The 144,179-nt window shown below is 43.5% G+C and overlaps 1 protein-coding gene across 1 annotated transcript; it reads right to left on the bottom strand.

The window, feature by feature from the left end:
- Positions 1–31,497: 31,497 nt before the first annotated feature.
- LOC121611259 (protocadherin Fat 4) lies at positions 31,498–137,129 on the bottom strand. Its single transcript, XM_041943700.1, has 18 exons — positions 137,117–137,129; positions 132,027–137,053; positions 81,927–82,058; positions 75,916–76,177; positions 74,871–75,221; positions 71,501–72,423; positions 69,317–69,491; positions 57,567–57,747; positions 55,053–55,303; positions 50,459–54,808; positions 48,843–48,947; positions 48,118–48,425; positions 44,013–44,098; positions 42,485–42,664; positions 41,906–42,030; positions 39,947–40,164; positions 36,852–37,113; positions 31,498–34,683 (listed from the first exon to the last, which is right to left on the bottom strand). Exons 1-18 carry the CDS (start codon positions 137,127–137,129, stop codon positions 32,774–32,776), a joined length of 14,859 nt encoding a protein of 4,952 aa, XP_041799634.1. The 3' UTR covers positions 31,498–32,773.
- Positions 137,130–144,179: the final 7,050 nt, after the last annotated feature.

The raw sequence follows: 144,179 nt of genomic DNA, 5'->3' as shown, positions 1-144,179 counted from the left end.
CATTAAAGAGAGTTTCGTCAAACGTGGGAAATGAAGGAAACTGGAAAATGAACTGAAAGCTGTAAAGAATGGATTTCATTTCAAGCATATTTACACGATGTATGGATATTCAGATTGGGTTTTAATGGAGTGAAATACTGAGTTGATGATATAAATGTTCACAGACCCTCGTAGATGGTTCATGTTTTAATTCATCTACTACTACACATACAACATAATGAGTCATAAAATCTGTACAAACTACAAAAAAGTCAAACAAAAAAACAGACTGTTGCAGTTTTAAAGTAATGCTGTGTCTGGCTGTATAAAAGTGACTTGGTGGAGTGTATTTGCTGACAAGGCTTAACAATAAATCTACCAAGAATAAGTGCATGAGTCACCACCGTAACGCTGTGATTATTCATCTCGTCATGGATAATACTGAGTGTGAGATGATTCAAATTCCAGACGATCCCCCTGCCTGTCAGCCCCAACGGTTTGGCCATGGAATAAAAAAAAAAAAACATGTCTGACTTATTCCCAAACAATAATAAATGTAAAAGAGTTGTGAGGCGAGAGAAGCCGCTGATTCAGCAATTTCAGCAATTCAGCATTTTATTTCAACGATATCCTCAATTTTCCTCCAATCACAAATGCAGGAATCTTAACGATGGCGTGACGATACCACAGGTTTATGTTCTGGTTTGAATTAGTTTAACTTTGTTTCTGAGAAATCATGGTTTTCCTGGCGACCGTGGAATGGAAGATGGCTGTAAATACTACGATACCCATGAGCCTCAGCTGTCATTGCTGTGGAGCAGAAGCCAGTCAGACGCATGAATCATACCCGTTCCAAATTCAAACACTTCATTGCTGCAGCTGTGAACAGTCTCCATAGCTGCTTTTACAGAAGATCTCACAGAAATGCATCTTGGGACTCGTAGTTAACTTCTCCGCTAAGTTTTTTTTGTACAGCTTGACTTTTTTACTTACTTTTTTTTGACAAAAAGAAGACATTTCAGCGCATTTGCTCATGTTTTGTACTGATGATTCAACAGTTTAACGTCCACCCAAGCCTTGAAGTGCTCCAGCTGCTGGTCACCTACATTGTTTATGCAGAAAATTAATGGGGCTTTTGCATCTGGACCCAAGGTCACCCAAGACATTTCACAAGACTGTAAGATGAAGTAAGTGGTGTACAGCTCCAACTCCAAAAAAAGTCGTGATTCTTGTACAAAGATAACAAATAATCTTTATTGTTTTTTGTTAATATACACTCGTTTGGACTTTAATGCCTGCAGGGTTGTTTACCACGGTGTTACATCACAATTTCTTTTAATAACACTCAGTAAGTGTTGTTAAGTGTTTGGGAACTGAGGACTCTGATTGCTGAAATTTTGAAAATGAAATTATGAAATGAGATTCTTTCCCATTCTTGCTTGATATACGACCTCAGCTGCTCAGCAGTCTCTGTTGTATCTTGCACCACACATTTTCAATGGGAGAGAGGTCTGGACTGCAGGCAGCCAGTTTAGTACCTGCACTCTTTTACTACGAAGCCTCGCTGTTGTAGCTCTGCAGAAAGTGTCTTTGCATTCTCTTGCTGGAATAAGCAGGGACGTCCCTGAAGAAGACGTCATCTGGATGGCAGCATGTGTTGGTCGTAACCTGCGTGCACATTTCAGCATTAAAGGTGCCTCCACAGATGTGCAGGTTACCCGTGAAATGGACACGAAAACACCCCCATACCATCACACATGCTGGCGTTTGAACTTTGCACAATCTTGATGATTCTTTTCCTCTTTAGCCCGCAGGAAATGACGTCCATGATTCCCAAAAACAATCTGAAATGTGGACTCAGACCACAGCACACTTTTCTACTCTGCTCACTTCACAGCTTTTGTTTCCCCCTGTCTCAGTGTGTCTGAAACATGTTGCTGGTATGAAGTTCAGAGTGTATATTTACAAAAAGCAATAAAGTTTAGTGGGGTAAAGGGTTTTGTAAATCATTGCATTCTATTTGTTTTACACTGCGCCCCAACTGTTTGGGAATCTGGGTTGCAGGTGATGTGGTCATAGTAGTGATGTGTGGTGAATGGATGGAGCAGAAAGACAAACGTGGTGAATGGACATTTTTGAGGAGACATCCGGCCCCAGAGCTCCTGGTGGTGCTGATGCTTCCAAACCTCTACATTAACCATCAGCCATAAAAGCAAGAAGTGCACAGACACCGTCCAAAAAGAAAGACTTTGTTTAGATACAGGTATAAAAGCATTCATCTTTCTTTTCTGAAGTTGCAAACAACAGAAATAGAAGATTGTGTAAAATTTAAAATGCAGATTTGAATTTGCTGGCACACAAACCTTTCGCAGACCATCACCTGCAGGCATATAAGATTAGTTTCAGGAAAACATATTAGTTGAATACCAAAAGAATTATTAATTACAGTGATCCCTCGCTATAACGCGGTTTACTTTTCACGGTTTTGCCACTTTACGGATTTGCATCGTGCATTGTGTTCTGCAATCTGATTGGCTAAAAAGTCACTCCGCTTCTTCTCAACCTGTGCGTCAATAACGTTGCAGTTTAATATGTACACGTACGTAAAACAGCTTGCCAAATTTACATTACGTACGTGCAAATTCTCTTGCAATTTTGAGTTCTGCCTATCACTATGTTCTTCTCCCGAACAAACACACCTGCACTGCAGGCTTCAAAAGAAGAAAACACTGCAGAGCGGAGTCAGGATGCAGCGGCTCAGTCTGAGGAGCAGTGAAATACACCTGAGTCACTATTTGTCCGACTGTACTTTGTATTTTTTTCATAATAATTTTTAATTTTCTCCCGTTTCATCCAGTTACTCGGGTCGCGGTGGGCGGTGCTAATCTCCGCAATTTGAAGCCTTCTGTTCACATTGATGATTAAAATTATTATTTGACAGTACAGTACAGACGTTATTTGTTGAAAAAAACATTTCTAAAGTACTTTTATTTGTGAAACAAATGCTTGAGCCTGTAAAATGGTTTGTTCTTTCTTTTCAATGTATAATAGAGTATTTAATTGTATAATAATTGTAAAAAAATAAAGGTTTCTACTTCACGGATTTTGCCTATCACGGGTTCTTTTTGGAATGTAACCCCCGCGAAAAACAAGGGTATACTGTATGTTGCCTTGTGCAGCCTCCCATCTCCAGCCTCTTGACCACAGTTTGATCACTACGACCGACCTGAGCTCCACGTTCACTGCTGGCCTTTGGGGACGGACACACTTGAAACCTCCTGAACTTTTGGACCTCTACATTCAATCACCCGGACTCTTGTTTAGTCTCACACACAGACAGCTGGTCTTCTCCCAAACCCGCAATAACCAACAACAGACTCCATTAAGTGTTTCTTTTGTGCCCACAAGCATCCGCACTCACACGGGAATGTGTTTTTAATCCAAAGCAAAGAGTCAAACAAAGGTCTCTGTCTGATAAAAGTGACGTTCGTAATGACAGATTTAATGATGGCCTAAAGGTTAGGGAAGTGGGATTGTGACTTCGGGGTCAGCGGTTTAAATCCTCAGAGCATCTGGGCACAGAAACAGCATGAGATACATCTGACCCCCTGAAGCAAGAACCCCTGATGAAAAGTCAGTAAATTTATTTATTTTATCACCAGTGTCAGTGGAAGGCTTGAACAACTACCAAGTACAGAGCAATTTAAATACCACAGTTTGAGCTCAGTCTTCTCTCCAACAATTTAAGCGATTGAGATCTGAAGTATAGAGTTTCAGAAAGAGCATAAAGTTACCATCAAACTTCTTTAAACAACAACTGCAGGATCATCCAAGTTTGTTGAATCCAAGCAAGTTCACTTTGGCAGAGACTTGCTGCATAATTCTTGGTGAAAGGAACAGTGCTTTATTGTGCCGTACAGAATTGGTCCAAATGTACTCAAACAGATGTGGTACGGGTAGTTAACACTAGCACAACCTGCTCAATGGCAGCTGAGCCTCTTCATTTCTGGGCCTCCAGGAAACCCAGTAGAGTTACTTGAAATCTGAAAACACCCAGAAAGGACTTTATGCTGTTAAACCGTAAACAACTCAGCCCATTTCACTCTTGTGGAATAGAATATTTAATGAGATTTAACAGACTCAGTTGCAGTATGTGTCCCAGTGCCTGAACTGTGGGTTTCTACTGACATGAGGGCGAATAGATAATGAATAATTTTCATTTAGGGGTGAACAATTTCTTTTAGCCTCTCTGATAATGCCATCAAACTGCTGACTGGCCAGCAGTAGCCTGATAATTTCCATTTTTTCCCCCTCATTAATCCAGTCTGGCATCACATTCACGTTACTCATTTCGTATTTGGAGGGTGGTAGGTGGTGCAGTGGTTAGCACTGTTCCCTCGTAGCGAGAAGGTTTTGGGTTTGAACCTGGGTTTCCTGCGGTTGCTCTGGCTGATCTCCCAACCCGCCTCTCGGCCAACGTTAGCTGTGGTGAGCTGCCGTGACCCTCCAAAGGATAAGTTGTTAACTTTCAGATGAACCAATCAAACTGCTGTTTGCAGAGCACATGGTTATGCTGAGCAGGTGTAAATATGTGAGTCTCTCTGAGAGAGAAGCTAGTTTGAATTAAAAGCATTATCTCAGCAGTGTGAATCTCTTTTGGCTGACATCATCTATGTCGTCATCTTCACAATACACCTAAAGCAACGTTCTACACATCCTTCCACACACAAATAAACAGACTGTATGTCCTTCATCCCCTCTAATCCTGCCAAGCGATACCACGTTTGGGTCGAAACGTCACCCTTAAACGAAGGAGCTGCTTCCCCAGGGCCAGATCTAATAATAGCCCAGCTTGAGATCACTTCCACATCTAACATAAAACGTGGCTGCAGCCCGGTTACGATCATATCTTCCTGGTTTTTCCACTGTTTTTTGCCATCATGAACTAATCTAAACCAAGCTGGGGAATGTTCCCTGGAATGACAATTAAACGAACAAAGAGCAACCTGTGCAATGAACCAAAACAAATGGGAAGAGCGAGACGTTGCCAAAATCTATAACTGTGCAGCAGCATTTTATGCACAGTAAAAAAAAAAGTTTTTGTTTAACTTGATAGTAAGGCTGTGTTTGCACGCTGAAGTGACACGCTGGAGTCCAGAGTGAACAGAGTGCACCTGTAGCCCTCCCCACAGGTCCCTCAGCACCAATGTGACAACCACTGCCTTGTTTTGTCTCCAATATTCCTGAGTCCTTAATTAAATAATCCAAATGGGATTAGTATGAGGGTCTTTGAAGTCTTGTGTTCTTCGCCTCCGGTGAAATATCGAGACACGGTGCTTCTTTTGATCAGTGCAATCAAAATCAACTCTGGAGCGGTCGCTGTGTCGGATCCAGTCCAGGAACAGAAGCTTCCGCATGGCTTCATCTCTGCTGTGAAGGCCAAGGGATTCCCTTATTTGCCACAAAATGTGTTATGAGCTCATAACTATAAACCGTTCAGCTGTTGTTTCATGTGCATGAGGTAATATGTTCTGTAATGATTAAATTCATTTAACTGAGGTAAGCTTGTTCTTGCACTAAATTGGATGTAATACTTAACATCCTTCCTTTCAGATTTTTAACAACAACATCTTATTTCCAGATCTCCTGGGGTGCGCTGGGGTGTGTATTCGCCCGGACATCTGAGCTAATTAGCGCTTTCTTCCGGGGTGGAGGGAGGGGGCGTTTGGGCTCTCAATCTATAGCTCGATTCACAAATTTCACCTCTGGGGCTATCGTGTGTGAGAACCAGCATTTCAAAGTTGTTTTGAGCAGAGTTCAAAGTTATTGAGAGAAGACGGCGCTTTGTGTCGCCTTTCATCGCGCTGAAGAGACTGAAAGGAGTGAAAAGCATCACCATGACGAGCTCAGTCATCTGTGAAAATAAGTGCCGGCGTATTTTCACGATAATGAACATGTCGGCACATGTCATGATTCAGTAAGGTGTTCAGGATGACGGACTGGCATTTTATCTGTTTATTTTATTCATCTTTTATCATTTTTATTTTACATTTTCTTAACCAATTAACTTGCTGATTCTTTTCTAGTTAATCAATAAGCTGCAGGTCTGTGTGAAAAATGTCCATAACTGTTCTTCAGATGTCTTGTTTTGTCCTGTCAACAGTCCAAAACCCAAAGATATTCAGGTTACAATGATGTACAACAGAGCAAAGCATCACATCTTCATATTAAAGAAGCTGCAACCAGCAAATATTTTTGGGGTTTTTTTTGCTTATTGAAAACAGTGAGTTGATTATCAAAACAGGTGCTGATAAATTTTCCGTCAATCAACTAATCTTTATATAGAAAAGGAGGACTTGTTTGACAGCGGGCGAATATAAGGTGTTAATGTGTCATCTTATTGGATGTTACACAACAGGATATTCAGATTGACGCCTTTGTAATTGTGTCAAACTCGTTCCGCTCGGTTAATTGAAGTCTTCATGAAAATAGTGAGAACTCGGAAAAGATTCGGGCTGCAAGTACATGTTTTTTCATTTGAGTTTTACGATAGAATCATTTGTGTCATTTCTTCTATTGTTTCATTCTGTGCCAAGGAACTTGGGCATAATGAAACGCTGTGGGCCCAATCAAGTTTTACACCAGCACGAGCTCAGGTTAAGTAATGTAATGATGATGTAGTAATACATCAAAATGAGAGCAGAGTGCTCACACATGGCGGAGTAACTGTGGTAGCTTTTGATGTCCTGCGCGCCTTACAAGCTGATTAAACACAAGGTTTACAAGGCCTGTGAAATACTGGAGATGTCTCTCCACAAGCCGAGCAGCATGTGGTGTTGCAGTAATTAAGTTATTAAGTCCTTAGTTGAATGTCCATCGTCTGCGCAAGCTGTTGCGAGGCAAATTTATGGCTCAAATTAGATCCACGTCTTATTACAGCCTGAGTGGTATGGAGCTAATTTTGCATGGCGAGTAAGAAGTCGACTTAAATCTTCTCAACAAGTGTATTTGTCCATATGGACCTGTTTAAGGCTGAAATGTGTTCCTTACATAGCGCAGCGCTCAAGGAGTTATGAATTAGCCTGTGACATGCAAACAGGTGCACGTGGCTAGAAATACACAGCGGCTAAGCTAATGTTTACTGTAACTGAGTCACACTGGGCAAAATGATTATCATTCCACACCCTGTCCAAAGTTTCTCATGCTGTATTAGCAACACCAATCACAGTGTCGTGCCTTGCGTTGATATCCAATCAGCTCGTTTGAATAGCATCAAGATGTGTTGATCCCACATGCAGAGGGGGGGCAGTGGGTGAGGGGCTGGGGTCAAAACATGGACTGACTGTGAACTATGGTATTGTATTGTGTTCCTTCTCCTCACTGCGAGAATGAGGCACCATTTGTCATTTTTGAGCAACTTTGGGAAATCTGGGTAAAAAAGTGAATCATGATAAAAACCAGGTGGTTGTTTTGAACAGTATTTACAGCAGGAATTCTTTTGTTTTTGTAAAGCGAACTCATCTTGTGAGAAACGCTGGACTACAACTCACCTGGTGGACTGAGAAATGAATTCAAATGAGTAATAACTTTGCTCCATATCTGCTGGATGTGGAATTTTCCATAAGATTTTTTTTAATGACATGTTGCTTTGCTGGACCAAAGTGGCCAAAAACAACATCACTCAAAGTTCCTTTAACAAATTACGCCAAACTGGTCTGATGAAAAAAAGATAGAATGTTGTCATTTAGTTCTGGTTCATCTTCAAACTGATTTACTACCACTGGACCACGAGGATCCATTCACTCATTCATTGGACAGTTCTGGTGACTGTTATCCTGCAGCATCAGCACCACATGGACCGATGAAGGGAAGTCAAATTCTAGACACTGACAGCGAGCCATGCAGCACATTACTGCTCGTTATGTGTCTGTTTAGCTTCACTCTGTCTGTTATGTAGAAATAGCCAATTTTGTGAATTTTTACTGTTGACTGCAACTCCACCTTATCATCATATGTAGGGACAAAAAGATAGAAACAGGACGAAAATGGTGATATTTGGTGATGGTTAATAAATGGCCACCATGTTTTGCTTGTTTTGCTTACTTTTTAATTGGGTTTAAAAGTCAACACATCTAATGACGTTCACCTGTTCAGTCCACAACATAGTTCAACTGACAACTTTCAAACCAGCCCTAACAAACCAGCACAGGTGCTACAGAAACTCTAATTAAAATAGTCCTAACTTCTAATATGATGTAATCATCTTCACTACTGACGACCGATCAAAGAACGTACTAAATGCTACGGCAACATTTCAGGTACCATAATCATTATTTATTAGCCGTCTTAAATACTTTCTGCTTTAGGTTTGAAGACAATGTGCTTTTTTTGGGAATCCATCTGCTGATTCTTGTGTCTTTTGCGCTCTCTTCCTCCACTAATGTGGTCACGATAATTTCATGATACAGGAGTTAAAAGAAAGTTTAATTTTTACAAAGAACTTGTCATTTAAGTAATGTGATCACAGTCTCCTGCACTCCAGCAGGTCCTTTGTTATCATCAGCATTCTCATGCGCTGACATTATCTCAGAGCCGCCCGACATGCCAGCTGAGCTGCTGCCTGGCAGGCTGACCCACTAACCCAGACCCGCCCTTGGCTCAACTCTAAGCTACTGGTGAGATTTACTCCGGCCAGAAACTGGCCAGAGCTCTTAGCTAAAAGAAGAAATCACAACTCCCTGGGCAGCAGATAAATGCCTCTGAGTTAGAGCCAAATGATAAGTATCTGAAAAAGTTTGAGTGCTCTTACACGTCCTGAAGGATCTGAAAGCCCCGGGGTCATTGCATATTCAAACAGCTAGTTTCAAATTCAGGAGAGAAAACCACAATAACTTCAGTTGGTGTTTCTGGAAAAGCAGCAGATTCCAAACGTAATGTATGGATGCTTGAATATCCATCCCAATGTAAAGCATACCGCGAGCAGAAGACTGCTGCCATGCGTCCTTTTATTTGCTTTTGACCTTATCTGTCACGCCAGCGTCTTAATTCACTTGTGCACAGCTGGTGAAGCCGTTTGTGCGGCATGAATCTCTACAGATTCCCCGGAGATCGAGTTGAGTATCACTTTTTCATCTGAAGTGACAAAACTAACTGAAGGATTTAGGTTTTAATGCGCAGTTACTTGGTTGTCAAACTGCAAATTGACCGAATTTCTCTGCAGCACATGAAAGCAGCACTTTCACAACTACATTGTGAAAGTCTTCTGGCAGGCAATGTGTAATAATTTGGTATCACAAACATACTATTTAGCTTCACGGGGGAGAGAAGTGAATTACAAAAAAAAGTTGAGGAAGTAATAGTGATTTATTGTGACAAAGACTGAGGCGGAGCCATCACTGAGGAATGCGAAAGAGTTCAGTGTCAAAAGCGAGTCCAAGTCTGAATCCCGAGACTGTGCTGTAAACGATCTGTTATCTCTGCTGTCAGGTTCACAGAGGCCGGGAGGTTAATCCGCATGATGGAGTTTTAAAGATCACTATCCAAACAGTCGACTCTTAAACTGTTGTTTGCTTTTTATCTCTGCCCACATTCTCCGAGCCTCCCAAAAACTTAATCAATCTCAAAGGTACTGTGCAAAGATGGACTGTATGTGCATTTAAAACTCAAATCAGGTGGAATTATCTGAACTGCAAACTACATTTATGCAACAAGTTTTACCAAAACGTGAGGTAATCAGGGTGAATCTGGACTGTATCTGTTCCATTTCTGTACAGATCTTTGGAGCGTAAGGAGTTTTGCTTGGTTCCCTCCTCTCGCCTCCCGCCTGCTCTTCTCAGTAAGGCTACCCTTGACATTTCAGGGAGGTCGTGAAGTTTTTCATGGACTCCAGGGGAAGAGCCACACAGCACAAGACAGGGAGGGTTCTCCAAGGTGAGGGATGTAATGTGTTTTCCAGAAGTGACGAACTTTAAACTGTAAAACAGAGATGCTGACAGGCATAAGAAGGTAAATAAAAGTACCAGAGACTAACTTTGTGTCTTCTTTTACCAGCAGCATTACAGTGACGCTCGATCTGTACCGTCTTTGATCTTCACTGTGTTGTATTTTTGGTTTTTCTTGCTTCAAGTACAGTCATTGCTGCTGCAGTGACCCACTTTCCCCTCAGAGATCATTTGAGTTTTGTTGAAACTGAGCGTATCTGCAGATCTGGCTGAAATAATGCTGCACATTCACCAGGCTTTTAGTGTCACTTAAAGCCTGAAATGATAACGTCTGAATCCAGTTACAGCACATTTAAGATATCAACAGTCTTGGAAAAAGCACATTTTCAATTTCTCTATGAGATAAGAGATAAGTTTCTGGAGCATTTTCTGCAACTTCTAGAGATCTTCTGTGCAGAGACTTTGACTTCTAGAACAATGAATTGTCCTGTAATCCGCCAGTAAAGAGCGTTTCTCTGTTTTAGAGTGAACACACAACACTTTTTATTGTTAAGTCCTGTAATAAACTTTAGTGGTAACAAACCATGGTTGAGGCAGCGGCGCAGCGCTCTGCCATGCTCACACAGCCAGCAGATTGGCCGCTGTCGACTCGCTGCCTCTCAAAACTCCCAAATAAAAGCAAACTTTAAACATGCAATTACAGTTTCAAAGCCTGTCCAGATCCAGTACAGCCAGCTCACATGGAAAAGATCATTATGTGAATGCAGAATATGTACGGCGTTGACGTTTTGGCTTCTAGGCTCTAACCTCATCATTCCCCACAAGGAAGCATCAAGCTCAGCACAGCAAGAACATGGACTGACGACCATAACTTCCCTACGAGAGGCTTGTAGTCGGAGCCTACAGGTGGATGCTGGGGTGGAGGTGGAGATTTGGAAATGCGATTTGAACAGCAGCAGCAGTCGAGTAATCAGTTGCAAGAAAAGTGTTTTTCAAGCAAAAATGGCAAACATTTTATTCTCATTTGAGAACATGGTGTGGTTTTGGTCTGACATTAGAATAAATTCAACACTTTTGCTCTCGGACAAAAAGACGTCGGACATTCAGAGAGTATCTTAACACCACGGTGGAAAGCTGCTGCTGCATCTCTAGTTGTTCTAAGCCTGTTTCAGCTCAGAGCAGAGCTTTCAGGCCCTCCAGCACTTCCAGGTGATATTTAAGGTGCCGCCGCTGTCACAAAGAGAACCGTATCGCTTTGTTGAACTGATGAGCTGTCTCGCTGTCATGCACTCGCTCAGAAGACCGTTTGACATGACTGTGTGTGTGTGTGTGTGATCAAACTATGGCAGCACAGATTTTTCTGTTCATTCGACTTAGGCGCTGTGATAAAAAGCTTAGAATAGGGAAAATCCTGCTCTTCTGCACTATTCCACGTTCATTCTGCGATTCTGCCCTTTTTCTCTGCATTATAGGAACCACAGAGCCCAAACTAACAGCATCAGATATAAGTTACAGTGAAAAGAGGCATGAGAGTGTAGCAGCAGACTCAATTAGCTTCACTTCATTTACTTTCAGGAAAGATTTGAGCTGTTTTGGTGAATGAGGAGAGGGTTGAACAGAGTCAGTTCCCTGGAGCAGATCAGATGGACACCATAGGTTTACACCACTTTGCTGATAGTATTGGCAGAAGCAAATACAACACAACCGCCAATATAATGGAGGGACAGGTGAGATTTTACTTTTTGAGATATCATTTTTGTTGTACAATGAGGCCCTGCCGCCAGAAGCTGTTACCCATAGAAATTTCATTAGTTTGGACTGGAAATAACTTTTCCGCCCTCCCAAGAATACAATTCTGGAGGAAACAATGAATCCCCTGCACTTTTTTGAAAGTTTATGGCAGAAAGCGGTCAGAATTACGCAGAATTCGGGCACAGATTTAAAGCTTTGGCAGCCTCAGTCTTAAACTATCACTATCAGTATCAGCTTTAAAAATCTTTGGGTTAAATGATTACTCAGCCTGGCCTGACTCTATAACTTTCCTGGTACTCTTTTCGACTTAGTTTCATTATCACAGTTTCAAAGTTGGAAAAGGAGTAGAACGAGCACATAAATCCTATTGGCTGGAGGCAGAAAGGCCTTGCTGACTGAATTTTGCCACTATTTCAGCTTCCATTTATAGTGTGGCAGCACTTCCTGCGATTGTGTGCCAGGAAAACCCAGGCCTCTTGGCCGCTCTCTAATGTCCTGCCTTTCTTATCCAGCCTGAAACTCCACACAGACGTAGAAAAGTCACACAAATGCAGACCAACACAACCACACACACACTGAGCTCTTTTGGTAGAGTGCCTCTTACCACTAACCAGATTACTGAAGAGGGCTCTTGCTTGGACACAGCTAACAAAGTGCTCTCTCAAGTCGATAAAAACTGATGCTGAACTACTCAAAAATCAATCCAGCGGCCAGAGGTCTTCAACCAGGAAAGGTTCAGGATCCCCAAAGTCACTTGAGACTATAATTGGGACTGGAAAGTGTTGCAATTGGGGAAAACTCCTGGCTTTGGACATCACAAACAGGCAGCGCTGTCAGACGCACTATAGAGGAAACATTTCATTGCTGCACCTCATCAATGAGCTGCACTGAGCGCGGATTACAGATTTAGACTCCAGGCTTCACTCCTTTTCAGCTTCATTCACGTCTCACCCATCTGAGCGAATGGCAGCACAGACTCCTTTTGTCTCAGATGCCAAGGTCCTGGAGTTGGGAAAACCATCAGGACACTGTAAATCATCTCGGGGGCTGAGTGTCAGCCAATGCATCCTCAATTACTGGACCACATCGCTGTGGACGGCAGCTGAGGTCGACCTCTAACCGTACACGTCTTTTAACATCTCCCTCATCTCCGACTGGACGGTTTTTGGAGATGATCTAACGACGTTCTCGGACAGCTGATACAGACCGCAGAGTGATGAGCCGCGGCGGCTGAGATGACCGTGAAGACAGCGTGTCGGTGTCGCATGATAATTAACTCCCAGACTAAAAGGTGAGGAAAGAACAGCTGAAACAAACAGTCTCATTTATTAGATGACTGACAGAAAATAGTAATACTTATTATTTTTTTAATTATTTAAACCAAAAGTGCAACAAAAACTTTCTCTGGTTCAAGCTTCTCACTTTATCCTTTGTGGTGGTATAATGAATATCTTATCGTCGCCTTGCTCTTCGGGAAACTACGGTGAACATTTTATTGACCAGAGGAGAAAATAGCGACATAGATAATAAAAATAGTCAGTTGCAGTCCTGGATCCCAGATTTCTTCATCCAACACCAACAGCCTTTGAGCAAGGCATCTAAACTCCAGTTAAAGAGTTACTGTCCTCCATTAATCTGCTAATTATTGTCCTGATGAATCGATGACTCATTTAAAGTCCCATTTTTATTTTTCATAATTTGTCCATCAGCCTAAAAACCTAAAGACATTCAGTTTATTATCATAAGACAAAGAAAAGCAGCAGATCCTCACATCTGACATGAGTTTGCACTTTTGCTTGAGAAGTGACTGAAATCATTAATCAGTTTTCAACTTGCCAAATAATTTTCTGTCCATCGACTATTTGATTAGTCATCTCTAAATCCAGCATTTATCAATTTATTTTTCAATTTTCTCAGTCAGTCTGTTTCTTATGAGCTTTACTGCACTTTTATCTGTTTTCGGGCAAAGTAACCAAAAAAAAAATGAAAATGAAAATGAAAATTCAAGCCGATCTGGGGCAGTTTGGATCCATTTCTGTGGTTAATGTGTCATTTTTGCCTCTGGACAGAACCATATAGCACAAAACGCAAAAACAGTCCATTGACAGACGAACTGTATGTACATGCTGTACATCTGGTAGTGATGCAATAGAGCAGCGAGCGGGAGACCAGGCGCAGTTCATAGTTCGCAAGTAAGTATAGGTGTACATGTCTAACTGCAGAGTCAGTGCCAGTAAAGTACATGTCTGTTTAAAATGTCTTATTATGGGAAACTACACACACAGCTTTCCAGCCTCTGTAGTGTCTTTATTTTGGCCTTTTCAGATACATTTTGGGACACCGATGAGAACTGCTAATGCAGCAAAACATCTTTACTGTGGTATCACGGAGCCACAGAATGCTGGAATGCCAAGGATGGCCTACAATTTTGTTTTTCCTTAGTTCAAAACCATCAGAATCCACCTCAACAAGTGCAAAAAATGTACAAAGGAATGCTTAAAGTCAGCGTTGCACCAGTGGACCAGAAAATCTTCACAGTCTCTCAAAATGTCCTGTTCAATGGGTCAAACAAAACAAAGCACAAGAGCCGTCAGAAGCCATATAATAGAGCATTGTTAGATTTCAGTTACTCGAGTCAGCCAACTCATCTGGAATATGTGAGCAGATATTTAAAAAGTTGATATTTTGCATCTCAAGCAGATCAAGGTCAGCGCAGCTTCTCTGCCCAAAACCTCATTACACACAAAGTCAGATTCCAACTATTATGTAGTGTAATGTGGGACGGCAGCACCAACCACAATATGACCGTTTCCCTGGTCGGCATCCAGATTACAAAGAGCATGTGCACATAAAGAGTCTGTACATTACAGTGCTGGACTCTAATGTGAGCCGTCCCAGCCGCCATGTGGCCATTCCCCAGCAGAACACCTCCAAATACTGCAAGACAGACAATGCTCTTTCCAGTCAGTTATGATTTTAAGAATATTTAACATACAAAAAGTCATGGTTTGCATCATATAATCTATTTTATAAAATGGTGTTTAGCAGTGATAACTAGAAGAAGACCGCTAGCAGACTGATACAGCAAACCCACTGTTTTCAAGGTGGAATATGTCTCTAGTGCTTAGCTGAATGTGAACTACGTGCAGACAATAGCTAGCCATTGTGCCATGTCAGCTATGTTCAGTTTCCCAGGAAGAGCCTAATTATTATGCAAAATAGTTATATGTAAACAACAGTCATGTGAACATGCCCAAATCCCCCATACTGTACAATATTAACCAGTACCAGAGACCTTGTTTGTATTTAGCTTGTAGAAATGCTCCAAAACAACAACAACAGCAGCCACTAATGAACATCCCAAAAGCACCTCAAAGCAAGTCCCAACCAGCATGCAGCAAGCTCAACCACTTTAACACAAGATGCACACAATGAATATAAATGCCAATGCTGCACATAAGAGCAGAAATTAGCTGGTAACAAGCCCGTATTGTTACCACACAAACAGCAGCTGAACGCAGCAGCTCACAACATGCATGTTAGCACAGCTAGCTCACCTTGATGAAGTGAAGTGGTAGCGATTCAGCCGGAGAGCGACTCTTTCAGGAAGAGAAAATGTGACTGTTAGTCCACAACGTTAGTCCAGTTTCCGCCGGAAACTCTGTCTGTCCTGTGAGTGTGTTGGCTAGCTAGCTTGTTTATGAAATGCTGCACAGCAGAAGTAGCAGCAGCAGCTAATGTGAGCAGCAGCTAGAGCCAGGTAACGAGCAGCAGGTGTAGCAGGTGCAGCAGGGGCAGCAGGGGCAGGGCACTGAGTTTAAAGAGATACTGGGAAGATGCCTGGGTTTGTGTTGGAGATGGTGCAGTCTGCCATGTGTGGGCGGAGCAGCTAACCTTTCAGTCCATGTTTTTATAGAAAAAGAGCGAGCTAATGAGGAAGGAGCTAAGCTATATGAACCAACTTTTTCTGCACGTTTTAAAATAAAAAAACAAGATTTCAGCAACATGCAATGCAAGGAGCCTAACAATAATTAACACAAGAATAAACAAGTAAAATGGACTAATAACACAAACTGCACTAAGAAAACAGGATTTAACACAATATACAGCACAATACAAAAGTTTTTACATAATCCTATGGCATCCTTAAATTCATAGACTTTGTTCTTGCTACCCACGCTGAGTGTAAACAGCTCTGTGATGCTTCTTGTGAGGTTAGATTACATATCAAAACATTAAAACAAATATTTGTACAGGCTAAGTACACATGTTCTGCACTCCATAATTATCTGGGAGCACATTTCTGTTGTTCTGGACTTGAAATGAAACAATAACTGAAATTAAAGTTCTGCCTTTCATCCTGTTCAGTCTAAGTCCATGCCGCCTCTGAACAGCTCGGACTTGCAGCTCTTGAAAGGACAGTCAGGACAGACAGGACCTTGACCTCAGCAGGTGTCTACGTCAGATCATAGACCTACACGAGCATCATTACTTTTTGTCGCTGAGAATTGGACGACGGTTTATTCAAAGCACTGTTTGGTGTACAACTACCGGAGTACATGAAGTGTTTCCAAACAGTTTCGTCTGTGTTAACCAGGTGCACTTGGTCAAAGGCGTATGTGTGACGAGTTCCCAGAAGACGAGAGAACACCGGGGAGGACTGCCGTGGACGGACACAGCTGATCACGTGTCTCTAACCTCACCTGCCAACAGACAGCAGGCCCCCGCCTGGCTGTGACATGAAAACATGGTTTGCTCATGAGGACTTTAAACCATGGGAAGTGTACTGAATGACTTCTTATCCGCTGTTTTTCCTGCCTTTTATAGACAGTAAAGTTTACTAAGGTTGGCCTGATGGAAACCGGTGAACGGGGTCCAGGTTGGAAACGGATGGAGTCGGGCTTCTTGGTGAATAGAGGTCATGCGTGCTAAGCAAAACCCTTTTTAGATCAATGAAGATTAAAAAACGGCTCATTCAGCTCCTTGTTCTGCAAAGCTTGAAGCAGTAATGCTGACACCGGCATCTACTGTCTCAAACTTTGATTACTTGAATATCTTCATGTCTCTGATGAATTATTTTGTTTTTGCCAGCAAGAGTAGCTTTCCATGCTTATAGCCAGAGAGGACTTTGGAGGACCAGTAAACCTATCACGTTCCATTATATATGCCCTTACTCAAGATAATGGCATGAAGCGCAGGAATTTACTGCTATCTAATAACCTCAGAGCCACCTCCGTTTGCTAAGTCGTAAAAACCTAAATGTAGACCATCCTGACTGTAGGACAGATGGAAATTCAGGCCTGTGTGGCTTTCTGCATCTAAGGCATCCATCTGATCAGATAATGTGTTTGCTGACACTGTTCAGCAAAGACAGGAACCATGTGAGGAAACTTTGGTGCCATAAGGCCTTTGAACCATCTCATAAAAATACCTGAACAGGATCCAAGATTGACTTGTTCAAGTGGTGGGTACAAAGAAAGCATTAATAGATCCCATAATTGTTGCTATATAGACTGTATGGCTTTCTGTCTCATTCCGCACTCTTGTGACAGTCCACACCCTCGTGCCAAATCTCAATAAATCTATTTTCCAAATGGCTCAGAAGGTTCTCTCCACCTCACCTCACCATCCCCGAAGACAGTTTTTAAGTATCAGCGTGTATTTTATATCTCAAAGAGCTGAAATCAAATAAGAGGAAGATGCAGGGTCCAAAGAAAGCAGGTTGTGAGGACGGAATATGAACCAGGTGCAGAGTTTGGAGGGTCTTCACAAGACTCTCACCACCGAATTTAATCGCCTGGAAATATTCAGGCAAAGCCGTCTTAGCTGACCTGCTGAACTCTCAGATGCAGCCTCTTACACTCGACTCAGAGCACTTATGAGCCCTTTTGACTTACAGTCTGTACATTGGGATAAAATCATATCATTACTAAGCCTGCGTGTTTGTGCACGTAATTTAAAATCAATCACTGAACACACATGTTCAGCTGCTGTAGAATAACAATGTGCTGAGTCTTGGTTTTAGATGTTAATAACTGCCCATCATAGAAACTGGAGCTGGAAATTACTTTTATATCATTTGGAAGCATTTGACGGTAAGATCGGTGATTGATCGTCTCTATTGAATAAACAAAACCATATATAGTCAGATAAATAATATCTGAGTGACTGTATGTGACCAGGAAACCCAGATTGAAGCACTCGCTTTTAATGGAGGGTCCTTGCCAAGACGGCAGCACATAAAACATGTAACACAGACATATAATATAACAGAATACATATGCAGAAAACAAACAAGCATCAACAAAACAGATGTGATCTGGACGATAATGTAAAACTGAAATAGGTGGATGATGGGGGTAAAAATGCATCCTGGTTTATGTTTATGTGTGGTAGAGTTCGGGCAACATTTTCCCATCATGTTGAGAGGCATCGTGTCCTGGACAGCATTATGTTTTGTCCAAAGTGTATTTGTTATTGCAAATAATTGATCTATGAAAGTGATTTGAAGTCGTCTCGCACTGCTATTGCACACAGCAAGTGATGCGCCATATTACATCATATACACATGGAAAATAAGCAAAAAGAAGCAATAAAGAAAATGCAAGTGAAATCATGCTTTCCTACATACAAGCAGTACAACATTGCAATAATATTGATGACATAGGATGAAACAGGATATCTGCAGGTTGTATGTATGTTTCCTTTACCTGCCAACAGATGCTAATGTGAGATGTTGGACAGCAGGTTTGTAAGAAAACATCTCACAGCTCATCAGATATTTCACATGTTAATCTCGCTGCATTGCACACTTAATCCTGATTTTGTTTACAGTTCCGCACAGTGTGCACATATCCTTTGATTATAACATTACTCCTGAAGTGCAACTTTTGATTTATGGCTTGCTGAACTTTTGCGGATGAAACGTATCCAGTTGCAGGACTTACAAGAGACTGATACCTCCTTTCAGACTGTAAAACCTTGTATTATGGAGCCATGGAGAGGGAGAGGGAGAGGCAGGGAGGGAGGTTTTGTGTTCTGGATGTCATTTTATAGATCTTTCCAAAAGCTTCCCCGCTCTTGCAGTTTAGAGGAGTGAGCTTTCCCAGCTGGAGATATAAAGGGCTCAATCCAGCAGGACCTGCAGTAATTGAGCTAAAGCTGTTGTGGCAAACTGTGTGGGCTCGCCGTCGATGCTCAGCAGAGGTGAGCGTATCAGCAGAAAACCTGGGTGGTTCTCTAAGAGGGAAGAGGAGTGCTTGTTTAGCATGAATTCCATTAGTTATTGACTCTTCCCTCTCTTGAAGTATCACATGCAGGATAGCATTATCATCCCATGCATAAATAAGAGACTGAAAGCGAACCCTGAAGAGGCATCTGCTTACATTGGCAGTGACTGCGAGACAGAGCGGAGAGGTTCAGCGGCGGGTCAGCCATGATAGGAGCTTTTTGAAAAGCAGGCTGAACTTCAGAGTTCGTGGAGAGCGGACAATCTTTTCCACTCTACGCATGATTTCACGGTGGCTGATGAGAAAGGAGATGCGATGTTTAGTTTTCTTTGATTGATCAACATGGAGAGGTGGTCGGGATTCAGAGCGCTAGACGCAGACACAGCTGACCTCCACGCAAACTCCCGTTCGGCAGACAAAGGCGACTCTCTGCCATCTTTTTTCATCACACACTGTGCAGAAGAAGGGTTCCCAGAGGGGTCGTCAACCCTGACATTATATTGACTTTAAATTATATTGATACTGGAGTCCAGCATTCACACCCAGAGTCCTGCATTTGGTTTATGCAACAAAAAAACTTTGGTTAACAACTAATAGCTTCTTATAACTTTTATCTTTATGATTTTACTGTATAAAAAAGACATTTTAAATGCACTACAAATCCAATATGGAAACAAAGCAAAAGTGAAAATCCTCTTCACACCTGTCATCCATCAGCATTTCTTCTTCACCGTGTATCTAAAAAACAGAAGTATCGAGAATCTGGTTCTGACAAGCATCAAACAGCCAAACAGAAGGTTTATGCAGTTATTAGATGAGCAGATTTTCCACTTCACAGTCAAAGCGGTTCAAAATAAACGATGAGAAAGGTTTTTTTAAAAATGAATAATTTCATCATATTTTTTCTTTTTATTGTCCACTTCTGCCAAAAAGACAAGCTACACCGCCCAAAACAACCCCTTGCACTAATCTATAGGGACACTTATTGGAAATCAGTGGTCTTTCCCTCCGCAACTTGGATGGAAATTACAATTAAGTCATTTTTTGGCATTTTAATGGCCGAATGACATCAACAGTGACCAAGGAAAACATTCAAACCCGAGAGAAGTTATGGCTTATTATTGTAACCTTCGGCGCCTCAAACTGGCAATTATAAATTGGAATTAGATGAATCAGAGCGTGTAATAAAAACTAAACTAAAAACCACAAGAGAACAAAAGATGTCTCAAAGTCAAATGGCAGGCCGAAGCTCTGGCCCGACGTGTTGAAAGTGTGTGGGAGAGGACGGCGGAGTATCGCTGCGTGTTGAGGCTTTTAACCCTGCAGGAGGAAAGAAGGAAAGCTAGTTTTCATGTTGCATGAGAATGTCATCTTTAAACCTCATCATAGTCACAGTCTACTGGTCAGACAGATAAAACCTACAACCAATCAGTGCAGGTTTAATTCCCAGCAGGCGCTACAGTAAATTCCAACATATACAGATGGATACTGACTGTCGATTAAGGGTTAATGGGAGGAAGGAGCGGTGAGATCTTGTTTCCATTTCTGGAGATCCCGGTCTGTCTGATCAAAAACAATGTTTCAGAAGACGCTGGGAAAGAACCGTGATCCGACCTGATCCTCGCCGTCTTGTTTCTGTATTCAAAAGTGACTTCATAACCCAAACCAGACAGAGCAGACAGGCTGCCCTTTATAAGCACCATCACAGAGGATGACTGGGAAACAAAAACCTTCAGGCAGACGTGTGAAACTCATTCTGGTTGCGGTGTTTCAGTACTTTCCCTCGCTCTGCTCCTAATTTTAGAAAAAAGCACAATCAATTGAGCTCTAATTTAATTGGCAACTGCAAGCCAAAATATTCCATGGCTAAATAAATGCTGACGCTGATGACAGGGACATCAGAGGTAAACTGAAGTCATTAGTTTGAGATGTCACAGACGCTGCGCTGACAGCCCTGCGAAACGGATCAAAATGATGCTGTGATGATATCAGGATCAGCTCATTTCTGAGATAACATGAAATTCTGTCTGTGTGTGTGTTTCCAAACAAAAACACATGTGGGTCCTGTGCAAAAAGCAAATATTTATCCAGCAGTTTTAATTAGCGCAGCAATTTCACTATGAAATTAAGCATCTCCATCATAACTCAAGCTCTCTAATGCAGAAGCCTACACACACAATATACCAACAAAAATCCACAAAATAGGGAGAAGAAATGATGTAAAAATAGCAACAATGTGGAAGCAATTTATGCTAATTAGGCTTTTATATATGGTCCAATAATTGGGTGCATTTGAATTGTTGATGATGTTTTTTCTCCTTATTTTTCTCCCCCTGTGTTCCCTCATTGCTCTCCCGCTCTCTCTCAGCGAAGATCAAAGCATGTGCACTTGAATAGATGTTAATGGTGCGTGGCTGTCGTCTTAGTCCTGAGCGGCTGAGATCTCTGCAGCGAAAGAAAAACAGCCAGTTTGGGCTCTGCGTGGACACAATTAGCAAAACTTATGCGAGCCTTTCACGGCAGCACTCCCGTTTAACCTGCGAGGGGGGCTCGGCATTCAAGCCCTGAATATGATTTTTATAACCTTTACCTCCCTCCGCCTTTTCGCTGCATCTGAGAACTGTAGATCAAAGTGTTGGCAGATGGAGAAGAAGCACTCGAATTGAAAGTGAAGCTAATTCAAAAGTAACGCGGACGATTCGGTAGCGCCGCTGTGTGACATGATGAACTGTGTGATAAATGCTGGCACGGAGGACTTGCAGTTGAGAAACAATGTTTTGTCTAACACAACAGCAATCACATGCAACTCATCCTTCAAAACGTCCCACTGGGCGGCCCACCCACAGAAATTTTCCGCCAAAAACAGGGAAGCAAATCATTATTTTTTTCCCCTCCTTCTTCTGGTAGTTGCTTTGCATGGCCGTAGCCTGAGGCATTGCTTTTACAGTCCGTCTCCCTCCTGAATTTGAATGAGCCAAAATGGTGCAGCCCAGCCTGAGCAGAGGAAACAAGGTGCATTATGTAGGTGGGAGGTAACCGTGCCATTGAGAGACAATTAGCATGAAGCCCAGACCTTTGGAAATAGCGCGGAGGCTGCCGAGAGCGGGCCTGACAGAATGAAAAGATTAAGACTTGAGAAAAGATAGCAGGGCATGGGAAAATCCAAAGGGAACAGGGCGACTGAAGTGGCCAATGAGCAAAGGAGGGACAATGAGGCGACAAACCTTTTTTTCTTTCTTTATTTGGGGGGTGAAAATTAATGTGCTCCTGTCAGCTGCCAAGTGTGCGCACATTCCTCCATACCTAAAAAGTGCCATTTGTTTGCACGTGACTTTTGTTTCCCGCTGCGTGTACGTGCGAGTCTGTCAGGAGGGTGAAAGGCGGGCGAAGCGGAGGCCATCGCAAACTATTCAGCTACAAAATTCCACCAGGTGTTCGTAAAACCGGGGATCTGTTATGGGCTTTGCGTCTAAATGGCTGTCATGTGCCAGTGAGGAGCCCATATTGTGCTAATGGTTTTAATGAGACGCCCTTTCAGATGTTGCTGCGTTTTCTTTCTGGATCCAGTTTGGTGGGACAGATACATTCAGGCCGTGGCGCAGCCACATCGAAACGCCGCCAACTCTCAAACCGCCCAGCGCAGCCAATTTTGAATTCAGGAAACAGATTATCCACGCTGTTGTTGTGGATTGTGACATTTAGCCTTTTGCCATTTCCTTCAGGCATCATAACGAATAACCATCCAGGGTTAGAGCCGGGAAACCAGCACACGAGAAGCAGCAGACGGGTCATTAGAAGCAGTTTTTGTGTACAGTATGAAAGCTGTTTACACACCTGTGTGTGTGTGTGTGTGTGTGAGGGAGTTTATGTACGTGCTTCACACACACTCACACTCTCGCCGGCAGAAACACACTCTAGGGTTTCATAAACATCACAACAGGCAGGCTGTGGAGAAATATGTGGTAATTGCTTATAGAGCAGAGCAGCTGTTGCTGCGTCTCATAACGTGCTGTCGCTGAGAGACGACATCAGCGTTACATTAGTGCGGGCTCGGGTCGTAAAGCAAGTGGAAAAAGACAAAGTGTGCTTAACAGTTATAGAATGTGTAGCTCCGCCTGGCCTTGTCAGAGAGACGTAGACTCTCTGTTCAGGTTGTTTGTGTCTTTACCGAATTGATCTGCATGAAGAAGAAAATCACAGGACTGAACTAAAGTTACAGGTTTGACACTTGTGTTGTCAGGTTTTGAAGTTTTTTACCCTTTTTTCTTTTGTTTTAAGACATTTTATGAATTTGTTATTTACTTCATGGTTTATTTATATGAAGAGACTTCTCCTTGTGAACTTAGGTTCATCATGAGGCCATGTAAGTTCATCTTTCAGACCACCAGGTTTGGTGGAGTGCTAATAGCGCCCTGCTAATGGCTCTGAGGTAAATACTCGCAATGAAAACGCTAACATGGCAGTGATTCGGGTATAATATTCAACATCCTGGTTTAGCATGCCAAATGTTAAGAGCTAATTAGCAAAAGTTAGCAGGCTAATAAGCAAAAATCTGTTGCTGAGTCTGTTGGGAATGTCATCAGTTATGCAGGTGTTTTGTCTGGTAAAAAATTAATTTGACCCGATGATGGCGCTAGATGAGAAGTCAGTGGATCACCGGTGTTTTTACAGTTCATCTTGTGGGGCACATGAATGTCTGTATGAAATTTCATGGTAATCTCTCCAATAGTTGTCAAGACATTTAACTGAAAAGCCTCAAATGTGAACCTCTTGATGCCACCAGAGAGGTCAAAGGGTTGCTGAAGTCTTCAGGCTTCGTCCACTCAGGATCATAAATATCTGTACAACATTTCAATAGCTGTTGAAATATTTAAGTCTGGAAGCGGTGGACCAAACGCCAGACCAACGCTGTCATCGCTGGAACCGTATGTTGCCACCATGGCTAAAAATCCAGAATACAACAGTAATAATGGACCTTGTTTGGTATTTTCCATTTAAAATGCTCTTTGTGAAAAATGCTTTCTGGGCAGCAGATTCTTTTTCCAATTTGTTTATTGGTCTCAAGGCATAAAACAAACAGCAGCAGCATCAAGTGGTTACATCAGTTTCAGCTGCTTGTGTCTTTTTGTTGTTGCTGCTGCTGCAGTACCATCGTTGGCCTCTGGGACACGCTGGGAGCAAAGCTGATGGGACATATCCAGCTCTATATGCTAATGATGGTGTAGCATGAGGGTTGTCTGCAAATTAGAAATAATAATATGAGGACATAGTTGCAAGCCAGTGTTGAATATGAAGAACCACAAAAAGAGCTTTGCAGATGTTTATCAGGTAGGAAATACATCAGGATAGAATACACACAGTGCGGTTTGGTGAGAAACACTGAAAGTTGTTTGTTTACAGTGAAAACTCCGCCGGGTACCTTTAACGAGGAGCTGAATCCCTGCTCGCCGCTGCTCCTGTCTGCGCTCTGATCCTCTCAATTTCAATTCATCTTTATTGTCCCTGCGGGGAAATTCTCCTTGTAGCCAGATGCATAAAAGCATATAACACAAATACACAAGGCGAAACACACCAACTCAAGAGTCATAAATTCCTCTGTTGATCATCCATAAAGCAGCATTAAAGAAAAAAGTATTAAGAATGTCCTTCTAACTACCTTGTAACAAACAAATCAAGCAAATGGTCACGAAAATAGAAAGATTGCTGACAAAGTCAAACTTCTCAGAAGGAGGAAACGCATTCAGATGAAATAAAGCCTGATTATTATCATGATGCAAGAGAACTACAAATTCCTATTCACAGTGTGTGTGACATTCCAGTTGAATTGTTTTAATATTATCTAAACTTGAGGCCAAGTATCCCTGTACTGCTGCACATGTGCATGAAAAACCAGCGTTTTTTCTTCCTCTGCTCATGGTTTCTGATTGCGGTTTGGACTGAACAACAACAACCTCCCTCAGTTCATCACGGATGTTTGTTTTGCTGAAGTAAGATCTTGGCTGCAGGACCAGCATTGTTTTCAGTTCTCGGTAATCTTCTCCCTAACTCAGCACAATAAAAGAAATGCTACTGTCCTGACCAAACCTGTGGCACACGAGTCGACGATAAGCTGCAGAAATCCACAGGAAATGCGCCAAAAATGGAAATACGCCACTCAACTTTACTGCAGAGATGCAGCTGACCGTGGAGGATCATGTGGCGCTAATGTTATTTGTTGTTATTAAAATGACAGAACTTCAATATAAAAGCATTCAGTTTCATTTCCTGCAGTTGAAAATAATCAAGCTATTGCAGAAGCACCATTAATTAATCCTTTCAATCAAAGACCAATCATGACTAATCATGATTACAATATCTCCCGCTGTAATCAGGATTGTAAGACATAATTGTGCAACTTAAAGTTTTATACGTAATTGCTGCCCCCAAAGTTTTCAAATCATGTTTTATCCACCGGGGAAAAAAAAATACTTCACCATTTTCTGCATTAAAGTGCAGCTGAGGCCTTCAAAGTGGCTGCTGCAGCGAGGCAGTGGCTGGAGGAACAGTAAACATTTAGATAGCCAGTCCACCCACACACACTGGCCACATGGAGACTTCTGTGTGTGTGTGTGTGTGTGTGTGTGTGTATTCTGGCATTGGGGCTTTGGCCCCAAAGTGATTGTGTGATTTGCTTGTTGGCCGTTGTTTTGTGTGTAAGCTCATGAGTGATCATGAACCCTCTTGAAGATGTTAGATGGAGTTTTGATTCCACTGAACTCCAGCACGATGAAAGAACTGCAGCCGGAGTTTAAACCCTTGATAAGGATTGAATCCAAATGTCCTCCCTCCTCCAGACTCGTGGACTGTACATCCCTGCTCTGACGTCCATGAAGTGCACACACAAGTCTGCAAGGCGAGACTTCAAAGCCAAATCCTTATCATGGATATTATAATAATAATAACCTTTATTTGTATAGCAAATTTCAGATCAGACAGAGGACAGACGAAATCTAACCCTGTTATTTTGTAAGTGGTCACAAGAACTAAAGGTTGGAAACTGCTGGTTCAATCTTGAGCAATGCATTGTGTTTAAAAAGCGTATCATGTGTTTTAATGTAAAATCTGAATCTGTAAAGTAACTAGTTACTGTACCTGTCAGATAAATGTCCAAAGAGTGACAAAGCACAATGTTTCCTTCTGAAGTGCAACTTGATAAATTGAGGATTTACACAGACTCTGGTACTTCAGATCTGATGTGACGTCTGCAAATGAGGGAACGTCTGGGCATTTTGATTCAGGCGTTCTGTGTTTCATTTAAAGGCATTTCTGGTCACATGAGATAAAAAGAGCTCAGAGTGTGTGATGATTTAGGAAATGTGCACAGGAATGAGACCAGAATATGGACCCATGAGGCAGTGGTTGAGAGGCAAAAGCAATTTTTCACTCGGTTCAAATTGAAATTAAAAACAGACCGACAGCCCAGCGGAGGAGTGAGCTCTGGCTGGGGACGACACATGCAGGGGCTGATGACAAACCTGGAGCAGGTGTGCAAACAGGTGAGTGTTCAGGTGATGCGTTAGGGTGGGAAATACAGTACAGTGAGGACAACTGGTGGCCAGGTGAGGAATAGCAATCATTGAAGTGACAGGAGAGGAGAGTGAGCAGAGGGATCAGAGTGAGATGAAGGTAAATATGATGAAACTATGATAGGGTGGCTCGGACAGTGAGGGCTTAATTTAGGCCCAATCGAAGCTTAGCTTAGTTAAACTACCTCAACTGATTTTTTATTTAGGACCTTTACAAAAAGGTTTAACATGAAACCGAGTTTCTAAATGGGTTTAAAACATTATTAATGAAGGAACAGGCTGTAAACACAATATTAATCCATTATCACTGCAAGTTGTTTTTACATGTGTTTAATATGATAGCATACATATAAACGTACAAGCAATTTGCATTTAATTGGAGTTTCTAGTCTCCTGAATCAAACATCCACTCTGTGTTGTTAGCTTTGTTTTGGTCTCGACAAACCCCTGAGGGAAATATCTTCCTTCACTGTGTTCACCAGGTGATCGCTAACTTCGCCTGTGTGCTGTTTGATGCTGAGCAGGTAGCGTAAGGTGCGATTTAAGAGGCTGTTGGGCTGAAAACAGGGCTGATGAAAACGATGAGACTTAAACAAAACAGTAAAACCGCGAGCCATGACGCCAAAACAATGAGCTAAAGGTGCTAAAATGCTCAGTAGAGCAGCGTTGGATGATGATTCTCTGCAGGTCACAACTGCTGACTCAAAGTTTTGTTGATGCAAAACTGTAAAATAAAAGATGATTCAATCCAAACTTTAAGCTGATGCCAGCTGGCACAACCCTCCTACAGAGTAGACTTCTGCAAACAGAGCGTGTTGATCATGTTTCATTTTGACCCAAGTCAATGTAAACAACACCAACATCTGCAGCGTCAGAGCAAAAGAAACCGGTGGGACCTGCTGGGAGAATCCTCTCATCCCCAGCGGAGTCACCGCTCTGCCCGTTGCCAAACACACAGCGAGTTAACCAGCACTTAAGTCAGCAGCATCTCCCCGAATTAGAAAACAAAACAAAAGCCTGAAATCGCTGAAGCAGCAGAATGTCGCACATGGGATCAAAACCAGATGTGTTGCCTCTGCGGAGCCTGACAGAGCGACTCCCTGACAGCGCAGTGACACTCGAGCCAGGGGTCTCATGATGGCGATGCTGTCTGTTTAGCATCCATCATACACTTCTAGCAATGATCTCAAGCTGGTGGCAACCAGAGCCCCCCTTAATCCGAGCCCCTCGATGCTAAAAACCACAGAGTTTCAAAGTCCAAGAGGAAGAAAGGCGCTTTTCTAAGGATGGGACAGCCGTCGTCTTCCTCACACACACACACACACACACACACACACACACACACACACACGCACACACACACACACATCTATCTTTCTGTTTCATTTCCCAGCAGCCCCGACTCGCTGAAGCTTTCATGTGTGTTGAAAGGCATCGGCTGGCTGCAGTACACACAGCATCGAGGAGCACTTATCGAAGGCGAGCCTCGCAGCTTTGATGCAGATGTGAAATGGAGAGCGCCACTAAGGTCGGGTGATAATTTGTGGAGCGTTAACGTTGTTTCACATGTAAGCCCTCAGATGATGAACCGGTGATTTATCCGTCAGGCCGCAGAGCCATATGAAGACTCTGCTAATGAGAGCGAGACATACCGAGTGGTCACGGAGGACGTGGGGATGTACTGTACAGGGGCAAGAGGTGTGAACACTGTGACCCCTGACATCTACAAGGTGACACTGGTAGGATTGTTTGTGTAACTGGCAGGAATGCTGCAAGGTTTAGGAAGATCCTGTTTGCCCTGCTGTTCACAAAACATTACAAATCTGCACATGAATCAGTGCCACACAGCTCAGCTAGCAGCCAATTAAACATGAGTTTCAATAGTCAACAGGCTGACTGAACAATCTCAACTCAAGGTCTTCTGACTCACTTCTACTTGAGCTTTTGACCATATCACTGTAAATGTGTGTGCATGTATTTGTACTGTATATTTTCACTAAGATCAACATTAATGAGAAGTTCTAGAGTGAACATCTGATCAGCTGTGCAACTCAACCAGCCGATGAAGCCTGCGTAACATGGTCGAGAGCTCCAGAACAAGCGAAGAAATTGACCTTTATAAAATAATTAAAGTCATTTATCCAGTAAAATTCTAAATGTTCACTGGTTCTAGCTTCTGTAATGTGAGGATTTGCTACATTTTTATGTGTTTTATGTCACGGAAATTGCATGTTGATCAGTCAAAACAAGCAATTTGAAAAATCTTGGGATACTAAATTCTTAATTAAGTGAAATTATTTAGCAATAATTAACAGATTGATCAATAATGAATATATGTTCAATTTTCACCATTGTTTTGGCCATTTTTTCACTGATTTGTCCCAAAGACTGTATAAAACATAGATGTAGTCTTGCAGCTTGCATGCCATTGTGATGGCTCCACCAAACTCCCAGTTAATCCAAAAACGGACAAAAAGGTGGAGTGTGGGTGGAGCAGAGGCAGCTGAATGAAGCCTGGTTGCTGAAACCTAGCAGCTAGCTGCCACTCAAAGCACCCATGCCCATAATTCTGCTCAACTTTAAGTCTTGGTATAATTTTAAAAAGTGAGTTATGACAAGTGAGCTGTAAGCATGTTAATATCTGCTCTGAAGTTGGGCATTTTAATACGGGGGTCTAGCTGGGAAACCAGCCTCAAGTGGCCATTCAAGGAACATCTTTTCCATCTAATATTAAACGTTCTGGGGTTTCCGATGTAACCAGACAGTAGATTAACATTTCGGCAAATCTCTGTAAACAGATATCTGCATGTGAAAGCAGATAGATATAAAAAGCAAATAAAAAGCAAAACTGTCATCACCACTGGGTTCTGAGATTTGCATTTAATGCATTCTGGCTCTTTTGCTTTCCACACAGACTGCTTACCTGCATGCAACCAAAGCCGCTCATGTGTCATCATCATGCGTGATGTCAGTTCATTTCACTCAATTGCTCAGACGACAAACAGACAACAAACAGAAACCAGAAGGCTTCGAATACTAAAATCTCATCTCTTGCCGACAGACTCTGCATTCATATGCAGAATCTGTTTATAGAGATTAAGGATGATGCATTTCTGTAAAAAGCCTCTTAAACCTCTATGACACCAGGACATCCCAGATAATACAATAATTAACTCTGGACCTGCTACCATTAAAGAAGCTCCCAGCTTAACTGAATATCTGACTTTTACAATGTGTTCTTACATTTGTTGTGAGGATTAAAATAAATCGCTCTCTCTGCCTGATTTTTATACACATTCACAGTCAAATCAAAAGTCACTCAACACCAACCAAAGGGAGAAAGAGTGAAACTCGTTCCAGCAATGAATGTGCTTTTAATTACGGCTCATTTAAATCAAACTGAGGGAGGCGCTGTAGCTGTACGAGCACAGGGAGGCTCAGAATAATCAATCTTTATACATAAGCTTTTGGGAGGATTTTTTGGGGGGAACTCTGTTTCGGGGAAGTCAATCGCAGCTCAATGCCACATCCTTGTGTAAACACTGGAGCAACACTTAAGTCAACATGGAAATCATCTTAATGGGAATTATGTTTTAATGACATTTGTTGATTCAAGTATGGAAAAAAAAAAAAGCCAGTAGTCAGTTGTTGCTCCATGGGAAAATCGAACGGCGGCTTTTTCACACCTTCATTCAAGATGAATACGTTGAGTGTGGAGATCTGCAAAACACATTATGGCTGAACTGTTGGCGCGACACTTGTGGAAATCATTTCTTTCCAATCCGAGCTCTGCATCGTCATGACTTTATGATGCATGCACACGATTACTTTGCTGCATGGCTCTCCAAAATGAGAACTGTAATCATGTGTGGTTGTGCATGGTGGCATTTATGACATTACAAACACAAATAACTTATTTCTCACTGGAACAGCACCCATGTTGATTTGAGCTGACAGGAGCAGCATATGTTGTATTTCTGTAAGGGCCATGTCCTATAATGTAACATGCAATGTTCGCACTTAGGATATATGCTGCAATTAATCCTTAAACACATCATAAGCTCCTCTGCCATTCCTTGAAGTCCGGCAGCCATCTGGATAACATCCAAAAACAGCACTTGTGGAAAAAAAAGGAACACCCCCCCAACCCTGCCCCCAAGAAAATCAGGAAGACAGATTCATGTCAGTCCTCATGAGTGTTTTACATCCCACCACACTGTAGAACAATGTGCCCTTTGTGTATACAAGCCTCTCCTCCTTACCTTTAGGGAGGGTGGGGGGGGGGGGGGGGGGGGGGGGGGTTGCTCCCGAACTTGCCTCTCTGTCTTATATCTTTCAGAGCCTGCCATGTCGCACCAGAGGAGATGCTGTGAGGTTTATTTGAATTCATCTCCTATTTACCTCCCACGCTCTCATTATCATTGCGAGTGTTATTATTATCTCAGCATCAGCGTGGTACAGCCTTCCCAAAGACGCTTCGGTCAACAGAGCTCTCTGCAGGACCGAGCCCCTCCGCGAGCCCGTAGTAATTTACCCAGATTCGGGCTGTCACTCTTCGCCGGGTTCACGGCTCCCTGCTTTTTCTCTCGTGGCCTCTCTCCCCTTGATGATGGAGAAGATAAGCATGTTGCATACCGAATCACTGAGCTATGACAAAAAAAAGGGGTTCTGCTCAATAAGCCAGATGTAAATAATTGTTGAAAGCAATATAGAGCCCAGCATCGCGGAGTCCGCTTGGTGTTTTGCTTGGCTGTGAGCGAGGTGGCTCAGTTTCATTCGGGTCCTGAAATGCCTTTTTAAATGTTTTGTTCATACCCAGTATTATTTATAGACGGCACAGAGCGAGCCTTGAACATCGAATAATTTACCATCCAAATGATTTGGGATGGAGGTAATCTCAGTCTAAGGTGGCAATTTTTAAAAACTGCTGACACTCACATGGATCTAAATCAGTTGCTCACCACTACAGGAAAGAAAAAAGTTCCTAAAGCGGCTTTTAAATAAATACTTTTTTATTCTGTTATTGGCTTTTTACAGGTACAAAGCATACAGCATGTTATAGTTTTATCAAAAGTGGAAAATACTGATGTTACATATGTAACAAATGTAAAAAATAAGTCTTCAATCTTACTTTCCCCGAAAGTAAGAACATACATTTCAGCATATGAAAATATCCATAAAAACACAGCTTAAGTAATTTAAGTTAATAAACAGTACAAAAATGTAGAAACCATACATGTCAAAATAATGGACAAGGACGCCAACAACAAATGACTCCATGATTTCTCATGAATTAAAAAAATGTACACAAGTTCATAGTGTTTTAGTTGGGGTCATGTTTATAGGATCCATACATCATCATCATCATCATCATCATAATCACCATCGTTGCCCGAAAAACACTTGGCAGGTCAGAAAACACAAATTTGTGACAAACAACACCATCCCCCCAAAAACCTCCTCTCCTTCTAACTTAGGCCAGAAAAACAGGAGAGGAAAAGTCCTTCCCGTGCTGAAATCCTCAAATGTCTGTAAGGCAGGGGACTCGATTAATCCTCACTCTTGGAGCGTTTAGCCAGTCGTCTGTGAGAAAACACACCAGGGTAAAGACAGACGCTGAGAAAAGGGATCACAACATTGGTGGGGTCCGCCATACCGTGCGAGCAAAACGGTGGACTTACTTTGACACTGAGCGCTGTGTCCTGTCACCTACAGGTGCAGTCAGATCAAACACACATGCTTCCTTTTAAGTGAATTAAAAATTGACCCCTAAAAAGACAGAAACTGGGCTTTTCTTTTGCTCCACGGCCCATTGGAATTCTCTTCCTGTGAGTGTTAATGTTATCTACCCTCTTATCTCTCAGCTGTGAAGTTGTAGAAGCTTTTGGAAAGGAGAGGCAATATTGGTAATAAAGAACAGAAATGTTTGATCAAGATAACGTGAATGGGGCTTTGCAGTCGCTAAATGGAATTCAGACATGGATTTCTTTTTTTTTCTTTCTTTTTTTGGGCCGTTCGGTGTCAATGGATACGCTGTAACGAGGTCCCAGAGAGATGAATGCACGATTGTACAGTCTGGAGCTAGAAAAGACTGGTAAACTATTCCAAGGTGGATAATGACAGAATCTGTCATGTTACAGGTGCCGTTTTTTCTGCCTTACTGCATTGAAAGTCGTCTTACAGTTTTGAATAATGTAAAAAAAAACCAAACATGTAGTCCAATGTTCTCGAAATATACAGTCTTTCTTTTTCTTTTTTTTTTAAGTGGAGAACATCACCATATTCTACAACATTGTAATAAATAGTCTCATACATATTGCTCAGCTTCTCCTTCGTTTAGAATGGTCACCGAGCCATCCCCACTGTTCATTTCAATGTCTTTTGCTGCTGCGTTCTCGGGAAGCAAAGCTAAGTCCTTGAACACGTCTACGTAATGTCCAAAACCGGGGCCCCAGTTCAACAGATTGTCCCAGTTGAAGCCCCCAGCTTGTTGGCCCAGTTTGTGGGGCAGGGTGTAGTGCTGGTCAGTAGGGGGCATCTGGGCAATGCCAGGCCCCCCTTCTGCCCTTCGGCTCGAGTATCGCCTCTGCTTGAGCCTCCCACCGTAGTCCTCATCGTCAGCGTCTGACTCGTTGACTTGCGAGAGCTTGGGGACTCGGGAGCTGTAAGACACCGGCTTATCCCGGTCGTACTCCATCTCGGAGCAGGTGAAGGAGTCATGTGAGTCACTTTCTGAGGAGGACTCTGGGGCAGGGATGCCATCAGCGGGGTTGCGGACCCTTGACAGCGGCCTGCGGCAGTCCTCTTCTGAGCTGGAGCGCCCGTGGTCAGCGCTGCAGATGCTGGGGTTGCGTGGCCGTGGGGTGTTCAGCCGCTCCACTTCCTCGATGGACAGCCCCACAGGAGGCCCCGTCTCCAGGGGAATCTGCTCGATCGGCTGCTTGAGCCGACTGCCGGGCCTGGAAGTGTGCCCGTGGCTGGCCATCGTCTGCGGACTCTTGCTGCGCCTCCCCAGCCGGGTGGCGTAGTTGAACATGGGTGGTGGCTGGCACATGTCATTGTGCAGGTCCAGCGGGCTGCCCTCACGGCGAGCCAGGTTGAGTTCTCTGGTTGGAGTGTTTCGGTAAAAGGAGGAGGGCTTGGTGAACGGGGCTGGGGAGTGTCTGGACAGAGGGTTCGGGGTGGGGCACGCGGAGTGGGAGTGGCTGAGCGGGGTGGACCTCAGTGCTTGGGTGTACTGTGGCTGGTAGGTGTAGCTCGTTGCTCCAAGGGGTAAGGGAGACTGCCTGGCGAAGCCCAGCGGGCTGTGTCTCTGGATGGAGAACTTCGGCGTGTGGCTGCGGAACTGCTTGTAGTGTTGGATGATGTCTGCATCTGAAGGGGCGATACTACTGGCATTGTCAATGTCATAGTGTTCAATGTCTGCCTCTGGGCCACTACAGGGGGCGCAGGGGGCGCTGGGGACGGTCTCATTGTTGTGGGGAATGTCTGTTTCATCATAGATCAGATAAGGGTTCTCCCTCTCAATGATGTCCGGTTTGGGGTTCCCTTCAGGTTGTTTCCGTACCGTCATGTCATCCCCGTATGGTGGGATGTTATCTGGGTCATCAAACGCTACGTTCTCGCTACCCTTTTTCTTATTCTTCTTCTTCTTTTCCTTGGGTTTCTTCTCCTTGCTCTCTTTTGGCACTTTGGTCTTGTTGCGGCCCTTGCAGTGGTTGCACAGGATCAGGCTGAGTACCACCAAGGCAAGGACAGTGGCACAGCTGCCAACAATAGCGGGAACCGCCCAAATGGGGAGGACCATGGTCTCAGCTGTGGGGCTTGGGCTGCAGACAAATGCTCCATTGTTGGCTGTCTTGCAGACAGTACCCTCAGGGCACTGGACACCCAGACAGGCCACCAAGGTCTCACAAGTCTTGCCCGTGTAGAACTCGGAGCAGACACAGGTGAAACCTGAGTGGGAGTCCGGCACGCAGCTGCCATGGTTCTGGCAAGGATTAGAGGTGCAGTCACCGGGCGGGACACACTGGTATGTATACCACTGATTGACGCACATCAGGCCGTCCCAGCATGGGTTGCTCTCACACAGGTTAGGACCCCTGCAGCCGATCTTGACAGACGAACTGGTCTTAGTCAAGGTGACGAGGCTGTGTTCTCCAGTAAATGGCAGGTTCTCCCCATTATACTTCACATAGGCCAAGCAGCCGTCAAAACCTGCAAATGAATAAGAGAGAAAACTGGTTCAGATAACAAGAAACAGCCATCAGCAGCAAACAAGGACATAACAGCAGCCTGGAGGGGAATCATTTCCGATTGCCCCCAGACTGATGGGCTTTCAAAACGTCTGCTGATGCTGGATTATTTCCTTGTAAATAACAGGAACTGGGAGCCAAAATCAGAGCCACAGGAATTTTGTTTGGACGGGTAATTGATTCAAACTTCGGACAAAAACAACAACAACAACAACAACAACAACAACAAGGGAAAACTCCTTGTGGAAAGCACCTCCTCAGAAACAAAAAAAGGGCCGAAGCTATTACTGGCCAATTTGAAAGAAATATGAAACGATCAGAGAATCCATCGTCAGAGCTGTTATAGCTTCAAGACATACATCTGGGTTTTATGAATGCCTCTGTGTCTAATTCAATCTTTTGCTTCGTGTGTTGCCTAACAGCACTGCCTCACCGATGTAAATAGATTTTTATTGAATTTATCCCAGTGCAGATTAAATCCATTTGTGTCTTTTCATTAGCTCTTGAAAAGTACACAACAGGACACGACTGCTCAGACACACATTGAGGTGAGGGTCGGTTCACAGGCAGCCTGCCACAGATCCGCCTGCTCAGAATCTGCTTGTTTTACACATGCACTGGTCCCTGTGCAAAAAAGGTCAACAAATCATTCAAATTGCTCATTTTTACCATATTAGTCCATAGTATTAGGTTGTTTTTTCTCTCCCATGAAATTCTGAAATTTACTGTGTTGCATTACCTCCCTCTGGAAACCCTCTCGTTCACCTTTTACAAACTGTTCTTAACTCATACTCGAGGACATCTGATCTGTGATTTAAGTCTAAACTAAGATGAGAGTCTATGGAAATGAGACAAAAACGCCAAAAGTTCTCAGAGGCTGGCGCTCCAAGACGAAGTCAAATTAAATCAGTATTAGCTGTTTTGTCCATAAATGATACTCTGATAAAGAAACATTTATTCGTCCACGGTAAATTCATAGCAGGTAAATCTCAGCAGTGTCAAAACAGAAACAGATTTCAGGGCAGTTTCAGAGTCTTCTTGGACGGCCACCAAAAGCGGTCAGCAGTGTGCAGAGCAGACTATTAATTCATTTGACAAAAAAAACTTTGTACTGGATTTATAAGGGCTCACAAGCTCATGAGTGCAGTGTATGTGCATGTGCACCTACCTACAGTATGTAGAGGAGGTTGCCATAACATTTGTAATTTACAGTAGGTAAAGAGTGGCTGAGTTTCTCGGCTGAAAGCTTCAGCGAGTGTGTTTGACACAGCACGTAAATACACATGTACATTCACACACATGCATGTAAACAATGGTTGCACTGTTTGGAGAGGGCAATATCTAAAGTCTGATTTTAAGGCTTTAAATATGACAAATTTAAATGTGTCTCTTGTGCTTGGCAGATTTGTCACTTTTCCCTCCATATGATCCACTAAAATCTGTGTGGTATATTTTATAAAAAGCATGACTTTGACCGCTCTTCATTAAGTACAGGTAAGCCTCCTCCCAGTTGGTGAGATACTTGCACAAACTTTTTGGCAGGTACTCCATCTGTCATCTTCTTCTTCTCCTTCGTCTTGTTTTATTGGTGGGTGCCGTTTGAATGAATGACTCCTATCACTAGATGTTACAGCTGATGCACCAGAGGGGAATGTAGCTAACACATCAAATCGGCCATTATGCCTCCTGTCAACGTTACGGCCAACCTTTTTTAAAAAGAGGTTAAAAATAAAGGAGATTTAAAGGGAAAATATTTAAATGGGAGGACAGCGGGAGAGACGGTTAAATACCGAGACTCCTGGGAAACACGGAAGGCTTGACAGGTCTGCTATGAGACAGCTTATAGATCATCACAGGACTCTAAAACTGTCTGATTAATCTCAGAATAATGGTGGGCAAGCAGCTAGCAGCTTCTTAAAAGGAACATTCCCACCACATACAATAAGTAGTCTGAATTGTGGTAATGAGGGAGAGGAAAATAGATTCACATTTACTCTGCTGCAGGGATCAAACTGCTGATCATCCAGGCACAAGCCGGACTCAGCTCTAGATAGAATGACTTGATCTGATGACCAACTATCTCATTCCTCCCCAACCCACACACGTCATTAAAACACTGTCGAGCCTCACCTGCTGCAGTTTTCTGCTGAGCAGGTCCAGGTGGGATCCCTCCAAGGGAAAAGGTTAAAACGCTGAGACCTCCAAAGTCCTGGGTGGGATGCTGGATGACCCTGGGGTGGCTGCCGTCTACCTGGAGCACCGTGGCTGAGCCGTTCTTGAGCACCTGGACCGTGTGCCACTGGCCGTCGGACAGCACCGCGTCTCCCACGGTCCGCTCTACCTTCCCCCCGACGCCCGCATCTGAGATGTAGTGGATGTTCCCGTTCCTCAGCTGAGAGAGAGAACAGAGACGGAGACTGAGTGGATTGAACTGATCACACAAAAAAATATCTAGTTAACGTTAGGAGCTTTGATTTGTTGGCTACTGTTAAAGCAGATTTTCCACCATGAAAGAGACAAACAACAGCTTTGAATAAAAATTTAAATGCATTAAAAACCCTTTCATCCATTTTATGGGATTTAATGAACGGCCTTGTCTTAATACTACATTGACAAGGCGTTCAAAATCACATTCAGCGAATCTGTTCTGAAGGGTTTAAGATCACATGCTGTGACAGATTTTACTCATGATTCATGTTGATACAAGAACTGTGAATCACACCATCTTGATGTGAGAAGTTTATCCCCATATAATCATACAAGGAGACCATAAATGACAACACACAAATAAGACCAGGAGTCCACATTCAGGCTAGTGGCTTTGTGAGGCTGTACAATGGCGTTCTGAGCTAAATGCTAAGGTTAGCATGCTAACATGCTGATTTGACGCAGATATAATTTTTATACCATGTTCTACCATGAGTCTAGTGTGTTAGCATACAAATGTTTGCTAATTACCGCTTAACAGAAGGAATTGTCATTAGATTTGCAGGTATTGGGAAGTACTGGGAAAAGTGAAAGTTTGATCATGATGAAGATCTAGAGGAAGATTCAGTAGATCTTTAGAAGTGATTACACTTGATCCTGATGGGAACATGAATCTCTGAACCAAATGTTGTGGCAAACCAACCAAAAGCTGTTGAAATATTACAGTCTGGACCAACGTGGTGGACGGGGAATACACCAAGTGTGTGTACATCATTGCATGTTCAGTAATTTAGATAAGCATAGTAATAGATCTTCATGTCCACATTAAACAGCACATCAGAGATTAGAGAGTAGACAGAGTGGATAAGATGCTTGATAAATTGCTCAGTCCCTGAATCTGCACACTGTCGGATAAAGTTGGATAAACTAGGGGTTAAAAATGCTGTTTTTCTGATTAATGCAACCCAACTGTCATGTCAGCATCAATCATGAGTGACGGGAGGAAGTCTTCTCCCAGCCTCCACAAAGCTACCACCACACTGCCTTCAGAATCCGATGCTGAGGTCGGAGATCGAAAACAAAAATGCTGTTTGACGCTCGTAAATCTTTCTGCCGGCGGGACACGCTGCAGTAAATCATGTTCTCACGACTTGTGTGTGGAGCTAAAGTTACTCAGCCAGACGACGATCAGAAGCTCGCTGACAACAAACTCAGAAAACACGCTCATTCAAACGCCCACTGGTTGAAGGCTCTTTCCAGTGAGGAGAGGACAGAGTGCGTCTTTAAAAGAAATTAATCAAGCTCATTTTGGCACAGGCAACAAATTTGTGGCTTACACTGTGTATGGTAATCTCATATGTGTACTTCCCTGCTTCCATGGAAAAGTAATCCCGTTCTCCTCCTTTCAAAGACCCTAAAAATCAGCAATGATAAGTAGCTTCCGGAGGAATTGATTTAAAATGGGAAAAGCGGAAAGTCCCCAAAGCCAAAGAATACTGAGGGCTCTAAACCTGGAAAAACAATCATGAAGTTTATCTATTAAACATCTTGTTTTTTACATCTCAGTATATATAGTTCTGACTCTCAACATATGTACATATACAGCATGTATTCCCCTGCCGCTCTACTGTTCTAGGCGTCATTGTACTTAGAATACTTTTCTGTGCTGTCTAGGAAGCTGCGATGGTGATTTGATGAGCACCAGAAGCTGCTCAGAGCTGGAAAACCAGATCATAAGGGAGAAAGACTGATGTTAAAGTGGGAAGGGGCTGGTGGTGGCGAGGGTACAAAAGGAAAATGGAAGAGAAAGAATGAGCGCTCAGACCTCTTTGGGCAGCTGCCCAGGATCAGGCTGAGGGAGGGGGGTTGCTGAACAGGACGAGAGGAGAAAAAGAGGAGTTTGGCTAAGTGACAGTGTGTGTGGTGGCGGCTGGTGTTGTAAGGGGTGAATCAAAGTAAGAAGACGGTGTGCAGACATGTTTGTATGCCGTCCACTACAGCTTACATAGTGTACGTACAAAATGTTGGGAACCCCGAAGTCCAAATATTCAGGCGAGCTTTCAGCGTCAGTGTCAGGATGTTTGCCGACACACAAACCAACACATGCTCATGACTGCAAATATGCTTTTGGTGATGCAACATATCATCTGGCAGCCATATTGCTGGACCTCAGCTCTGTCACCTCAAACGATTGGAGGAGTGAATTATGATCGTGATCGTTAGCTAACGAGCCTTGTGGGTCTGCAGTATGTGGCTGATGCTCACGTTAACAGTGGCTGCTTTGCAAAATGAGCTAAAAGCATCTTAAAAAATGAGCTGATTCTGCTGCTAGAAAGATTTTAACACGTAACGAGTACTCAAGACCATCTACCTTCACTGACACCTGCTTTAAGCTAATTCTCCACTGGACACCAGTAATGAATGTGGTTTAAAGGAAATTTGTGACGCAAATGCAAAGTCTGCTGTGAAAAATGACTATTGAGGTTTCAATGCAAGCATTTATTACAATACCCCAGCCTTTATTTGAGACACATTATTATTAGAGATAGGCCTGTCTTTACAATTCAACATGAACAATGCATGACAACAGTATTTCTTTTAAAAAGAGAAACACTATGACGATGACTATGCTGCTTTTCTAATGGAGGTAACATATAGAAATATGTAATTTTCCCTCTTTTATCTCTCTCTGGAACTAACCTTTATTTGTTTGTGCAGACTGCATTTCATGCCAACTTTTATTGTACATTTTATCACTGACTCTCACATAACCTTCACTTCCTCTCTCTTTTACGTACCTTCACAGTCGTGTAGTTGCTGCTCTCCTGCACATGCAGCAGAGTGCCGCTCTTGCTGCGTGTCCTGAACTTGACCTCCATGCTGCGAGGACTGGCGGGGTCAGAGGTCACGCCCTGCAGTGACTGTCTCAGGAGGACGTCACGTTTAGGGCCCTGCTTCAGGGAGTAGTCCAGCCGGCCGGTACCATCCAGGGACAGGGCGGTGTCTGCTGTCATGTCTGTGGGAGGAAGACAGAGAATATCCTCAGCACCCGTCTGACTTCACTGGCGTTTCACAGGCGACTGTAAAACTTATATTTCCACTTCGGAGCTGGCGGACACACAGGCTCAAATTATTTTCCTGATCCAACTGCCATAACCACAAATCAGTTCTTACATTCTCGCCAGTGGTTGCAAATACCTTCCCATAAGTTAAAGATGTAGGTCATTCCAGACAACAGCCTGTCTACCCTTCAGCCCATAACTACACCCTCTTAAGAGCTTCACCTAAATTTCTGGTAATTGCTTCATCTAATACAAAGACAGTGGATTTGTTATGGGTGCACATCTTAAGTTTTGCTAATATAGAATATGATATCATTTTCTAAAGCTACAATTCAGTACTAAACATTTTTTTATAATATAATACTAAACTTAAAACAAAACAATATATGTAATCATTAAAATATTAATAAAATATTTTGTGAAGTGTGAGGAAAGTCAGTCACCATTAATAACAAACAAAGTGTAATTTCTGTAGTTTAATTCGTGCAGTTTCTGTAAAACGTTTGATGTTTTGTTGTTAATAATGATTTCCATTAAAACTATCTTTTATGTTACCCGTTCTCCCTCACAGTGCAGTACAGAGCAAAAAAAAAGTGATGGCAACAGAGCTTCAGATTACATTAAAATGTCAAAACGCTGCAGCAAAATCAGTCCAGTTCAATCCAGTGAATCAGCGATCAGCGTACATCTGGGCATGTAGTTTGCATCAACTTTTGCAAAAGCTGACATTCACGCTCTTGTTAAAAAGAAAACGTCTTTTAAAAAACAATGAATTCAGAGCGCATTTAGAGCCAGAGAGTCGAACAAAGGTCAAGCTGTTGTAGCTCATTAGTTGTGTTGCACCATGAACCTTTCTATAACCCTGCTCTGCTGGAGTTTACATTGTTCGACTAAAGACGTATGGTTTGTATGTTTGACAGCTATGAGACAGACGTTGATGTAGCTGAACTGTGTGAACTAGCCAGTATCTCATCAACCAGCAATGCGAAGAGTCACTACAGTCACCAAAAATGTACTAAAATGACTGGAACCACAAAACCACAGTCAAGATATCACAGCACCACTGGTATTATTACTGTCAGAGTTCACTCAGAATGTGGACATTTCTCATAAACCTCATTGCTTCATTCTAGCAAAGAGGTTGTTTCATGTTGTCATTCACCGAACTTTGTGGCATTTTTTCTTCCTCCTTGATGCACAGGACTCTGAGAGAGCACGCTTCATTTGTATTAGAGGAAAAGTTCTCTGATCCTGCTTCGTGCCACGAAACAAACCAGCACATTCCCCACAAAATCAAACCCAATGACAGAGAAATCCAGCGTGGAGGTTCCCAGACTCCTAACACGTGATGTTTGTTCCCAGCAACAATACGAACATTTCAAAATAAATGCGGTAATGATTATTGGTAACATTCCTAAACACGCTGTAGCACCTCAAACAGTAGCTGGCAGTTTTTGTGGGCCTCAAAGGGTTCCTCAGTCTGTTTTAGGTCTCTGATGTAGAGGCTGAATATTTATACAATGAAATACACAAACGCTTTGAACCAAAGCTCAGAATGCAGTGATGTGGCCTATATTAAGCTACATGGTGCAGTTCGATGACTCATGAGGGAAGAATCATAAATAGTCATGATAGAATATTCCTTAGTAAATGCACCCTCAGCAATAAAAAGACACTTCAAAGGCATTTACTTACATTTCTCACAGAATTTGCCGGTGAAGCCGTCCATGCATTGGCACTGCTGCCAAGACCAGTGGTCCAAACAGGTGCCCCCGTGTCTGCAGGGGCTGGCGGTGCAGGCTCCTTCAAGTCTCGGACATCTACAGACACACAAACCGACAATCAGACAATCAGTTTGACAAGTCAGCCGCGCAGTCGGCGGCCAGGGGGTCCGGCGAAAAAGAAACTCTGAAAAAAAGGGGCAGATGAGCTGTGATTTCTCTCCCCATGCTGCAATACAAAAAACACATAAAGAACCCAGAGAGAATTAGCATATTAAAAGATCTGTTCTCGCCTCACTATTCAGCAGCACGACAGAAAAGAAAAAAATTCCCCGGAATTCTGCAATTGGTTTCCCCCATCAAAAATCTGCCGTTTGTATTAAAAAAAAACATCTTTTTAAAATCTCTCGAGAGGGTTTGGGAGTGTGAACAGATGTCCCACAGCGAGAGTCGAGGAGGCTGGAGAAGACGGACAGATGGGAAGAAGAAGGAGATGATGGAGAGAGGGTGAAAGCGGGAGCAGGGGTGAGGGTGGGGGTGGAGTTGTGTGGACCTGTCAAGGATGCCACGCGATGCCAGCGCCTGACTGGGCTCCAGCGGGCGGCCGTTGACGGCGAACTCCATGATGCAGCCGACAAAGTCGTGGGTGGCGACCTGACCGCGCCGATGAAGGACGGGTTCTATTGACCTGACGCCTCCCACCGAGAGCCTGTTGGGCTGCACGTCCAGGATCCTTCACGCACACACACACACACACACACACACACACACACACACACGCAAGAACAGAAACACACAAAGACTTTAAATGCACACAGACACAAAAGAACATATGCACAGAAATGCTTGCAAATGCATTCAAGTATTCAGAGGTATGTACACACACACGCGTGCACGCACACACACACACACACTTACACAGAAAGACACTGCGGGTCAGCGAGTTTCACAACAACATGATCTCGAGACCCTTACAAAATAAACCTTCCGCAGAACTCTGTGGACCTTCCTCATCTGCCAAAACGATCGCTCTCTCTGTCATCCACACACACACACACACACTCACACACACACACTTACAGTCTCATGTTTTCACCCCACAAGGCCTGGCTCAGAGGTATTTGCGTGTAAAGGCAATGATCATGCAGTAAATTAACGAAGGTTTACATCATATTTTATATATTTACAACAGATGATTTCACTTTGACTTTGAGTCATTTTTGGATTATCACTGCACAAAAATGTATGACAACTGCATATTACATACTAAGCAATTAGCTTTCACCCAGATACTTACACAGTACGACAGTAATAAGAAAAGCAAAGAAAGAAAATAAAAGCTTAAAATCTCTAGAGAGAATTTCATATTTGGTAGACTTTTCTCTGCAGAGCAGCTTATTGTGAGGGATCACATCCATTATTAAAGATGGAAAGAAAGAAGGGAGACCTCCTATTAAAGTTTTAGGTTGTCAGAGTTGGTGTGTGAATGCCTTTAATTTAGACTTTGGTTTTTAACTAAACACTCCTCAGGTTAGCTAAAGGGCTAATCTGAATGTCACAGATATGTTGAGGATGACCTTACAAAACTCTCATCTACATCAGTGGTTCCCAACCTGTGGGTCAAGATCTGAATTTGACGGGTGTTTCCGCTAAAAAAAAAAAAGTTTGTTACTATCAAACGTTCGTGTAATTTTAATGTTTTTTGCCAAATAAAACAAGAAAAAAAAAAAAACAATGAAATCACTCTTTGGTTTAAACAACTGGGGGTCACAAGTGGACATAGTCAACATCCACTTTGTGAAAAAGATTGAATTGTTGTAAATTCAGAGCGCATGTGTTGCTTTCATGCTATAAAAAAGTACAAAGTACAACAACTGGAAAGAATTCAGCAAATCTGTCCAGATCAGGTGCAGAGAAGCTATTGGTTTTGTATTATTTTCCATTATTTTGCCAGTCATGGAAAATATTTTAGAGTTATATATAGAGTTTTCTAAGCCTTAGAACTGAAACTGTCAGCACTATTTTAATGCATACAGTGGATCGACATCTGTGTACTGTATGTGTGTGTGTGGTTTTCTTACCAGTCAGTGTGTACTGCCACATTGCTCACAGCACAGTAGCCCGGTTCCTGGTCATCACCACACAGATCCACAGTCAGGGAGGCAGCCTACATGATGATAGAAACACATGCATGTCACGTGTGATTGTCTTTAAGACTAACAGCTGGTAAATCACACTGAGTCACTCCGTTATTTTTCCTGGAGGACACTCCGTTTTTTTGAATGCTAGATTGTGGCTAACATAGTTGGTTGCAGAGCTCAAATGCCAACAAGCTGTTTCAGTTACTGCTGTTTCGTGGCAGATCGTGACCAATGAAACGCTTGATCAATATCAGCCACCCTGCTTCTTCCTCTGTATCATCTGCGTCATGTGGGAGGGAGACTGTCACTTGTGCTGGTGCTGCACAAACACTGTCGGGGTTACCTTTTAGTAAAGAAATATTGATAAGAGGCACGGATGATCTCATTGGTTAATTTATTGTAAGTGGGTGGAGCCACTGGGAAAAGCAGCCTTATGGTGGAGGTGCTCTCTTGCTACTATCTCTCTAGAAATCCAGGTAGAAGTAGTTAAATAGCCAAGAACTATTATTATCTATTTGGTGTTTAATTGCAACAAGTTTTATCTTCATATGATTAAAAAAATCAATATTTTGACAGAATTATATAAAATATACATGCATGCAAGCGAAGAGTGCTGATAGGTGGATTTTGTTGCTGCTGGACAGAACCAGGCTAGCTGTTTCCCCCAGTTTCCAGTCGTTGCGCTAAGCTAAGTGAGCCGCTTGTTCCTTTAAAGCCCGTGAAACCTCTAGTGAAGACGTGTGTGTTGAACCACTTTTTGTGCCTTTCACAGTGAATGACAAAGACAAGGCAGTCCAGAGCATGCTGCATCATCTATGTGTTAACACCACATATGCGATTTCCTGCTTGAACATGATTTTTTTTTAAATGTTCATATCCTGAAATTGCATGAGAGTATGTCAGACTACATATCTTTGCATGCACTGTAGCATAACGTTCACTGCAGGGTATTTGTATAGCTCAGTTCTGTTAAATGCTTAGTCTGAGCTTTGTGCACCAAATGGCTTGTAGGCCGCTTATTTTTCATCAATTCAAAACCATCAGAGTGGTATAAAGAAGCCATACATTAGAAACAATTCCTGTTTCCCGTTAATGGTCCGAAAGCTTTTGACCAGATGTGGGCTGTGCTCTGCTGTCTCTCAGAGAGGGAACGACCCGACGAGGAAGAAAAGAAATGGCCTGGTGAGGAAACTGTCCGGAAAAGTGTGTGAAAGTGTTGAAAAACCAGGGCAATCATGCTCCACCTCTCCTGGATCTTAAGTAAACACGGACCACACTGATCCAGATCTCCGACACAAATCATCCGGGAGAGCACGACCCCACCGAGCGCACACACACACACACACACACACTGAGTCACACTTGAGTCAGACACATGGACACGTACACAGAAATAAGTCAGAGTAAAACACACACTCAAACACGCCAACACGGTGACAACGGCGAGGACCAACAGGACTCTTTTGTCTCGAACACATTCGTGACTCTCTGAAGTGCCGTAAAGAAAGTCAGAACCACATGAACATTTCATTAATGCCTTTTCCTGCGATCAAAGGCAACACAGCCGTGCCTTAAATACAGTACACTGCACTCACTGTCAAGCGTCTCACACTGTGGTGGGGAAAACATCCATCTCAAGAAGCCCTTTGGAAATGAATACCGAATGTAACACGAAAAGATGAGTAGCGTGTTTTTGCACTGAGGGAAACGTGCAGAAAGCGCCACTGGAGATCATTGCTTTCCCCATGACTAATAATGGAAGGACCATAGCATTGCTCTCTGTTGTGGTGCAGGCAGCAGCTGCTGTTATGCATTTGTTTTGCGCTTGTTTCTAGGACAAATAATTTAGCTAATCAAAACCTTGATGATTAGCTGCTGGTGCTACTCGGCTACAGCGAGCCCTAATCTGTCAAACTACATTTGCAGACCACATTCACAGAAGATCCTGTTGTTTGTTCTGACTTAAAACCCTGATTTAAAGTAAACTAGCTGAGCTCTTGCTCCCAGCTGTGATCACATTGTTTGTTAACAACATGTCATTTCACACAAATGGAGCGGGACAGATAGTCGTATATAGCATTGATTATGCTAATGATCATATCTCACAAATGACTCTTGTAAATGTGGCCTTCATCAAGTTCAGATGATCAATTTGTGGCAAGTTCGTGCAATTAAGTAGACCTCAAGCGGTTTAGGGTGAGAATACGTAAATTGTGTGTCTATAATGTTTTCATGGGGAACTACTGGCCACCAAATGTGAGAAATAGTGACACACATGTCACATGCGAAATGAGAGTGTCTGCTTTGCAGTATTCCAAAACTACCCAAAAACCAAATAAAACTTTGTTAAACTGAGATTACAATATTGAATTTGGTGGGTCAGATGAGTATGTTTCATGTGAAAGGGTCGCTCATACTGACAACAACAGGGAATTATCACTGGATTCTGCAGTTTCTCTCTGCTTCATGAAGCTATTTGGCGTCTTTCAGCTCATTGTTTTGTTTTTTAGACCCACGTTTTGATTCACTTGATTCACAGCTCTAATCTCCATCAATAGTGTGCAGCTTTTTTCAGCAGAGACGTTGAAATAAACCACTTTACAATACCTGCCCAAACCTTAACATCACACAAAGTTACTGACTAGCTGTTGAACATAGCATAGCCTTTAGCAGCTAAGGAGTCAGATGGTGGAGACTAAAGCAGAGCTAAAACTTACATTTCATTGACCAGGTGACCCTAAAAATGACTCCAAATGAATATTAAAGATGCTCCATGACAGCTGGATGTGTACATAAGTTACTGTTTGCTAACACATTCACCATATCAGCATCTGTAAGGCGATACTATATCATGTTGTATTTACAGCTTGTTCCATGACTCCAAAGTCCATGGCCAAAGAACATGAAATCAATTAATGCAAAACTGGAACTCTGTATTGAAACCTGTCATAATGCCTTGTATCTTGTCTGTCATCAAATCAAAATGGAAATCAAAATGTGTTATAAGATATTGAAAATTGCAAAATTGGTCTGACCCTATAATACGATACGGTCTGAAACTCGTTGTCCTGATGTGTCATTTATTGCATTTGACAATTAAACAGATCTGTGAACCTTCTGCTCTCTCTCATTCCTTAGAGCTTACTTGGATTACTTGGCTGCAGAAGAAGTGCATGATCATGCCCATGGTTTCTGTCTCCTTTAGACATTGGCTCAGAATTCAGGAGGAAGGAACTGTGAACAGACCTCAAGCCTGACCACTGAAATGACCCACAGCACCGTTTGAAAACATCGCGATCGGGTTCACTTTACACCACCTGAGGGAGTTGGCACTTGAGGCATGACGCACATTTCTCTGTCAGCCTTCAAGAGCCCTAACATGGCCACCTCTGCATGCTATTTACAGGGCACTATACCCAGACACAATCACAGTTTTCAGCGTGTGCTGTATTCCTTTCCATCCCGTCACTCTGCACCATCTCAAAACTGACAATTTAACGATTTTACCAGCTTCCTATGAAACTCTCAGTGCACGGTGGGAAATGACAGATTTGAAGTCCAGCAGGAGAGCTACATTATAGAAGGTTTGACAGGGCCTGGGTGGATTTTTTTTCTCTCTTTCCTTGCCACTGCATTGCTGGCAGGGAGAAGCCTCTCATTCAGAGCACAGGAGACAGAATTTCAACCTTCAGGGTCATTTTGGATCCTCGTATTGTAAATCACAACGAGCAATAAAATATAATTACAAACCATGAAAACCATAAGCAGAGCTACCCGTGGTTTGAGGGAGTTTAATTATCATCTGATGGTGCAAAAAAGAATATGAGGCCAAATTTGGATGCAGGTTTCAGCTATAAAAGCCCAGGACATAAATGCTATTGATAGTGCAGCCCGCACCATGTTGCATTTCTCAGATTTTCCGCAATGTTTATGCTAGTAGACCGATAAGAGCTATAAAACCCTTGAATGAAAAGTTTTTAGGAATGCCTGGTGAAACATGTTCAACATGTGAGCTAATTCCCGTCATAAAATTAGACGTTCCTACCATTCCAGCTCTCCTGGCGATGACTGTGTGGAACTGCCCGTCGGAAACTTTTATCATGGTCATCAGTTTATAAGTTCCACTTCCCAAGTTGAAGGAGAAGCGCATCCGTCCCTCGAAGATCTCCAGAGCCAGGAACTCCGCCTTGTCTCCGGTCTGGTTATCGTGGTTGTACATAAGCAGCGCGTTGCTCTTCAGGGTAGCAAACTTGATATATATGTAGTTATTGTTGGGATCCAGAGACGGAAACTCCATGTAGGAGAGCTCCTCAAAGCCGTAGCTGTTCAGTTCACAGTGTTTGCCGAAAACCCCTGAGGACAAAAACAGGTCAAGAGAGGACTCAGAGAGGAAGCCAATGAATGATTCACGGTGCCGCTGTGATAAAATTATCCACAGATAAAACATAATCTTTATCAAGCAATATCATACGTTCTGTATTTAGTGGTACAAAGCAGATATCACTGCTGTCAGATTGCAATCTTGCACCTTTGAAAAGTTACAAACTTCTTCTTTTTGCCTAAATTGGAGGCTTATCAATGACCGCAGAAATACAAAGCATGAAAAATGGAGACACAAAATGAAATGGCAGTGCACATTTGTTTTAGAAATCATGGAATAATAATGTCATAACTTTCATTTATTTAGGAAGATTGCATGAAATTGTCCTCCTTGCGTTTCAATTTACCGGGACTCACTAATACCCTAAAAAGTTTCCTACTATTACTTACCAAATGGACAATGACAGTAATATCCATCCACCCGATTCTGACAGGAGCCGCCATTAAAACAAGGGTTACACTCACAGTGATTGATGATGGAATCACACGTTTTGCCTGGGTTCACAGAACAACATAAATTAAAATGGATGAGGTGGCAGACAACACAGGAAAACCCGGAGGGGAACACAGTTCACTTTCCCCACAGGCCAAGTCATGCAGGCCTTTCATCACCTCACAGCTGAGTAATGCACTGCAAAAAAAATAAAAAATAAATCTGGACTCCAACCAATCATTTAAGCTTAAATCTTTTTTTGTTAAAACAATTGTAAAATACAGATAATAGGAAGATGTAATATTACTTAGTCTTAGTGCAGATTCACTTATTTCTCATTCGTTCTTGAAAAATGTGATGCTATTTTGGAATGAACATCACTTGTCCAAGATGACATCATTTGATCCAAAACAACATCTTGAAACTTTCATAGGAAAAAAAAGAAATGATCTCACTCCACTGGCAGATTATTCCCACTAAGAATAATCAGATTTTCAAATTCACTGCAAAATAAAATAACTTTTGGATGAGGTTGTTTTTTGCAATGTACATGAATTGCTGTCACACATATTGGTGAACATCAACAGTAAATGAGTTGAAAGGAATGTGACACTGATGATACAAATGCACTTGGGCAAGACAATAAATGATTCAGGGATGATACAATACAAAAAGACTCAGAATGAACTACTGCAAATATATTTTAGGCTGTAAATCCTGCAACATGTTGCTTAATGGAGATAAATTCTGCTGCCAAAAACCAGGCGGAGAAAACAGGAAGTTGAGAGTTCACTGTGAGTGCATGCAAACTACTGTAAGTCAATAGGTGCATTTCTTCAAGAGGGTCATTTATCTCGATGAAACCTTAAGATTTGTGTCATTTTTTATCGTCATAATAAAAAGGGACAGTAATGACTTGACCTGAAGCAAATCGGCTGCTACAGCCGGCTTTGAAAATGTGTTTCAGATGCAGGAGACAGCGGCTGGACAACATGCAAGTAATTCCACTTAAAATCCACTCCCTTTTTATCAAGGCTAATAATGCAGCATATTCATTACACTTCTAAATGAAAAGGCCTGATTGGATCTTTTAGAAAGCTGCTCATTTGTCACACAACTCAACACAGAGCCAAATGAGACATCTTTGATTAAAGAAATCCTGCAGTTGGATTAGAAGTGTATCTGTGTGTGGTCATAGCTGCATGCACACGAAGGCACACAGTGAAATGTGATACCGGTGAACTGTGTGTGGAGTCTACACTCACGCCTTGACAGGGTCAGCTTCGCATCATCCTATTTATTAAAGCAAACATGGCAGGCTGATACGCATCACAGCTGATACCCCCCAACTGGTAATCTGAAAACCAAACTGTTTTTGGCAGCCATGCTTGTATGCTATGGCTACAACACCTCTTGGAAACATTCAGAGGCAAATATTTTCCTTGGAACCAAAGCCATATATGCGAGCACATTATTGTGTGCTTATATGTGTGTCCTGACATGCTTTTTTTCCGAACCTAACATGAGTGACTCTGTGGTCAGACATAAAATGTGACTGCTGCGTGTACAGTACCTGCAAAGCCGGATTTGCAGAGGCAGTTGAAGCCGCCAGGGAAGTTCTGGCACAGCGCCCCGTTCTTGCAGGGATTGGAAAGGCATTCGTTGACATCCCTCTCACAGGCCATCCCGGTGAAACCTTCAGGACAGGTGCAGGAGAAACCCCCCACCAGATTGTGGCAGGTGCCGCCATTGTGGCACGGTGATGGCTGGCACTCGTCGATGTCTGTCTCACACAGAGCTCCTGTGTACCCTGGCCTACAGCTGCAGGCGTAGGGCTGCAGGGGGTGGTTGGAAACAAGGATCACTGGGACGCTTTCTTCTGTCTTCATATCAGGCCCGACACTGAGACGCCTCTTGCAGCTGCCTCCATTCTGGCACGGGTTACGTGTGCAAGGATCATGGTCCACCGCATCTATTTGCACCCCGCTCTGTCTATATAAAATGTCTTTGATACTCTGGAAGAATGTGGCCACGCCGCTGGGGTTGACATATTGTCCGTGGCCCCGTTTCACAGCTGCCATTAGGAAAGTCTGATTGTTGAGTTCAAAAGCTCCATAAAGCAGCACCCCTGTGCCTAGTCCTGCTAGCTGAGAGTTGGCAATGCGTAGGAAGCTGAGGTAGTGGTTGGTAAGGAAGCTTTTGACTCCTTGAGACTGGAGTCGAATAAGTATGCTGTTGTCCACTGTGGCATTTGTGAAACCCATGAAAAGGACTCGGGCTGTATTGCTGACTGAGCCGTGGACGCCATCACTGCTGCGGATGGTTATTTCAAAAGTTCCATCTGTTGAGCGGGCTTTTGAGTTCAGGTTGCACGTTCCAGTTGGGATACTAAAAAGGCCGGAGGAGGGAGGAATGAGGGAGCAGTGGAACCTATCCTGAATGTCAGGGTCTTGAGGTTTGACATCTCCCAAGGAACCTCCAGGAAACATGTTCCCAAAGTAGTGGACTAAGATTTCCATTGTTCTTGGTGCTGAGGGATTGTCGTTCTGATCATTTATTTTGACGTGAATTGTTCCTGTTGAGGACATTTGAGGCACGCCAGAATCCTTTATCACAACAGAGAGGTAGAAGTCGCTAATCTGTTCTCTGTCGATCTCCCGACTGGTCGTTAACACTCCAGCTGAACTGAGGCTAAAGTAGCTGTTGGCAGATCCAGAACTCAGAAGGCTGAACAAGAAAGGGCCTTGGTTGGGTGGTAGATCTGGGTCAGACGCTGTTAGAGTTGTAACTGCAGTGCCAGCTCTCTGATTCTCCATTACCTCAGCATAGGCGGTTGTCAAAGTTGGACCGTTATCATTGATATCTTCCAGATTCACAATCACGGTGGTGCTTCCGGTTGCAGGAGGTGTGCCAGTATCCACAGCAAGAACTGTTAGATTATACACAGGAGTTGTTTCTCTGTCTAGCTCTGCAGCCACAGACACTTGGCCAGTTTTTGGGTTGATAGTGAAAACATTTTTATCAAACTCGGGAGCAATAGAGTACGAAAATCTGCTCCAGCTTGGGACAGAGTCTGAGTCCTCAGCACTCACAAAGGTAACCAGACCGCCAGGTGAGAGACCTTCACTGACCTGCACATCATACAGTTCTTGTGTAAAAACAGGAGGATCATTGGCATCAAGAATTGTGATGTTCACAAACACCTCATCAATGTCTGCCCCGCGGATGCTTCCTGCGTTCTTTGCCAAAACCTTCAACGAAATCTTTTCCTCTTTCTCACGGTCTAGAGTACCTGTGACATAAATCTGGCCTGTTTTCTTGTTGATGCCAAAGCCCTTCTTTCTGCTCTTCCCAAAAATGAGGTAGTAAACCACTCCATCATTCCCCTGGTCTCGATCACTGGCGAACACTTCCCCGACCACTGTGCCTTTTGGAGCAGCTTCAGAGATTTCAAAGTAGTACTGTTTGGAGACAAAGCGGGGTACGTATTCATTGGCTCCCTTTAGCTGAATGTTGACATTGGCGAAGCTGCAGCGCTCCTCGTCTGGGACATTAAAGGCCTTTACTGTTAAATGGTAGACTTGCTTAGCCTCGTAATCCAAGAAGCCCTGGGTGGTGATCGTGCCCGTGTTCGGGTCAATAACAAAGAGGTCACTGTCTGATGACTGTATCACATAAGCCATGACTGCGTTAGCTCCCGAATCGCGGTCTGTGGCGTTCATTTTGACCACAGTGGTGCCACTGGGAACGTTCTCCTGTACAACAGGGAAGTACTCATCAGGATCAAACACAGGAGGGTTGTCATTCACATCAGTCACATGTATTGCGACGGAGACATAGCTTGTTTTTGCAATCCAACCACCATCAATGGCTGAAACTCTAAGCTCGTGTTGTTGCTTCTCTTCAAAGTCCAGAGGGTGAACGAGGGATAAAACTCCAGTTTTACTATGAAGTGTAAACAGACCCTTGTCGTTGCCTGAAGTTACATTGTATGTGATAAGGCCATTCATTCCTTTATCTTTGTCTCTGGCAGACAGGGTCCTGATTGCTGTTCCTACAGCAAGGCTTTCAGGTACAGTAGCTGAGATTTGGCTTTGTGAGAACTCAGGTGTGTGGTGGTTTTCTTCCGTGACTGCAATTCGCACTGACGTTCGTGCCGACAAAGGAGGGTTTCCTCTGTCGCTCGCTGTGGTGTCAATGAGGAAGATTTTATTCATATCAGATGTAAGAGAGGAGGCAACAGTAATCCATCCACTTGTTTTATCTAGTTTGAATTTACTAGAGCTGTTTCCACCTGTTATTAAATACTCAACCTCAGAATTAAGGCCAAAGTCTTTTTTGTCATGAGCTGTAACTCGAATCAGTCTGGTGCCAACCTTGACACTCTTAGTGACAGGAGTGAAATAGCTAGGTGAATCAAACTCAGGGGGATTATCATTGCTGTCTACAACGTTTACAATTACTGTCGTCTCACTCATCAAAGGCTTGACTGCCCGATCTGAGGCTGTGACAATGAAGCTGTGGCGATTTATATTTATACTACTAGCAGCTGTTGAGTTCTGATATTTTAACTGCTGCTTCACAAATATCTCTCCAGAGCTGGCGTTAATTCTGAAATACTCAGACTGGGAGCGAATGAAATAGAAAATTCTGCCGTTGAAACCCTCGTCAGGATCTGTGGCAGACACCTGTGTGACCAGGGAGCCCACCTCAGTGAGCTCAGGGTAGTCCAGATAGTAAGAGGGACGGCTAAACCTGGGGGCATTATCATTAATATCCGTTATAAATATGGTGACATCTGTGCTTACTGTCCAGCCAGAGTCATGGGCAGACACTTTGACAATGTAATGATCTGTGTCTTCTCTATTGAGTGGCCTACTTATTGTGATATCTCCTGTGTTTGGATTGATACTGAATGGAAGGCTGGTGTCTGTAATAGAATATCGGCTGATGGCATTTGAGCCAGCATCCTCGTCTGTGGTGGTGACTCTGGTGACAGTGTAACCCACTGGGGCATTTTCAGCCACCGTAGCACTAAAGATCTTGGAAAACCTTGGAGCATTGTCATTCACATCCAGTACGTTGATTAGCACTTTCACTGCTGTGTTTTTGGGTGGCAACCCCCGGTCAGTGGCTTTGACTTTCAGAGCGTACTGAGCCACCTTCTCCCGGTCCAGTGGCCTGGTGGTTCGTATTTCACCAGTGGCTCTATTAATGCTGAAACTGCTCTCCTTGTTGCCATCAATGATAGCGTATTCAAGCTGTCCATTAGGCCCGCTGTCCAGATCAACAGCAGAGACCATCAGCACCCGCTGAGGCGAAAGGTTCTCCAGTATCTCAGCATGGAAGGGATCCTTATCAAAGACTGGGTGATTGTCATTCACATCCAGTACTGTTATTTCCACTTTCTCATAAGAGGAATAAGGCGGGAAGCCCTGATCTCTGGCCTCAATCCAGAGAACATACTTCTGAATGTGTTCATAATCAAGTGGGTGTCTGATGGACAACTCGCCTGATAGCTGGTCAACATGAAAAGCGTAATCCAGGTTGCCGCTGGCGATGTAATAAGACAATGGCCCACCCCTCATAGAAGACCCCGTAACCATTGTAACAACGTGATTGGTTGGCTGGCTCTCAGGGAACGTGAACGCATGCTCCTTCAGTTTGATGATGGGGAAGTTTCCTCCAGTAACAAAACGGACAGTCACGGTGGTCGTATCCGTTTTGGGGTTAGCACCGCCGTCTTTTACTCGCACCGTGAGGGTAACCTCTGAACTTCCAGTTAGCTTCTCATTGGCAGTGATGGCCCCTCTGACGGGGTCGATCTTGAACTTCTCAGAGTTGCGTCCAACCAGGGAGTAGTGCAGCTGGGCGTTGGAGCCAGAGTCTTCATCAGTGACAGTAACAGCAAAGACCAGGGAGCCTGAAGACATAAAGGAGTTTTTGAGTGAGATTTTATTCTAAAGATGCTGACAATAGATAAACCTGCATATAAACACATACATCTTATTTCAATATGTAATGTGTTCCTCTTGAATCTGGAACTAAAGTTAAAGTTAAGTCTAAACAAAGCACACTGGACACAGTTTGAAAAAAAGAGTGCAGTAACAGTGAAAACAGGTGCAAACCATCACATTTTTTCAGCACGTTTTAGGGCATGCACTAACCTGCTGCAGTAGAGGCGGGTATATGGGTGACGTAAGGGTGGTGGTGGAAGCGTGGAGGGTTATCGTTGATATCAGCCACCGTCACAGACACGGTGGCGGAGCTGGACAAGCCCTGGGGCTGCCCTCCATCTGTTGCCACAACCAGCAGCTGGTAATTGGCCCTGTCCTCTCGATCCAGCAGGGAGCTGGTGATAATCTGTCCTGTAGCAGGGTTGATGGAGAACTGGCCGTGTCCTCCGCTCAGGCTGTAGCTGTGGGAAAGATAAACAAGGACAGTGAAAACTTTGTGATTGTCATTTTTACTACACCGGCACATATTCAGGTGGTTTTGGTGTTTCTAGTCTAGTCTGCTCAGTGGTGATGGAGCGACTTCATTTCCTGCATCATGCGCTCACCTTATATAACAGTGAGGTAATTCTGTTATTACAGGTGTTTTAAATACTGACTCTCAGGTGTTACATGAGGAGTCATCCCCTGAAACAGTCTCTACATATTGTTTCAATGACTGGATGTTGTTCAGCACTGTCACAATGTGGTCTATAGAGGGCACTGTTTCAAGCTTCTTCAATGCACATTTAAATAGAAAAATATAGTCAATAATGGTCACCACATTTCACTGGCGACACATCAAATCAGTTAACTGATTGAGGCATCCGGCTTCATATTCCATCAAATGCAGCCACTGTTTTCTGCTTCACTGCTCACAGAGTCTCTGTGGTTCAGGCTGTTGAAGCTGGAGACCTCCAAGATCCTTTATTTGATTTATCTTATTCAGTTTCATTTACGCTATTGTGGAGCATTGCATGTATATAAAAAAAAAGATCCAATAGCTACAGAAAATGTCACTCAGAGTACAAATGAAGTACAGGCCTGAATATCATCACATAACATAGAGCTCGTCAGGTCTGAGGGGCCACAGTCTTCGGCTTTCAGGCTAATATCATGTTTCAGTCTGTATCTTACAAGTCTCCAGCAGGACCCAGACATAAATGTAAACTGACACATACATGTACACACCAGTGCATATTTTGAAAAGGCCTCAGAAAAAGCGTCCCCCTCCAGAGATGGGACGACAAATTACAGAACAACGTGTGAAAGCAGAGTGGATGCGAAGCTTATTTGGACATCATCAACGTAAACTGTCTACAGATGCTTCTGGTCTCAACACAGTCCAGAGACAAGTCAAGGCTGGGACTTGTAATGGACTGTGAGAATCAAAACGAATAACTGAAGGTAACCGGTTCTGGTCTCCATTAAGGGCCCCGAACCCCCTCAAACCCCTGATGGGCACAACTCATACTGTCATAGACAATTAACATCCTCATTATTGTGTTTTGGGAAACTGGAGCGCGCCGCGGTACCCCCCAATGTGCAACCAGTGGGGTTACTGAGGAGGGAGGAGGGGTCGGACTTGAGTGTCCGGCTTGAGAGAGACCGACCAGAAGCTCTTCCAAGCATCCCCAAGGAGGGGGCTGTGAGTGTGAATAAGCTGTCATCCAGCTTGAGAAATCGCGGCCCTAACAATGACTTTGGGTGTTGACTAAAACTCTACACTCCGCTCTTAAACTCAATTGCAACATCAGCCTGGAATTTCACAAAGCTGGCGATGAGGTAAAACGCTTCATTGAGGGCGTGCGGAAAGCCAAGACCCAGGCCTGTACGGCCCTGAAAGGGTATTTTCACACCAGGGAATCAAAGCAAACTAAGAATGACCTGATTACTCACAGTAGTTACTGGAACTGTACAGAGCGACGTACATCTCCTCTGCATTGTAAAAAATGGCTTCATTAGTCTTATGCACACAAAAGATTTTATTCCTGCGTTAATCCGTCTTTAATGAACAAAAATTTGTAATAACTCTTCAGTGCAAATTATGTTTCCTTCAGAAGTCCCTGGACAAAATTAATCAAAGTGTGAGGTAGTTTCTATAAGATGTTATTGGTGTAGCAAGGATGGAGCACACGATTGTATAACGGATGTTACTATATGGGCTCAGGAACAAAAAACGTTCTGTTTTTCTTTACATTTTACACGGTGGCACAACTTTTTTGGAATCGGGGTTATTTTGTCGTTGGGGGACTTTTCTTCTTTTTCTGTATTTGCCTCTGTCAGTCTCTGAACCCTGCCATGAAAGGTGGAGGCAGTAATTAAATCTCAAGAGGAGATTTGAATAAATTTTCCGTGCAAAACATTCCGTTTTGCTTTGTCTATTCAGGAAATGATGTAAAAACTTGAATTTATGGATTGTTTTTCTAGTGATTTCAGGACAATATCATTTGTGTAAATGTTTTTATTGGTAATATATATTTATAAAACTATGATCAGAATAACTAGATCAAAGTCAAGCCGTTTTTATGTCCTGGCCCTGCAGGTCTATGAGGTCATGAACCACAATGTGGTTTCTGTGGACAGAAAACCTCCACAGGGAGATCTCTGAAGCACTGCAGTAAAAGGGGTTGCCTAATAATAACATAACTGGTCAGAAAATAAAGAAGTGCGCAGGCCTCAGGGTACCTTATCACACCATTGACGCCAACATCTGCGTCGGAGCTGTTGACCAATAGCACATCGGTCCCTGTTGGGGCGTCCTCCATGATAGTGGTGTGGAAGGTGGAGGAGGTGAACACGGGGACGTTATCGTTCACGTCGTTCACCAGAACTGTCACCGTCCCCGTTCCGCTCAGAGACGGAGAACCTGGAGATGAAGGGAGAAATGAAAAATAAGTATAAGTGAGAACAGCGGTTTGCTTTTCCTTCGGTGAAGACACAAAAAGAAGTGAAGAAGAAACGGCCTTGATGACCTGGACAGAAGCAAGTCATTACGCTTTCCATTCACATGACAGACCTCCGTTATGCGCCACAGCGAGCCGGTCAAGGGGATGCAGTAACATGTGAGCACCATTAAAAACCCCATTAGACACATGGTGAGTTATTGTACATGACTTATCATTTGCAGGGAGATTTACACTGAACTGATTCATACTCCTGTGAGGACTCAGCCACAATATTCGTGCTGCATTTAATTCCCGTAAATTTCTCTGGCCATCGGTTTGGATTTCCATCAGCCGCCGTACTGCCACATCCACACACACCAGCACAGAACACATCAAAAGGGCTCAGTGTCTCTGAAACCAAATCTTTCAGGCGTCCTTCCTGGGGTCCTGGACACTCATAGATTTAATTTCCACAGCGAGGTATCTATTTTAAGGTGCACGGCACTGAGCGAGTTAGTCTGTGGAATTTGAGTGAGAAGAAGTGCTATTTTCAGCAAAAATCTGACCGTTTTTCTCCCAGAGCGGGTGACGAAACGGGGCTTGCTGGGCCCCGGGGGATGGATTTAAATCAATAGCAGATGAAAATGAGCCGCAATGCAGAAAAACCTGAGGAGGAAAAAAAAATCAGACATCTGCCTTGCTTGAGCTGGCCTTTATAATCCTTCCTTAAATGGCACGCCGAACTGTAAGATCCATATTCCAAACATAAGTCCAGCCTTGTGATTGAACGTCACAATATGGGATTTGGGGACATCTTTAAAGGTTGGAGGTATTTTTTTTAGATGTTTGCATTGTTTGTAAGGACAGAGAGCACCTGAGGACTGAGAAAAGCTGCGATGAGAACGCTGTATGAGCGACTTTTCCCACCCCTGTAGCTGTTGCCTCCTGTAGCTCTCTTCAGGAATCTATGCGAATGTGTCAACTATAATACATCCAAATAAAAACATACACAATTCAGAGCATGCGTCTCCTGTGCCTGTGTACTCAGCTGTTGAAAACATCAGATGCTTGAACTTGCGTACCGTAGGGGCCTGGATTAATAAGAGATAATAAAAAACATTTGGACGGTGGCCACCAAAATTCTCTCTTAATGCAGAGCTGTGCAAAATCAAAACATAAGGAGTCTGAGAGGAGAGAGTGTCCAGTGGCGGAGGGTCAGAAAAGAAGGCTCGAGGGACGCTGTGGCTCAGCCAGTGAGGATTATTTTAGAAAATACGATAAAATCAGGGCAACATGCTGATTGCATTTTATGCCAAGTCTCCTCATTTGAAAGTCAGATGAATTATCTTTCCCTCAGCAGCCTCCTGAGAAGATACAGGAATACTCCTGATACAATGACTCCTTTCTGTCGTACTGTATGCCACCAAAACAAGCCAAAGGGAAGAAGGAAAAAGAGCATTGAGAACTTTTTTCAGACACATTGAGACTCGTTCAGGTTCCAGGTTTAGATCTTCGGTATTTTAGTCAAGATGGTGGCACAGCTGTATGGACAATAATGGCAATCCATCCAACTATTATTGGAAATTGATAACAAACATTCATGGTCCCCAGAGGACTTTGATCTAGTGTCATCACATTAGAGCCGCAATTTCATTTTTTCCCAAACTTCATGCTACCATAATCTATCATATTTTAGAATATGAAATGTCAAATGACAATGTCAGAAATATAAGACTACATGACAGGGCTCACAGTGATTAACCTACAGAGAATTATGACCTGAATCTGCAGCCCCCCTCAGCTTTCTGTAGCTTTATACTGAATTTCAGCTCGTTGTTCATCTGTCTGTCTGCCTGTTTTGGTTAATCTCATTACTACTTCTACAACTCAGAGTGTCATTTTCAGCTGCAGCAGGCAGCTGTAGAGTACCTGCACTGCAGACACAGACACAGCGACGAGCTGGTGAACACAGTGGAGCACTAAAAAAACAGATATTTCAAGCCTAACTACAGCCATGACCAGCTGCTTGCATTGATGTAGGCTCAAAATGCAAACAGATGCAAACTTTTGGTAAGTGTCAATTTCCAAAACGCAGTGCTATGACACATTTTGGTTGGTACACAAATAAATATTGAGGTATACAAAGTTTAGAGATCCATGCATTGCAGACAGCATGTGCCAGCAGGTTAGGACACTGTTTAAACCACAGCTTAAACAGTGTCCAACCAACTGAAGCGTCCTTGGGAAAGAGATGAAATTCCCTGCAAGCTCTACAGCTGCTGTTAGAGTGCTGACACTAAACTGTGACCTCCCTGTGGGTAGGGAGTAGAAATTTCCTTACGAAGATCAACAAATTTGAACATTATTGCGGGGTTCGGAGACCACCGCGGCTTCTTTCAGGAGGGCAGGGGATTCCTCACAAAATGAGATTTGAGACGGTTTACTGTAACATCATGGCTTTATGATAATAAACAGACATTCGACCTTAAGCTTGTCACGTATCCAGGTTTTCTGGTCAGAACAGAAGTGGCTAACATGCGCGTTCAGAGTAAACAGAGCTGAATTCCAGAAGCAAATAAATGATACAAACAGAGGTACCGGTAAACATTTTTTAACCCGAAAGAGGCCCAGAAACCATACAACACTAATCTTTAGTGACTCATTACCAAAATGAGTCATGTCCTCTGCAGCTCCAACTAAGACTTTACTGGCTTTTTAAGTATCCTGTGTTTATAACCAAATATAGGCAATGTTGAATTTTGAGGTGATTATGTATTTCCACCTTTACAAATATTTGCGATTAAGAGAATCCTGCATTTAAACAAAAGCCGACAACACATTTGGTGTCAAATGCAATGAATTAACAGCAGCAGAAACACACTCTAAGTGGAAAATGTAAATAGTTTTATGCATGCAGTCCATAGTAAATCATCACAGGGCTATTATGTAATCAAAGGACCACAACAAGTGGCTGAGTGGCCAAACAAATGCAGTCAGCAGGATTACTTAATCGATATCACACATGATTGCGGCTTTCTAATCCGCCTACGCTGGAGCCTGCGGCGTCACGCCTTCAACTGCACGACACGGGCGAACTGACATGAGTCATCATTCGGGAGGTTGTCATGGCAACAGATTAGAGCAGCTCCCGCTCATCTGATCCTCTTAATTGAGGAGCGATCCAAGTCAGCAAGGTGTCCGTATCACTTAATGTTAAACGGCGCGGAGCTGCTGCCTCCAGGCGAAGCGTGTTTGACTGTCAACAACTCGCTAAGACTGTTGTTGATCAGCGATGTTCTGTGCAGGAGCCGCCGGGCTGATTAGTGGCTCTGGGAGCTCAGCGACTTTGTCTTTAGCTCCTACCAACAGACTGAGTGAATGAAGAAAATATTTGGTTTTGAATATCAAGCCAGCTGCTACATTTTTCTGAACTCATACCGCCTTCTGTCACAAGCGGTTGCTGATTTTCAATAGCATTGTTTCCCCACTAAGAGCGGAAGCAGGCCAAGCTACAAGGCTAGCCCTGTGTGTGTGTGTGTGTGTGTGTGTGTGTGTGTGTACACAGCACACTGCCCTCCTTCCAGGCATTTCACTTTTGAACAGGATATGATGTCACAACCTGTTTACTGCCTCAGGAGAACGAACAAACTGCTCCACTGCCGCTCGTGTGACCTTTGACCCTCATTGCCTCTGTCACCAAATGCACTGGGGACTCTGAGGCACAGGACGCTGTTACCCAAGCTAATCCTTAGCAAGCATAGCACAAAGACACCCCCCCCCCCCCCCACCCCCGACTGAGGACCTAAACTGCTCAAATACTCCCCGATGCTCCCCTGAACCTGTGCTGACCCCGCCTTCGTTGACAAGCGTGGCTTCAAACGGAGCATTTTTCACATCTTTCTTGGTGTATCACTTCTCCACAGCATCATGTGCCACTGTGCAGCCTCAGGACGTGCCTTCTTAGCCTCCTGGGGCTCACTGATATCACATAACCCCTGGCAGCTGTTTCCCCCCAAACCTGCTGCCCAATGTGTTAATAGTTCAGATCTATCTTGTTACATCACGTGGGCTGACAGATTTAGTCATCAAGGAACACTATATCTTGGCAGCTATGCAAATATATGTAAATGACAGTTGTTCCAAATAGTTATGGTCAGGGTGAGACATTCTTAAGATTCATACGATGGCGGCTGCTAAACAACGGGGTCAACACCGCAGCTGAGTATGTCGTCTGTTTCCGATTCTTAAATTTCCTCTGAATACCGTACCTTTAATAGTAAGAAAAACAAACCCAGCCTCAGTTTATTATGTACAAATAGCCTCCATCCCCTTCTTCTTCTTCTTCTTCTTCTTGCTGGGAGTGACTCAACAGGAGAGGAATGCTCTCCAAGAGTGCTGAGACATGCCAGCATCTCCTCCAAACAGTCTTTGCTGGAATCTGGCAAAGCCCAGGGAAGAGTGTCAGGGTCGATGATTTAGACGACTGCCGCCGAGGAGGGTGTCACCTCGTGCGCCGTGGCTCAAGCCGAGGAAGGGGAGGGGGCGACGGTGGGGATATGGCAGGGAAATATGCTTAAATCTGGCAGCGCGCGATCTGGCCCACCGCTATACGACAAATGACATCATTTTGCCATGGAAAGAGAGCTGGTGGAAATTTGCTGCGGGAAGTCAGCTACCTACCGGTGGCTGCCATGCACTGTGGTTACAAAAGTATTTTTTCCATTGGCAAATCCCATCCCCAGACCCTTTATTCTTTTTCTTTCGACTGTAGTTGTGCATATTTTACACAGCAGACAACCTGAGCCTGTTTTATTTGCCTGGTGTGTCAGCTGATATTTGAAGGTACAGCACTAATGTCATTAGACTCCATAAAATAAAGCTTTGCAGGTAAATCAGAGGATGCACAATTAATTAATCAGTGAATGAGACCAAAACACATCCAGGTTACTGCTTGTGGTGAGAACTCGTGTGAGAATCTAAGTGTTTGTATTCTTATAATCATTCTTCTGTTGTCTGCCAAAAAGATAAGGCAATCAAGGCACTACCTCACCTCCGTCTGAAGATTGTGTTGTGAGCATAATCTTATTTAAGGGGTTAATCTTAGGTCATCTAGGAAAGCAAACCGCCATGACCTGACGCTCCTCTCCTGGTGGTTACAGCCTCACATCATCTGTATTTACCTCATGCCGAGAAGTTATCAACATCATTGCTCAAGACCCAAGATAAACTGTGTACTTCTACACAAGCAATTTTGCTGTGGCTAGAAAATTGTTTTGGAAGCAAATGCCACTCATCGCTTACAGCCCAGACGAGCGCTTGTGTGTGCATTTGATCCAAATTCATCTTGGTTATTACTGCACACCAGGAAACGGGGTCCGGTTCCAGGGAAGCATGCTCCCTCAGTCGGTAAAGAAAATCCCGGACCTTGTGGTACCATGTTTCCATGAGGCGGTTTTGCCCTGGAGAGATGTGCCGTCACTGAGCTCTGAAGCGGTATGGATACCATAAAGGATAAGTCCGGGCTAAGTCCTGGTGATAACCCTGTCTCCGAGACTGAGGGTATTCTCCATGGGAACACATCAGACTGATGGTATTCAGATAACTGCTTTTTATCCTATGAGCAGCCATTACACTCTGGGATAAAGTAGCTGGCGTCAGTGCACCTCGTTTAACACAAAGCGTCTGAATCTGTCGGGGAGCTCAAAGCGCTCGAGCCACATGACGATTCCTCACTGCTTTAATTGAATATAGAAACACCATCACCATTTAATTAAGCGCAGCACATTCCCCTCAGATCTGGGAATGACACAGTTGGGGCAGTGACAACCAAAACAGAGCCCTCTCTTGGATATTTCACAATAATCCCAAAGAACTTAAAGTGCTTGTTAAAGTGGCGGTGGGGGTGACATTCAGTTCTGTCTGCTAATATTTCATTGCTGCATCTGTGCTCAGATCTAAGGGCTTTGTTTCTGCGTGGATCACGCTTGGAGAAAATGGGAGAACCCAGAATAACCCCAAAGAATCGGTGTCCAGAATAACAAGCTTTCAGGACCCTGAGACTAAACCAGGACCAGCTGACCATCTGTTGCCTCCTCTTCCATCCTACAGATCCACAGACAGTTTTCTCTGTAAGCCTCTCAACCCAGAAAGTATTGTCTAGCATAAACATATGGCAGGGTCTAAGCACCTTATTAGTGTACATTACCACCAGACAAATCACATTAACCTCCAAGAAGGTGCCGTGGCCATACTTTCTGGACCGGAGGGGGTACAAATACATGTGTTAATGACGATTAAGCTATGTGTTTTTTGACCGCTGCAGCTGCTACGAGGGCGCGCTCTGCTGTGAGAGCCTCGCAGGGGGCTTATTTGAAGGAAACAGCAGCACCCACCTCCTGGGAAAGGCTGCAAGTTGCCCTGAGTTGCTCAGTCTAAGCCGTGCTAAGAAGCAGGTTTGAGTGTCTTTGCTGGCACCAGAGATAATCTCTTCCTTCAATATATATTGACTGATGTTTCATTGATAAACAGAAAAACAAGGATAAGGCTGGGATGTCCAAACAACCGGGTTCATTAAACTGAGAAGTCCAGGACAGGTTGACTTAGGGGAGACGGATGAATGTGGAAATTTATGAGACAGCCCATCTGTAGCCTGAAGCTTAAGGCTAAATGGTTAATTGCGGTTTATGGACTGCAGCTAGACTGTGCTCTGAAGGGACAGCGTAAATAAGACACATCATTACCGGGGGGAGAACTGGCCGCCACCAAGGCAAAATTGACATTTTTCTGCCTCTGAGAACCTGTTGCTTTGCGACAAAGCTTCTTTTAATGCGACCCCGTCCAGCACCCATGAATGGCGTCGGAGGAGCTGAGTGCAGGGTGCGAGCTGTCCCACTGCACAGTTTGCCAAACATAACAGGGTAAACAGAGGTTTTCTCACACTTAACAAGCAGGAGAGTGAAAGGGATATCTCAGTCGGACAAAGCAGCTACACGCTGTAAGGGGGAAAGAATATTTCTAATAATACAGCCATCTCAGAGGCATTCGTCAAATCAAACCTAAAATGTGATACAGCTTGCCAGTTATTTATGGAGTGCTGCGTCTGAATGCTTTTGCATAATTCCTTCCCCATATGTTACGGATAGGGTTTGGCGGTTTGCAGGCAGTGAAGGAAAGCATATCGACGTACACAAAGCGCTGCTTTTTCTCATATTTTAGGGCCTGTGGTGAAATTTAATAAAGTGATTTGCCTTTTGTGTTTTTATTACAATTGCACTTTTATTTGCTGTGTCGCTGAATATTTGGAAATCCCTATTTAGCAGTGCATCTGCGGACCATTTAGTGACTGTTTCCCGTTTTATGGTGACACGGCAATACCAACAGATCATAAGCAGTTTAGAGGTGGAAAACATACACTGGCAGTATAACTAGTTCATAATACAGCTCTATAATGTTCATACATGGGCCATATAAATCTGAAATATGACTTTGGATAGGTGTTTATGAGTGAAAGCATGCACACACATTAAAAACTGCAAGTTATTTAAAAAGAAAAGCAAGTCATGAACAGCTACAACCAGCTATGATATAATTAGCTTTGTGAGAACGTGATGTGCCAACCAGACTCCGAAGAGAAACAAAGCAAATAAACATCATTAAAAAGTGGATCTTGCCAGGCTGAGGCACTAATCATCCAACCAACACCACCTTTTTAAACCCCCCCTTCCATTACTTACCAAAGCTATTTACACAAACATTCAAATCCAGCAATTGTTAAAGTGTACCAGGGAGTGGAAAAGAGAAAACAGGCGATAGGAAAAAACTCTGCAAGACCACATTGTTACTGCAAAGTTTTTTAAGAGCTGATCCAGAATGTTACTGCTCTGTTAAAGTTCATTTGAGGAACCTGATATTTTATTTGGCTAAGTCTTGTGTTGCCACTAGACTGCAGACTGGCTGAAACCTTCAGAAATGGACCCCATTAAAGATTTATTGTGGCAAGCGTTGGACAGTGATCTTGCAATGGCCCTGTTTTAACACCGTTATCAGTGTTCGTACAGCACTTCATTTTCCCCACAGTGTTATTCTATTTGCCTGATGTGCCAGAGATGGATAGATAAATGCTCATGTTCAATTTTCTTTGTTGCTTTGATGACAGACTGGAGACTGACAGATCATTATTCAATCAATTAATCAAGTCAGGGGGAAAAAACTCAAGAAGACTGGAGGGTTTATACACCCGATTCATGGGAGCCATTCAGGGGAATAAAAGCTCCTGCTTTTAAATAGGGATGGTCATTAAAATTCTTTATCTGCTAAGCGGTCGTTTAGCCCCCAAAAACTTCCCCTCACCCACCGGCCAAAAGACCATATACAAACAGTGTGGCACTATGGAGCGATGTGCTGGAGGCATGTGAAAGACACGGGATTTCTATGCGACCGTATCCACCATAATAGGCATGGGCCAAGGGATTTACTGTGCCTTCTCTTTAATAAATGTGACCAAACACGGTGCATGTCAATGCGCCCCGAGGATGCTCTCACCACCACCACCACCACCACATGCAGACTCACACGAACTGAGAGGCAAAAGACAAAACAGACGATATAAGCACAAAATAAAAGAATGCATGCAAACACAAGCATGTGTGTACATACCACTGTCACACAAACTGGTTTCATCTAAATCTTCCATCAGTTCTGCTCAATTTTAGCTGAATTCCTAAATATAACTTGTTGCAGGCTTCTCAAACTTAGCTTGAATACTTTCAGTCTGATTTGGTTTATTCAAGGTTTTACAAAACACAGTGAAACCAAGGGCGAGAAGTGAGAGCACTTATTTCAACATGATCCTTAATGTTAAAAACCCAGAGAGGCAGAACCTGAAGTGTGAAATTAGACTGAAATCCTTAAAAGGAAAATTATGCCAGTGCAAACTAACCCATAAATGAAAGAGATGATTGTTCACATAAAAGCAACGATAACAAACTGTTCCTTATTAGGACGCTAATATAAAAAAGCTCCTGGCAACATTATTCACTTATTGAGTTTACACAGAAGATGAACGCAGCATCTTCATAAGATGCAAAGTGGTGAAGTTCATGAACACTGACAAGAAGAGAATTGTTTAGAGAACGGAGCAAATTCTATCAAGCCTTTTGGTACGGCTGTAAAATCCTACACCTGACCAGCTGCCAGATGCATTAAAATGTGTTTTCTTCAACCACAGATGCTCACTTAAAGCCATCCCATAAACACTGAGTGGCAAAAGTATTTTACTGTGTGGTTCTGCCGGAAATCTTATTGTCTAACATTCCTCTATTGGGGCATAACTTACATGTTAGTAAGCAGTGGCTTACAAATCTGATCTGCCTGCAGCTGATCCCAGATGTTGGCCCAGCACTGAGATCGGCCTGCAGCCCCCACTGTCTCCAGCTATCTGCACAACTAGTTAACTCAGAAATGCTGCATACAACTTTCCATAAACAAGGAAGAGAGAGAAAAAAAAAAACTGAAATATCCCAGGTCTGATCTTCAAGTTTCCTCTCAACAAGACGTCTTGTAAAACACATTTAAGCAGCTTGTATGGATGCCACATTTCAGGGGGCTGTGCTCGGATTTTCAAATAATGGCAGACGTTCGCCAAATTCTGCTGTTCTCCAGAGCCTGAACCCATTATGGGAACCGGCACCCGGTGAGCTCTTTTGTTTCCATCCATTCCATGACAGATTTCAGTCAGCACTGAGCGTCTTGAAGCTCTGCTCAGGCTGCGATTAATGAGTTTACCTTGACTGAAATGACTGAAAGCGTCCCCGGAGGCAAAGCGCAGGCACACAGTCCTGCGAGAATGCGTGGAAGCCGGCCGATGATTCATTCACAAGGCAGAAGTTTTGTCTGATCAGAAGTCATGTAACACTTGAGATGATGAAGTGTGTGCAGGGCACAGTGGCAGCTGCACGACTCATGGACTCAAAGATGACAACACAACATAATTTTTTGACAGATAGCTGAAGTCCTTGTCTAGCAGAATAATACTTTCACAGACTGAAGGCTGACGGTGATGAAACCTCCTGAGTATTTTTTTCCTCTCTGTTACACAGTGTTTTGGAGTAAAACTAGTCAAATATGGCAGTACAGCAAGATAAAGGCAGACTTAAACATGTTAAGATAAATGTCTGCGGTTGAAAATGGGTCATGGTAGACAGCAGACTTGGAGACATGTCTGCACCATCCACCTTCAACATTTCCTGCCAGATAGCGCCTGGGAGAACCATTTCCCCCCACTGTCTCAGCCGAGGCCTCAAAAATGTGAGAAAATGCTTCTGGGTAATTTGGCCTGTACTATGATTATGGGGTTTTTCATATTTTGATATTCTACCCCAAAATCCCTCTTTCTGCCTCTCACCAACATTGCACTGAAACGTCCTGTCAAAATATTTTGGAATTGTTGTCAGGGCTCTAAATATGGACTCCTTGTGAAGCGTACAAAAAGGGATCGAATCCTAATTAGTATGTTCGCTTGTTGGGCAACTTTGTCCATGTGGCACAAACCTCTGAGCACTATATGAAGCAAGAAAAACTCGGCAAAGCAGGAATGAAGCATTTTTTTGTGACTTAGACTTGATAATCCGAAGATGTGACGCTGTGCAGTTTTTAAATAATCTAGACTTGTAATAAAAATGTTACCCAAACCACAACAATCTCTCCTGAAAATATGCAAATGACTCACTAACTAGTGAAAGGCAAAACACTGAAAAGTGTTCCTATTTTTCAAAAACAAGACACCCCATGCAACATGGCTCCAATTCTCACCAAAGCCTGTGCACAGTCAAAAATACACAGCATTATGAATGGTCACATGGTCAGTCCAGGAATGACACAGAACCACCCTCAGACCATGACGGCTGTGCCAGAGCAGCTCGGGGAAACATATACTTAACTGGGATACCATGTGATTTGGCTGCAACGGGGATACGCATGTACTCCTTTAACTGCACATTAACTGGCCTCCATGCAATAACAAGTTAACCTTTTATCTGGCTATAACAAGCTCTACCGCCGTATCCAAATAAACAGGGGATGCTGTTCAATTGAACCCGCGGAAAGGACTTCTGGAGAATAGGTCAAAAAACACCCACTATTTTGCAAGCTAAAAACTCCTGAATGTTTAGGTTATTGTGCCACACAAAAAGAGCACCGAGCACACTCTGAAATCAAAATGCTGTTTGTTGACACGGCTGTTAGTTTTTGAAAATATTCTTTCTCAGCTCGGTTTTGCAGGCTGATTACGAAACGTGTTTCTAGCTTTGCTAAAATTCAACAATGTCCGTGTAAGGACATGCAGCATAACACAGTGCTCCTCACCAAACACACCAGATCACGGATGATAAAGTTTAACAAGTTGAATGTGGTCCGAGTTCAGACATAAACAACTGATTTTGGAAAACTATAAACTGAAACATAATACTGCAAGGCCAGCATAAAATCATCTTTCAAACATTTCAAGATGGTATCAGCCGCCCTCACAGCTCCAAACTTCCACTGCGGTCTTACCTGAGTCGGTGGCTGTAATCAGCAGGATATATTTCCCCTGAGCCTCGCGGTCCAGGGTCTGGGTCAGGCTTAGCTGACCGCTGGACGACAGGCTGAACGCGCCCTCGTCATTCCCACCGCTGAGCATGTAGCTTAGCTGGCCGTTGGCACCTTGGTCGTCATCTCTGGCAACGACCTGGAAAACACAGAAACAAGCTCTTGAGGAGATTTCCGAGGATCAGACTTCTTCGTCTTGTACAAGAAATGTGTTTCTCATTTTCAGCAGATGAACAACAGTTTGTCTGGAATAAACAGAAGAACTGGAATGTCAGTTTAATAGCATGGCAGCAGTGATGGAGGGTAACTAAGTACATTTACTCAAGCACTGTCATTCAACTTTATACTCCTACTTCACAACACTTCAGGGGAAATGTACTTTTTTAACTACATTTATTTGGCAGCTTCAGTTTAAAGTAACTATTAAATTAGCGCTTACATGTTAATGCATGAGCAATACTAATCAATATATAGGCTGTATAATAACTAGTCCTGTAATATTGATAGAGATCTTTAATGTGTACTTTTACTTTTATAATGTAAGTATATTTTGTTGATAATAATCACATACTTTTATTTAGGGAGTTTTGAATGCACAGCCTTCACAGGTAAAATGTTTTAATTGCTACATTGCTTCTTATATTTAAGTAAAAGCTACGAGTACCTCCTCCACCACTGAATGGCTGCATCAAAACAGAAGCACAGGCTTCATATAACTGTATTTTTTATAAAGATTTTCCTTATCTCACATAAAACCTGAAGGATATGATCATATATGTATATCCATACAAAAGCCTTTACCAGCTAATCCAAAATATCAAACATTAAAATACTAATACAGAATGGGCCCTTCAAGAGTATTACATATATTGAATCTTGTTATGTTGCAGCTTGTCAGGGTGGTGCTAATTCTAACTGCTTTGCATATTGTTGTGTAGTTAAATCTATACCAGCACATCATATTCTAGTTGTGGATCATAAGTTTTATATGTAAACTTTGTCCCACTTCAAGTAAAGTACCTCAAAATACTGTGGATAAGAGCAGATCTTGAGTCAATATGATTAGTTATTTTGCATCACTGGTGACAAACGTGCATTTCGGTTATATAAATAAACCTGACTTGATATTTCAGTGTAGCTGACACTAGCAAGGATTCTTGCAAGAACGCTCAAAGAAGCTTAATTCACACAACCAAATACAGCTGGGAGTAACCCAGTATAACCACCATCCTCAGAGTCTTTCCACTGAAGCAGCTGAGGGTTAATTACCATCACCGTGCTGAGCGGCACCATGAAGGTAATTGTTCAGGGAAGGAAGATCATTACTTATTCACTTTGTCTAATCGGACTCTTCCAGGGAGTCCACAAAAAGAAAAGCAGAAAGTCGGAAAAGCCTCCACCCTGGGCTGCTGTGGGGATTAAGGATTGACATTCATTTAATAGCTTCTGAATATGAAACTATTAGTGAGTCTGATTTTTCCCCTCACGCTGCAGCGTTTAACTACCACACTTCACTGGTGTGCCCAAATGCATTGTGGGTTCCCCAGCCCTCCCTGCCGTGCATGCCGCAGACAGACATAGGCAGGTTAGCGTACAGATGTGTGTTCTTGTGTGGCAAAACCCACCACGTCTGGACCCCTTCCAACCATATAACTGTATCCCCATTTCCTCACAAGGTACACAAGTGAAAGAAAAAGGAATTGCGCCGTCACTGGAAATCAGTCCTTCCCCTCCATTTTTTATATATGGCTCATTTAGTCATCAGGGTAGTTGGGATGTTAATTGCCTTGTCATGCAATTTAGCCCTGTTTCATATTTCAGTGAAAACCCATGAAGCCTTAATTGTGCAGAGCAAATTGCAGTCATATATCATTTCTTTATCATTTTAGTCAGATATTCGTCATGGCGTTTAGCAAAATAAGACCACCGTGGTAAGTGGTTCAGCGCACTGATACTGCTCACATACCTGCATGATTAAGTTAGTATTACTAGAAATTTGGTTAAGTCATTAGCTTATTTAAGGTCTAAGAACTGTCATTCAAAACACTGGCGTCTTTTCACCCAGCATGTCTGTGAATGTTAATGACATCCTAACGGCTTAAATTTCAATGAATGTCTTGACAAGAGAAAAAAAACAAACAGACTGACCTGCAGAATGTTTTTTGGTAGGTCCTCCACATTCTCCTGAACATTGACAGTGTAAGGAGAGAGCTCAAACACAGGCGAGCAGTCATTGACGTCAAGCAGCACGATGTTGACCGTTGCTCGGTCCACCCTGGGGCTGCTGCCTCGGTCGGCGGCTTGGACCACCAGCGAATAGGATGAACGCGCCTCACGGTCCAGCTGCTTGGCCACTGAAATCACCCCTGTAACCAAATCAATCCTGAAATCAGAGTTGGTGTTGCCTCCTGAGATAGAAAATCGGATTTGTCCGTTGGTGCCCTCGTCCGCATCGCTGGCAAACACCTGGATAACGTCAGTCCCAGTCAAGGTGTTCTCCTCGATCTCGATGTCGTAGATATTCTGTGAGAAGCTTGGCGTGTTGTCGTTGACGTCCAGGACCAACATAGTCACATCCATTGTTGAAGACAGAGGCGGTTCACCCTTATCTGTAGCTACGACTGTGAGGGTGTAGTTGGAAAGCTCCTCGCGGTCGAGTTCCCCGACCAACCTGACGTCTCCATCGATTGTACCGATGCTGAACTTGTTACCGAAGGGCCCTCTGAGGGAGTACTCGACATAGCTGTTTGGCCCACTGTCAGCGTCTGCGGCCTGAGCGGTGAACACCACCGTGTCCACCGGAGTATTCTCCTGGATGTAGGTCATCTTTTGAGAGGTGAAGGTTGGCGGGCAGTCGTTGACGTCCAGAAGAATGACGGACACCTGGGCAGTGCTGGTGAAGCGGGTCGCGGGAGGCGGAGCCAGGTCGTTGACTGTGATCACCAGGTTGTAGAAGGATTGGATTTCTCTGTCCAAGCCCTTCTTGGTTTGGAGGACTCCCTCCTTGGTGATGACAAAGTGGCCTTGGGGATCACCTGATGCAATTCTGTAGAGCAGCTGGGCATTTGGACCTGGAGGACATGCCAAGAGGGAATCAGAATCAAAGTTAGATTTCTTTCAAGGTGACCTCTTAAAGCTCTTCACATGTTGGTTTGTTCCAAATGTAACAAATAGAAAATATTGATCTTCCTCACCCACAAATTAGCCTTTTTTTTAAATTATAGACTCATGTGCACATTATATTCTTGATTAATATTGTAAAGAAAATATCAGCCAGTCCAGGGTGACATCTTCAACAGCCTTGTTTTGTCTGAACAGCAGTCCAAAACCAAGAACCCTTCTCTTTATTATCAGGTAAGACAAAGAAAATGCAGTCAGTCTAGTGCTTCATATCAGAAGACGGTGAACAACAACGAGGAGACAAAAGTTCTGCTCTCTGACATCTTTAAGTACATTTTGCCCCCAAGGTTAAATGTATTATTTTCCCAGAGTGAAGAATAGAAAGTTAGGGTGTATTTTTAACTAAAAATATCGTCAACTGGCAGGAACAGTGCCAAAAATGCAGGAACTTTTCAGTGTGACCTTGAATTAAAAAATAACCAGATAACATAGAGGTCAAACGTTAATATTTTTGACAAGCGTCCATTGTTCTAGATGTGACCGTTAAATATTCTGTACATGTCTGAATTAGGCACTTACATGCATTATCAACATCCATTTCCACAAATTGTGCATGTGCAACAGCTGGAGCTCTGGCTGCTACTCCAGCCCTCCAAGCTGACGCTCCATTCACGTAGAATGACAGATGGCTATCACAAGAGAAACACTGCAAACCACTTCCGAAACTGATAGCGTGGTTGTGCCATTTAGGAAAATTCCTCACAACAAAAACATTTAAATTCAAATGAGATAGCTACCATTTGACTGAGAGGATGGATGCTGTAAACTATCTAACCTTGAAATCTGGCCTAATCCGCAGCCTCCCCTGTTACTGGGGGTTAAAATGAGCTTAAATTGAGCGTCTGTAATTCAACTCAACGGGGTATTCATGTGGAAAGTGGAGGCACCTTCCCACACTCCAGCGTGTATTTACAGTACACAAGTAATCCCTTATCAAAAGCCTGAGTGCTACTTCCATCCGAGTTTAGGCTACGCCGTCTCAAGACAAAGTCTGGGGGTCGGGGGTCAGGGCTTAGGAAGTGCTAACAATGGCGGTGTTTTATTTTGACAGTGCAAAGCGGCAACTATATATCTGAGAGGACGACGCGGTCAGATTATGTGGACAGTGGAGAAAGAAGCCAGACTCTGGTTGAGGACTAGGCAGCGTATTTCCCAGGAATGTAGGTCACTATAACCACACTAGGCCCGGGTGAAGCGGTAATTACAGCAGGGGAGAGTAGCGGTGACTGTTCAAATACCACACGGCACTTCACAGACACGAAAGCCACCACCTGAAACGCAGAAATAACTCGAGCCACTTAATCACACGCTGAAGACGTACTTCATCAAATCCCTCGTGCGTGACGTAAAATAAAAACGAAAAATAAAAAGTAGGTTTGAGAGTTTCTGTGCGACCAACTGTCATAACAAAATGACAGGCCGACATTAAATTAAGCTGCTGCGGCTAACTCACACTTGATTTACACAGAATGAAAAATACATTTAAACATTCTCACAGAACTGTTTAAATATACTCAAATCTCTGGGAAACTTTACACCTAAACTAGGATTTAAGAACAATTTATAATATTCGTCTCCTAATATATGTTTTTCTCTTGCGCTAATACATCTTATCTTAATTTGGCAGTATTGTCAAATGTTTCTAAATATGGTACAATGCTAGAAATCTTTTGTTATTGGTGATAAAATCTCCAGAAATATCATCATCTGAATCACTCAGCTGAGAATCTGGTTTTGAGTCAAATCGTTGCCAAAATGCTTTTTGTGGTTTTGTCTCTGATTTTAACGGAGTGATCTGATAATCATAAGTGTAAATACGATAAAACGTCAAGCTGTGAATAAATTTAGTACACGGCATTCAGCAGGTACTTTTCTTTAACATGTTAGACAAAAATTAAATATATACAGTATATGTAATGTAATTATTACAGTCAGATCAATATATCTACTTATACATCAATCCATATACTGTACATATTGATAGATACCTATATATATCTAGCTAAAATAAACTGCTGTTAATTGTTTAGATGCTTTTCATATATATTTATTTACACAATTTAAGTGTCTTACATTGTTGTTGAACATGTTTTTGTCCTAGTTTTCAGTTAAGTTTAATGTCGTTGTCTTGTAATTACGGCGCCTGTCATCTATGAAAACAAGTTTTAGTTCACCTGTCACATACCTTGTCAAATATTACAAATCTTTATCTGTTATATATAAATATTATGTTAAAAACACCATCATTATCATATTTTTTACTCTTAGATATAGATATCAGCAGTATTTCTCATCTATTTTAATTCCGCCTTTCATGTAATTTCCCACATGTACATACCGTCGTCGGCGTCACTGGCCCCAACAGCGACGATGCTGGATCCAGGCGGCAGACTCTCCGAGACAGACGAGCTGTACACGCTGGTGTTAAAGACGGGCGGGTTATCATTCACATCCAGGACGTTGAAATACACTCTGACGGTGCTGGCCTGCCCCCCTCCATCCTGGGCCTTCGCTGTCAGAATATAGTACTGCTGAGTCTCGTAGTCCAGCGGACGCGTCACGTTGAAAACCCCCGTCACAGGGTTCAGGAGGAACGTCTCGTCCTCGTCGTCCTCCTCCAGCGAGTAGGTGACCTCTCCGTTCGCCCCTGAGTCAGAGTCGCTGGCCAGGATCGCCGCCACGATGGAGCCTGCGTTTCAACACAGAGGCGAGAAGTTAGACTTTATAGCCTTATAGAAGAAAATGACTTTAATATATCTGCAGGGGGTTATTAGGGCTGATTATTAATACCAGTGAGTCAGTGATCGCTCCGCCAGTTGCTAAAATAACAGACTCACTTGGCCTACAGTCTTATGGAACCAAAATTCCTGCATTCATTGGTGTTTCACAAAGGGACGAGGCTAATTAAGTGTTTTTATTAGTGCTTTATGTGATCGTATCTTAATTTCATCCTCACTGGATATTCTAATTTGTCTCTTTCTTGTGACTGAGAGGGGTGTAGGAGCTGTGCCAGACATTTGTCAGTATTGTTGTAAATCCTACGGGTTGCTGATAGATTTCCATATAAATCAAATATCAGTTACTGTCCCTTTGACCTATTAAACTCTTAATTTCCCCCTTAAGGAAGATACGGAGGATTTTGGAGAGCTACAACAGTCATATAAAAACGTTCAAAAAAAGTAAAAATACTTTTATAAACTGCTACAAAGAAGCAGCTCCTAATAATCCAAGGCTCTTGATGACCTTAACAGAGCTGTCTCAGTTCGGTCTAAGGGCTTTTGCAGAGGACAAAACATTGCCTGTCTGAGTCCACAATCTTCTGCTTTACTTCTACAATCATCAGTTTGCACTCGGATGCTTATTGAGCGACACTGAGGCCTTACCCGGTGCCATGTCTTCGGGGATATCAAACGAATACGTGACGCGGGAGAACTTGGGCGTGTGGTCGTTGACGTCCTTGACGGTGATGTTCAGCCTCATGTCAGATGACTGTTTTCCGTCGTCTGCACGCACCAGCAGGGAATATTTTGAACGCCGCTCCCGGTCCAGCTTCTTGGTGGCGATCAGATCACCGGATTCAGGGTCGATCCGAAAGCTGTCGTCCGCCCCGCTGATGATGGTGTACGTCACAAGAGCGTTGGGACCCTGAGGTGAAGACAGAGTTAAATATTATAGGTTGCATACTTTGACTTGCAAATATGGCAACCTGAACTTAAATTAACATGCATGAATAAATCAACATGTTTGTGCATTTTTCTACTAACATTAAGCAGACTTGGAAAGTCAGTATTTGCTTTGCTATGTTTTCTCTCTCAGGACTCACAGCGAGCAGGTCAGATGTACTTTGCTCGCTCTGTGAGTTCTCAGGTCATGACGGAGGAAGAGCGTCATGATTACAAGCATCAAAGCAACTCTAGCTGAGAGGAAATCAGACTGTTTACCACACCTGTTAGTGTGTCACGTCTCCAGATCAAACCATCTGCTTGTCTGGCATGTGAGAGGAATTCTCATGGAGACACGACATAAAGGACAGGCTAGTGGTTTCAAAGACACCGTGCAACAGGTCACAAATCAAAGATGGAGACATCAACAGAGGGAGAAGACGACAACAAACGTAAGGGGTTATACCCAGCTGAAAAAATTCTCCAGCGAAACACAGACTCAAAAAAGAGAGAAAACATTTTTAATCTAATCGAGTCATTTATGTCTATTATTGAGCCCTCAAAGTGAAAAAATTTGTCAGTGCAGTTCGATTATTTCAACATGTTTCCCAAAGAGAAAATCAACTCGTTGCAGAATTGGAGACATTTCTATCACTATCTTGAAAGACGACAGTATAAAGAAAATTGCTGCAGGAGTACAAACAAGGGATTCAACAAAACTGTTTAAAAACTTTGATTTGTGTGAGGCAGAGGCTTAATGGCAGTAAATTGGCAGATTTCTTGGCTTGTTTTGAGAAAATGCCTTTAAGCATTCGAGGAGACAAAAAATACTTGATATAAAAGAGATTTTAGCAAGTTTTAATCCATTAAAAAATGCATCATTCACAGGACTTATCAAGAAGAGGTCAGGTCACACTAGACAGAGAAGAAAAAGAAACGCAGAAGATGAATGGCGATGTTGTGGTGGGACTCCCTCTCGGTCTTTGAACTTCTGGGGCTATAGTGTTCCTCTATAAATGCAACTAATAGATCCCCTGTTACCTTGGACAAGTACAAGCGCCATGACACATGTGATAGCTTTAGCAAGAGGCTTTGGAACAGGAGAGGAGGACTGAATGCGATATGACAACTGAATGTGCCTGACGACAGAGCCTGACATTTATTTTTGTGCCGGGGACAATAAGAGATCAGACAACTGTCTCACTCTGTGTCTTCTGCCAAAAAGAAAAAGCAACATCAAAAAGCTACTGCTATTCAGTGAGAGGAAGCTCTGGTTACAGCTGGTTAAGAGCGAGGCTAAAAGAGACTCTCGCAGCTATGTCTGATGTTTGCGTGATGCTTTTTGATCTTGCCAGGACAATGGAAGGGCTTATACGAGGAGGCGTTGCATTAAGCTGTTGCTGTATCTGCATATTGACACATTTACTGCCTTGGTGGACAATGATGCTCACATGGTAAACTATATTTTACATTAACATTAGCATGCAGCAATGTTGCAGGGTAACATTAGCTGCTGGTGAGTGTTATGCTGTCTCTCACCTCTGGTTTAATCTGCAGCTTTCAGGCATGCACTTGCTGAGCACGGAAGTTACATTTTCAAGCCCTCCTGAGCAATTAAGCAGTTTTCCGTGGGAACACGGGTGCTATTTTTAGGGTATTAGCATAAAGCTAAACTTTTCTCAACTCCCTGTTGTTGTGCTGATCGGTGCTGTTCAGCATCTTTGCCGCTCTGACGCTTGTGCTTCCTCATGTAAAAGGTTTCCAGTGAAAACGACTGATGTCCCTCTGCTTCTTGTGTCTTTGGTGCTGCATGAAGCTGCATGAAGCTGCACTAATCAACATTAAAAACTGGAAAAAATGTGCGTAATGTGAAAGAGATAGCAGTGACAAGCCCATAGACGATGAGGAAGATATAAACCAGTAGACATTTCTGTATTTAACTCATTGTGATGGAGGAACAGACCAGAATAAGTGCTCTGTCACAAAAACAAATATTCTTTCCCTTTTTTAACTTCAACAGACTTCGTGCATTAATGTTGATGCCTGAACAAGTCTGGACATGGTTGTCATTTGCCAAAAGCTTCAGACGGAGTCAATATCTTAAGGCCAAGTTCATGACTTGCTCTTATCTCTTTCCCGTGGCCTGTTTTTATGACGGATAAAACCTCCGTCGTCTTGACCCAGTCGCTCATTGCATTACCAGAGAACTGGTCAGGGATCCAGACCCAGTAAAAAATGAGGGAGACGAGGAGGACGGAGTGAGGCTGTACTCATCTAAGGACCCTGCTGTCATCAATCAGTGGCTCCAGATCTGGCAATCCCATCAGCCACCTGGGCTGCAGTCCGGAACCCAACACCCGCAGTTTGCCAATTAATTTTCTGATAGGGTTCAAAGGCAGACCAAGGGAGGTGGGAGAGGCGAGCAGGGGGTCCATCTAGGCCACAGTCCAACACACACATACGTGTACAACTTAGGAACAGGGGAAAGCATTTATGCACATAAAAAAACTCTTATTATAATGCACTAATTCTTCTGACTAGTCCCATCTCTATTAAACTAACATAAGCAGTTAAGATCTTACGCACACAAACACACACTCACACACTGCTCGCCCTCTTGACCTTCACTCGAGGGTTTGACTACTTTACAGCCCTCCAAAGACACTGTGGGTTGTTGGGGTTTGGGGGGGGTGGGGGACTGACCAATTAATTCCAGGGAGCAAAGCGTACCAGACTGGAGCAGAAGGAAACTCATTTAGCAGATGAGTGGTTTTTGGGAGCACGCAGTTCCTATGAGAAGTGAGAGGTGTGAAGCAGACAGCGCCGGCGGGGATAGCGAGCTTCCTGTATGCAACAGCACCGAACAAGCAAGCCAATCATAACACAGACTCCTGAAAAACAAGCAACGTGTTGTCGCTGAGAGTTCAAAGATAAAGGCCCGACCGGCTGCACTGCTGCTTGGTAAAGCGGCTTTGAATGCATTCACAACTGCAAAACGTGTCCAGAAATATGCCTGCAGTGGGCGTGTAGGCCTCTGGAACACATTACCGTTCATTTTGAGGCTACACTTACCTTCTGAGTCCTCTCCTAAAACACCCATTGTTGCACTTTTCTTCATTAAGAAGAGGTTTTTACCTGTGACATATTTTCCACATAAGGTCAGAATTCTAATAAAACATTTGCAGCTTTTCCAAAGGCACAAAAGGCAGCATATTTCTCTCAAATGAGGTGAGAAACATTTTCAGAGAGGCCTAGCCTGCATCTGACAAAAGAGCAAAGTTTTATGTTGATTTTCTTTCAGCCCAAATGCAACCTCTTCCTCCTTTTTGGGGTGGAAATGGGCGTAGTGAAAAACGGATGCGTAGAAACAGCGTTTTAATACCCTCACACATGAATCCCACATGTAGCACTGTTAAATTGGATGGGATCATTATGATGTCTGAATTCAGCCCGTCAGCTGGCCAACAGCTTGCGCTCTTGGCTACTCCGAACTGGCTCACACATGTGGCTTTCTCAACATGGGCTCCAAATACGTTCCGTACGCTTAGTGTCAGCGCAACTTAAGTTTCCTGCGTAAGGATGTGGGCAAAGACTTGGCTGGCCATGTATCTGGCTCCAAGTGAGAGCTGGAATGAAGCACAGGCTTCTATTTAGCAACCTATTCATGGCAGCACTGAAGTTTGGAGTAAACATCTCTAGAATCTGTAATTCCTAAAAAGGCTCGTCTACATAGTGTCTCTATGTTTTGTTTCTCACTTAAAATCCCTGCCTGGAAGCAAAATGTGGCTTCTCTTCAATCAAAGTTCTTTAAATTGATCATTATGGAAGACTTATATTCATGTATGTGCATGCAAAAATGAATAATTTTCTACAAATGACTTAAGTTTCATCTCACGGACCACAGCTCCTTCCTCATATCTTAAACTCAGATATGGGGAAAAAGTGAACAACTGCACAGCTTGATCTCAATACCATATGCTAAACCTTTCAAGATCAAAGTTGTGAGTACTTTGGCGCTGAAAAAAGAAAATAATCAAATAATGTCCTTAAAACCCCCCAAATGAAAAGACTGACCTGCCTCCAGGTCTGAGATTTACAGTCAATATAGTACACCGATAAAAGAAAAATGGCCAGAAGTGAGACTTTGTATGACTTTTCTCACATTCAGAGTGAAGGGAGGGGGGTGAGGTAACAGCTGTGCAATAAAAGACGTGTGGCCTCATAACTTAACATTAAATTTGAGTCCATATTCTCCCTTTCTAATCTCTCTCCCCTCTATGGCCTGACTTTTTCCATTCACTTCAACTGTGTCCTTTGGCGTGGGTGAGGGACCGCAGACCTTGGAGATGCCGGCAGGGCCCGCGTTTCACTCACTGCAGGATTTAATGTCGATATCCTGCCTAAAGCAGCTAAAGATGGAGCCTTTAACTAATTGAGAGTGAAGCGGGTGATGTAATGTGAACTATGGGGACTGGGGAGGGACTATCAGAGCGGCAGGCTGAAAAATCAATCGCAGGCCGCTCGGCTTCAGGCTCTGTGACACCGGCGGCCTCAACACGTCTCAGATAACGTCAACACATGAGAGAGAAAAGGAAGATTCTGTGTGTGTGTGTGTGTGTCGGGGAGGACAGATTGATTCAGAGTGGTGGTCTATGTGTTTGCGTTACTGAGTGAAGGTGAAGGGAGCGCCACCTGTCTCGGCCACTTTGTGCCAGGTGTGTTGACAAAGTTCATGGGTTAAGCTAATCGTGCTGTGATCTAAAGCAGTTTGCTAATATAATGCAGTGCTGGTTATTTTTTTCAATTAACTGATTAAACATTTAGACTGCAAGTCTGCAAAAAGGTTGCTGATTATTTTCTATCCATCGACTAATCAAGTAATTCATCTTTTCAGCCCTACTTTAAGGCTACATGTTTGACACCATATTTTTTGTCCCACCAAAAACCTCTAAAACTCACAATGGACAATTTATAAATCATATCTATTGTTCACTCCACTGCTCAAATGCACGTAATTCTCATAAAGACGTTTTTTTTTGCTACTTACAGCATGAGAATCAGGATGAAACTTCTAGATCATTTGTTTTTTGCCAACAGATCAGCTAATTGAAACTACATTTTTTATACATACATCTCAAGACTCCCTTACATCTCCTTACATTTGTTAATTGATGAGTTTCCTCTTAAGTTTTGTGTTATTTCTATTTTAATTCTATTTCACTGTCGCTGTGGCTCGAACTTTCTTGTGTGTTTGAGCTTAAATGCTGCAATTGTGATATACTATGTAACTTTGATTTGGAAAGTGCTGAAAAATACATCTTTCCTTGGTTATTTTATCAGAATTATGATAAGTGAGCTACCACCCTCACCTTCATAATGAATATTACTGGCTTGTTAAGTTTCCTGGGGGCCCGACAGTTTCCTACCACAGTCTTAATGTTGTTTCAACTGCTTTTCTGTCCTGAATATCTGCAATTTGTTTGGCATGAAAATAGTCCAACGTAAAGATACTGAATGTCGACTTAACTCCATTTCAACATTGACAGCTGCATTGGCCTTAAAAACCCATTTGAATCTGTAGTGGTTTCTGCACTGCAGGAGCAAAAATTTAGAGCATATTCTTAATTCAAATCATTCCCAGGATATCTATTCTGAAAGCAGTGGAGTGGAAAACGGGCAGAGAAAAGTACAAAAACACTGTCAGACAGAATAGAAACTTGGGGAGCCATTACCTCGTCTGCATCCGTGGCTGTTAGCTGCATTATCTTGAAGCCATCTCCGACGTTCTCCTCAATGGTCACATCAAGAATATCATTAGGGAAAACAGGCGGGTTGTCATTGACGTCCTGCAGCGTGATCTCCACCTGCAGAGGAAGAATAAACACCACAGTTTCCGTTAAAGCTCTGCCAAACTGGGCCTGCTACGGCTGTTAAGGTCGCTGCAGCGAGGAAAAAGGCGTCCATCTTCTTGGGTTTCAGATGATGAAGAAGCTGCAGAAGCAGGGGAAAGTTATCATTCTCTGACTCCAGACAGGCCACAGTGGAAAAGTGTGAATGGATGAAGTGTAGTATATTGACTTGAAAGGTCAAAAAGTAAAGAGACTTTTTTGTTTTACCCAAAGATGATTTAGATTTATTTAGTCTTCCCTTCAAAGCCAAACACACATTGTATTATACTTTACATATTTGGTCAACAATGAATTTAAACCACATGTTTTGGCATCTGTTTTACTGTATGTAAATTATTATGCCCCTGAAATATGAACATTTTGTAAGAAACAGACACCAAAAAGAGGTAAAAAAACAAACTGTAGTGATTGGACTCACTTAGCCAAAGCTAATTTACACACTTTTTCCTTTTTCCTGTAATTGAAAACTAAATTTTGATGCACCAACACCACAGTTTTACCACAGTAATAAAGCAGTAGCTAAATGTAATCTTATTAGAGGAAAAGTAACACCAGATAAACCAGTACTATTCAAAGGTAAAGGCCTAGTTTAGGAAAGTAGCACGAATGCTAATCATTGGATACCTCTTTGGCATCTTTTTTACTACAGAAAATTATTAATGCATACAAAAGTCTGAGTCTTGAGAGAAAAAAGCAAAAAAAAGTTTGTAAATCTAGAAAACAGAGGTAAAAAACAAAACTGCATTGTCAGCATTCTGGCTAGTTAACTTAAGGCTAACATTAGCTGGTGAGATAGCTTCAGCTCAAGCTAATTTACCCACTATTTCCTACCTGTTTTCTCTTTCCGATGCTCCAAGTAGTACTTGGTAATTGGGTTTGTTGCCACATGCAAAAAGCAGTAGTTAAATTTAATCATAATATTAAAAAGTAACACAAAGTAAAAGGTAGCTAGCCTAGCTTAGTGGAGTAGCAGTCTCTGTCAGAGACAAGAACACAAGAACAGTTGTTTGTTGTCATATTTAGTAGTATTAGCAATAGCAGTACGTGAACAGTGGTGGTAAAAAAAAAAAAAGAAGGAGTATTACAATACTGACTTGTTCACTACTATAAACTAACACATCTAGAGAACTGCATTGTGGGTCTACGATAGACCTCATGGACTGTCACTGGAGCTCATAGGAAGTGTACAATATACAAATTGACTGAAGGCTCTTTTCCATAGAGACTTACAGTGAGTGTAACAGGAGAGCAAACTAACTGCAGCGAAGGGATTTTCACTTTCATGTCTTAGAAACCAAAATAAACAGACATTACTGTAGACCACAGACCCCCCATGTGGATAAACTTCATCCCATGTAGTGAGACTTGCTCCGATAATCTAAATTTAATACAGATGCAGCAGTGGTGAGAGTGAAACCTATGATTAGATCAATTGTTTATATAAATGAAGTGATTTCAAGTAAATCAAAGTGACATTTAACTTTTCCTCATCTTCCAAAAGACCATGTGAGCACAATGGTTCCCCCACCACACTTGGAGATCCCTTCATTGCCATCCTTGCTTGCGGGCAATACACTACATGGACAAAAGTATATGGACGACCCTTTCCACATGCATTTTTGTGCTTTTGTTTTCCATGGTTTTGCATGAGCGCCTTAGTTTCAATTAAGGGAAATTTTAACTTTTTTGTATTAGTGAGCTTCCAACTTTGTGGCAACAATGTAGGAAAGGCGGCCATGAAAATGTGCCCATTCACAAAGCCAGGTGCATGAAGAGAAGACTTCCCCAGTTTAGTGTGGCAGAGCTGGACTGGCCTGCACAGAGCCCTGACCTCTACGATATTCAACACCTTTGGGATGAACTGGAGCGCTGCTAGCCCAGACCTTAACACCCAACATCAGTGGCCCACAAATGTTTGACAGGACACACAAATAAAAAACAGCCTACCACAAGAGCACTAGAATCAAAAGAAACAAAAGAGCAATAGTTTGTATGTCGGATACATTTACTGCTACAGTTCCAGTGGGAATCAAACAAGCCGAACACAAACTACCACCTACTGCAGGACAGAGAAGCAGTTACACAAGCTCAGTTATGCAAATGTCTGAGGGAAAGTGGAAACCCTGGAGACAGTGAGAGTGAGACATTTATGGTTTCAGATGTTCTCTGTCTAGTGTGGCGATATTACATTTCCACTCATATCCCACAACTTAAACTGCGATCCCCTCCACCTCATCCACTAACCCAAATATGCATTTCAAAGCCAGTAAACACGGCTCGCTTTTGAATCATAACAGACATTTTGCTGCGCATTCTCTGTTTATTGCCTCTATAAATATGGAAAAGCCATGTTTAAATTCTCCAGTGATAGGATCTCCATTAATGTTGACAGTGATTATGGTAATTCTTGTGCTCGGCATCACAAGATGCCCCAACCTCTCTCTTTCGCAACCCCCCGAAAAACACAAAGATGAAGCTACGCATTAGCGAGATGAAATAGGAAATGGGGAAAGAACAGTTGTCAAAAGTCGACAATGGGTGCAGCTCTTTCAGTTTCCCAGCGGGCATTTACAGAGTAGACAATGGGCCTCAAGGCCGTGTGACCACCGAGGTGGGGGGTCAGATACAGCCGCCTATTCATACCAGGCTACGGACAGGAAAACAGACTTCACATGTGCCACAAATCTGCTTTGCAACCAACAGTAGCAGGAAATTCTTTGGAACAGCTTCCACTGACTCCTTTTGGGAAAAAAAAAATAGCTCATTAAAGATGACCCACAACAAAAAGCTTGAGGGAGACATGGCTGAAATGGTGTCAGAGCCTGGCTGAATTAAATATGCCTCCTGCTTTTTACTGCTATGACACCGACTGCAAGCGGGCAAGTCTGCGCAAGGTCACAATTACACATATCTCATCAGTGAGCACTTACTCATCTGATCTGCTTATGCCAGGATGAGGATGTTGTCCACTTATTAAACCGACCCCGAATCGGTGTCTGTGTGTGTGCATGAGTGGAGATAATTACAGAAGAACAAGACAGATTATGTCCTGGGCACCAGCGATGCAGAAGTCGCATAAACAAGCCACAATGACAGCGACTCTCGACTCAGCTTGCGCCTGAGCCGAGGGACCGGGGCAAAGTCAACAAACAATGAATATTTATCTCCCGCCCTGTGTGTCCCCTTGATGTGTAAATAATGCAAGGCCCACTTCTGAGGAGTGAACTAATTAGGGTAGAAGTGCATTTTTGAGAAATAATTACGCCGCACGCTTCCAGTTTGCATTATCCAGATTCCCACGGGACAGGAATATATCAAAGAGCTTTGGTGAAAAATTCATTGGAGGAAGAGGAAGCAAGGTCAGGAGGGGGGAGGCTAAGAGAAGCAGGAAGAGAGGTTTTGCTCCCTCTACCTGTCTGCGGCGGACCCAGACTCCCCGGCCGAGGCAGGTGAAACACATTAGTTTACAAGGTAAAAGATTGTGTTTCACGAACTACTGTTTCAAGTTGCAGGTGCTGCTAACTGGCTGCCAGGGTTTTATTATTTATAGGGCGGTATGAATGATTCACGCGTCAAGTGGTTCCTGAGCGCTGTCGATTATGAGACCTTAAGTGATGGAATATATTTGTCCAAGAGGTTGAGACTGGAGCTCGTACTCAGCAGTGATAAATTAATCTTGTTGAAAAATTCCCAGAGCTTATGTGATATACGCGGGAATGACAGGTGGGATAATTTAGATGTCTGATCTTATGTTATGTAATCTGGTCTCCTTTCTCACTCATAGACTTTAAATTTAAAGCATCAGTGCGCCCGTGTTAAGATGTTAAAAAGACAGATTTTTCCACTAACCTCTAATAACATCTACTCATGCAGATAGCTTTGTTTTTTATGTGCAGAGATTTTGAGATATCTGGAATTTCTGTGGTGACCCCGATACTAATGGGGGGAAGGGATTTTCATTTCTGTTGTGCACAAAGCATGGAAAAACTACATATGAAAAATTCAACAACAACTTGTCTTTCCAGTAAAAGTGTCCCCATTATTTTGAATAAATCACAGATTTCACTGGAACTACTTTCAAACAAAGAAGTAGTCCATATGAAAACTGCTGAAGCTGAAGTCTGCCAGGATTATTCACAGTTACCAAAGCATTGATTACAGAAAGACATGCTGATATTGACTTTTTCAAATGCCATGTTTCAATGCTTTGAGAAGCACAAATGAAATTCCATTAAAAGGATAACTTTCGTTTTTTACAACCTGGACCTTATTTATTAAATACAACCATTTACTCACCCAGACAACTTTGGTGGCATTTGGAGTCGTTTTGAAGAAATTAGCCCCAGAGGAGCGGCGTGTATATCCGTATAATGCGAGTACTCGGGGCACCCATGCGCAGCCACTGTATAACGCATAATCTGCGGCGAAACTCGTTCATATTCTATAATATTTTGTTATTATATGCTGGTGCTATTCCCCTCTGAGCCCGTGGTGGCATGTTATCAACATCCGGCGTCTCTAGACAACTACCTCTGACGTGGATGATGTCATTTCCGAAAGCTTCGCGCTGCGAGCAGCCAGCCAAAACACGGCTGACTCTGCGGCGGTCGGCTACGATCATAGCTGTGCCAAACTAAAGCTAAACTAGCCGACCGCCGCAGAGTTTAATTTAAATTTATTTAATGCTAGAAATAAGGTCCAGGTTGTAAAAAATAAAAGTTATCCTTTAACCTCCACTGTAGGCAGACGTTTCAAATACTAACTACCTGTGTGGCCGGGCGAGTTGAGGAATACTGCATATCCTTTTGTAGTTTGGGTGAACTGATCAAAGTGCAGCTGCATTCACCTTTTGTAATACTGACACTCCACTTTCAGCCACCTTTAAAAAGACTTGCTTGTGGAAGCCAAGCAGACAGCAGACATCAAAGTACAGACATTTACCTCAAGAGTAAAACAATATACCAAAATAATTCTTCCATCCCACCACATTGTAATATCCAAAGTGAGAAGAAACAGTTCTGGTTACAGCTGAAGGTAAAAGCATCACCTGCACCCTGAGAGCAAACAACCGTTGCCATTTTCCCATCATCGAAAAACTGGAGGTAGCGCAGGTTTTCATATGTTTCCCACTTAAAATATCTCATACTTGCAGTTCTGCCAAGTCCTCTGCAGACAGACAGTCAAACAGACACACAGACAGGTGGAAAAGTCACTGCAGGAGCAAGAGATCTATGATTTGAGCACAGTCTGTGTAGGCTGTGCACATATTTTGTCAGTTACCGACTCAGTAATTTTTAATAACCGGTAGAGGGCCTGATTAATTAGGTGAGGAATGGTTTGGATTACAGATGAGTGATACAGTGCATGCTCGCTCCGTTGAACACCATGAACCTCTGATTTAAAAGGTTAAAATTCACATCATTAGCACAAACAGTTCTTCCAAAGCAGACCTTGCACAAAAAATGTAACCTCTGAGTGCAACTGATGCAACAGTTGGCCTGTAAATGTTGAGCTCATCTGATCATAAAAACCGGAGCAGGGTGCGCCTCCTGCAGGAACTAATCATTTCAAAATGATTGAACGTCTGATTAGACGCTGTTGACGAGTCGGGGTCAAGGGTTGGGGGAAGCACTGACTTCCAGCTCTCATTATACTTGGCCTCTGAGATTGAATGATTCCACTTTGCATCATCCATTTTTTACCGATGACAAAAAAAAAAACTGGGATCACAAAGCAATTCCAAATATAACACTTCATCAGCGAGCCAGAGCCAAAATCATACGCTGTTAAAAGAAATTACTCAGGCTTTGGCGCTGTATAAACAGCTAAACGGCACAAAGGAATTTTTGCAATGCCATAAAAGAGAGTCAACACTAAAAGCCTTTGAAACGTGCTGATTCTACCGACATGTAATGAATAAATAACCACAACCAATCCAATCTGAGGTATAATGCACTGTTTGTTTACAATGACATGATGGTTATCTAAGGTTACATTGGTGTGAGGCCTCAGCCAGGCCTTGTGTAACGTGAGGACAGTGCATTGAGACTGCGAAGAGCCAAAGGCTGGTACAGCTTGGGCCGGTCAGCAGAGTATTCCAACAGAAGCAGAAAAATACAAAGGCTCCTAGCAGGAGAGTCATCACTGAGCCTTCTCATATTCAGACACAGTGGTTACATCCTTCCAACCGCTGACTGCGAAACTTTCGAAGAACCGCACCCTAGCAGGTCAGTAAGGACGTCCTCGCTAATTCCCACAACTGCTCCAACAAAGTGTTAAACTCCCACAAGCTTCCTGCATGTCGGAAAAATCATACTTTCCCCAAAGTCCCTGCTCTATTTAAGAGCCACTGTATTGTACCGAGGAATCTGTCATCCTCTCAACTTTGAAAATGGATTACGGAGTGTCTAGAAAAAAACAGGTCTGTGTTTGCCTTGCTTAATCTGAAAACCGTATGGCATGACCTGATGAGCGTCCTGCTGCGTAAGAGAAATTGCAAAGGCTGGACCTGAGAGATAAAAAGCCACAGTCAACATAATTCATTTCCTGCAACTCCGTAGATATGCAGACAAAGACCATCATTATTTCACTTCATCTCCTCTTCCTTCTCCACCTCTCCTTGTGGCTGTTTCAACTGTTTAGATGGAACGTCATAGACTCTCGGGTTCAGATTTATGGGAAGTTTAAGAACTCATTGGTTCTGTGGGTCAAGGACGCCGGTGGAAGTGCCATCTTGGCTCTGTCTTTTAACAACAAAAGGAAACACGACTAAATAATTAAGACAAGGTCAAACTGATCTCTTCCGTACGGCTTCTTTAAGACGTGAACAATCGCAACTGGCTCGATCTGTCAAACAAATGCCTGCAGAGCAATTCATCTTCCGACCACAGTCATCAGGCTCGGCAAAGTGCAAGCGCGCTCCGGAGACAGGAATTTGAGCGTGCCGGAGATGGGAATGTGCCCGGGAAAAAGCAGACAAAGCTGGACGTCAGCCAAACCTCAACGCACTGCGCAAGAGAGAAGTCAGGATACGATCATATCCCCCTCAAGTCCCCCAGAAATCTACTGCAGTCCCATGGAAAGGGGGAAAAAAAGCATGAGTGAGTAAGAGAAAGAGACAGACAAAACAAAACAAAACAGGAGAGTCTGCAAACTATCACAAAGCACCTTGGCCTTATGTAACCAACAAGGGGAGAGAGAGCAGAGACAATGTTGGACAAGTGGTTTTAATAAAGGGGATCACTGTCCTCTCGGTGGACCACTTCACCAACTGTTAAAAGATTGTTTGTCTACAGCAGGCCCCTTCAAGCCCCCTGCAAACCCTTGCCAAGCGAGGTTCCCTCTGAGCATTTCTGGTGGGACATATAATCCGACAGAACGAATAACCCACCAGGTCATCTGGACCGGTGTACTGTTTCAAGGAGGATCTGGGCTCATCGACATCTCTGCGCACACAGGAGAGTGGAAACAAATCGTGATGGATCGCAATTTTTAATGGGCCTGTATCCGGCCAGGAGTGCTGCAAACCGGGGTTCTTCTTCGCTATAAACAGCCATAACTCTTTCCCCATTATTCCTACCTGAGAGAGTTAGATGGAAGGTTTAATTAGACCTTGTGCAAGATCAGAGCAGAGCTAATGGAGGCGAGACAAGATTTAGCTCTCCTTGAAGCTGGAGCACAATTCAAAGCCATCATGGAAATTGCCGTAGCCTATTAAATGCAGCACGTTCTGTATCCCTGGATTAAGAGGTTAGAACATCAAAACAAGCATTTTCTTCTTTATGGGAGATGAAAGGTAAAAAACAAAATAATTAGCCAATTTGTGAAAAGTATGCTTTGAAGAGGTAAGGAAAGAAATGTATTTTCTTTTTATCAGTTGTCTGTCGGTTTTAAGGACTTCTTAAAAAATGGAGGGAGACCATAACTGGAATCAGCCGTCTATCGGTATCCGTGTCGGTGCCACTGACTCTGCGTGAGTCTACGGCCTTATCACTCTCTCTCTCCACAATTACCTCCAATTACGGCTTTCAAACCACGCAGACCATGGAAAGGAGAGCAAGTGAGAAACACAGCACGTTGTGATTGCTCATAAAAACGATCAAAATAGATCAAAAACACACAAGATTTTGTGATTTTTAACCGTTTCTGGTAACAAAAACCTACAGATTTGAGCTGAAATACAACATCCACGACAGAACAAGTAATTAAGTGCAATTACTTGTGACTGTGTTACACCACTAAGTATTTCACATGGGTATTACCATTTTTGGACACTGTTCCAGACTGAAATATACTTCTGACGGCTGCAGTTACCACTTTCTTTGCTGAAAAACATGGATAAGCTCATTTGCAGTTTCCAGATAACAATGTCAACTTTTCAAGAGCTGCCTTGTGTTAAACTTCATGGCATTTTCACAAAGGATAAGAGGTAAGAGGATGTTTTCCAGCCTGTAGTGAAGCATGTAATCCATCAACTGATACGAAAAGGAAGGAAAATCCCCAAAATTGGAGATACAAGATTCAGCTTTTATCCGACAGCTGCAATATAACACATTGCTACAGCGTAAACTCTCGTGGATTATAATGAAGTAGTCGGAGCCTGGACCACTTACAACATTAAAAATACAGCGCACAGGTCGATAAATCATTAATTCAGCACACTGATAGGGACCATTCTTCATCATACTTGTACTTTTGATGAAATATATTCATGATTAAGATCTTACTTATAATGGGGTATTTTTCCAAAGTGGTATAGCTACCTACTTAAATAAAGCAGTACTTCTTCAACCACTGGTGTGTCCAAAAAAGTAATATAATTGTCTCCGGCTGACGCAAATTTGATTTGTCTGGAGCCATCATAAATATACATGAGACGGAGAGATTGTTCCAAATGGCCCAGTATGTAATGTCAGCAGGATTTTAACAGATAAAGACTAGATCTAAGTGATATACAGTAGATATCAGGCATCTTTCTCCTAAGCCGAAGTTGGTTTCCAAGACTTTTGGAAGGGCTGCGAGAGGCTTTAAAGACTATTATGGCATCCATTTCATAGTTGCTGTCAACCAGTGATAAATGCAGGAGATTTACAGGAGCTGAGGGGACGAAAAAAGCATTAGTGAAAGATTTCTGTCTGGATCTGCCCTAATTATTAACAAGTCACGTCTGTGATGACATCTCCCCCCTGCAGTAAGTTAGCTCCTCCATCTAGAAATCTGGGTTACACAATTAGCCTACTGTAATGATGTTAGGGACTGATTTTATTATCACTTCATTAGATCTGGTTTCCATCGTGTTTAGGAGTTCACAAAGCATCAAAGGAAATGTTGTTCCCAGACTTTTCCCTGTCTTCTTGTTAGTACGTGACAGGGTTAAGGGTTGAAATCTGCCCCCTTTTACTTCTAGCAATTCAGGAAAAAACATCAACAAAAAACTTGGCTTTCGAGGCTAGTTTAGGTAGTGTATTTGCACATTATTAAGAAAGAATGCACTGAAAATCACAAAAGAATGCCAGTTTCCATTCACATCATAAAAAATCAGTTTTACATTTAACTTTTGAACTTCAGTTGAACTGAACACATCACTGGCTGGCAGAGCTCTCGGTGGGAAAGAAAAAGGCCGAGGTGAGAATTGAAAAAAGACGATGCTTAACTGCTGTTTACTTCGTTTAAACAAGCGTGAGCGGAGGAGTGGAGGACTGGAATGTACATGCATGTGTGCACGGTGAGCCTGTGTCTGCGGAAACCAGCTTTAATCCAAAACAGGTCTCGGATTGTTGTGTGAAAAGCTCCAGGCACCCCCTGCAGCCCCTGTTTATATGAGAGACCCCTGCAAACATTAACGGTGGGAGGAGCACCGGAGCGGCCGGGGGTGGGGTGGGGGTGGAGGTCATGCAGTAGTCGCGCTAGTAGCTGACCTGTGCTCCCAACTGCCACCCAGAAGCTCCTACTGATCAGATTAAAAACAACATGGTAGCTTTGGTGATAGCTCCTGTTTTGTTTGGGATTCAGTTTGCTGCACTGTGATGTTAAATAGCTCTGTTCATATAAAAAAATCAGTTCCTGCGATGGCACAATTTTGCACCAATTTACTACGTGCTAGTGCAAAGATCAAAATTACTTCCTTAAAATGAAATAAGATACATACCAATCCCATGAGCCGCAAGAAGCGGAAATTTAGCTTAGCATAAAAAGCAATGAAAATGTGGAAACAACAGTTTGGGGTTTTAAAGGGAATTATGTGCTGTAACTACATCTTGACCCCACAACTGTTTATACACCCACCTACTGTTTTTGTCCTGCCATAGTTGGCACATTTAGGGTTCGGTTTAGCCTCACCACACTCACCAGCTGCAGCAGCAACCGTACGCTACCTGCCGGTTATGCTGATGCTAATTCGTTAGCCACAACAATTTCATCAGAACACAGTCTGTTGGTCTGCTTCTTGACTGCTTGATTAATGCAGTTTTACATATTAAACAAAGTGGGTGTCAAAATCAAGCTCTTAAAAATAATATTTCACACCATCTCAGGTTAATCCTGATCTAAGGAGGAACCTCTTCGTCGTCCTGAAAGCTAGTGGCTCTTTTCGGTGCACCGTACATCTGCCGCGGTCATTTAGGCCTCTGTAGGAACCAGCTTGGCAAGAAAACCTGATCTGAAGACATTCTGAGGGGCAAAAAAAAAAAAAAAATGACGGAGAAATGTTGATGAATTTAACATGAGGTGGCGTAAAAAAGACTTCTGCCAAATAACTTGACAATGAGGGACAGTTTCCCCCTGCTGAGGCCATTCATGGAAACAGACTGGAGGGCCTTGTGATAGCTCTGCCTCTCTTTTCTCCTTCTCACACACAAATGGATGAAAATGCAAACTGTGCGCCACTCACATGGGAGGCTATGACATGCTCATTCATACATGTGCGACGGTGAAGCCAACCCTCCCCCGTCATGCTGCACACATACCTCCACAGGCACTTCCACACTACAAGGAGCTCTCACAAGGCTTTACGTTTAACTCTCTCGTATTATCATGAAGATGGGCCCTTTGGAAGTACCATCCATCTTAATTAACAAGCCATTTGTATGCACTTCAGCCACCAAGACAAAATAGCATGGGAAGAAATCCTGTGGCCAAAGACGAATTCTAGGCCTCTAAGACATCATTAGTGGATTAAAGAAATTTCAATGGCCGTCCCATGTTGCCCGCACATTTCATTATCTCCCACTGTTCATGGCACTTCCCAGATTCATCCTTTGCATTTTACGGACGCGATCCAGAACTTTCTCCATGGAGCAACAGCCTCGCCTCTCATTCCTTTTGGAGTTCTACATAATTTGAGGCACTCTCTTCGTGATTTACGGTCCGGCCGTAACATCAATGCCTCGCTGTCTGTGAGGGAAAAGCGACTGACGTATAGCACGCCGTTCTGTGGCTACTGAAATGAGCGAATGTAATTTCTGCCTTCGGACGTCAAGCACGAACAAACAAATGTCAGACTCAATATGATCTGTTTTCTTTCACCGGCCCCGTTGCTAAATGGATCGCGATGAGAAGAGCTGCTGAAAGATCACTACTTTAAAGCGGCTCTGTTTTGGCAGACTTTTTGAAATGGTCACTTCACTGGGTGGTGTGTAAGTGTGTGTGAGTGCACACGAGTGTGTGGAGGTCTTCCCATAGGGCCTGTGTCTGCGAAACACAAGGGAAATGTTTCAAAAACAGCCTTATGGGTAATTCGCCTTCACAGCCATGGCTTCTTTCTTTTTTTCCTTTTTGTCTGGCGGCACGCTTGAACGCAGCTGAATAGCCGAGAGACAATTCGTCTCAATTCAGCATTCAGGAAACCTACAGAGACTATTAATTGTCAACTCATAAAAGGCCCCATAGACGCCCCATGAGAGAGGAAGCAGCTCATATTCTAAGACGTTTTTTTCTCACTCTCCTCCTCCTTTCTAGTGTCTCTACTATCATCCATAACACCTTTAGGTTTTCTCCAGGGTTTAGAGGGTCAGCGCGCGAGGTCAGAAGGTGATGATTAATTCCTCGGAGCAGTTGCATTGTGGGAGCTCTTGGTTACTCTGGGGTCAAAACCTCAGTTTAGCACAAGGGTGTCATTTGTTAGTTGACCTTTCCTGCAGCTCTGACATGTATTTTCTGGATCGGGAGAAGAAAAGAAGAAGGAGGGGGCCGACTTCTGTACTTAATTTCTATCACTTCTTGTTTAAATAAATCCTCCAGACTTTTACCAATAAAAAAAGAGACAGACCGCCCAGACAACAAGACTTGTGGGCATGTGGGAATTTGACAGAAAGAAATACCCAGACAACAAAAGAGCAACACTGTCCTTCTCCCCTTCTGACTTGGGAAGTAAAACCAGCAATCAGCAAACTCTCAAACAAAGGGCTTCTTAAAACGGTGAACACCAAAGTCCGACAAAGTTGGTGTTTACGCCCCAGGAAATTGTTTAGTCTAGCAGCAAGAGCAACAACAAAAAAAAAAATCTAAAGTCATTATCAGTATCTGTGGCAAACAATGCAGGGATGAAACGCGGGCAGTGTAACCCAAACTCACTCCACACCCATGCAAACACACAAACACAGCCCTGACAAGTGACATATTAATTCAACATTTACACAACATTTTAAACAACGCATCCAGGGAAAAGGCGCATTATGTTCAGAGCCCGAATCTTTATGAGATGTGTTTAGACTGAACCGCTTCGGATAACACAAATACGCAGATTTCTTACTGGGAAAAAAAAAGCAAAAGGGGCAAGATCTTATCCTGAGCATGTACGATGCTATAAAATCAGATCAGCTTTTATTTTCCCGTTAGTGTCTGGGGCAGTTTTAACAGGATGTCAATGATGAGACCTCCTAACGAAAACAATATTTACCCACAAACAGTCAGTTCCACTTTCATGACTTTTTGCGGATTCAGGAAAAACATCCGTGCGGCCGCAAACCGTGCCAGTATCATTACCATACGAGCGGTCGCGGACGCTAAGTCAAAAAATCAAAACATTGGTTTGACAGTTTGCACGTCATCGAGGACAGGAGGGGGAAAAAGCTTTTAATGTCTAAGCTGGAGGACGTCTGGCTGCTGTCAGTCAGTGCAGAGAAGAGGATTTAAGAAGGGCTGCGCAGGGGTAAAAGGGCTTACAGTGTCACATACGATCTAGTCACCGACAGGAACAGTCACCACCTCCACCTCCAACCGTCCAACAGCCCCCCCCCCCCCCCCCCCCCCCCCCCCCCCCCCACCACCCCCCCCCCCCCCACCACCACCACCACCACCACGGCCTGGTATGCATGGACGAAACCAACCACTTGGCACGGCGGGACAGAGAGAGAGGAGGACAACGAGGGAGTGGAAAAGGGGAATGAGGGCAGCAATTGAGACACCAGAAAAAGACAAGTGAGGCCCTAAAGTCAATTGGGCCTCTTGTCTCTCCTCTCTGCTCCTTTTCTTTCTTTACTCTCCACCTCCTCTCGTCCTCCCCCCCTTGCGACCCCCCCATCCCTCTCTCAGCTGCTACTGGTTTGGTTCTAGTGTGGTGTCTCAAGGTGTTTCAGTTTGTTGGCTTTCCACTAAATACCAGATATCAAAGGTCCAATGCTGATATGATGGAATGTTTTTGGAAAATCTCCTCAATCTAAACTGTCAAAATACCTGTTCAGTCTGGAGGAATTCAGTTTAAAGGTCCAAACCTCATGAAAAATCATCACAGGTGACTCAATGCCAAACTAACCGAGAGTCTGCAGTCATGCCAATCGCTCTTTCAGCCTGTGATGAGACGCAGTCACACTGTGAGCTGAATGCAGATGCCAGTATGCTAAAATGCTATCAATGCTAATGCTAATGTTTGGCAGGTATAATGTTTACAGTGTTCACCATCTTAGCTTAGCATCTTATCTTAGCACCCCTCTGACATGTCACCAAAGTCAGAGGGGTGTGTTCCTCTGGGGACCATGAATGTTTGGACCAGGTTTCATGGCAGTCCATCCAATAGTTTGTTGAGACATTTCAGTCTGGACCAAAGAGGGTGACTGGCCAACCCAAAGACCAACACTACATCCGTACAGCCACACTGCTGGCGTTTAAACAACCCCACCTTCCTGCCTTCGATCAAACTTTAGGTTAGATCCTCTGCCTGCACCTCCTGTTTAAACAGCAGGAAGTTACACAACTTCAGAGCTCCACGGTGGTCGAGATGCTGTTTTTCAGACGCTTGACGAAAACATCCTTAATGAGTCTCAAACTCGGGCATGATAATGAAAGACGTCTGCAAAAAAATGTCTCAGCAATATCAGCCTTCAATACACACTGTCAGTCAAACTCATGTGCTTCTCCGGTCCGCATGCACATCCCTCTGGTCTTAATTCCTGTTTCTATTTTTCCGCTGCACCCGCAAGCTCCTCTTTCATTCCAGATTCCTGTGACATGTGGCTCGGATTTCAAGTGAATCCGGCTCCCGGCCATCACTGTTTATTCCTACCTGTTTAAACTACAGCTCAACAGTTAAGAAAAATAATGAGATATTTCTAACAAAATAAACGTCACACCAGACTGTCGCACAGCAAGGGGTTCGCTTTCCATTACGATGATATAATTTCCATCTGACATGAAGTTCGGTTCATCGGTAAACCATTGCATTCTCATCTTTCCACCCAGGGAGGGGTTTTTGCTGAGCAGGCATTAACGTAGTCTGCTTCACATTCACGCAGTTGCACACATTCACACCTGGGAGCTGCTCAGTGCAAGCACAGCCATCTACTGTTGGCAGCGAGGAGCTCGGTCTGAGCAGTTGTGGCTTGAATGAGTGGGTAAGTGCCTTTCTCAAGGGCACCTAAATGTTATTTATTGAGGAGGGCTTTCTCATTCAAGTTCTTCTCTCCATGTTTTCCCAGCCTGCCCAGAGAAGACTTTCTGGTTGCTCTAGTTGTTATAGTGTTTTAACTCAGAGCTGCTCAGCTAGGCTCAGTAATAACACTGGAATTAGCTAAAACAATTAAAAATAGAGAAACATGCTAAATTAGAAGTAATAAATATATTGTTTTGTTCCTATCTCTGCTCATTGGGCACATAATTGCATGTGATACAGTAGAAGTCCTGCCAAAAATAAACTGAAAATGTGAACATCAAGGCAACCATGGTTACCAAACAACCATGGCTGATGATTTTGGAATAGAAGCAAGTTAACTACCTACTTTACCTTGACAGCTGCGGGCTAAATCAGCCGGTTTGAACTTATGAAGGTAGTGACAACAGCTAAAAACAGCGTGAGCTCTCCTCTCTCGCCTTTTCACAGGGCTTTGGTCGAACATTACTTAGGCTATCCAGAATAAAATGCTTCTTTGTCTCTATCCATAAAGCTTTAAATCAAGGGGGAAAAAAAGTACTTCTGAGGAATGTTTTCATAGTTGAGACTCCTAACTGCCTTTCAGAGTCTTTCTAACCCTTTAGCTATCACCTCTCTGCATGTCTCCACATTGTCTAAGAATGTCTTTGCAAAGCACGGTAGCCTTAAGACTCGCTAGGCCAAAAAAATCTCCCCAGGCCAGATGGTTTGGCCGGACAGTGGAGGCTGTCCACAGAGGAAACACTGAAGCTGGAGCTTTTTCAGTTACACTCTGAGCTCCGTGCAGCACTCTGTAACACCATGATTCAAGCTCATTGGGCTGCATGATGTTTAATTGAACCACAAGCTGTTAATCCAAGGAAAGAAAATCAACTAATCCAGATTAAGGTCAGCCAGACGGGGAATGGAATTGTCAAAAGCGCTGCCTGGCCTGCTGGGCACCTTTTAAAGATCGGGCTCATTACTAGAAAGCCAAACACGGTCACGTGAAACAAACGGCAAACGGACATCGCGGCGTGAGAAGATTTTGACATAATCTCACATGAATGACACAACAACTGTTTGTTTGTTTTCTGCTAAACTAAGGATCCAAATCAGGGAAAGATCAGTGTGAGAAATATGTGAATGGACTGATCCATGAATGGAATTTTAACAAGAGACGTGCTATGCGAGGGAGGCGAGCACACGGAGGGCTGTTTGATAGCAGATTATGGCCAAGATTTTTACTGTTAACACACTAATTCACTCTCTTATCTTTTGTAAACAGGCAAACACACTTTCTCACTCAGTGCTTTGTCTTAAACACACAAATCCAAACTGTAGCTGCATTTCGCCATCTCTCTCTCACCTCCCTCTTATCTCCTCTCGCTGAGGGAACGACCGAGCCAACAACATATCTTTATGAGCGCAGCGCTGACAGGCTAAATTTGGAAATAGTTCTCCGTTGCTCCGGTGACAATCCCATTCTCAGAGAAAATTGCAAGATTGTGTCATTTCTGTTCACCACATCAATGCAACAGCGGGACGTTTGGTCGGCTCACACAATGTTCGCTGAATACCGATAAAGTGTGAGAAACTACGACAAGTGAATGCTTTAATGCAGCCTGGCCATTCTTACACACTTAAAGGGGAAGAATCGGCTTCAAAACAAAGACAAAATCAGTCTCCCTATTTACTGATCCAAGTCTCCGACCCCAGATCAGTATTTTCTATTCACTGATGATTGACAGTCCAGTTGAGCCAAAGCGAGTGGGACATTTTTAACTTCACACATGTACCACCAATCAAAAATCAGTATCTTATTATACTATTTTGTTGCATTCCTTCACGTAATGCTGATGTCACTGGCCTACAAAGCCTTCTGGAGCGCTGTATGTGATATTCAAATATATAAATAAACTTCATTCAGCATGATGGTTCAGTCTTTAACTTTGAAACAGCAGTTTAAGGGAAATGCTGTTAACGTCAAACGCTACTGTGAAAATGTCCTTTCCTTAATGAGGTGAAATCTCCTACAGAAGACGCTGTGGACACAGAAACAGAATACAATCATCTGCAAACAACCTGTGCAGTAACATCCTTTAACCAATCATGTTTTCACACAGTGCTGAACCTCGCTCCATCCTCGCTTGTGAACCACTGAGCCTTTCCAGGATGCCTCTTTCATACCCACTCATGATGCTATCACCTGTCACCAATCAACCAGTTTACCTGTGGAATGATCCAAGCAGGTGTTTTTGGAGCGTTCCACATCTTTCCCAGTCTTTTGTTGCTCCCGTCCCAACTTGTTTGAAACGTGTTGCTGCATCAAATTCAGAATAAGCAGATATTTACAAAAATCAATGAAGCTGATGAGGACACACACAGCGTCCCAACATTTTTAGAATCAGGGTTGTATTTCCATGTGGATGAAGGGGCCAATGTTCATGATATTGATGAATAAACTTGCTTTACTGCCTCGTTGCGTCAGTTTGAATCACTGTGGTCCACTGTAGTTCAGTAATTAGGGGATATCATGCACACTGCCAGGTTTATAAATGTCCCGTGGCGCTGTGAGGTGCTTTGGATTAATCTCTTGAACAATGACAAATGGTTTCAAGTGCTGTACTCTAACTCTGTTGCTAGCTGGTCCCCTCTGGTATGCAGCAATAGCCACACAATCTAAAGTACGTGGATGTAAAGCCACATTAACATAATATGGAGGGATCCTATACTAAATATATGTGTTTATATGTAAGTTTATAGTTTTTCCAAGTTAGTTAACATGATACTTTCTGGTGCACTGGTCCATAACACAATAACATTTTACTTCAAGCTACAACTGTTTGCAAAGTTCTGTATTTAGCTGAGACATCTCTGCATGTTTTCACGTCTCTCTCGGATAATAATTTAAGGCTTTCAGGCATTTGGACAGATGGGACTACTGCTTGATAATTTACAGTTGAGGATGGTCAGTGTTCCAGAGGCGGATATGGATAATTCATCCCACACTGTGTCCCATGCAGCACTTCACCATACACCACAGAGTGATTTCAGGTGGGACCGGACACTAACATTTATCCACAATGTCTTCGCTTTTCTTGGGGCAGCAGTGAAGAGGAGGGGGGGGGGGGGGACCAAAATTTGACTAAGCAGCTGTGTTTGGGAAAGGAAGCGATTTATCAAAAACGGGGAGTGATATATGTTAGCCTCTCTGTGCGAAGCCCAACTCTGCCTGTGTCGTTTCATCTGCGACCATTCTCATCTGCAACTGTTCTCCGAGATCCATCACGGCCTCAAAGACGGATACGCAGCGCTCCGAGGCCTCTGCAATTAGTGCATCAACAGCTGGGGAGACCATTAGACACTCCTGGGTGTTTGCTTCATCCCCGTTGTTTGGAAAAGGCTGTACAGCACGGACAAATAAGGAGACACTAATGAATGGTGTCTGTCACTGTGAGTAGGGAAGCCTGGGTGGGAAAGTTTTCAGGGGCACGATGTGAATTTTGGGGTAAAGATGTCAGGGAAGGGGGCTGAAGTGACGTCAAAAAAACTGTGGAGAGCGGCTCGGAAAATCTTATTAAGATGTGTAATTTTTGCAGATGTTCATTACGCTTTGGCCAGGGTTAAGAAAATAAGTGGTATTACAGCTCTGCCATTTGTCTTTGGAGAATAGATCATTGGCTGAGGCTTTCACTTTGAGCTATTTGAGGCCACTGCAGCGTATGCAAACCCAAATGTGAACGTAATGTTGGCCCGATGAAGACTGTGTACTTTGTGTGCTTTCAGGCTCGCTTCGGCTCATTTAAATCACTAAATGGCTCACGTTGCTGTGTGTGTGGCCGCTTACGACACTTTTGAGCCCAATTATCTGCGTCGATACCAAGCTCCCGTCACTTACATTAATTTGGGCTGACTGCAGGTAGGATCCGAGCAAGAGAGCGTGGTGAAATAGTGAGAGTGTGGGAGTCTGAGAACCGTCCACCTTATCTGAAAGAATTAAGATAACCCAGAAGTGAATCACTCAACATGCGCTAAAGCTAATCTAAGCCCAGGCTGACGTATTCTGCATTATCTCACCTACACTCACACACCAGCACGCACGCACACTCAACGCACACACACATATAAAAACAAACACAGATTACAGATGCCATTTATCCTCCATAAGTCAAACTGAGGGCAGAGTAAAGTGTATGTACGCATGATAAAAACCTTTACCCCAAATACCCTAAATGTGGCTAAGTCTGCTTTTAGGAGATACTGAGAGCGATGAGCTGCGGAGTGTTTGCGCCGAGCTGCCATGACTTCCAGCAGAGTGACAGCGATCCATTTTTTTTTCTTTTTCTTGGGCAGAGTTCAACAAAGGTTGTTAATGTAATCCATCCAAAAAGGAGTGCACTCCTCTTTGCAGCAGACTCCCCTCGATGTTGTTATTGGCAGACTCCCTGGAGCTGGCAATCGAAAAGAGTGATGCTATTTTCTGTTAAACACTCTCCTCTTTCTTTCGTTTCCTTTTTTTTTGTTTGGTCTCTCGTCTCATCTATTCCTGAAATGTTATACAGTAAATATGTTGATTCTTTGGTCAAGTGTGGGCTAGAAATCGAAGGCCTGTAATCAGTTTTCCAAACCTCCCCGCCTTCTGCCGGCCAGGCTGTTTATTTCTATCTTGATGACATTGTCCAAAGTTGGGTTCATGCTTAAGAATGAAACATCGGGACTTCCATATCCACGCTGGTGTATTCTGGTTAAAAACAGAACAGGCCTGCCTTTTGTAAAGATTCAATATAAAGCAGCATAAATACACAGTATAAAAATGAACTCACTCTCCCAGCATGATCAAGATCTATTCTATGGGGTGTGGGGTCGTCAGATTTAAGGGTACCACATCTTGGTTATTTTCCACACATTCCACAAGTGTAACACAAGTGTATTTATGCTGCGCAGCATGCTGCCCATAACCTATGACATGAAAACGAATGGGATAATTAAACCACTATTGACACTAATTAAACGTTCTCCAGCATCCAGATTTAGAAGATAAACAGAGCTGAGCCAGATTTAGTTCAAACTGTAATCGACTGCGGCCATCGTGGCTGTAAATCAGCTTTACAACCAGTATGTGGGATTTACTACCTAACCAGTGCTACTCACCGCTGGAAGCTATATGCTTATAGAAGACATGCTATATGTGTGAGGACTGACAGCAGAGAACAAAAGCTTTACTGCTGCAACATCACACTTAACTTTTTAAGAAAATATTGTTTGAATATCATGGCAAGAGCTCAGTCAGGGGAGTGTTTATGAAATAACCTACTAACTCATCCGTTTACTGAGATGTCAAGAGTAATATCTTCAGAGGAAATGTGACAGTTTTCAAACGCCGTCTTTCTCCGTTTCAGTCCAAGATGATTCAAAGGAAGAAAAGCTTTTAGCAGACCACTTCTTTTTTTTTTTTTTTTTTTTTTTACAAATGACTTGGAAGAACTCGACATGGAAAAAAATATGCTTCTGACTCAAGTGAGGAAGATCTGAGATGGCACCAAGAGTTTCCAAGTCAAAATCTACAGCACTTCTGCAGCAGGAATAAAGAGGCCAGAAAAAAAGACCCTGACAAAGAGCAGCTGGGGCTGAAACGCTGCGAAATAAACCACAAACCTGCAGAGCACAGTTATGTTTTCTCTCTTTTTGATTGCCTGTGTATGAAGAACTTGTGGAAAGTGACCCCTTCCAATACTTTTCCTTGTTTGGTCATGGCTTCTAAATGAGGAAAAAGGTGGACAAACAAACAGCATCTGAGTCACAATGCGGCCGAAACAATACCCAGCGGCACTGCTCAGTGTCAAACCACTTCAGGCCACATCTGACCGAGGCGACACGAGGCTGGAGGAGGTCGTAAAGTTAAGTCAGCAGAAGAAGGGAAGGACCGAAACACAAGGGTGGGGATTGTTGGAACTCTCCCGGCGCAGCCAGCACAGCTTCCTGTTATTTGTTTTGTAGTAAATGCTGACTCCCGGGGGGGGATACGACTGAGCGAAGTGCTGGACACAAGTCGCCGTCTGTCCTCTGACCGCCGTTGTCTGCATGGCTGTGTGTGTGAGTGAGTGTGGCTGCATGGGTGTGAATGTGAGTCTACTGTGTACGTGACTAGATGTGTTGATTTTTTTTCCCACATCTGCACTTATTTCATGTTTCTAAGTTTCTGAGATTAAAGTTAATGTTGAATCTTAAGTTATTGGCTCATTCTGCTTTCCCTCAGTCTGACCTCAAAACTCCAGCTTGACACTGAAGAGGCACTTTTTGCAAAACAGCAAATATCTAAAACTCATGCTTTTGAGGGGAGTTGATGGTCTTCAACTCATGATGGCGGAGGTCAAGACTGCAGGTGTGTATGTTTGCCCTTCAAATAGTGTTTTTTGCCTAACTGAGTGAAAACCTGGAAGCCATAATAAGACCTGGAGCTGGTCGAATTCTCCTTCAGCACAGGGCATAGCGAAGCATCCTTTACCAAAGGAAAGGAAATAATGCTGTCAAGACCTACATCAATAACATGCACTGTCACGCTTTTATGTTTAGTGAGCGCAGTCGGATTCTCTTAGCACTGCTGCAGTCTTTTCCTAAGTCCTTATGAATTCCCCTTCGAATATTTCCTTGAAGTTTTCCATGAGGGTCAAGGGAAAATGTTTAGGAGAAGCCATAGTATGTAATTTTTTTACTACTCAGTTGCACCTCTAGTCTCGAGTCCTCGCATGGTGTTTTTGAAACACCACCTATTTGTTGGATTGTTTAGGCCAGTGCACTAACGCTGACAAAAGAGCCATAGGTCACCAAACCGAGTGCTGTTTCCGCCTTCTTTTCTGTGGTATTGCACAGATTCTTAAGTATCAGTGGATAACAATGTTGTTTATTTGATGCCAGTCATCTAAAATCCAATTTTTCCCTCTTCTTCCCTGCTGCTGTTGTCACAGAGACGGCACAGTTGGAGACATAAGAGCATGTTTCCTTTCCTTCAGGAGAAGCCATTTACTGGCATTTCTTCTTCTACAAAAACAAAAAACAACTGCCACAGAGAAAAAAAATCAGATCAGAGTAAACACGTTGCATGACACTTTCTCAGTTACACCTCAGTATTAAACCTCTGTGTTGCAGGAATGTGAAAACAACTACAGCGTGCACTGCTAAATAATAGTATGTAAACAGGACATAAAGATAAGCAAACAACCTTAAATGAAATCAATGCAGGTCCATGTGGCTGCATGAGCCAGCATATCAATATGTTTACCAGTTTGACTCAACTGACTCCACACCACAAAAACATAAGAGTCATACAAATCTGCTGCTCTCCTCCATCAAAAGCTAATGGGCCGAGACCTTCGCTCGCCTCATTATCTGGTTCTGCTGCTTCTCAGCAAAGTAAGACCGAAAGGGGGGAAAGAATTTTAAATAGAGAGAGAAAGAGAGAAAGGAGACGGACATCGAGTGAAAAATAAAAAGAGGCTGCTGAAGAGAGAAGTTAGAGGAGGTGAGGCAGGGCGTGGAGAACGGCGGAGGAGAGCAAAGGGGAAAAAATAAACAGCAAGGAAATGCAAAAGAGAAAAACAACAAGAGAAAACCAACACAATGTAACAGAGATCACAAAAAGAGTTAAAAAACAGGACAAAAGACAGAATACGAGGAGAAAATAAAAGAAAGCAGCGCAGAGAGAGCAAGCCGTGGAGGACGGAGCAGACTCCACGGCGTGAGTTTTATTGTCTAACTACTTAATTGTAAATAACAGGCCTCAGCGATGTGAACGACCATTCATTCGCCCAGACAGAGTGATTAATCCATGCTGGGCTTTGGGAGAGTGGGCATGTGTGTGAGTGTGTGTGTGGAAGACGGAAAGAAAGAGAAAAAGAGAAGGGTCTTTATTTTCCTTTCTCGTCTCTATCTCACTACCCTGCAGGCCCTAATTGGTTAATTTCATAAACTTCTCAAAGGGGCGCTCGCTGAAGCCCTCCCTCCCTCTGGTTGGAAAAACAGGACTCGGTTTAGCATCGCTACCTGCAGCTCCTCTGGTCTTTGTTGCAGAGGGGGATAAGAGTCAAACGGCGGCCGCGGGGTTCCTCACAGGGAAATACAGCAGGGAGATAATGGGCACGTCGCTCGGGCCAGACTGGGAGGGAGTATAGGCTGGTCACTTCCCAGTGTTTTGTCCATGGGAAGAGTCTATGACCTGCTCATTATTGCATTCTGGGGTGCTGCCTTGATATCATAGCTAACAAGCTGGCCAGGGAATTGAGCAAATCAGATGCAGTGGCCTTGCATGGTGCCTTTGAACGCAACACTGACTGTTCAGTGTAACACTAGCATGTTTAGTTCATGCATACTCGGTTTCATTGCACTGAGTTCGGGTCTGGCTGCGTTAGTTCTTTGTAAGTTTAAAGTAACTTAACAGTTACACATCAGGGAATTAAAATAGGAAGCACCACACAAACTAGTCGTTAAATATATCCAATAATGGCTGCAGAACTAACTGAACAAACTTTAGCTTGCTAATATAGTGTGAACCTTTTGGACTGCAGAGAGGTGCTGTGACATGTGGTTGACATATGTGACCTTGAACAAAATGCTGTTTAATAATGATGCAAACTGGAAGAAAAAGCAAAAACAAAGTATACCTGAAACTGCAAAACGTTATGCTAAGCTGAATGACAAAATAAACCCATTTCACCGTGTATGTCTTGTATTATTATGATTCTGATCACTATTATTATTACTAGGATTAGCAGTTATGTGTAACGTATCATTGGACTCTCTAAAACTGCTACTAGCAAGTTCTGTTGGTGCAACCAGATTTTATAAATCACTAACTTGAAACTAAAGGACTTCACACACAGGTTGTGTGATAAATACCTAATGCAACCCAGTGCAGGGTCTATTATGCACATCTTATCAGAGAAGGTGTTCATGCACCACTGTCTCTACACTAAATGTCTGTCTGTCTGTTTCACTTGGTAACTGAAGTGACTCCCATTTTTGTTTTTTTATTTTGGCTCAGCTACATTATTTTCATGCCAGGGAGTCATTTGGCTTCATGCACAAAAGTGTTAATGTTTGTTTGCCAACCGACCAGCAAAGTTTTTTCTTCTACATGAGGCTGAAAATAGATTTGATACGCTTGAAGTAACATTCAATGAATGAAGCACAATTGTGCATTACCAAAACGGCCAACTATAATCACTCAATAATAACTGTATTAAATGGCCGCCTGCGAAATTGGTGCAGCCAGACATTCAAACGTCTACATCAGTTACTCTGCGAGCAGGAGTCGCCACACAAATGTTGCTCTTTTAAGAGAAAGGCATTATGGAAACCTCCCTATCAAAGCTCGGGATCAGAGTCTTTAAAGTGTTTCGCCTCTAAACTGAGCACGCGAGCCGAGGCTCCGAGGCCGTGTTTACACTCCCCCTCCACGGCAACGTGGACCCTGCGTGCATGTCTGGTCCAGGGAGGAGATACCATCGTAACCCCTTTTTGTTGCATGTGACGGGCGTACCGCTGCCTTTCCACCCACCTTGACCAATTATTCCTTTCATTTATTTATTTACATGATTTTGCACTGCAGTATCGCGCTTTAACGAGAGGAATTCCAGCCTTTGTACGGCGGAGGGCCTTTCACAGCAGATAAAAACTCAAACTATAAACACGCTCCCATTAGGGAACTGGCGGCCAACCAGCCTTTACCTCAAAGGGATCTGCGTTATCTGCAAAGCGGCCTCGGTCTACGTCCGAGTGATTCACTGCTGGGACCGCTGCGGAGGACTTTGAGATGAGCCAGGTCTAGGTGCAGCCGCGGCCTTAAGGCTAATCTGTCTCCATAAAATTGACTTGTTCACTCGAAATGAAAGAACAAGGGGTGTCAGCATGTTTGAATCCATGTGCATGCTCTCTCAAAGCAGTCCGAGACTCGCTACGTGTGAACTCTGCATTTTAAAGTGTGCATTAAATCAACAAGTATGAGCCTCACGGACCATTGAGAGCGCGGCGTTCTCATGAAACAGCAAGACATGCCGAAAAAGACTGGATTTCCCTCAGGTGGCGTTTGTCTCTGAGCAGCTTCCTTTAAGGACTGATAAATATTCCCGCGGGTTTGGTATTGAAGGGGATTTTAAATCGACCCCTCCGTGCGCTCATGTGCAACACTAGAGGTACTGTACTGCTGCTGCCATCCATCAGCATCCCCAGAGCAGTTTACAGTTCTATAAAAGTGTTCCTGTGTCTTTGCCTATCTGTAAATCAGGTGTGCAGAAGACTGACATCATGAGTAACATAAGGCTAATAAAGCAGCAACTAAATCAGAAGGAGTTTCATAAATACTGTATATTAAGAAGGGAAGGTGGCAATAAAAATGGAGACTGATGCACCACGGGAATGCTGTCCTGCTGCTGAGGATGTTTTTTCATTCCTTGTGCAGTCTTATGAAAGGATGCTGAGGAGCACAGAGGTTTGTCCTGCAGTGGGTTGGAGAATACTTTTTTTTATTATTATTTCTGCTTTATTATTTAGAAGGTGACAGCTGGAGAGAGGCAGGAGGGAGAGAGAGGGGATGACATGCAGCAAAAGGTCCAGCGCGTCGGCGAGGAGTCGTCTGTAACACATCGTTCACGCTCTCCCAGGTGAGCCAGCGTGAGAATAAAGTTTAAGACAAAGTTGTAACGTGATCTACAAACTGAGGTAGAAGTAAAAAAAAAAAGTTTGCAGGATGTGTTTCAGGGAGGGAGCAAAAAAAAAAAGAAGCAGAAAAACAAACATTCACGTCTGCAACTTTCTTTCATCTCAACTTTCCGTGCCGTTAGCCATGACCGCCGTTCACATTTGCATTTACATATACGACTCTGCAAAAGCCATCTTATTTTTTGCTTATTGAGGCCGCTTATCAGTTGCTGTTGCCAACCCGGCATAAATCCTGAGGATTAAAAGACTTCAAAAAAAGAAGTTTTTGAGGGTGTAGGAGGGTGGGTGGGGGGGAAGCGGGGGGAGAAGAAGCCGACAGGATGAAAAGAAGTTGGCCCATAGAAATGCTAAGGAAGTGGCCCTCTTTTTCTCCCCCCAAGTCGCTCAGGGGTAGGAAGTTCCCAGCTCCGCCACTTCATTAATTCATGCTATTTAACAAGCGGGATTGTGGTGGGGCTTCTTCGGCCCCCTTCACACTGGAACCAACAACAGTGCCATCAGTAACTGACAACCCCCCGGGCGGAGGGGCTATGGCCTCCGGGGTCCACGCTGCAAACAGAGCCACGGGAAGCAGAACCTTGCCATTCAAGAGTTCAGCCTTTATTTGTCATCCCTGGTTTCTCCCCACCATACACATCCCCAATCATGGGCCTCCGGGGGTGGACGGCGGATTGGAGGATGAATCTCCACTGTTTCCTATTAGGACAGAATAGAGGAGGGGGGGTGTTCACTCATCAGAGGAATCAGTATGCTCATCCATAACTTCTTAACGTTCGCTGACCACAGGGTTTGAGATGCTGGGAGAGGAGGAGGAGGAGGAGGAGGAGGAGGAGGAGAGTCGAGGTGGCAAGTGCCAAAAAGAAAGAAGAAAAAAACAGCGATGTGCTCGCAGACCAAATCATCCAAACTTTTGTGGCGTATTTTGCTATGTTTCTGCGGCTAAATGATTCACAGGGTGTTTTCTCTTCCAGGAGCAGTGAAACAACCGGAGCTCTGTCCAAAAGAAATTTACAGCCTGTGAAAAATGCAACAGCACGAGCTCATTTAGACGATTCTCCGCAGATAGAGCTGATTACAGGCCACATGCGTTAGAAGAAGGGGCAACACTGACTACTGAACTTATTATTACTTAAATCTAATGTCGCTGAGATCAATCACACATGCTGATGCTTGAAACCTCAGTCAAAGTATTGATTTAAAAATATAAAAGAAACAGAAAAAGACTGAAAGATAAAGGCAACAGATGAAATAAAACTAGGCCTCAGCCTCAGGGTCGGGACCCTTCCAGGGGTCACAAAATGATTAACAGAACAAGAAAAAAACAGAAAAAAAGTATATTTCTGTAATCTTTGCTTCTTTTTCCTGTGAAATACTGGATTTTATGTCTGCATTCAACAACAATCCCACCTGCTGCATCCTATATTCAAGTGCTTAAATATGAGATCGTTGCTGAATATGAAGAATGAAGAACACAAAATTACGTAACCGAAGGTCCCAAATCATTCCTCACAGTATGATAATAAGGCTAAAAATATATTTCCTGAATATGATTATTCCAGTTTTTACATTTTGTGTCTGAGATGTTTCAATGTCATAAATGAAAAGCTTTGATAGAATTATTTTTAAAAAAGGAGAGAAAAATAGTGATTTCTACCAGATCAAGTGACCCGTTTCTTTGACAGAAGGGCTTGAAACAAAGCCAAGAATGTGCCTTTAAAATGATGCCAAACATGTTATTTAAACCATTAATGAATGAAAGAAGTTCTGCTCCAGCGTTCAAAGTCCAGCTGAATGTGAAAAAGCTGCCACTCAGCAGCTGTTATCATGCCGAACTGTTAACTGGACATTCAGCTTTTCAACAGCGTTAACTACATTTTGCCACTTTGAGTAGTGTTTTTACGAGCCGCCTAAAGAAATCATTCAAATGAAGGCGATAAAGGAATATCACTCACTGGTGGAGGAGCGCACAACTTCAACACGCACGACATGTGATGGAGGTTTGCCAGCGGTCATTACTTCTAAATATGCACTGAACACACACTGTAAATGATGGTGGCCAGTCCTGTGCTGTACATGTGGGTTTCATCCAATAACAGCTTCACGCAAACGTATTAAGAACCTCGAGGGAAGACTCAAGAGGACACGAGCTGACAGATCATCTCAGCTGCGAGGGCGGATTTTAATTTAGCCAGAAGAAAACCTGCATGTCAGGTTTACTATGATGATGGAACGAAAGCCGGGTTATCGTCCTGGTGAATTAGTCAAAATTTAATTGCGCTAAATTGCCTGTCTGAAAGAATGTTACCCAGAATCCTTCAGGAGATCCTGCCCGGGCCCCACATCACTCACCGTGCCTGAAGGCGCTGAAATCGGGGGTTAAATTCCCATATCAGTAACCTCAGCTGTTCCATGATCTGCTCATTTATTATCTTACACAACTGTCGAGGGACGGCGACTGAAAATAAACACAGCGTATGGTGTTATATCGTCAAGTGACATTATCTCGAGCCTGTTATCTATTATGGTAAGACCATAATGAATGAGGGTTAAAGAGTACACGGATGATGTCGTCTCGCAGCCCATTAGGCCCGGCCGCAAGCGGGCGAGATGAGCGAAGCCGGGGCAATTTGCGAGGGCGTCTGCAGGCTCCGATTGTGGCTCGGCCTCATCGCTTAATTGCTAATACAGTTATTAAGGGGACGCCAATGGGGAGACCACCGGCGTAGGATTGTCCCTGAATTATCACAGTTGCCTTTCAGGGCCGTGGAAATCCTCTAAAGGCCAGTGATTCAGTGTCACACAAGGCTTTTTATCGTTATCCCACTGGGGCCCGGGAGGATCCCCACTAAGACCCACAAAGCATCACCCTCGTGCACACGCATGCACGCACGGTGCTCACACATTCACTGCACACACACACACACTTAAGAATCCACATATTTACAGTACCTGGTGATCAGTGACAGTCACTGACGGCCTTCATACTACATACACATTCTGCAGAGGTTTTCAGGATGTAGTGTGTTTAGAGCCACAACCATTAGATGAGTAATTGATACGTCAGCTGCCAGAAAACTAATTAGCCCCTATATTGAGTGTAAATAATAATAAAGTATAATAATAAAGTAATTTTTCAAACAAAATCAGCTTCTAAACTGTCAGGATTTCACTGCGTTTGTCTTATGTTACAGTTAACTGATTATGTTTGATAATGGTAATAGCGTTGAGCTTTGGGAAACTGTGATGGACATTTTTTCTGTTTTCTTCCATTCATTTATTTATATATATTAACTCATTGATTTAGATCAATAGCAGATTAAATGATAATCAAAATAATTCTTAGCTGCAGCCCTAATTGTGAAAAACGATAAAATGAATGCGAATGACTTCCACTTGATTGTTAAGCGAGCTGCTGATGGACACATTTGTCCCACAATGCAATGCAAAAACGATATGAAGAAGCTATTAACAGCAGCAAAAAAAGTTAGAACAGCTCGAGGAAGATCTCAGGAAGCCAAAGAAAGTGTTAAATCTTCGGGAAGCCATTTTTAGTTCTTTCTGTTTAAATGTCAGCTGTGTTCAAAAGAAAAAAAATGAAGTACACTAATTCTATTGAATATTAACATCAAAACAGAATGAACATCTGTATATAGCACATACTGTATACTATCATAGAGCATATCTCATACAGTGTACTAAAGAATTAAGATACAACCTCTGTCTTTTCTCTGAATCCACAATGGGAAAAGGATGTTTAGTTACAAACATAATTGCCGCAGACATCCAGAACTTTCTAACAAGCCAAACCATCAAAGCTTCATACAAACAAAACTCTGATACGTCTTTGGAGACGACAGCTGAAATTGATGGCACAATTTCATGTTAAGAGGGGTCATCTTTGTGCTGAAATAGATCTGAGCGGAATCAAAAGTGCTGTTTATCCTTCACATGTACACAGAGCCTGAATGGAAACGCTTGCAATTAATACGTACACGTCTCCTCCTTGAGTAAACTTCATTCCCATTACTGGAGGCTAAATGCATCGTGACAGATGTAAAAAAGAATGCACCATTTAGATGACAAGCCTCTTCTCTTCCTTTTTCTTCATGTCTCGCTTTTAAAACATTTCCCAAGACGGGACACATCTTTTCTGAATGAAGTAATGAGCATTAAGCACGCTCCGGCGCACACCGACCTCCATTTTTTCAGCTTTTTTTTCCCGTTTTTTTTCCAACTGGCTGATGACTTTAACATACACGGATGGGTAGAATGGGTAGACACTTCTTTTTTCCCCTTAGCCAAACAAGGGGAAATGCCTGGGAATTACCTGTTGGACCCAAGAGATCTTGGCAAGCCCCATGCCAGGGCAAAAGGGCTGCAGTGAAAACACTCAGTTTAACAAACAAAGACAGAAGCAGCTCAGGTCTCGGGGGCAAAATTCGCTCATTAATTCCACTTAGCTCGATTTTGCACGGTTTTCACTGAGCACTGAGTGACAGAGTTTTCAGACAAAGACGGCATTGAGACATCTTCACCACTGTGGTGAAAATCGTTAGCGTTCGATAAGGCTACTGTCACGCTGCTGGAGCTGAAAAAACGCAGACTCTGACCACCAATTTGGCAGAAGAGAGTTTCCGATCCGCCTCCCCTTACGACAACTTCGGCTCAAAGAAAGGAGTCCTTAACACACTTTTTCCAAATTAAACGCAATATGCCGTTGCATCTGATTGCTGGAGTGAGCTTTGCTCAGCTGGGTTAAGTTAGCCATCAAAACGGGTCGGTGCTTTTTAATGCAACTTTGCTGCCAGGAAGGACAGCAGCCCTCAATTAATTGTCAAAGGAAAAGCGGAAATCCTGCAATAAGAGTTTCTAGGACGGTCAATAGCTGTAAAATGGGATGGAAAAAGAACGATGGAAAATTTTGGCTGTGCAGATGTGTCACAGTTCATGACTCCCTTCCCCTATTTCTGCCCTGTATTGGTTCATCTGAGACAGTGTGATAACTAATGGTGGAAAAGACTGACCAGGCGTCCCTTTGAAGGCGACAAAAGCCTCCTGGGCTTGTGACATCTCGGCCTGGTAACACGTAATCTCAGCGGTCCCAGGCTGTGCCACTATTAGCATGGCAGCAGCGGAGAGCCGGCCGGCCTCTGCGCTCGCTCAAACCTCGGCTAAATCTGTCTGATTCTCATCAAACGCCGAGGGGGGAGAGGCCGAGGGGGGAAAAAACTCGAGCCCAGACTCAATACAGACACTGCACCACACAACTCGCCTGGCAGGCAAAGCTGTCACCATTCAGTTTACTCCAGTCCTCCAAAGAGACAAGCCAGCTACAAAAACAGTCTGGTGGTGCCTTGAATCATGAGAAGGAGTGAGGGTACAGAGAGGGGAGAGACCGGGCTGAGGTAATCGCCAGTTAATGGAATATGATAAGGAAAAAGTGGCTTTACAAAAACAAGTCGAGATGACAATTGAAAGGTTGGTTTTAATGGCGTTATCTGAGCCTCTTGTAGGGCGGGGGCCTTGGCAGCAGCGGGTGAGATGAATCCTTGACCTCCGTTTCTGCAAAGTTTCACTTCTTCTCAAGTGGGACAAGATGTTTTTTCTTTCTTCTTTTTTTTACCACCTCTACCCGTCCACTATACGCTCGCTCCGACTGCACCCCCCCCTCCTCCCCAAGGGTTTAACCTCGGGTCACCACCAACTTCTTAATCAGTTCAGCACATGACCATTCCTTTCAATCCCCACATACCAGGAGAGAAGCACTCCCTGATACAGTAAATTACGATAAAGAGCTCACGACCCAAAATCGAGGGACCATATCCCCGTATGAAAGCCGGGGCCCTGATACATCAATAGACAGATTTGGGTGTGGGGCGGCGGGGAGGGGCTGCGAAGCACTTCTCCAGAAAATCCACACTTCAAACGAAGGCAGTATTAGACTGAGGGGGGTGAGAGAGGAGGAGGAGGATAGAGTCCCTCTCTAAAGTCTGCCATGCCAATCCACTGTGGTCACCAAGAGAAAAGAAAGAAAAGGAAAAAATCTGAGGGGAACCGAGATGTTAATGTGCGTGCTCATGAAATTCTTTGAAGGATGCAGGCCCGAGTTTCAAATAGCCTAATGGTTACCAGTTGGCTTATCATCATTGTGATGTCTTAAAACTAAAATTCATGGACTGCGATGTCCTACTGTCAACGCTGCATGATTTCTGAGCGTCAGACTCTCCGCTGTGTTCTCATCACGGCTCTTTCACCAAATGTCGGAAAGATGGTGCTGAAGGCAGCGTGGGCTGGATGTCAAGGGGGCCGCGGCAATTTCCTGGGCTAGCTAAAGAGCCTCAAGGTTAGAGGTCAGAAAGGTTGGAAGCCAAGTCAGGAGGGGTTAGAGTTCAGCCGTCGCAGTTGTATTTCTTTTCCTGCTCATAAAACCGCAGGGTCAACCCCCGTTTTCTTAAAAAAAAAAAAAACAGCGGGATCGCCTTTCATATCACATCGACTCCTCTCATCGTTTAATTCCTTCTCATTGAAGATTACAGATTCAGCCGTCAAAGGATTTAAGATGCTGACAAACGATGACAAATCTCTGTTTATGTCATTTTTATTTTGATTTCTGTGTCTGTTGGTGTAGAAACGGCAGAACAACGGCGCTCTGAGGTCAAGAAGAGGACCGAGGTTGCGCCCAGCGAGGCAGCGCTGCATACTTCAGGGTCAGAATTATTTTTGGCAATCCTTGGCAATATATTAGCTGGTGTTTTGGAACGCGCTCCACCAGAAATTATTCCATCCTTCACACATGCTGGACGTCTGCCCAGACTAAACCCACATACAGTATTTATCAGGAGCGAAGCAGAGCCAGGGCTCACTTCAAAGAGGCCTTGATAAGAGTGACCTGATAACCTTAAACCTGGACCAACGTACAACACACCGATGAGTAGCCGGAGCTCCTTGACATGAGAATTAGAATATAGACTCCATCTTATTCACCTCCACCTCCTTTTTATGTGATTGCAGGTGATGCCAGAGATTGTGTTGCTGGGGGTTGCTTGGGCCTTCTTGTTTATTTCTGAGGTTATGAATAATCAAGCCTGGGCTCGGCTAGTCAGTTTCAAGTATCATATGCCAACTACAAAGACATAAAAAAACTGGGGGGGCATTTCATGCATTCATTAAATATCTGACAGTAGCGATCAGGGAGATGTGGAACGACACACTACAAAATCAAACACAGGAAATCAAGCAGGGTTTTGTTTGTCAAACATCTGGTAATGTCTTGGTGGCTAACATAAATCTTGGTGGGGCTATAACCCATTTAGCACCACCCTAGTGCCACCTACAGATGTGGTAGAAATTAAACAAATTGGAGATATTCAGAGTATTGATCCAGAACTCTGTTATTTGCAGAATGGAGCTTTTGAAAGAGCATTTAGATCATTATGAGACAATCAAACTAATGAAAGGTGGTAAAAAGAGGCTGGTTTCAGGCTAAACTTCATGGCAAAAACTGTACTGTAGATCTGTAGTGTTATTACTCTGTACTATAAAAAGTGGGACCAGTGCATCCTTAGTGCTAAAGGAACCACAGGATATGTTGTATTACTGCAAAAGGCCGAGTCTGAGCGCTACTTGAGAAGCCCAGCGAGGCTCCCCGTGTGCCGCACGACAGATACAAGTGAAGAGCCCTCTCCTGCAAATGAAGATGACAAACAACCTCTGCACTCAGAGGCGATGGGACTCAGAGGGAGGGTGTCAGGGGTCAGAGAATGAAACGGCAACACCTCTGCAGCCACTTGACAGGATGAAAAAAGAGCGGGAGACAGGGGTGGCGGGGTGTTTGAGAGAGGGTGGGAGTAGCACTTGAGGCCAGAATGGAAGACACAAGCCTCCCAGCAGCAGCAGTCAGAGGCAAGGGGACACAGGGGCTACTGTTCCCATTGAGGTCTTTGTCTCCCAGGCGCTCTCTTGTTTTTCCTCAGCAAACCGTGGGTACAATGAAGGCGGCATGCTCCCCTCCCCTCGCGCAAAGGGCTGTCAATACTGGACCTATCACACCCTGAATGGCCGAATCAGCCTTCCCATGAAAATCAAGTCAATGACCTGCTTCCCCTGGCTCTCCTCCTTGTGAAGTGGGTGACAGCTATAATTTCAATAAGTAAAACAGAGGGAGGGAGAGAGCGAGCAAGGCGAGTAATGGGGTGAGAGAGGGAGTTTTCTCACATGTTGCTGAGGGGACTTTGCCTCAGACTCGGCATCCTCATATAAAATGCATTAATTCCTCCGCTGTGAGCTCACCGTAAATGATTTGATTGTGGCCGATTCGACATAGTTTTCCGAGCTTCCCCGAGCGCCGTGAAAAAAAGAGAAAGGGAAAACATGATGCTGGGAATGCTAAGACAATTTTGAACCAAACATCTAACTTCAGCCTTCTGACCCAATCAAGTGGAAGAGAAGACAGGCTTTGTCCACCTTGGCCCATCCAAGAAAAGTTAGCCGAGGGAGGGGGGGAGAAAGGAGGAAAAGAAATGTAAAGATTTTGCCAAGCTTTTGTCACGCCTTAAGGACTGGCTTAGTCAATTGCTGTCAGATCAAGAAGACAGAAAGGAAAACAGCCGTGGTTGCCTTATATAAAAAAACACTTTCTCTCACAGCCAAGTCGGGAGAGTCTCCATAGACAGAATTACACAGTTACTTTTAAAGGATTTGCATTTAAAAGATTGCGTACAGGCCTGAATGCGGGTCGTTTCCCCGTGACCATAGAAACACTAGAAAAGGTGGAAAATTCAGTCCGCTGAACTTTAAACGACTTTATTAAAGTGTCACTAATCAGACGTGAAAGACACAAGGTTTTAGTGTTTGGGCAAACTTACAGAAAAACTAAAAAAAAAAAAAAAAAAAGCTTAATGACCTGTTAAGAGCATTACTGTGAAAAGCCTTGTTGATGTCCCGTTCCATAATAAAGAAAGGACCATTGCTCGCGTCGGGAAAAATTAATACAGGAAATATTCCAAGAATTTGACATAAGCATTGTGCTCAGGAATCCTGACATCAGGCCAACAGAGTTAGAAAAACAATCCCTTAATACCCGCCTCGCGTCTCATTTTGTAATTTTATAAGAATGCAAGTGCAGAACGGAGTTTTTGCTCAATTGAGAGCGATCTAAAGAGTCACCAGCAGCGGCAGTGTAATCGAACACCTTTTACAGATGATATATGCTTGATTTAAAAACTTTCTGGCATGTATTTCCCCCCAGAAAAAGCCAAATTCCAAAGCAGAAAATTGCTACCATTACAGCGTAATGGGATAACAACCCAAAGAATAATCCCTCGCTAACAATGGCGAGGTTTGAAAAGACTCCTGCGAGTCCCGTTTGGTGTCTGCCAGGGGGAGAGCTGCGTTTTACAGCCACCAACCGGCGATGTAATCTCTGCTCAATGGAGACCTGGAGAGGGAGCCTCCACACGGGGGTCTCTGTCCCCTCCATCCATCCATCCCCTGACCCATCCATCCCATCCCTAAAGAAATGGACAGACCTCATTTCCATCCGACACACACTGCGTGAAAGGGCTGGGGGGTCTTATGATCGCAAAGAATAAAACCGCAACAAGACAGGAAAGGATTGAGAGAAGGAGGGGAGTTTGGGGGGTGGGGGTGGGGGTAGGTAGATGAATTAGCATTGGGGCTACAGATTAAAAAGAGCCTCTGATCTTCCAGGCTGGTCCTAATCATATACACCCTAAATGAATCATCCCGGGACTTCTCCCAAGTTAATTTCAGTGCAAGAATTAATTAACGCGAGAGCCAATTGATGTATGCAGAGCAGCGGAACAACAACAATGTAAACAACCCCAACAATGGGGTAATGATTGCAGGGGGCTAATTTGTGTCATAATGATTTGAGTTTGATTTTGTGAAGTGCGCAGGATTAATGAGGGAAACAAAAACGCTTTTTTGAAGATGAGAGGTTTCCAAACGGTGTGGAAGAGATGTCGGTGCTCATTTCACCTTCTTAGCATAAATCCTGCAAAATGCGCTCGAGATTGTGTAAGAATTACTGAACTTTGCCACAGTGAGCTCCAACACTTCCACTTAGGAAATCTGACAAACAAAATCACAATTTCTATTTTTAAACGGTTGCTGTAAGTTGCTGTAAGGTTTAGATTTTTCCGTCCATTCCAGGGAGCCATTGGTTTCCATTCATTTGAGCTGTTACATGACTACAGTACAATTTAGGAGCATTTCCATGCCTCTTAACAAGTAAGTTTCAAGACTCTGATAACAGATTTTTGTGTCATATGAATGGAAATCAATGGCTAATAAACAGCCTCTACTGCTTTTGAATTATATCAGTAAAAGACTTTAACAACACCACCAGGCGTCTACATTAAATTCAAGAACTTTAAAATCTGAATATTTTCTTGGCATCAATGTCAAATCCACTTCATGCTTCAACATTTGCCCTCTCAGTCATCCAACCCCCCAAGTAGGGAAAAGGGAGGTAGATATACAATCCCAGCTCTTGTGAGAGACTGGAGTCGTTGTTGTGTTAATGCCAAACAGCACCATGTCCACGCAGCGTCCATATGGAGGCTAGATATACAGCGGGAGCAGGCGGAGCATTTTGACAGTCAGGGGATCAAACTGTTTCCATATGACCACAGCTGGCACGACTCCAGGCCTGGGGCAACTACGGCCGCCTCACAGCCCGAGTCGAGGGCTCGTGCAAACTCAACAGCGGGTGTCGCGCATAAAGCCTGAGAATAAATCTTGAGTTTCAAAGACGATTTGAAATCTGATGCCCCTGCCCTACAACTGATTGATTTCCATGAGGCGAGTTTAATTCCCACAGAGGATACTCAGAATTCAAAAGGAAAAACCTCTTACTGTAAAAAAAAAAAAGGGGAGGCTTGATCTTGGCAATAAAAGCTACAATGTGTAGAATTTTTATGTGATCCTTCAAATACTCTGATGGCTCAAGTGTTGTTTTGTTTTTGAATTTGATTTGGTGAAAATGGGTCCTGTCTCTGTGTTGCTTTTAGCTCTTTATTCTCAGTGTCCTGAATATAAATTATTCTCTGCCACAGTGTTTTTTTTTTTTTTGATAGTGCCATTAGGGGGTGCCAAAGCTAGTTATATAATGGCTTTATGCCTTCTGCTCTGATATTTATGTAGAAATATATCTAGAAATACATGTTTTGGAAGATAAAACCATCATTTTCAGAGGTGTTAATTGTTTTTTTTTTTTGTTAAAGTCATTTTACATGTATAGCATGCTGGAATGAAGCGGTAAACATACTATTTCAGGGCAGTTAGCTTTAAAAAAATGTCTTTCCAATACGCACAGGCTATTTAAAGGCACATTAATATATTTGCTGGGGCACTTTGGGTCACTCAGACAAGGCTAACATGTTAGCAAACAGTTGCCTCTTTACAAGCAGACATGGAGCAACGTTAACATTCATTTGGAGTCGTGTTTCTGGTTATTTGGAGATATAAGCTCGATATTTACCTCTTTTTTTGCTCTGTTTTGATCACCACCAACTCCTGAGGAAAATGTCTGGCTCTTTAGCTGCTAAATGCTCAACCATGTTTCCTAGTTAGGTGCAAATGTGTCTGCTGTTTGGCGCTAGACCAAAACAGAGAGCTGTGGGCTGTAAAAACCAAAACAATGAGCTGAAAGGTTCTAAAATGCTCAGTAGATTCAGGCGAATATTATATTTATCACTACAAACAAACCATTCCTCATTTCACGAAATGTTATCATTTGATATGACACAAATGTTTCTGATGCTGCTCATCTATGCAAAGCTAGCAAAGACATTAGCATTAGCCAGGAATGAGAAGAAGTTACGATTTTATGTGTTTTATGAAATACTGAATCATTGGTGATTTTGTTTGTTATGTCTCAGTTGAAGGGGTGAGTTTTTCTTCTCTTCATCCTGGTTTACCCTTAAATCATTAATAAAATACTAATAAAAAACCTAAAAAATTATTTTCTTTGCTAATGGGGAAAACAAATTGGTACCTCATGTCTGTAAATATTTCAAAAGAATTCAACATATATGAAATGTTGAAAACAATATCACCATCCCAACGCATGAAAGAGGTAAACCGGGTATACCGTCATGTTTGACAGGACAATATGGTGAAATCACACATGTGTATAAGCTCCCATGAGTGTGTCTCAAAAGAGCGAGAATGCTTCATAAAAAACAGCAAAGTGCTGAGTCTCCAGAGGCAGCAGATGAGGGACAAAGAGGATATACTGCACTGTTTTACTGCCCGGCCTGCAGCGAGGCATGATGGGAAGTAATAACCACATCATTACCAACAGCGCCTCAGCCTTGTCAGACGTCAGAGGAATAAAGGAAGCATGCGGAGTTCACTCTTGGGCTGCCAGTCTACCGCACTGTAGGACCCTGTCACACATATGCACATGCTCATTCACACATATGCACAAACATTTATCGGCCTGATGAAACACAATTGCACTTTCTGAACGAGTTTATGCACAAACACACACTTGGAGACACACACAGCTGGTTGTTTAGCTGCCAAGACGAGAGGCAGTGCTTCCGCTCAAGTTCTGCCAAGTCGGGTCAAAGGTCACATGATTCACTGGGAAGGTCCTGAGAGTGTTGCTCTCCTTTGGATCACTCACTCATTATCAAATAACCGCATCAAATGGCACGAAGCCTCCACAAGATCATGTGTAAATCTGCAGGAGGAGGGATAAGCGCAGAGGCAGCTGGCGGGCTGGAGGACTGCAGTGGTTTTAGGGTAAGATGCACACACACCGAGTATGAACAAACACAAACACATGGCTGCTCTCTCCCTCATGCACATGTCAGGGATTCCTCCTCTGCGACTGCCTCTCACACTCTCAAACTCTAATTCACCTCAGCCATGACAAAGACATTACTGCCATCACAGGTTAAACAGGGTCTATAACACACTATACTGCTATTGTAAGCAGATATAAGCCTTTATTAATAAATGTGTCAACAACTATAACTCCTCCTGTCGGCACCCATGAGTGCAGGTTGCTGCACAGACAGATAATGAGTGACAATATTGTAAAATATAGTTGCAATAATATAAAATGTCTTCACAAGAGAAGTTTTAATTGCAGACGTTGCACTTGAAAGAAGTCTTTATGGCTGCATAAAACTACATTATAGTGTGTTGTAAACCATTTACTACATGCTATAAAGTCACACATAAAGACGTGCAATGCTAAATTTTCATTTGAAATCATTTTTTATCTGCAACTGAGCTCTCCAGTGAGTCACTATTGTAATGCTATTCAGAGCGGGACAGATTTTAAACACAATAATACAAATGAAAGCAGCAGAGGCTGAAAAATCCTGACTTTTAGTCCTTAATATCTGTCCAGCTAGAGAAACGGTGGGTTCCACACTTCCCATAATGGAAGTTGAGGGCATCTTTCATTAACCCATCACGTGCGATGAAGAGTATGGTGGTGTCAGGGTTAAAAATACTGCACTGTGTACACAATATAGCAATATCTCCACTAAATTGAGACTTAATTACCTTGAGTGAAAGACTTAGGCTGGTGTGAGGCATGCAAAGCTCCACCAGAGCCACAGAGGACAGATTACTGTCATCAGAGATAACTGTTTCCATCGGCTGAGCAGCACTCCCCATGACGAGTGTTCTGATCTTGATGTGTACAATCACTGGGGTTTCCCTTTAAGATCCCATTTCATTAAAACAACAGGAAAAAAATCTGCAAACACGTTTCCAATGCAAACTAACTCAATTCAAGTATTTTCTAAAGTCAAGACTCTGGAGCAGCTAGTCTGTCTTATTTCATGGAAAAGTCTTGAAACAGGTTCATTTGCTTTGGAAACAGGCTCTTACTGCCCTTCATAGATTGTTTGCAGTGTGAAAAACCCTTTGAGGCTGCTAAGACTAAGTTTCATGTACTGTGCTGTTGCTGCACACCCCTCTCTCTACCCACAGGCTCCTGCACTCAGTCTGCAGACCTCAGTGTAAGTGAAGCCCCAATATCAGCAGCCCCCGGGAGGAGATAGAGACATAATGTAATATCTGATCACCCTCCGTGTAATACCATAAGAACACAATGTCCTGGGAGGGAGACTTCATTACGATCTGTCCGTCAACAGCAGGGCAGCCAAGTTTAGACAAAGTTTTGGGTGATTCACTTTTTCAGAGGGCTTTTTTTTTTTTCATCTCAGGGAGCTACGTGTCAGTGCCAGAGACGCCGAGCAGGATAAGTGCAGAAAAATGAGGAGAGGGCGCCAAGATTTGGTAGATTGTGCAAAAAGTATGCAAGAAGAGTACTGTTAAAGGCTGAAGGCACGTACAAAGAGATATGCATGTGAGCAAGCACGCACACACACACACAAAAACACAAGCAATGTATACAAAGTCAAAATAGCCCAGTGTTTGAAAGGAAAGACCATAAAGTCAACCTTCAGAACAGCACTTTGTTAAATTACACCTCAACATCCACACACAATAGAGCCTGGTGAAATTAGGCCACTTCATCCATTTGCATAGGAAAATCACAGAGTGGGCAAAAACGAGAAGAAGTAAAGAGTAAAAATAGCACATTGTCAACGAATGTAATCGAAACCAGAGCCACAGCTTTCTCTTTTGCCCTCAGAGAGCTCAAAACAGTCAGACTTTCCCTTCGTTTGCAGCTTGAGATATCACCAACTTTAATAAAAACATAACTTTTGTCTGACAGCAGAGCCAGGGAGGGCAGCTCAGGTACCCCAATCGCGAGCGAGAGCCTGAGTCACGTTGGCTGGATCCGCACATCTCTGCCCAGAACCCTCGCCAGCTGGTTTCAATTAAACCGGGCCGACTGGAGAGGGGAGAGGAAGGCCGCATTCACCAAAATGGCTAGCTTTTCCAAGCCAGGAGTTCTTTCTGCTCTTCGTTTCTGACAGCAGATCAGTTGTTCGAAACTCGTGTAAACACAGTGTTTTGTTTGCTATCGAGGGCCAGCCTTTGCTTTGCTGCCATGCGAGAGCCGCACAGTATACCGTGCAAGATGGAAATGTTTGAACGCGGAGCTTGCATCCAGCGCGCTCTGTGATATTCCACTGAAAAAGATGCTTCGGGATCATTGCTTTGGAAACGAAGAGCAGCCGCGCCAACATCGAGCCGACTCCGATCCAAGAATCTCTTCGAACGAGATAATAATCCTCCAAAGTGAGGCTCATGCGCTGCAGTTATTGTCTCGGTGACCACAAGCTATTTTCCTGAGACGTTCCACTCGGCTTCGTGCTCAAACAACCACAACCTTTCTGCAAAACGACCCATGGGAGCATGATGTGTGCAGGCAATTTAACAAGCAGGGAAGCCTTTGTGTTGGGGAGGTTTTGCAAGGTGCTTCAGAGTCAACAAGGCTGCACAGAAACACCTGATAAGAAGCACCTGCCACGTCAGTAGAAGTTTAAAGGGTCAGTTAACCCAAATGACAAAAGAAAGCCCCTCATTGTCACCTCTATTGATATCTTACAACGCAGATTTGGTCACTTTTTGAGATATCTGCATCCATTTGAATGCAATTGGATAGAGAAATTTAGGTGAAGTGACCCTTTAGCCAAAGGTTTTTCTTTTTGTTCTCCTTAAGTAGCTCTAAACTTTGAAAAACAATAGTGCATCATATATATTCTGTATAACTTCAATGAATACTGCATACAACACATGATGTTTACACTGAGGGAAGTCATTTAAAGCCAGAACTACATGTTTTTTATGGCTGCACCAGTGCTTTACATGGGATTAGTACATCATTCCATACACTCCAAATTGTGCCTGATATATTTGGTATTTTTTAGAAACTCTAGGATCTCCGCTAGAAGTTAAAATAAAGTTCTGTGGGTTTGAGTAATGTTTGGCTGCACAGCATGACTTTGCCCACTACTGGTTTTAGAGGTACATAACACGACACAATTACCTCTTTACCAAAAAAAAGGACCTGAAAGCCAAAGGGACAACACATTAAAAGCTGCTATAATAAGGGGAAAAACCCATTAGATTACACTAGATAGGCCAGTGGATTTTCAAGGCTCGAGCCGAGGCCAACAAGCTGTCAAGTGAAGAGCATGAACAGAATTACGACTAACACTCTCTTCGTGATTCTGAAAATCGAACAACTCGCACAGAATTTGAGTGCCGGAAAAGTCATGCAGGGACATTTTGAAAGCTGAAATATTTCAATTCCAAAATTGAAAACAGCTGCAAATCAACTGTGGCTTGGCTTATTTTTTGAGTTAAGACCTGCACAGCAGAGCAAGCAAGACAAAGCACAAGATTTTGCAAGGCTGAAAAGTAATATAATCACAACAACACGGCTCGAAAACCGAAAAAATAAGTTCTGGACAAATGCTAAATCACAATATGGTAAACCTCTTAATAAAGCTGGAGTGTGTGCTGCACACTGAGCGGGAGCTGCAGTGGATCTCTTGATGGAAAACTCATAAAATAAGAGGGGAGATAACAATAACACAGGCTCTCGCTCTCTGGTGCCAGTCTATCTTTGCTTGTCTCCTGCCTCTGACACTAAAGCCCTGCTCCAGCTCTCCCTCCCTTGCTCCCAGCTCAAACCTCGCTGCCCTCCTCCCCGCTTCCTTTCCTCCCTCCATCTAGCTCCTAAATTATCTGCCCGGGCTGCAGGAGATACCCCTTCCTGCTCGGGGTCGCTTGTCCCACCGCAGGCTGGGGAGATGAGGTGTGTGCGTGCACGTGAGAGCAGTGCACACGACGCAGAAAATGCACATCCTCACTCCCCTTCTCGTTTGATGTCCCTGGAGGCGGGAGGATCTGTGAGGGAGGCAGCCGCACTAAATGTCACTTTGGAGGTGCCGCTGATGGACGGCCATCGGGAAGCTCCTCGATGCTTTTTTCAAGACAAAAAGCATCGAGGAGCAGGTCAGCGAGGCAGCACGGAGAAGTTTGAGCTCTGGAAACAATGGAAATTTGCTGTGTGTTCCTCTGCATGTGGATGTGTTCGAGTGTTTGTTGATGCTAGAGAGCTCGGTAAGTCACGTGTACGAACAAATCATTCTGTGGCTGGGATCCATTATTACCGCAGAGAATATGTGCCAAAATCAACCCTTCACTCTCCCTCTTTCTCTCTAACTCCCTTCGTTTTACAAGTGAAAGTAGTGGAACATTTTTTTTTTTTTCAAACCTGGACAGACTCGGGCATATTTTATGGTCCCTTCACTGTCAGAGCAGAGCAGAGAAAAGTGATGAAGAAATCTCCAGGATGTAGTCATACTCAGGGAGAGATTTATTTCCCTGTGTAGCACTTGCTCACAGCTATACCTGACTATCCCCACTTCAGCTACTCCCAATCACCCTTGCTGCGGTCGAGTGAGTATAAAGCTTGGAAACTTAAGATCCCAACTTCTGATGGACCCTTCTGATTGCACTTGAAGCAGTCCCTCCCTGTCGGTACCGGACGGTAAACAGCTCCCTTTTGATCACGCCCGAGTCTGCAGGAGAAACGCGCTCCCAGAGGAGATTAAAACTATTTCAGTCGCACATTTGGTCCGAACATGTGTGCTTGAGACAGAGGAGTGACCCCCTCCCAAATGAGGCGTGACAATCAAAGTCACAGAACAAGAGGAATGTATCTCCGATGTGAAAATAAACCTGATGATGCAAAGCTCAGCAGAGCATGCACAGCTCTGGCCACATTCACTTATTATTCTAACCTCAGCTCCTGCATCGACTTTGCATGCGGACAGTCGACCGCAGAGCTGAAAGAGTTTTCTTTTAATATACGTATACGACCATTCCCTTTATAAACACGATTTAGCGGCAAGCCGAGTTGAAAAATAGAGCGTGTGAATAATTTTTGTTCTAACCTGTTTAGAGTAGCAGCTGGGTGGAGTTACCACACCAGGACAATTCAGTTTGCCACAGACGACAACACAATGAGTGCTAAAAAGTTAAGACAATGCCTCTGAAATCTCAAAGTTAATTTTGTGTACTTTTACTTTAGTTTACTTTTACCAACAATGTCAAGAGTTTACTCATGCAGTAAAACTGACCCAGATCCAGTGCTGGGTACTGAGCATCAACAGCTAATGTGTCATGGACAGAAATAATGCCACATAATGTTGTTGACTCGCTCTTTTGCTCAGAAAGTTCCAGATTTAAGCAAAATTTTGACAGGTTTATGCCTTTAAGCAGAAGTCTTTTTAAACTGCTTGTGTACAGACAACATTTGAGAACTTTGGTCTCTTTTTTCTCTGTTTTTCAAGCAAAAATGTCAAATATTGCTGCTTTCCTTTGTCATTTATGTCAGTAAATGAAGAGTTTTTGGGTTTGGGGCTGTTGGACTGCCAAGATATCACAAGACAAAAAGGCTGAGCACCACTGATGTCAGACATCTGATGAATATCATTTTAAATATCCTCAAACATCATAAAAATCATTTTAGTATCAGTATCGAATGCAGAACATGACAAACGAGCAAGCAGCACAATAATGTGACGTCCTGCTGGTGAAAAACCGCCATGAATAATGAATTTGACTCCTCAGCCGTGTATAAAGATCTGAATCTCTTCTGAAAATCCGCCTGGTTTGTAAAATACAGAAACCGACCACTGAACTGTGCGATTTAACAGCCTTTGGGGCTTGTGGCCAAAAAGTTAGTTTTGCTCTTTCATTATTAACATGACACTTGGCTTCACTTTATAGAACATGACACAGCAGAACAATATGACCCCGGCCCTGACCTGTCGGCCCTGAGTTTGACAAAACGTGCATTATGAGCTGTGCCAGTCGCTGCTTTCTGCGAGAAAAAAGTCAAACGCGGTGAAATGTGAGACAGCTTGTTATACAACTACAGTTAAAACTTTAGAGACTGAAAGCCATAAGAGCGCTATAGAAAAACACAAAGCGCCGCCACTTTAATATTCATCTGAAGCGGTCGAACGAGCTGGAGAGCAGCCGTAGCTGCTCAACACTTATCCAAACAAAGTGAAACTGTGCCACAAAATAAATGAAACAAGGCAAACACTAACAAACAGTCTCATGTAATAAAAGGAGAAGACAGAAACCACCAGCTTCATTAAGGCTCACTTTAAATCTGCAGAGAAGACGTCACAAAGTATCCCAATGATCTTATTTGACAGGAACGTAATCATAATAATCTAAATGAAACTGAATTATTTTGACTGTGGCTGCCATTTAAAGCTCCCCTGCACTGGAGAAGGAGTGTGGTCAGTGTGTGTGTGTGCAAGTGTGTGTTTGACGGCATTTGCTTGCATGCATCTATGCATGAGTGAATGTTTATCCAGCATTTATGGCGGCGGTCTCGTCGTAAAAACGGACAGGCGCTCCGGGACGACCTGGCCTCCTCGGCCCCGGCTCACCCGCAGGTTCACCCGGAGCGACCACCTACCAGGAGGGCCCGGCAGATGCGCGCCTCCTCGAACGCGTGACCGTCCGGATTACTGTGTGAATTACAAGCTCGGTTACGGCCGGACTGCACCGTTACTGCCCCGTCTCCAGCACATGTGCACAAGCAAAGACACACTCAGAAAAATCCCAATTAGACCATGAATTACAATACACAAGGAGGCAATTTGTTCCGCATCATTCCTCTTCCAGTTGTTGTAAAATGTCCCTTCTGAGGAACGTGAAATTTTAATACTAGTCTTGTGTATGTTTCGAATGTAATCACAGTGTTCTCTTCTGTTAAGTTTGATTCGACAAAGAACAATAAATGCTCCGCTCAGGGGATCAGTATCACTGTTCGACCTTTCTCTGGAAACTGCGCTCATCAACATTTCAGTTTTTATTAATACTCTCACACACAGACACAAATACACAAACAAAACGCAGCATCCGTATCGTATGGTCCAGCCTCACATGACCTTCTCCCTCCTGCCTCGTTGGCCTGGCTGCCTCGGCGGGTTTTACATGTTTTCAGAGAGGCTTTTTTCCCTCCTCTTCTCTGCAACCTCAACGCCGCCACTGACACCGTGATCACATTCCCCTCAGAGTCCACGTTAGAGGAGGTTCACCGTCACCAAAACACGGAGAAAGCAAAAGAGGGAATGAAAGAGAGGCGGAAAGAAAAGCAAAGCCACTTTGAAGTGCCAACGAGATTTATGAATCAGGCCGATCCACAACACAGAGAGACACGCAAACATATTCCCAGAGACACAAAACAGGCAGGCGGGCACAAAAAGAGATGCAAAGGCATGAAGATACACAGGCGAGCAGAGAGGAGGACGAATGTGACAGAGCTCAAGCTAACGTGGCAACAGCCCGACACTCATTGCTATATCAGGCAGCTCCGGCTCCCACCTGCTTAGGACATGATGAGGAGCCCTGCCCTTGCCTCTTCCTTCCCATGATTCCTTGCAATGCTGCTACTTCCAGAAAAAAAAGTCTCCCTCCACCCCTCCTCTTCCTTCATTCCCACAACTCCCAATAACACCGTCTGACATGTCCAGAAACCTCCCAAAAACACTTCTTTCTTCAGTCTCCCAACTCCAAACGGCCCCGCCGTCCGTCGCTCAGTGCTGAGGAGAGGGGAGGAAAGCTGGCTGACGGGGGCATCCATACACACTCCTAAATCTGCCAAGGCAAGACGCTGGCACAGACAAAAAAATAACAAAAGCCTCCCGATCGCGGCCGGGGCAGCGCAACACTTTATCTGCGAAGGCAAAACAAAGGAAGGCCTGTTGAACACTCCGGCTGTGTTTACTTTCAGGGGGGAACAATGGCTTTAAGAGGAGGGGGCAAGGACTGATGTGGCACTCGAGGGCCCCTCCGAAAAAAAAAAAAAAAAAACGCACTTCATTTTGATTCACAGTGAGTTTAAGAAAACAGTCGTAGCCGTCCGGTCTATACGGGCCGCAGGGTCTGAATGCGAGGAGGAAGATGAAGGGAGAGAGTTCAGAGGACATGAAACAGAGATAGTTGAGGTGGAAAGAAATCTTTTCTACTTGTTCTCCGCGATTTCTTTCATGTCACACGGTTGCATTTCTTTCTTTCTTTTAACGAGGACTCCAACAAAAAAGGAACAATAGGTTTTAAAGGTGGCTCTAAAAAAAATCTGCAGCCTTTAGATTCACTTAAGTTGGTCACAAATGACAACACCAGCACAAACGTACGAGTAGCAAAAGGCCAGATTTTTGCATATTTTGGTAAAAATGCAGCTGAGACTACAGGTGGACTTGAAAAGTTTCTATGGACCTGTCGATGTTTTGCCAAAAACAATCACCATTCAACTGTCTGTCGTGAATCTGATCTGACTAAACCTGCCAGAATCTGACAAGCCAAAGCCAACGACTCTGAAAAGTTCAGATCCAAAGATAAAGATCGTTCTGAACCAGAACCAGACAGTGTCAACATAATAAAGTTATATGAAGTTACAATAACTACAAGTAGAACTGCAGTGATTAGTTGATGGAAAGAAAGTTAATTGGCAAGTATTCTGATAATCAATTAATGATTTCAGTTGTTTTCAAGCAAAAAATTCAAACATTTGCTGCAGCTCTTTGTCATTTATGACAGTAAATGAAGAGTGTTTGGAATTTGGACTGTTAGTTGGACAGAAGAAGCAATCTGAAGAGCATTTTTCTCACTTTGCTACACTTTTTATACTAAATCAATCAATTACTTAAAATATAATGAAAAATCCAAACAGCTGAAACTTTCATGCACATTCAGTGATACGAAGGGGATTGTCCTTAACATCTGCTGTCACATCACTGATGAGGCTGTGGCCAAAAGTGGAAGCCATACATAAGTTTGTTATAGGTGTTTGAGTGTGAATTAACTCAGTGTAAATTATGGGAAGAAGCTTCTCTCCACCTCTAAACAAAGACATCACAGGATGTGATGAAGCAAAACTTGGAGTGAAATTAAAAAAACATCCTCACGAACACTATGAATGGAATCTGGATCCACCGACAATGAATGAATCTGCTGCCAAGAGATTTTATATCAGCATCTTTGTCTGTGCAGCTACCGAGAGGAAGAAACACAAAGACTTCTGGGTAATGAAGTCATGCGCATGACATTTTAAACTGACACTTAGAAGCTGCTGAAGTAGGACAACCAAACAGGATCATTTAAAGTCAGTGCACGGCCACCGCTTGGCTCAGAGAAACAGCCACTGCACATCACACATGAGCCAGATGTGAGGCAAAGGGCGCATGCAGTCCCGCCACGACAGATCTAATCAACAACCACTGACAATGAAACTTTCTAAGATGCCAAGAAGGTCAGGAAAAACCCCCAGAATCCCCTCGCTCCACTCTTTCCACTGCAGGCCCAGCAGGGTCCTGAGTTGTTTGAGATCATGACTGTCGATAAAGCATGTCCAACCAAATTCTCTTTGTTTGAGTGTTTCCAAAACATCGCACACGGTGCATAGCAGAGGGGAAAAAAATGCCAGCTTTCCCTCATGCATCCAATCAATGGGGAAAATGGGAAATGGAGAATGTGAAAGGGTCACAACCCCAGGGGTGGATATAATCCCCCAGTTGCTACTGGGTATCTGGTATATAAACACTGCACTGGAAAAACATTAGTCTTAAGTCTGAAAGTTTACACTATTGTATCACAGTGTCCTTTGAGATCCCATTGAAAGAGTAGACACACATAGCATGAATGTGACCTGTTGAGTTCTGCTATTAAAAATAAAGCCATAAAGACGACTGCCCGTTGCATTTCAGCACAAAAGCAGCCCGTATTTCCAAATGTGGAAGGTCATTTGAATTCCACTAAGTTATTAGATCTCACGCTTCTCAAAATGGAGAGATTGACTATTGAGCCAGGTGGTATGGTAAAGTCATCTCTCCAAGGGGTGAGAAAGTTCAAGCTTAGCATGAAACCAATCTAGAGTTTAAGGTTTGGGAACGGAGCACTGAGGCACTATATTCTCTCATTAGCCCGACAGTAGAGTCTGCAGGAAAGCAGATTGCCATCTTCGCTGCAGGCAAAGCGAGAGAACATTTGATATTCCCATTTGGCCCAGGCGAACCTTTAAGTTAACTTAGCTAACACGATTTTGCCAAGTAATCCTTGATTTCAATAATATGTGAGCGTGTCTCCAAATAACTGATTGCCATATTGGATTTCAGCTTCAATATTTGCAGTGGTTGAAAAGGCATCAATAACAACTGTCAAGAGGCATCCTGCTAATCTTAAAGTGTTAAATCATTTCACGTCAGGCATTTTTGAAAAGCAGTAACACAAAACATATTCAGGAGGAGGAGAAACTTGCACCTTTTTGCTTTTTCTCTGAAAAGTACAACTTAAATGCAGCATGTGTGTCATCAAGTCTGTAATAACATGGCATTTCAAGTCCTGGTTAAAAATTCCAAAACATATATAGACTCACATTTGTTTTTCATTTGACTAGCGGCTAGGCCTTAGCCACCCATAACTGGGTTTAGGGTTCCCGCATTACACTACAGAGAATTTAACTCCCTCTCTCTTTTAAGGAAAGCCTGAAAAAGGTGCATCGCATAATGCAAACTCAGTGGACAGCTTAAGTTTCACTCTGCCTGCCCTCAGCGTCTTTTCACAGCGCCTTAAGAGGTCACCCAATTTTAATGGTCACTTATTGCCTGTGGAGCAGTTCCCAATGGTATAAAGGTACCCAAAGACCACCCCAGTACCCAAACAGCCTCAGGCTCAGGGGCCTTAAAGTAATACTGACACTGATGATGCAGACCTGCACTACAAGACCTTATGAGTTACTCTTTTTTTCATTTCTACCGGAGGCACTGTAGAAGCCATCATGGACCTTGAACCTGAAACAGCAGCCCTGAATGATTTATGTCTACAGTGGGGAAATTAAAAAGTGGTCCTTTTTTGATTTGTGCAGTTCATATCCGCTGATAAGAATATCTCAGTCCATGAGAGCAGGAGAGGAGCTCGTGCAGAATGCATGCAACACTCATTTCCCTTTGCCAGACTGCTCAAATATTAGAGGAGGCACATTCATGATGAATTGTTATGGCTAGTATGTTTTTTGGAAACGGGAACAATAAAGTTATCATGCCAAAGAACAAGGCCCTCTTACTCGTGTCCAAGAAAATTATGATTTAATATAAGGCAGAGCCATGCGTAAAAAAGGAATTTAATTAATGAGCAGACAAATGCAATAGGTGGCTCTGTTTTATGTGTGACTTGGACAGTCTCGCTCCCCATTTTTTTTCCAGTTCAAAGCTTGATCTCATTACATTTATTCCATCCAAATGTCTATAACAAATGCCAGCATGTGAGTTCATGCCCTCTCCCTGCCAAACGGATCAAATAGACCAACAGAGCAGAATATAAGGTGGCTTTTCAGTACCTGTAGAGAAAAGAGAAGTCAGCAGTGTACTAACCTCAGCACGCTGTGTTCTGGGCTGGCTGGCGTCTGTCTCGATGGCATACACATCCACCAGGTAGAGGTCGGAGCCTTGTTCTCGGTCCAGCTCTGCAGCCGTCTGTATCACTCCAGTGTGGCGGCCGATGGTGAAAAGGCGTCCCACGGCTTTTCCGCCGCTGCGAACCGCCACGATGAAATACTCCACTTTGGTCGCTGAGCCCCGCGGGCTGGAGGCATCCAGGGAGATGACGTTGGTGCCCGGCGGCTGGCCCTCTTTGAGGATGGTGATGTATTTCGGCTGGGAGAAAACAGGCCCGTCCATCCCTTGGAGGATGATGGTCAGCTCAGTTCTGGAGGTCTTGCGGTCCGTGCCGTGGTCGGTGGCTGACACTGTGAGGGTGTACATGAGTCGGGACGGTACCAGCTGGGAGGCCAGACGAATATCTCCGCTGTACCTGTCCATGATGAAGGTGTTAGCGTCCCCTTCCACGAGCTCGTACTCCACTTCCCCGTTTGCCCCCTCATCGGGGTCAAAGGCCACCACTGTTGTCAGGATGGAGCCGATGACTATGTTGGGCTCGGCCACAAGAGCGTTCTGGGACACAAAAGTGGGAATATTATCATTCTGGTCTGTGACCCATATTGTGACATTTTTCAGGGCAAAGCGGCGGAATTCAACTGGAACAGCCTGATCAGTTGCTTTGACCGTCAGCTCGAACAGATTTGAAAACTCCCTGTCGACCTCCTTGTTGGTGTATATGAGCCCGGTGATCGGGTCAATGCTGAAGTGGTTTCCCCGGGGAATCTGTTGAATGATGGAGTATTCCAGCAGCCCGTTTATGTCTGCATCTGTGTCGTGAGCTGTAATTGTCATGACTGAGGCTGAGATGGGAAGATTTTCCGGGATGGATTTAAAAATGTCACCAGGGGTAAATATGGGAGGGTTGTCGTTAAAATCCCTGACATGAATGACCACAGGAATGGATGAGGAGCGGGGTGGTCTGCCATTATCCTTTGCAGTGATGTTGAGTTTGTAAAATGACTGCGTTTCAAAGTCGAGCTTTTTAACCAAAAAGATGCTGCCTGTGTTGGGGCTGATGCTGAAAGTGCCGTGGTTGTTTGTGGCTGTGATGCTGTACGTAATGTCTGCGTTCTGACCAGAATCTGCATCCGTGGCGGTCACAGAGGCCACCAGCTCCCCTATCCTCATGTTCTCCAGGACGTCCACAGATAGTGAGGATTTAGGGAAGGAGGGGGAGTTGTCATTCTCATCCAGGATGCTGATGCTAAGCATACAGGAGGACGACAAGGGCACAGCTCCAGCATCAACAGCTATGATTTTCAGTGAATAGGAGGATGTAGATTCATAGTCCAGCTTTCCTACTAAAGTAACCTGTCCAGAGCTGCTATCAATGGCGAACTGTCCTTCCTCGTTGCCTTCAGGGATGTGATAATGAACCAGTCCATTTTTGTTCTCATCCACATCGGAGGCGGAGACCCGCAGCAGTTGTGTCATGTTCTGGGCTGACTCAGAGATGGAGGCCTGGTAAATGTCTTTCGTGAATTTAGGCGGGTTGTCGTTGATGTCTTGTATGTAAACTTGCACTTTCGCCTGGTCTCTGAGGGGTTTGGGGAGTCCCTGGTCTGACGAGACGACCACAAAGCTGAACACGGCGGCGCCTCTTTGTCTCATGAGTGACTCGCGATCGAACTGCAGCGTGCTGGTCAACTCCCCTGTGATGGCGTTCAGCTCAAAGTTGGACTGCGGAGTCTCAAATGTATATCTGACCTCACTGTTTGGGCCAAAGTCCTTATCCTCTGCAAAAACACGCCCCACCAGCGACCCCCTCTTCTGCTCTTCCTCAAAATGAAACACATAATTGGTGCTGTTAAAGAGGGGACGGTTGTCGTTTACGTCATCGAGAATCACGCTGACATTGACGGTGGCGCTAAGTGGTTCCACAGCCCGGTCTTTGGCCACAACCACTAAGTTATATCTGTCCTGAACCTCTCGGTCCAGCTCTGCTTTGATGTACAAATGCCCGTCTGGAAAAATGCCAAACACGTCACCTGTGTTGCCACCAGCGATGTCATACATAATCTCCCCATTAAGACCGGAGTCTTTGTCGGTGGCCTCCACTTTGAAAAAGCGGCTGTTGACAGGCTCAGACTCCAGGATGATGACCTCATACGAAAGCTGGTCAAACACTGGCGAGTTGTCGTTGACGTCGTAAACACTGACGATGAGGACGAGGCTGGTGGTGTGTTTGGGGACCCCCATGTCCGCCGCAATGACCTCGACCTCGTAGGAGCTTGTGGTGACCTCCAGCGGCCCGGTCAGCGTGATGAGGCCGTGCTTCTCGTGAATATGAAAAAGGCCTTTGGGGTTTTGTTTGAGGCTGTAAACCACCAGTCCATTAGTCCCTTCATCTGGATCTGAGGCTTTGGCCTGGAATATGACATGACCTGTGCTCCAGTTTTCCACCGCACTCACATGCTCCACAGCGTGAATAAAATGAGGGGCATTATCGTTTAAGTCCTTCACAGTGATGTTAACAAAGGCCTCTCCTGTGATCTCCCCAGCTCTGGCTACCACTTTGAGCTGATAGAAACCCTGCTCCTCTCTGTCTATCTGGCTCGATGCCGTGATCTGACCTGCGCTGTTCACTGCGAAAAGCCCCCTGTGGTCCCCCGACGTGATCAGATAGGAAATGTTTGTGTTTAAATCTACGGTGGTGGCTGACACTGTCCCTATAACGGTCCCGACGCCCACATTTTCAAACATGACAAAACTGTACCCTTTCTGGCTAAAGACCGGTGGGTTGTCCTGTGTGTCTATGACAGTTACAGTCACTATGGCTTGGGTGTGTGAGCGCAGGCCGCTGCCATCTGCTGCTGTCACCTGCAGCTGGTAGGCAGTTTTCTCCTCTCTATCCAGGGGAACAAGCGTGGTAATTCTCCCCGTGTTGCTATTAATGCGGAATTTAGAAGCGTCTCCAGCTGTTATTATATATTTGATTGTGCCATTACGACCTAAATCGGGGTCTGTGGCTGAAACGGTGGTTACATAAGAACCTGAGGGCTCGTTCTCTTTTACATTGGCAAAATACTGCACGGGGTAGAAAACTGGCCTATTGTCATTGATATCCCTCAGGGTGATGTTGACTTTCCCTACAGAGTGCAACGGAGGGCTGCCTGCGTCTGCTGCCTGGATGTGGAGTAAGTAGGAGGCCTGATCCTCCCTGTCTAGCTCCACGGCTGTGCTTAATCGCCCTGACACGGCATCCAGGCGAAACAGCTCCTGGACTGAGGCTGCAGTCTCTGCATCAAATGAGAACCGGATAGTTCCGTTGGCCCCGAGGTCGTCATCTGAGGCAGACAGCACCACCAGCTCGGTGCCGGCAGGAGCGTGCTCCACCAGGGAAACGTGAAATGTGCTCTGGGTGAACGTGGGCACTTGGTCGTTCACATCAGTGATGTTGACTATAAGTTTAGTGTAAGAAATCTTGGGCTGCAGCCCCTGGTCTTTGGCACTAATGTTTAGCACAATTTCAGATGCTATTTCCCTATCCAGCAAAGCAGCGCTAGTAACCAGACCACTGTTTTCACTGATGGAGAACCAGCCCAAAGCGTTTCCAGACACCAGGGAGTAGCGCAGGTTGGCATTCTGCCCAGAGTCACCATCTGTTGCAGAAACCCCTTTAATGTAGCTGCCTTTTGGTATGTCTTCACTGATATCTACTCTGTACAGTGTTTCCTGGAAAATGGGCGGGTGATCATTGATATCATTCACAAAAATAACCAGACTGGCAAAGGAGGACCTGGCGATCGGCTTGCCATTGTCCGACACAGACACAGTCAGGTTGTATGAGGAAATTCTCTCTCTGTCTAACACACTGGCCACTTTGATCAGACTTAAATTGGGCACGGGAGACGTGTGCACTTCAAAGTGTCTCTGCTCGTTGCCTCCTAAGATTGAAACAGATATGTTACCATTAGCTGTGGGGGAGTCTGAATCCGAAACAGTGAGCAAAGCCACAACTGTGCCGATCTGTGCGTTCTCATCAACAGAAGCAAATTTGGAAGTTGTGGGAAAATACCTAAACTTTACAACTGGGTCATTATCGTTCACATCTAAAAGTTTGATCGTGGCTTCTGTTCTGCCTGACAGAGAGGGCACGCCATTGTCTACAGCATGAATAGTCAGGGAGTACTCTTTCTTACTCTCATAATCCAAACCCTCTTTTATAATAATAGTACCAGCTTTAGGGTCAATTTGGAAAGGCGTCCCTTCATCTAAAAAGTACCTGATCTCAGCATTGGCTCCCTCATCCTGATCTGACGCTGTGATCTGCAGAATGCTGGATCCCACTGCTGCATCCTCAAAAACACTGGTTTGATACTGGTCTTGATCAAAAATAGGGGGGTTGTCATTTATGTCTTGAATGGTGACGTTTACTTGCAGGTAGCCAAATTTTTTCGGGTCCCCTTTGTCCTCCACTTCAATGAGGAGCTGGTAGAAGGGAGTAACTTCCCTGTCCAAGCCTCCAGTTGAAACAAGGTGCAAGAATGCCCCCTCTCCACTAGGATTGACTGTAATATCCAAGCGGAATTTCCTCTGCTCGTTGCCTTTCACGATTCTGTACGTGGTGTGATCAACTCCGTTACTTCCAATGTCTGAGTCCGTGGCGGTGTCCAGAATCACCTGCCTGCCGCTGCTGGCGTCCTCCTTGAAGGACACGACAATCGACGCGTCTGGAAACACCGGGGAGTTATCATTGATATCCAAAACTACTATCCTGACCTCGGTCGGGTAGGTTGGCTGGCTGGACAGCACCACGACGTTGATGACATCACTTTGCAAAACCTCTCTGTCAATCACGGAGGAGGTGTAAATGACTCCAGTGGTGCCGTTAATAGAAAAAAGTTTGTGGCTCTCGCTGAAGCGGTACGTGAAGCTGGGCTTGGTCTCTATCGTGCCCACATAGGTGCCGATGGGCTGCTCCTCCAGGACCTGAAACTCTTGACGGACTTGGCTGGATGCTGAGTACCGCGACAGAGTCCATAACATCAGTAAAATCATATGAAACCGGCCTAAGCCCCTACCTGTGAGCGCCATGGTCAGTTAGCCAGTCCACCTTTCTCAGACAGAGTCCATGCCTATGATGCATCAACTTTACTGAGGTTGGACGAGTCACTAAAGCATTGTATTCCAGCAAATGTGCAGAGAAAACTGAAGAGAGAAACCCGGCAGCCGCTCTTTACGCACTCACTCGGTGTCCAAAAGTACTCCAGAAGCGCCGTTTTATCCTGCGCAGCGCTGCGTTTCACTGCAACAAAACCCTCTGAATGGAGAGAATGGTCCCCAGTTTCATTTCAACTCCTCAAACTGCATTTTCACAGCGGAATCAGACAATCCACTGAGAGACAAAACAGAACAGAAGTTCCTGGCTCCCTGGAGACGCGCGAAGAAAAGTTTATCCAAAGTTTGGGCGCAAGTGAGCGGCGCTGAGTGTGTGCAGGCGGCTGAGCCTCCGCACCGTCCCGTGGAATAACGGTGCAGGCGCTTCCGTCATATTGTGCTCAGGAGTCCCAGTAAGTTGGGACAAAGCTGGAGTTCGGCAAACTCCCTCCCATCACTGATCCCATTGGATAGCGGCGCTCCTGCCCGCCCCCCACCGCCTTTCTCCCTCCATTGTGTAGCGCAGCCCGCTGTCCCCGCCTGTGGAAGAGGATGTCAGTCAAATGAGACAGGTACCGATGCCCTTAATTACCTCAGTAACAGATTAATGTGACTTAAAAAGGTCTTGATTAGTTCAGTATATGAACATGAGTCAAAAACCAGCAAGAAAACGGACAGATTCTGGATCAGAAATACTTCACACAAAGTCAAATCATGCTCAAAATAAAGAAAAACCAGAGAAATCTTTAAAAACTAAGCATAAAATGTGAAAAAGTGACTTTAAAAACATATCTGAGTACCACAAAGTACTATTAGAAATGTTGTTGATTGTGTTATAGTATAGTATAGTATTCTAATGATCCCCTTAAAGTATCAGAAAAATACTGACTTACCTGTGCTGCATTTGCCCTTTTTTAAAAAATATAACGGTGTGTTTATCATTGGATAATTTGAATTCTTTGCACTGCAAAGACTGAAACTTACTGTGTATGCCAGTGTGGTTTCTTTATTTTAGATGCAAATGCTGTTGAAATATAGACTCCCAGTCCTAATTAGGTGTCTAATAAAGCTCAGTGTTCAGTGTCATTTCCAGGTTTCATCACAGCTGTGAGATATTTGCATAATGAAGTTGCAGGAAGCCTCTTAAACGTAGGTGCGTAGCTCCATCTAGCGGCCGAGTTCTGGTACTTCCAACCAAAATACATTTTAGGAAGAGAGCAAACATTTAAACATATAATAACTTTGGTGCTGTGAGAGAAAAGTTTTTAATGTAAAATTATACTTATGCAAAAGTATTACTTCATCCTGCATGTGATGATATGTGATGAACCGTAGCAACAATCTGTCTGATCATATTTTTGCAAAAGATGCATCAACACATAAAAAATATTTTGGTTACTACAGACACTGAACTGCAACTGGAGCAGTCACTTACATCACAGATTCTCACTGTCTGCACATTATAGGGCTGTGATATCACTGAATCCTAATTTTCATCCTGGGAAGCGTCAGTGTTTTCTCTGCAGAAGCATCAAATCTTCAGCTCGGCGTTATAGGTTAACATGAAATTACAGCTATTTAAAACCTTTGAAGTGAACAAAATATCTCAGCTTTAGCAAATGTCCTTTTCAATGAAAACCAGTGATTAAATATTCTAAAAATCTGATCCAGCTTTTTTTAAACCATGTAAAATAAACTTTAATCACCACAGATGTCTGCAGAAAAGTCATTGGTGAAAAATCTAAAATATAAAAATAGTATTTAGACAAATTCAATGTTAGAATTAAACACATTATAGACAATTTAAAGACAATAGACAATATATAGACAATCAAACTTTTTTTTTGCTTTGCCAAATTATGCAATTTTAGCTTTACAAAGCTGTCTGAAGTCACAATAAAACATTTCACTTTCACTCAGTAACATCTTAAAATTAGTCACGCAAATCATCTGTTCCATTATCTAAATAATGTAGTGAATTAAGTAAAAGACATTTATATTTTTTCCAGTTCTGCCTGATGAACAGAACGCTGTTACATTGCTGTATTCTTATAATTTAATTCATTAAAAATAATATCTTTTGAATGTTCAGATCGTAGTGTCACTTGTGAAAGTAACATTCCACAGAAAGTATGAGAATATAGGAATAAGGCAGATAATAATACTTCTGCTGCACCGTGTTTTATCACTTTCCCTCAAAAGATTCAATACACATTAAAAAATGAAGCGTTTGCATGCAAGGATTTCATTGCAATGTGGAAAAGACATGATCACATGGAAGTCAGGGCATTCAGAATTTCCAGACACACACTTCTGATAAATGTCTATAGGTTGTGGGATGAGGTCAGATGAGTTCATTGAAAAGTCTAATTACAGGAGGAAGAACTGCTTGAATTTCTACATCGCTGATCTGGGAAGTGAACTCTGCACAGCACTTCATCTGTCCTGTGAAATAACATTACCAAGGATAATTACAACCCTCCTGGTTTTGAGAGACATAAATGTTTATTCAGGTTTTGTATTTGACAATTTGTGGCTTCTGTAATCAGGCTGTTGGCTGCCTGGACGTTAAGTAGGACATGAGTCAACTAATGTAATTGAATTACAGAGTGGGCTGGACGGGTGGTAGCTGCTCAGCCTGCGCAGCCTGACACAGATTCAGTGTTTTGGTAGCAGACAGAGCTTCAAAGTAGATTACTTCCCCACAGGAGACGTTTGCTAACCTGATTACTCCGGCTAAGCCAGGAGCTCTCAGGATGCTTTTGATATAAATATCAAGTTGTTGTTATGTTTGAGTTAATTCCCGCATGCTGACGGATGTTTTCACTCGCTGTCACTGATCCGAGCGCTAATTTTGACGTGGATGAGATGTTGATCCCGTGGTCTGCACCGACATCGAAAACGCCTGCAAATACAGTAGCAAAATGAAAGCTAAGACGACTTGTGAAGTTGTTTGTGTATGAGTTTCCCTGCTTGCTTATTATATTATCAAAATGCTGAGATTGTTTGGATTGGCATGGATCTCAGCCTACTGTTGCTCTGCATCAAATACCTGTCAAGAATGATTCAAGTTATTCCTAATTCTCTAGTTTCCACTTCATGACAGCCATTTTGCATCTGTTTTAGTATCGTAGGCTCTTTTCCTTGTTGGTGCCACGACTTAAGGATGGTAAAGTCAGTTCATCAGTGAATCAGTGAGTCAATGCGTCCATCCAGCACTTTGGTCCAGTATCAAATAACTAATAAATCTGTTGTGGTAGATATGCATATTGTCTCAAAAAGATATAATCCACATCAAATTTACTGAGCAGATTCATGCTCATCCGAGGTTGGACCATTTATTTTCTGGGCAGTCTGTGAACTGTCATCTATGTGCACACAATACTGTACTTCATAATTTAACAGATAAACGGGCATGAGGGCTGCTCGGACTGCAGGCCGAGGTCCATTTTTTGGCATCTCAAGATTATATCCAAACTGATTTCATAAAATCGGAATCAAATCAGATCCAAAGAACATTTGGATTTGCTTTGAAATGTGATTTCAACCAGATTTCTACAGATGTGTCTCGGTCCGGGAGCTCTGGCTACTCAAATGCATCACTAACAATGCGACACAAAACAAAATCAAAGTCAAATCCAGAATGATGGAAGTGCATCAGAGCATCTGAGCATAATCCAGGCTGCTGCTAGCAGAGCGGAATGGTGGACAACACAGAGAACAACAGTCACGGATCTCCGTCTCTCTTCTCTTCTCATGCTTCTGCATTGGATGTTGTTACCACAGCAACCCCCTGCAGACAGGTTGGCGATGTACGGACTCACAAATCCAATCTGATCACTTGAAAACAACAGTTTGGACAGTCTGTCTTAGAGATCTGACTCGAGAATCCGACTTGCCTGCAGTCTGAACAAAGCCAGCATTTCTTCTGATCAGCATTTAATTTTAACCCCAAGAGTAGCCGAATATTTGTTGCTGTCGTTCTGTGTTTCATTTGACACTTCTGTGTTGTGTGGGTGTTATGAATGTCTAGCCGGGGATCTAACTGTTCAGACTTGTTCTTCATACTTCAGTCGGAGACCCAAAATAATTTCGCAGGTAGCTAACGAGAAAATCAGAAATCCACAATTCCAACATCGCTATTTCTGACCATTGATCTTTTTGTCCATGTCAGCCAATCAGTCCCTGGACACTGTATATCATCATATCAAATATCATTGCAAATCCGTCTGTCAGACCTGTTATTGTGCAACCCTCCACCTCCTCATCAGAGGATCTGTCCATTGTTCGAAAATTGTCCGAAATCAAACACCCATTGCTCAGAAGGCCCAGTGCTCCCAAAATACGGCCTCTAACGTGATTTTTTTTCACCCACATTCCACGAAGCCCCGTCCTACCCTGCCTCAGTGCTTGGTCAGAGGCAGAGCAGGTGTGTCTTTATGGAATATGGCTAGAAAAAAAATGACGCAGGGAGGGAGTTTAATTTCAGAGCAATGGTGTTTGTTCGATTTAACAGGCTGGACATTTTTTTGGACTATTAAAATTTTGAATGATGGGCCGTTGGACCAGTGGCATGGCACCCTCATCATCACCATGACCTCCGTGATGTGCATGGAGAGTAAAGTTTCCATCAACCGCCTGCAGGCTTTTTTTTAAACTAGACTCCAGGGGGTCCTATCTCCTATTTTCATACAGACCTCTACTTTATGAAGGCAATGCAAATGTATTGATATAGCACAAGAAACAAATGATGAAAACAATAAAAGCAGGCAAACAGAATAAATGAAAATGCATCGATCGATCTCCAAAGTCTTTCTCCATCGTTGAGCTCTCTGATTTAAATGGAGTGTCTCATTATCATAAGTGCAGTTAAAACTCTAACAGAGAACCCAGTCAGCCATCGAACTGCAAACAGAAGTTTTATCAGCAAGAGAGACAACAGATCTGACATTGATTCACCCTCTTTCTAGACAAAATGTTGCTTACAGCTGTTAAGGAGACAGTTTGTATCTTACCTTCATTTGACTCACATTTTTTCCTACTTACACACATAATCAGCAATTTAGGTGTTCAGCGTCTTGCTCAAGAACCCTTGAACATGTGCACCGAACAAGCCGTGGATCAACTATACGATGTGTGTTCGATTTTCCCTTCTAGCTGAGCCACAGCAGCCCACTCATACACATCGTCATGTCACTTCCACAAACGTCTTCCTCTGCTGCAGCCCACCTTGTGAATCCATCTGGTGACAAGAAAACAGTGTTGCTTTCAGTTTAGAGTCAGTGCTGAATGAAATACCAGGACGCTGCCTTGTAAATCAATCACGCGCCGACTGAGGAGATTTAGATTTTTGTCGATGATGCGGGAACATTACTTTTCTGAAGCCATGTAGAAAGAAAAACAAGTTTATGAGGATGTTGAAAATGAAATGAAATGATCCTTGGCTCCGTTGATAAGCGAACGTGGACCAGGCGGGCAGATGTCAGATAGAAATGTGAAATCCCCTCAATAAGATTAGTTCAGACCATCAAAGGCTGGTTTCCTCCAGTCTAAAAAAGCTCAGTTCAAGCACAGTGCCTACTCTCATAAAATCTATCAACATATTGTAAAGTCAAAGCTCGGCCATAAAGATCAAATGCAGGAGTCAATGTTCTGTCTTCTGTGAAGTGCACAGAAATGGGATCTGACCTGAATGAACCGACGCAAAAAAAGGACAATCAGGTCTGAACTTGAGTTAAATTAAATATGAGGACAGATAATGAGATGCTAATCACCGGCTTTTCATTCTGCGGCACTCGAGTGCAGCTTTCAGGGTGAGTCCCGTCTCATCCTTCGAGGGTCGCGGAGACAAGCGAGCCATCGGCTTCAGTCTCAAGCAACAGGAGTTTAGTTGAACAGGCTTTTAAAAACTGAGCTACAAAAAGGTTATTGTACGCCTCAGGGGAAGCGAGAGCCAGCAAAACAACACTGCCCTCTTTTCTAATAATGAGCGCGCGAACGGCCAGGCCCTAATGCTGACAGTGGATCTATTGCATGTCTGTATTTGTTTAACACGCTTCTGGGTTTTAAATTGTCGTCCTGGTTTCTCTGCAGCAGTTTTCCCAGCGATCCCTCGCTGCCGGGCCTAATGTGACGGCCTGCTGTTTCCTAGCGTGCTCGCCGTCTCCCAGTTTCCATCTCCCTCGGCCGCTCGCGCTGAGGAAGTCTCAGCGTGAGGAAATAAATATCAATCAGTAAACTCCGCTGTTGGGTACATTACATGGGCGTTGCATGAGATATCGTTTGCACCGGCCTTTGCCAAACAAACCAAACAGTCGTTCACTTCAGGGTGGAGCGCCAAATATTGCAGCCATGTTGAAATGTAGAATTACAGTATGCAAAACTTTTGATGAAATATACAGGAGGTGTTTCAGTGTTCTCTCCCTCGAGTGAGTCAGAAGGGAAAAGGGTGGAATGATGACATGTGATGGAGTGGATAACCGATCCTGGCACTTTAGAGCCACAGCTAACTCACTAATGAAGCTGCCAGTACTGTGTGATTAACATCTGCTATGATAGCGTTATTAACTTTAATCACTTGCCACTGACAGTGGAGGCAGATGAATACAGCATATGGTGAAATGTCTGTCTGTTGCATGTCTGGTTTCCCTGCTCGGTGTGGAAGAACTTGACTGATCTGCGACTTCAACCCCATCCAACACCTCTGGGATGAAGTGAAAAGCGAACAACGAGCCAGGATGTATCGGCCAGCGTCAGTGGCCAACCTCACAAATAACTGTGTTCAACCAGATTTGTTCCAGGAAGCAGAGGAGCGAAAGCTTCTCTCTCGTTTGCTCTTTCTTACAGCCAGTTTGCACACACTTCTCTCTTTTTATCTCACTCTTTTTTGAACATGTCAGATGAAGTTCAGCCTTTTATTCTCCACCCAAACAGTTCCTGAACCATCAGGAGGTACTAAACCCGGGGGCATTTCATTTCCATTTACTA

Source organism: Chelmon rostratus, chromosome 9 (assembly GCF_017976325.1).
Source record: "Chelmon rostratus isolate fCheRos1 chromosome 9, fCheRos1.pri, whole genome shotgun sequence".
Lineage (NCBI taxonomy): Eukaryota > Metazoa > Chordata > Actinopteri > Chaetodontiformes > Chaetodontidae > Chelmon > Chelmon rostratus.
This window is presented reverse-complemented; position numbering and strand designations above follow the sequence as displayed.

Bases quoted from the DNA above. Each gene is read 5' to 3' on its own strand.
- LOC121611259 (XM_041943700.1), bottom strand. The intron at 69,492-71,500 runs GTCAGTCTGTTT...TGTGTTTTCCAG, and splicing joins TACCAAAAAACATTCTGCAG to GTCGTTGCCAGAGATGACGA. The intron at 42,031-42,484 runs GTCCACACAACT...GTGTGTCTGTAG, and splicing joins TCGCGTGGCATCCTTGACAG to ATGTCCGAGACTTGAAGGAG.